General features: G+C 47.1%; 4 protein-coding genes across 6 annotated transcripts in view; 2 read left to right on the forward strand and 2 right to left on the reverse strand.

Moving 5' to 3' along the window:
- si:ch211-284k5.2 (uncharacterized protein CFAP97D2) overlaps positions 1–3322 on the forward strand; it is a 4399-nt gene extending 1077 nt beyond the window's left edge. Inside the window, exons 3-5 of the mRNA XM_062460755.1 lie at positions 1–41; positions 952–1135; positions 3248–3322. The exon at positions 1–41 is cut by the window's left edge and continues 78 nt beyond it. Of these exons, the coding sequence (XP_062316739.1) occupies positions 1–41; positions 952–1135; positions 3248–3322 (300 nt within the window). The remainder of the gene's footprint in view (positions 42–951; positions 1136–3247) is intronic.
- A 9679-nt stretch (positions 3323–13001) lies between these two features.
- On the reverse strand, positions 13002–42152 carry LOC134021740 (neuronal acetylcholine receptor subunit alpha-7). The gene is made up of 10 exons (XM_062462845.1): positions 41916–42152; positions 40356–40495; positions 38143–38187; positions 34225–34334; positions 31538–31617; positions 25595–25762; positions 21618–21812; positions 17647–17733; positions 14719–14828; positions 13002–13616 (listed from the first exon to the last, which is right to left on the reverse strand). The coding sequence occupies exons 1-10, from the start codon at positions 41968–41970 to the stop codon at positions 13050–13052; spliced, it is 1557 nt and encodes a 518-aa protein (XP_062318829.1). The 5' UTR covers positions 41971–42152; the 3' UTR covers positions 13002–13049.
- Positions 42153–43724: 1572 nt separating this feature from the next.
- Positions 43725–80649, reverse strand: spg11 (SPG11 vesicle trafficking associated, spatacsin). 2 transcript variants are annotated; one of them, XM_062460902.1, is made up of 40 exons: positions 80340–80649; positions 78990–79180; positions 78533–78763; positions 78002–78200; positions 77452–77589; positions 76828–77219; positions 76138–76283; positions 74386–74512; positions 73263–73418; positions 71935–72104; positions 71636–71812; positions 67915–67986; positions 67581–67708; positions 67093–67268; positions 66609–66819; positions 66152–66355; positions 65812–65918; positions 65357–65502; positions 63712–63867; positions 61921–61987; positions 61526–61694; positions 61138–61346; positions 60857–60965; positions 60235–60394; positions 59614–59883; positions 57683–57883; positions 56590–56697; positions 54795–54966; positions 50469–50683; positions 49452–50196; positions 49157–49302; positions 48837–49041; positions 47970–48107; positions 47406–47539; positions 47222–47329; positions 45809–45989; positions 44944–45020; positions 44597–44752; positions 44171–44322; positions 43725–44067 (listed from the first exon to the last, which is right to left on the reverse strand). In XM_062460902.1, exons 1-40 carry the CDS (start codon positions 80552–80554, stop codon positions 43887–43889), a joined length of 7245 nt encoding a protein of 2414 aa, XP_062316886.1. In that variant the 5' UTR covers positions 80555–80649; the 3' UTR covers positions 43725–43886. The 2 variants fall into 2 exon arrangements, with proteins under 2 accessions (XP_062316886.1, XP_062316885.1); XM_062460901.1 differs by having other exon boundaries at positions 45809–45992.
- Positions 80650–81392: 743 nt separating this feature from the next.
- On the forward strand, positions 81393–84326 carry ciao2a (cytosolic iron-sulfur assembly component 2A). 2 transcript variants are annotated; one of them, XM_062460903.1, is made up of 4 exons: positions 81393–81748; positions 81981–82145; positions 82666–82816; positions 83020–83094. In XM_062460903.1, the coding sequence occupies exons 1-4, from the start codon at positions 81637–81639 to the stop codon at positions 83042–83044; spliced, it is 453 nt and encodes a 150-aa protein (XP_062316887.1). In that variant the 5' UTR covers positions 81393–81636; the 3' UTR covers positions 83045–83094. The 2 variants fall into 2 exon arrangements, 1 of the variants encoding a protein (XP_062316887.1); XR_009930435.1 differs by lacking the exons at positions 81393–81748; positions 81981–82145; positions 83020–83094 and adding exons at positions 82160–82259; positions 83264–83309; positions 83506–84326 and having other exon boundaries at positions 82666–82715.
- The last annotated feature ends 59853 nt before the right edge of the window (positions 84327–144179 follow it).

The following is a 144179-nucleotide window of genomic DNA, read 5'->3' on the forward strand; positions in this document are numbered from 1 at the left end:
AGAGGTCTGGTCGACCACAGGAACCATTACGCTGAGCGGAGGTAGCTAGCTAACGGCTTCACGTTTCACCATTAAGTCAGATCCTCTCCAGCTCCCAGACACTGTCACTGTCATACCCAGCTGGTGAAACACTACACTCCTCCGGTTACAGACTGACACTATCTGGCCTTGAATCAATTATTTATGTGATCAATACTGTGTGCGTGCGGGCTGTTTGACTGTTCTAGCTGGACGGGTTTGAACCCCACAGGAGAGTAGATAGATGATCTTGATAAACATGAATCACCGTAACATCCTGACACAACAACTCTGTCTTAACCAGTAGCAGTACTTACTGCCTCCAGGCAATAAGATGGCTTCTACAATGCAGACTTTGTATTCCCTGAAACATTTTTGTTATCTCTGACTTAGCAGAACCCCTGTCTTTCATGCTGCAAAAATGCAGTAATAATGATCAGTTTTAACGGTATATTTGCTATTATTGTATACGGTTGTGGAAGAAGCTTTGCAGACTCTGCTCTACCTAGTCCTGATGTTACCGTGTGTGTTGGGGTTGGCATGGCGACCTGGGGAGTAGGGGTTGTTGACTTGTGTTGTTGCGACAACGGCGGCTCTCGTGTCATCAGCGCTGATATCATGTCTTCCAATCAGACAGCTGCTGGTGAAGACACCACGCTCTCCCGGCGACTCAGTAAAACATTCATGTCCCCAGTCATGACCTGTCAGAAAGCTGGACCAGGAAGATGTAGATGTGTGACAGGCTGACAGGAGCGGGAGTTAGCTTCAGTATTGTCTGCATGTTGGGGAAGTATTAATGGGCGTCCATGTGATTTTATGAATACAGAAGTAGTTGACTTTGTGGTGCATGTATGTGGGATCTTCAGGCCACAGCAAGGATGTGTCGTCCTCCAGGTGATGCACCTTCTGAATATTTCTCTCGCTGTCACGCAGTCTGAACGCTGAGAAGAGGAGGGATGAGCTGCTGCACGTGACCAATCAGAACCAGGCCATCTACCAGCGAATCACGGCCCGCCAGTCGGAGTACCGCCGGCAGCTGTGGTTGGACGACTGGAAGAGGGAGGAGCGTAGACGAGAAGACATCGCTCGGTACCCGAGAGGGGTCCAGCACCAGCAGGTGAGGAGACATGAGGAAACACAGAGAGACGAGGGCCTAGAGACACACCTCATGAACCCCCCTGAGCAGGACACAGTTCCTCATCTACCACCAGCATCTACCACCAGCATCTACCACCAGCATCTACCACCAGCATCTACCACCAGCATCTACCACCAGCATCTACCACCAGCATCTACCACCAGCATCTACCACCAGCATCTACCACTAGCATCTACCACCAGCATCTACCACTAGCATCTACCACCAGCATCTACCACTAGCATCTACCACCAGCATCTACCACCAGAATCTACCACCAGCATCTACCACTAGCATCTACCACTAGCATCTACCACCAGCATCTACCACTAGCATCTACCACTAGCATCTACCACCAGCATCTACCACCAGCATCTACCACCAGCTATACCACCAGCATCTACATCTACATTTACCAGCATCTACCACCAGCATCTACCACCAGCTATACCACCAGCATCTACATTTACCAGCATCTACCACCAGCAGTGTTGTGCATGAACGAGTTCAAAAGAACGCGTTCATTGAACACGTTCATTTTTATGAGAACTATGAACTGAACGCAACTTAATGACAAATAATGAATTTGAATGGTGAACACGTTCATATTATTTGCACCATGTCGTTGCTCAGGGCCTAACCTAAACCAACTAACTCGACTTCGCACTACGTTACCCATGATTCATCGCACACACGTAGACCAAACAAGCAACGTATTCCAAGACAACAGCTCTCCGTCTCATAAAAATGGCAAGTGAAAGCAGAAACGCAGACTCAGCGACTACATCTGATCTGATGCACCTTATTATTTTTTGCTGTGTTTTTTACACACAGTAAACACACACCTTAAAACTATGAAATGAACTGAACTATGAACTAGTTCAGAATTTAAATGGTGAACTATGAACGTGAACGATTCATATTTACTTGTATGAACTGAACTTTGAACTAGTTCATGAGAGGTATGAACGTGCACAACACTGACCACCAGCATCTACCACCAGCATCTACCACCAGCTATACCACCAGCTATACCACCAGCATCTACCACCAGCGTCTACCACCAGCGTCTACCACCAGCTATACCACCAGCATCTACCACCAGCATCTACCACCAGCATCTACCACCAGCATTTGGATGTTCTGTTCCTGTTGTGAATCCTGTCTGCAGTCACATCAGGGTGATGAAGCTAGCTGGAGAACCTTTATCATGAGTACAGCTACCTGACAGTGGCATGATTGAACCACCTGTCTCACCTCTCCTCCATCCACCTGTCTCACCTCTCCTCCATCCACCTGTCTCACCTCTCCTCCAGCCACCTGTCTCACCTCTCCTCCATCCACCTGTCTCACCTCTCCTCCATCTATATTACATCAACCAGAGCCGTGATTTGAAGTAGCACAACTTGACTGGCAGCTGGAGAACAATGTTGTATGTTTCAGGCAGCGGCTGTGTAATCTGCTACTAATCAGTCCCAGTGTGCCATCTGAGAGCATGAGAGCACACACACACACTTTCTTCCATCCATCAGAAGGTCCCTCACGACAGCACCGTGTGAGGAGAGACACACAGCCTCACTTCCATTTTCTGTCAAGATTTCTAACGGCTTTCACGATTCCAATTTAAAGCCACAAAAGGATGAGTGAAGTGTTTCCTCACGCTGATCTGGAGATAATTAAACATCAAAGTGTCATTTTAAGAACTCTGTTTTCCACCCTGGGATTGGCAAGAGGCAGGAGGAGACAAATTCAGACAGCTGCTTCAACCGCAATTAACCTCAAACACAGTTAATCTCAGTTCTTACCACTCTGGGGTGCTCTATGGTTATTCATGTGACCTACAGTATGTCTACCACTATTTATTTATATATATGTATATCTTTTTTTGTGTGTGTGTAATTCTTCATGCTTTCTTGGATTGTTTTGTGTGTGAAGGATGCATCTTGCTTTTTATGAATCTAAGTGACTTTCTATCTCAGATGCAGTTTTACTTTTAGGTTCCTCAGAGGGAACACCTGCTAGACTGCTTTACCCCTCATCACTGCTTGCAGATATAATAATAATAATAATTATGATCTTGACTGTTCGCAGAGATCCAGGAGGAGGGTGAAGTTCAGCAGCGTCGGGGACACGTCCGAGCCGAGTGAGGTGACCCCCCCCCAGTGACCCCCCTCCACTGACCCCCCCCAGTGACCCCACCCACTACTCCATTTACAGCATCAATAAAAAAAGTTGACACATTATTTGTTTATTTTGATCTTTATGTATATGAAGCTATAAATCTTAAAATAAAATAAATAAATCCTTGGTTTATAATTCATGAGATAAATGTAAGTAAATAACATACAGTGGTAGATGTATAGGTTTCTGTAAAGTTATAATCTTTACTGCAAAGGTTATTAAAAAAGGGAGGAGAGGGGTGAAGGGGTGAGAGGGTGAGAGGGGTGAGAGGGTGAAGGGGTGAGAGGGGTGAAGGGGTGAGAGGGTAAGGGGGTGAAGGGGTGATAGGGGTGAGAGGGTGTGTGGGGTGAAGGGGTGAGTGGGGTGAAGGGGTGTGTGGGGTGAAGGGGTGAGTGGGGTGAGAGGGGTGAGAGGGGTGAGAGGGTGTGTGGGGTGAAGGGGTGAGTGGGGTGAGAGGATGTTACCCCTGGAAAGTCCTCCTCCATACCAAGTTACACTTGAGCAATAACTTGTACTGCTAACCCTTAATGCAGTGTCACTACATAGCAGGTCCTGTGTCACTACATAGCAGGTCCTGTGTCACTACATACCAGGTTGTGTGTCACTACATAGCAGGTTGTGTGTCACTACATAGCAGGTCCTGTGTCACTACATAGCAGTTCCTGTGTCACTACAATGTTGTTTCTACAGGTATCACTATGTAGTGACATGGTATATTACCTTACTGTAAAGTATTAAATAAACCTGTCTGTATGTGTGAAGAGCTGGAGGAGAAGGACCTCTCCACTAGATGGCAGTCTGCTCACAAGGCTGAACGAGTCGACAGCTCCAGGCAGAATCATACCAGGCACACAGGGAGAGGACACACCTCAGCTCTGAGGACGGGTGAGGACAGGTGAGGACGGGTGAGGACGGGTGAGGACGGGTGAGGACGGGTGAGGACAGGTGAGGACGGGTGAGGAAAGGTGAGGACGGGTGAGGAAAGGTGAGGACGGAGGAGGACGGGTGAGGACAGATGAGGACGGGTGAGGACGGGTGAGGACAGATGAGGACGGAGGAGGACGGGTGAGGACGGGTGAGGACAGATGAGGACGGAGGAGGACGGGTGAGGACAGATGAGGACGGAGGAGGACGGGTGAGGACAGATGAGGACTCCAGGCAGAAGGTAAGAGAGTGTCTAGAGATCGCTGCACATCACCCTGTCTGACCTCTCCTTACTGATATTTTCTTAACAAGGCTCTCATAAAGGCTCTACATAATGTTCCAACTGCCTCAAGATATTGCCTAAAGATGAAAGTGATAGTTTTTCATGTCTGAGTAGCTTGTTGGGTGTTTGGCTTTTCCTTGACATGGTTTGCTTGAGCAGGCAGTACTTTCACATTCCTTACACAGTGTTTTGAGGAAAGGTATGAATAATTCCGTATCCCTTTGTGCTACAAAAGCGATACACTAGTTTGGGGGGAAATTCAGTTTTAAGTTTTCTTTTTATATTTCTTCATCGGTGTCTGACAGCTGGGCTGATGTCTTGAATATTTCACACACACACACACACACACGCACGCACACACACACACACACACACACTCAAACACACACAATAAAGCATTAATTGAAATTTGAAGACAGTTGCAACATTTTTAATTTATAGTTCTGTAATTATGTCATAATCATTACATTTAGCACCTGATTTGATTACAGTTGATTAGATGTCTTGACTATTTCAAACTACATAATACGGATGATTATGCTAGTGCTGTTTCTCAACTAATCTAATGGATAAGCTAATATTTATCTTCTTAATTTATCCTTCTTCTTTCCTTCATCATGTTGGTTTCTGTGACGTCAGTGATGACAGTGATGTCAGTGATGTCAGTGATGTCAGAGATGACAGTGAAGTCAGTGATGTCAGTGATGTCAGAGATAACAGTGAGAGCTGCCAGCAGGGACTCTCTGAGCTCACTTGTCTAGGAGGCATGAAGAACAGTAATGAAGAGGCAGTTATACATAGCTGCTGCTCCAGGTATTCATTACTGCACTAGCACAGCTTGTGATACTGATACACACACATGTGGACAACACACACACACACATGGACACCACACAAACACACACTCATGCACGTGGACAACACACACACACACACACACACACACATATGGACAACAAACACACACTTACAGTAAGAACACTCACATGAATCCTCACGCATGCACACAACATACACTTACAGTCATGTCTACCCTACAGTCATGAACAACATCCTCTTCCTTTATAACCTCAAACAAAATAACCTGTTTGAAAAGTTTCAGTCTGGTTTCCGCCCTGGCCATAGCACAGAAACAGCCTTGGTCAGGGTCACCAACGACCTCCTGATAGCAGCAGATACTGGTTCCTCATCTCTACTCATCCTCCTCGACCTAACAGCTGCTTTTGATACAGTAGATCACAACATCCTCCTCAACCGCCTGCAATACACCATTGGACTCTCAGAAAATGTTCACAAGTGGCTCAGGGCTCAGGACTCAGGGCTCTGTGCTGGGCCCCAGCCTCCTCAGGGCTCTGTGCTGGGCCCCAGCCTCCTCAGGGCTCTGTGCTGGGCCCCAGCCTCCTCAGTGCTCTGGGCTGGGCCCCAGCCTCCTCAGGTCTCTGTGCTGGGCCCCAGCCTCCTCAGGGCTCTGTGCTGGGCCCCAGCCTCCTCAGGGCTCTGTGCTGGGCCCCAGCCTCCTCAGGGCTCTGTGCTGGGCCCCAGCCTCCTCAGGGCTCTGTGCTGGGCCCCAGCCTCCTCAGGGCTCTGTGCTGGGCCCCAGCCTCCTCAGGGCTCTGTGCTGGGCCCCAGCCTCCTCAGGGCTCTGTGCTGGGCCCCAGCCTCCTCAGGGCTCTGTGCTGGGCCCCAGCCTCCTCAGGGCTCTGTGCTGGGCCCCAGCCTCCTCAGGTCTCTGTGCTGGGCCCCAGCCTCCTCAGGGCTCTGTGCTGGGCCCCAGCCTCCTCAGGGCTCTGTGCTGGGCCCCAGCCTCCTCAGGGCTCTGGGCTGGGCCCCAGCCTCCTCAGTGCTCTGTGCTGGGCCCCAGCCTCCTCAGGGCTCTGTGCTGGGCCCCAGCCTCCTCAGGGCTCTGTGCTGGGCCCCAGCCTCCTCAGGTCTCTGTGCTGGGCCCCAGCCTCCTCAGGGCTCTGTGCTGGGCCCCAGCCTCCTCAGGGCTCTGTGCTGGGCCCCAGCCTCCTCAGGGCTCTGGGCTGGGCCCCAGCCTCCTCAGGGCTCTGTGCTGGGCCCCAGCCTCCTCAGGGCTCTGTGCTGGGCCCCAGCCTCCTCAGGGCTCTGTGCTGGGCCCCAGCCTCCTCAGGGCTCTGTGCTGGGCCCCAGCCTCCTCAGGGCTCTGTGCTGGGCCCCAGCCTCCTCAGGGCTCTGTGCTGGGCCCCAGCCTCCTCAGTGCTCTGTGCTGGGCCCCAGCCTCCTCAGGGCTCTGTGCTGGGCCCCAGCCTCCTCAGGGCTCTGTGCTGGGCCCCAGCCTCCTCAGGGCTCTGGGCTGGGCCCCAGCCTCTTCTCCATCTACATGCTCCCCCTTGGCGAAGTCATTAGCAGACATGGTATATCGTTCCATTGTTATGCTGATGACACACAGCTTTACCTCAGGACAACCCCCACTTCTTCTGCTCCCCTGCCAACATCCACACTGGCCACCTGCCTGGAGGAGATAGAGGCGTGGATGAAGCTCAACTTCCTTCAGTTGAATAGTTCCAAAAGGGAAGCCATCTTAGTTGGCACACAACATCAGCTCCGCCTTTCCACCATCACCAGTATCACCTTCTCTGGCCAAAACATCCCCCTTTCTGCTTCTGTCACCACTCTGGGTGTTAAAATGGACCCTCAGCTCACCTTTAACACACACATCAAACACCTCTGTAAGACATCATTCTACCACCTCAAGAACATCCCCAAACTCCGTCCAACACTCACCCTGGCAGATGCAGAGAAGCTTGTCCACGCCTTTGTCTCCTCCAGGCTGGACTATTGTAATGCACTCCTCATCGGGATCTCTGGCAAGAGCATTCAGAGACTGCAATACATTCATAACAGCGCTGCCAGGATCCGGATGAGGGTGCGCAAATACCATCATATCACCCCCATCCTGATAACTCTTCACTGGCTCCCTGTCCCATTCAGAATCCAATACAAGGTCTCCCTCCTCACCCACCAGTGGATTCCTGGACATGCCCCCAGTTACCTACAGGAACTCCTCACCCACCAGTGCCTTCACGGACATGCCCCCAGTTACCTACAGGAACTCCTCACCCACCAGTGCCTTCACGGACATGCCCCCAGTTACCTACAGGAACTCCTCACCCACCAGTGCCTTCACGGACATGCCCCCAGTTACCTACAGGAACCCCTCACCCACCAGTGCCTTCACGGACATGCCCCCAGTTACCTACAGGAACTCCTCACCCACCAGTGCCTTCACGGACATGCCCCCAGTTACCTACAGGAACTCCTCACCCCCCAGACCTCCTCATGCACCCTCCTGTCTTCAACCATAATCAACTTTAAAGATCCTGTAAAGCAAATTCCATGATTTGCTTCTCAGTACATTACACATTACATTTGAAACTAGAGAGGGTACAATTTCTGGGGAAATTGTAGGGTGTGCTTGCATGCGTCGGTTGCAGGTGGGTCCGTCCTCTAAGTTTTTCCCTTCTAGTGATATTTTCAAGCATTTAGCCTACTCATATTGCATATTTCATTAAGAACACCCTTTGAAACAGCTGCGAACCCCCTTGAAACAAGCTACTGTAACAACGTTGTCACTGGCAGTGTGGAATCGCAATTCAAACAGTACCGTCTGTTAACTGAAAATATGCCCCCCAAAACGTAAATAAGTTTGACATTAATGTAGGGGGAAATGGCTAATTCAAAATAAGTTTGCTAGAGGCAAGCTAGCTGCTGTTGCTCCACATTTCACTGATTGTTTGAAAGCACCGGACATGAGAAAGTTTCTTTTGACATAAAGTTTAGCTGTGGCTTTGAAGACAGTACGACACACTGCCAGTGGGCGAGCAGAGTCTGACTGAGGCTAATGTCAAAACAAGCCGCGGTGTCACTCAAATTCCAAGTTTTACACAAATCACAAAAATATGCTGACCCGCTGGCTATCTTCACAATCGTGAGTCTAAATCTTTAAAACACTGCCCTCCTTCTGATTTTTGATGTAGAATTGACCCTGGTACGAAATTAAGAAAATACTCATCAGAGATCGACAACAGCTGACGCAATCGTCAACGGAGGCTGACGGGGCTCTCACGTAGCAAACCAAAGTTTTTACAGCAACCTACATTAAAATGTCACCAACTGGCTGTCTTCACAATAGTCATATCGTCATAACATTGCCCTCCTTCTGTTTTTTGGTGTAGAATTGACCAAACTATAAAATTACGAAAATACTAAACTACTATGACGCTTGCATGGCTGCCGCCTAGGCAGTCTCACGGGCGACGCGCACTCGCTCAAATTACAAAGACTTTCACGACCTAAATAAAAAATCCGAGATGGCAGTTCCACTCGAAATTGCTTTCTCAACAAAACCCAATGGTTGGTAATTTTGGTGGTTGGCATTTTTCACTCATAATCCAAGCTCCAATTTGCGTGCTAGAACGTCTCTATCACGTTGTATCCATGCGTTGTTGCTAACGTGTGCTGACGTAGTGACGTAGGCTAGCATTGGTACCCTTCGTTGACAGAAGACACTTTTTGCCACAAAACCGTTGTAACCTCCTAAACTGTGCAACAGAGTGTAAATAAAAATACAAGTAACTCAATCGCTACCAAGACGAAACTTTTGACACCTAGGTTGTCTATGTAGTCCAAATATTGACTGAGGCTTAGGGGGGCAAAAATAAATAATAATAAATATATATGTGAGAGAACAAAGGTTGTGCTCTCGCCGAAGGCTTGAGCACACCCAATGAGTTCCTGAAAGCATGTGCAAAGCACGAAAACTTTGTTGCGCTGAAATGTGGAGTTAGACCGTTGAACAGTTTCTCTTCCGTTTTCAGCTCAGGTTTTGTATAGGCGGAGCCAAAACCCGACCGATCTACATCACAGCGACCGATCTACGTCAGATCACAGACAGTTGCATTCTGTTACTCAGCTGGTACGATACAAAGACAAAGTAATTAACACATAAAACACTCAGACACTGCAGGTAGGTTTGTTCTGATATCTGCAATTGATTTAGCTAGTGTTGCTGTTGTCGCTAAATTCAATAAATTTGAGGGGGCGGAGCTTCAGCTCCTTCAGGCGACATGCCCCTCCCAGTGTCAAGCAGAGAAGACTGCTGACTTTCTCATGATTTCAAAGCCTAATTTTACTTGCCAGTGTTTTTTTTCCATTCGAATTTGGATGGGTAGTAAACAACACATTCTTCTGTGGTGATGAACTTAAAACAAATTTTCATTCCACTTTACAGGATCTTTCAAGCCCCCAGAACCAAGCTCTGCAGCATGGGTGATACGGCCTTTTCATCTGCTGCTCCTAGGCTGTGTAATGCCCCTTCCTGACCACCTTAGGGCCCCTCAGACAAAAGATGTTTTTTAATTAAACCTAAAAACATATATAAAAAAAAAAAAGCTATTGACTGATTGTGTTTTATAGGCTTTGCTTTTAACTATTTATTGACCTTGATCTTTTTATTTTAATTATGAACTTTTATTCTTTTTAATTTGCATTATTATATGCTCTGTAGCACTTTGTGATTGCTTAATATAAAGTGCAATACAAATAAAATGCCTTATTATTATTATTATCATCTTCACTCAAATAAATAGAGGGGTTCACGCATCACGTAACAATTAGAAAAATACATGTGTTAATTATATATATTGGAGATCACAAACCCTCTCAGCATGGAGAAACAAGTGCTCACCGGACAGGAAGAGGAGGGTCTCACCAGAAAGGAAGAGGAGGGGCTCACCAGAAAGGAAGAGGAGGGGCTCACCAGAAAGGAAGAGGAGGGGCTCACCAGAAAGGAAGAGGAAGGACTCACCAGAAAGGAAGAGGAGGGGCTCACCAGAAAGGAAGAGGAGGGGCTCACCAGAAAGGAAGAGGAAGGGCTCACCAGAAAGGAAGAGGGGGGGCTCACCAGAAAGGAAGAGGAGGGGCTCACCAGACAGGAAGAGGAGGGGCTCACCAGAAAGGAAGAGGAGGGGCTCACCAGAAAGGAAGAGGAGGGGCTCACCAGAAAGGAAGAGGAGGGGCTCACCAGAAAGGAAGAGGAGGGGCTCACCAGACAGGAAGGGGAGGAGTAAGGAGCTGCTGGCTCCTGTATGGCTTTAACACACAGTCTCTGGAGGGGGTGGGGGGATGGGGGGGTGCAAGGAAAGGATTGAAGAAGTTGACGAGTATGGAACGCCGAGTTAGTCAGAAGTAAATAAATAAATAGATAAGTAAATAAATATATAAATACATAAATAAATATAGCTATGAAATACATTCTGAAATTAAAAAAAGACGGCAATAAATATCTAAATATAGCATCATATGATTATATAGCTGAATACATTTACCTACATCAATAAATAAATACATTTACTTATTTCAAAATTACGTTTTTGTAAAGACAACATTTATTTATTTCATGGGACTTTTATTTCCTAATGCCACATTTATAATTTTTTTTAGACATTTATTTCTTAACGTCACATGTATTTCCGAACACCACATACATTTTTTAAATTTCCGAATTAATTTCATAGCCAATTTTTTTTATTTACTTATCTTATTTATTTATTTACCTATTTATTTATTTAATTCTGACTAACTCAGCGTTCCATAGACGAGGACCTTCTAATTCGACCAGACTATACACACTACTGCTCTTACACACTAGATGAAATCCTGGATAGATATTAATTGTTCATATCCATTTATGAAAATAGATATAAACAGTGATGATGTCAGTCAAGCAATCTTGTGGCAAATTGAGGTTCTGGGAATGTGAGCCTGTCTCTCCTGAGGTTCTGGGAATGTGAGCCTGTCTCTCCTGAGGTTCTGTGTTTCCTACTGACGCAGAACTGTGACAGGGCAGAAACAACGAAAATCTGAAAACACTTTTTGGTAACCTTTTAAAATTACATTTGTTGAATAAGCAGTTAGTTAACAGTCGTTAAACGATCAAGAAACAATTTGTGATCGTTTATTGTCTAGAGAAATAGGTCATTTGCTGAGGCTAGTTAATATAAAGTGTTACCAAAACTGTAGAGTACAGAGTAGTAAACAGCCTCTTTACAACGGTGAGCAGAAGGCAAACATATTGCTTGTTTTCTTTTTTACAATTCTAATGGCTGTTCTCCTAAGATTTACAAGAATAGGGTATAAAATGCAAAATGGCATTTCAACATTTCAAAATGTATAGCATTTATGTGAATCACCTTTCTCTGGGCGGCACAAACACAGACGTCAACTAAGGTACCACTTCAGACGACACGGTTTTAAAGAGTTAGATACTTTACATAACAAATAACCCTCACATCAACACCATTACTGGCACAAACATTTGACCTCTGTAGTCTCACAGTATCTCAATATATATATAATCTATATCATAATACGATCTAAAAGACATATCTGACTATTCCAAATGTTACATCCTTAACTGAAGATGAGGATCTCCAGGGAAACAGACTGAATCACATACATGTAGAATGACATACATGTGGAATGACATACATGTAGAATGATATACATGTAGAATCACATACATGTAGAATGACAACTTGTATTGCTGTAGATAGGAACCATTATACTGTTGCAACAATAATAACAGCAGAAGTGAAGATACAGTACAATGGAGTTTGTATTAATGTGTCATTTATCTGACATAAGTACGAGACCAGTATGGTGTGTTTGAAATATTATTGATTTGAATGTGTGTAGTAGTAAGTGAGTATGTAAAATGTGTGTATGTCTGTGTGTCTATGTGGACAGTATGTGTGCGTGTGTATGGATGTGTATGTGATTGTTTGTATGTGTGTGCATCTGTGTGTGCATGCTTACGTGCGTGTATGTCTGTGTGGGTACGTGTGTGTGTGGGGGTGTGTTTATGTGCTGTATGTGTGTGTGTGGGGGGGTGTGGGGGTGTGTTTATGTGCTGTATGTGTGTGTGTGGGGGTGTGTTTATGTGCTGTATGTGTGTGTGTGTGGGGGTGTGTTTATGTGCTGTATGTGTGTGTGTGGGGGGGTGTGGGGGTGTGTTTATGTGCTGTATGTGTGTGTGTGGGGGGGTGTGGGGGTGTGTTTATGTGCTGTATGTGTGTGTGTGGGGGGGTGTGGGGGTGTGTTTATGTGCTGTATGTGTGTGTGTGGGGGGGTGTGGGGGTGTGTTTATGTGCTGTATGTGTGTGTGGGGGGGTGTGGGGGGGTGTGTTTATGTGCTGTATGTGTGTGTGTGGGGGGGTGTGGGGGTGTGTTTATGTGCTGTATGTGTGTGTGTGGGGGGGTGTGGGGGTGTGTTTATGTGCTGTATGTGTGTGTGGGGGGGTGTGGGGGTGTGTTTATGTGCTGTATGTGTGTGGGGGGGGGTGTGGGGGTGTGTTCATGTGCTGTATGTGTGTGTGTGGGGGGGTGTGGGGGGGTGTGGGGGGGTGTTTATGTGCTGTATGTGTGTGTGTGGGGGGGTGTGGGGGTGTGTTTATGTGCTGTATGTGTGTGTGTGCTCCTCAGGTCTCAGGTGAAGAAGTCTTTGGAGATGGCCTCTACGAAGTTGGGAGCAGACATGAGGATGCCAATGGTGCACAGGATGGTGAACACCGAGAAGGCCATGAGACACAGCCGGTCGATCACCGCCGCCGCAAACTTCCACTCGCTGCACAGAGACTCGTCCTCATCCTGGCTCCGGAAGCGCTTGGCGATGTACCGCACCTCCTCCAGGATCTTGGTGAGGTCCGTCCCCCCGGAGCCTCCAGGGCACAGGCCCCCGCCGGGCCCGGCGCTGCCCAGGGAGGAGAGCCCCACCCTGGGCAACAGCACCTCCTCCTCCCCAGGTCCCACCAGACTGGAGCAGAGCACACCAGCGTCGGGGGAGGTGCTGTAGTGCATGCTGTCCATCCCCCGGAAGCCCAGGTAGAGCATGTTGCCGTTGGAGGGCGTGAGCGCCCCCTGGTGGAGGCTGGTCTCCACGCTGGCCAGGCTGCCACGGGGCTGCTTGTTGTGGCAGGCTGGACGCACGCGCTCCTCCCCCGGACGCTTCATACGCAGGAACCAGGCGCACCAGTTCAGCAGCACCACGCGTGTCTGGAGGCGCAGAGCTCACGTTAAGGCTGGTGCATGTTAGGGCTGGTGCACGTTAGGGCTGGTGCATGTTAGGGCTGGTGCACGTTAAGGCTGGTGCACGTTAAGGCTGGTGCACGTTAGGGCTGGTTCACGTTAGGGCTGGTGCACGTTAGGGCTGGTGCACGTTAGGGCTGGTGCACGTTAGGGCTGGTGCACGTTAAGGCTGGTGCACGTTAGGGCTGGTGCACGTTAGGGCTGGTGCACGTTAAGGCTGGTGCACGTTAGGGCTGGTTCACGTTAAGGCTGGTGCACGTTAGGGCTGGTGCACGTTAGGGCTGGTGCACGTTAGGGCTGGTGCACGTTAAGGCTGGTGCACGTTAGGGCTGGTTCACGTTAAGGCTGGTGCACGTTAGGGCTGGTGCACGTTAGGGCTGGTTCACGTTAGGGCTGGTGCACGTTAGGGCTGGTGCACGTTAAGGCTGGTGCACGTTAGGGCTGGTTCACGTTAAGGCTGGTGCACGTTAAGGCTGGTGCACGTTAGGGCTGGTGCACGTTAAGGCTGGTGCACGTTAAGGCTGGTGCACGTTAGGGCTGGTGCACGTTAGGGCTGGTGCACGTTAGGGCTGGTGCACGTTAGGGCTGGTGCATGTGGGCTGCGCGGGGGGGGTGTACACATGGGTGGGTAGGTCGGGTGAGTGTGTGGTTGGGTGTGTGTGTGAGTGAGTGTGTATCAAATAGTGCATAGTGTGAATGCATGAATAGATACAAGCAGTAAAGTGTGTGTACGTACAGTTTGTCTATTTGCAGTTAAAAAAATGAACACCACTTGTGTGGTAAACCAGGAAACTCTTAGTGGCACCAGACTGAACCACACCTGAAGCATCACAGCTTCAACCATTTTCCTTTTATAACTCAGCTCCTGACACAGTGTGCCCTTCAAGGTTGACCTGTGGCAGTCCCACTTTCTTATAAACACATTTCCATTCCCCTCACGGCTCGCGGCCGACAGCTTACACCCCCTAGCCCCCACGGGATCCTCTCATGTAGAAACGTTAACCTTCAGGGGAAGTCGCTCCATAATGGGATTCTGTGTGTTGGCCGTTCGGTGTTCCGACTGACTTACCCACTTTGGCATTTTGCCTCCGTCTGGGTCGTGATGGTGGTACTGCAACACCAGGACGGTAGCGATGACCGACAAGCCCACGATGACCATGGTGGTGGCAAAGTACTGGGCTGAAACACAGAGTACACAGGCTGCTTCACCTCCACCTCCGCAGGGAGGGAGAGCGGACCACTCTGGTTCTGAACCTCTTTCTAACCTGAAGATGTGAGCTAGTGACGCCAGCAGAGAGACAGCAGAGAGACGCAGCAGAGAGACAGCAAAGAGAGACAGCAGAGAGACAGCAGAGAGACGCAGCAGAGAGACAGCAGAGAGACAGCAGAGAGACGCAGCAGAGACAGCAGAGAGACAGCAGAGAGACAGCAGAGAGACGCAGCAGAGAGACAGCAAAGATAGACAGCAGAGAGACAGCAGAGAGACAGCAGAGAGAGACAGCAGAGAGACGCAGCAGAGAGACAGCAAAGAGAGACAGCAGAGAGACAGCAGAGAGACGCAGCAGAGAGACAGCAGAGAGACGGCAGAGAGACGCAGCAGAGAGACAGTAGAGAGACAGCAGAGAGACAGCAGAGAGACAGCAAAGATAGACAGCAGAGAGACAGCAGAGAGACGCAGCAGAGAGACAGCAGAGAAACAGCAGAGAGACAGCAGAGAGACAGCAGAGAGACGCAGCAGAGACAGCAGAGAGACAGCAGAGAGACAGCAGAGAGACGCAGCAGAGAGACAGCAAAGATAGACAGCAGAGAGACAGCAGAGAGACAGCAGAGAGAGACAGCAGAGAGACGCAGCAGAGAGACAGCAAAGAGAGACAGCAGAGAGACGCAGCAGAGAGACAGCAGAGAGACAGCAGAGAGACGCAGCAGAGAGACAGTAGAGAGACAGCAGAGAGACAGCAGAGAGACAGCAAAGATAGACAGCAGAGAGACAGCAGAGAGACGCAGCAGAGAGACAGCAGAGAGACAGCAGAGAGACAGCAGAGAGAGACAGCAGAGAGACGCAGTAGAGAGACAGCAGAGAGAGACAGCAGAGAGACAGCAGAGAGACGCAGTAGAGAGACAGCAGGGAGACAGCAGAGAGACAGCAGAGAGAGAGACAGCAGAGAGAGAGACAGCAGGGAGACAGCAGAGATAGACAGCAGAGAGACAGCAGAGAGACGCAGCAGAGAGACAGCAGAGAGAGCCAGCAGAGAGAGAAAGCAGAGAGACAGCAGAGACAGCAGAGAGAGAGACAGCAGGGAGACAGCAGAGAGAGACAGCAGAGAGACAGCAGAGAGAGACAGCAGAGAGACAGCAGAGAGAGACAGAAGAGAGACAGCAGAGAGACAGCAGAGAGAGCCAGCAGAGAGAGAAAGCAGAGAGACAGCAGAGACAGCAGAGAGAGAGACAGCAGGGAGACAGCAGAGAGAGACAGCAGAGAGACAGCAGAGAGAGACAGCAGAGAGACAGCAGAGAGAGACAGCAGAGAGACAGCAGAGAGACGCAGCAGAGAGAGACAGCAGAGAGAGACAGCAGAGAGAGACGCAGCAGAGAGAGACAGCAGAGAGAGACAGCAGAGAGACAGCAGAGAGAGACAGCAGAGAGACAGCAGAGAGAGACAGCAGAGAGAGACGCAGCAGAGAGACAGCAGAGAGAGACAGCAGAGAGAGACGCAGCAGAGAGAGACAGCAGAGAGAGACAGCAGAGAGAGGCAGCAGAGAGAGACGCAGCAGAGAGAGACAGCAGAGAGAGACAGCAGAGAGAGACAGCAGAGAAAGACAGCAGAGAGAGACAGCAGAGAGACGCAGCAGAGAGAGACGCAGCAGAGAGAGACAGCAGAGAGAGACAGCAGAGAGAGACAGCAGAGAGACACAGCAGAGAGAGACGCAGCAGAGAGAGACAGCAGAGAGAGAGAGCAGAGAGAGACAGCAGAGACGCAGCAGAGACACAGCTCGCAGCAATGCTGCCGAGAGCCTGGCCTCTAAGTGACTAATAGGTCCGTCAGTCAACTCTGTTTGACCCGTTTGCTTACTAGACTGCAGTTTAATCTTGTTAAGTATTTGCACCCCTCTCAGCAAAAAGCTGTACAGGAGACCTCCCTGAGCAAAATAAAAACTCTAAATTGTAAAAAAAAAATGCCATCTGGGTATGGGGAAGTCTTGTATCCAGGGGAAACGGTTTATATGACTATGGGTGAGGAATCACACTTAGTGTCGGTCCTAGTTTCTCAGGACTAACACTTCCATGTGACACCTTCCTCTCCAGATGCAGAGGGGTGGGAGCAGGAGTGAGGAGGAGAGGAGGAGTGAGGAGGAGGAGAGGAGGATAGGAGGAGTGAGGAGGAGAGGAGGGTAGGAGGAGGGAGGAGGAGAGGAGGAGTGAGGAGGAGAAGAGGAGTGAGGAGGAGAGGAGGAGTGAGGAGGAGAGGAGGAGGAGTGAGGAAGAGAGGAGGAGCAGGAGTGAGGAGGAGTGAGGAGGAGAGGAGTGAGGAGGAGGAGTGAGGAGGAGCAGGAGTGAGGAGGAGGAGTGAGGAGGAGAGGAGGAGCAGGAGTGAGGAGGAGAGGAGGAGTGAGGAGGAGAGGAGGAGGAGTGACGAGGAGGAGTGAGGGGGAGAGGAGGAGCAGGGGTGAGGAGGAGAGGAGGAGTGAGGAGGAGAGGAGGAGGAGTGAGGAGGAGCAGAAGTGAGGAGGAGAGAGGAGGAGAGGAGCAGGAGTGAGGAGGAGCAGGAGTGAGGAGGAGTGAGGAGGAGGAGTGAGGAGGAGCAGGAGTGAGGAGGAGAGGAGGAGTGAGGAGGAGAGGAGGAGTGAGGAGGAGGAGAGGAGGAGCAGGAGTAAGGAGGAGAGGAGGAGGAGGAGTGAGGAGGAGCAGGAGTGAGGAGGAGAGGAGGAGGAGTGAGGAGGAGCAGGAGAAGAGGAGATGAGCAGGAGTGAGGAGGAGAGGAGGAGAGGAGGGAACTCACCTATGAGGGGTACAGAGTCGGATGTGGCGGGCATGATTTCAGCGACCAACAGCATGAAGACCGTGAGAGAGAGCAGCACCGTGATCCCTGAGGGACACAAGCACAGCCCTTTATCCCTCACAGTCACCATCACAGTACAAGCACAGCCCTTTATCCCTCACAGTCACCATCACAGTATAAGGACTACGCAGTGAAATGCCCTTTGCTGACTCCGTAAATGTGCTGATAATAGTAAGTAAATAATAGTAAGTAAAATAAAATAGATATGTATGAATAATTCACCAATTATTCCCAAATGTTGTTCTATGTATTCATATTGTTGCTATAAATATTAACACGAGGAGACAGAAGCAGACAGAAGATGGTAGGAGTCCAGCTGTATTAGAAAGGATGCAGTCCAATTTTCCCCACTAAAGTCCATCCATCCATCCATCATCTTCCGCTTTTCCGGGGGTCGGCTCGCGGGGGCAGCAACCTAAGCAGGGAGGCCCAGACTTCCCTCTCCCCAGCCACTTCCACCAGCTCTTCCTGGGGACCCCGAGGCGTTCCCAGGCCAGCCGAGAGACATAGTCCCTCCAGCGTGTCCTGGGTCTTCCCCGGGGCCTCTTCCCAGTGGGACATGCCCAGAACACCTCACCAGGGAGGCGTCCAGGAGGCATCCTTATCAGATGCCCGAGCCACCTCAACTGGCCCCTCTCGACGCGGAGGAGCAGCGGTTCTACTCTGAGCCCCTCCCGGATGACCGAGCTTCTCACCCTAACTACTACCCCACTAAAGTGTTTTATTTTATAATCAGATGTGTAGAGGGGAACGAGTTTCTGAAGCATTTCAGAAGCAGCCAATCAGAGACATATAATCCAACATTTCTCCTCCTCTTTCTGTCTTCTAAACCCAGGATCAGATGGTTTTAAAGATAACACTGTTAAGTAACAGTCTGTAAGTAGGAAGTCCTTCACCCAGCAGTGAGTCTGTCTGCAGAGCTGCAGCCTCTAAAGTTTCCTAATGAACTCCTCCAATCAATAAAACAGGCCAATACAAGGAACAAGATGGATAGATCACATTATTCTCATTAACAGCTGTTTGCTTACACCTCTGAGTCAGTAGATATCACTGGAAGTCCCACTATGGTACTGGTGGAGCCTATGACACACACACACACACAATCACATACTCACACACAATCACACACACAATCACACACAGACAGACACACTCACACTATGCCACATACACATACAATCTCGCACATATTCACACACAATGCGACACACACATACAAGCACACACTCACACACACACACACAATGCCACACACACACTCACACACACACACTCACACACAATCCACCCTCGTGACATACCGGTTTGATCCAGAACATCAAAAGGTTGGAGAGTGTTCAGATGTATTCTGGGCCAGGTCCATGTGTAGCTCTCCTGTCATGAGCTAAGCCCTCCAGCCCTCCAGCCCTCTATCCCTCCAGCCTCCCAGCCCTCCCCTGCCTGCATCTGAATATTTCACCTGAGACAGGTATCGATTCCAGCTGACTGTTCTGCAGCCTGGGGTCCGGGACACACAGGGAGCAGATGTCTAAACCTCCTCATTAAACTAACCTCATATCGAGTGTTCTGAAATCCTGTTTATCAAAGTACCTCAATTATCAATAATTCCTAAACAAGTGGGTGAATTGTTATTGCTAACAAGATCTGCATGTAAATTAAATATTAATGAAACATCTAAATCCTTAGTGCTCTATTACTGGAGCATGAACCCAGGAAGCTAAATCTGCCTGTAGAGTTTAGATACACGCACACACGCACTCACACACACACACACATGGACTCACACACACACACGTGCACACGTCATACACCATCAGTCATTCAAAACCTTTTTTCCACAAACTATCCAGAATCTCAGGATCTCAGTCTGGGCAGCAAACAAAGTCTGAAAGTCTTATTACATCTGAGCGAAAGTCTGCAGTTGGCAGCAGGTCTGGACTGGGACTGAAAAACAGCCCAGGACTTTGAAACGCAGACTGGCCCACGACCGTGTATTATTATTATATGTATATATATTTTTTGCATTATCCCGCGGCCGTTTGACCGGCCGTTCGGGAAATCTCCCGACTCTCCCGACAGCCAGTCCGCCCCTGGTTGGCAGTCTACAGTGTCAGGGCCCAAAATGTACGTTTGCATCAACATTATGTGACCAACACCATCTGTCTGTAAGCTTTTCGTAATAATAATAAAAAACATTGCTTGTTTAGCTGTCCTTATTATCCTTATTGTGTTGTATTGGTGCATGTATCCCTAAAGCTCCAGGCTGTAGTGAAGGAGGTCTACCCCACAGGGTATCCCTAAAGCTCCAGGCTGTAGTGAAGGAGTTCTACCCCACAGGGTGTCCCTAAAGCTCCAGGCTGTAGTGAAGGAGGTCTACCCCACAGGGTGTCCCTAAAGCTCAGGGCTGTAGTGAAGGAGGTCTACCCCACAGGGTGTCCCTAAAGCTCAGGGCTGTAGTGAAGGAGGTCTACCCCACAGGGTGTCCCTAAAGCTCAGGGCTGTAGTGAAGGAGGTCTACCCCACAGGGTGTCCCTAAAGCTCAGGGCTGTAGTGAAGGAGGTCTACCCCACAGGGTGTCCCTAAAGCTCAGGGCTGTAGTGAAGGAGGTCTACCCCACAGGGTGTCCCTAAAGCTCAGGGCTGTAGTGAAGGAGGTCTACCCCACAGGGTATCCCTAAAGCTCAGGGCTGTAGTGAAGGAGGTCTACCCCACAGGGTATCCCTAAAGCTCAGGGCTGTAGTGAAGGAGGTCTACCCCACAGGGTGTCCCTAAAGCTCAGGGCTGTAGTGAAGGAGGTCTACCCCACAGGGTGTCCCTAAAGCTCAGGGCTGTAGTGAAGGAGGTCTACCCCACAGGGTATCCCTAAAGCTCCAGGCTGTAGTGAAGGAGGTCTACCCCACAGGGTGTCCAGTGGGCTGTGCTTGTGACCAGCGCCATGTACCTCAGAGGTTTCAAATAGTTATATTTACTGTGTGAGTGTGCGTTCACTCATGTAGTGTGTATATGAGTGACTATGTATATGTATATAGTATATATGTATATAGTGTATAGTATATATGACTTAATAATGTATTATTATCTACCCTGTACTTCGCTTTGAATACAAATCAGCTGCTAAATCAATACAGTCCTGTCATCTTTGGTCTGGGGTTCTGACATGCGGGGTGCATTCAGATCAAGCCTTGTGATGTCCTCCTCCTCTGTGATGAGATGAGATACGCCCTTTAACTGTGCAGGTGGACAGCGTTGTCATAGCTCTGTATGTGAATACTGTAGCCTCAGCCTCTACGGAGGCATCTGATTAAAGGGGAAGGTGGAATCTGATCAGATCCAGCTACGGTAACACAACTACCCAGCCTGAAACATTGGATTTAGCATACCGAACGTGAATTAATTAACAAATAAAAAATGTATCTGTGGTGGAATTCCTCACAAATTCAGACAGGACTACATCCATCTCCCCAGTCTTCAGCCACCTAGTGTTTCTGTCAGACTACATCCATCTCCCCAGTCTTCAGCCACCTAGTGTTTCTGTCAGACTACATCCATCTCCCCAGTCTTCAGCCACCTAGTGTTTCTGTCAGACTACATCCATCTCCCCAGTCTTCAGCCACCTAGTGTTTCTGTCAGACTACATCCATCTCCCCAGTCTTCAGCCACCTAGTGTTTCTGTCAGACTACATCCATCTCCCCAGTCTTCAGCCACCTAGTGTTTCTGTCAGACTACATCCATCTCCCCAGTCTTCAGCCACCTAGTGTTTCTGTCAGACTACATCCATCTCCCCAGTCTTCAGCCACCTAGTGTTTCTGAGTCTTCAGCCACCGTGTGTTTCTGTCAGGCTTGATATTCTATTCTCGTTCCTGTTTCCAGCTGGTGCTGGGAACAGGAGAGCAGAGCTGAGCGTGTCTCACCCAGAGAGATCTTCTCCCCGGAGTCAGCAGGCAGCAGGAAGACCAGCAGGGCCAGGGTGGAGATGAGCACGCAGGGGATGAGGAGGTTCAGGCCGTAGTACAGCGTCCGACGCCGCATCACCACGGTGAACGTCACGTCAGGGTACGGCTCCTTGCAGCAGTCGTAGAAACGCTCGCTCCTACGCCCCGGGACCTCTGGGGAACACACACACACGTATACAGTATGTATATACACACACACACACACACATGTATACAGTATGTATATATATATACACACACACACGTGTATACAGTATGTATATACACACACACACACACACATGTATACAGTATGTATATACACACACACACACACACATGTATACAGTATGTATATACACACACACACACACACATGTATACAGTATGTATATATATATACACACACACACGTGTATGCAGTATATATATATATATATACACACACACACAATCACACACATATATACAGTATAAATACACACAAACAAACAGAATATACATACAAATGTAAAGTACATAGCTATATACAAAAACAGACACACAAATACACACACACAAACATACACATTTATACATACACAGAGAAAGTGAAGACAACTGTTATTGCACCCTTCTAATCACCGAGACAACAGATTAAAACATTCCGTGTTGTTAACACAGTCTCCTGCTGCTGTGCTCTTTCTGCTTCTCTCAGAACATTGGCTTAGGTTTCACATAAGGCCATAGAAGGGTTAGAAGGGAATAATCGAGCATGTGGCTGGTGAAATGGCCAACATGCCTCCTGCTATTTTCAATTAAGTGGAGTCTTACGCCCCATTGGCTGAGCGTGTCTCCAGAGAGTGCCTTACATCCTCCTTCTCCTGGTTTCTGCTACAGCCCTCCTCCTCCTCCACCCCTTCTCTGCTACAGCCCTCCTCCTCCCCCTCCTCCACCCCTTCTCTGCTACAGCCCTCCTCCTCCCCCTCTCTGCTACAGCCCTCCTCCACCCCTTCTCTGCTACAGCCCTCCTCCTCCCCCTCTCTGCTACAGCCCTCCTCCTCCCCCTCCTCCTCCCCCTCTCTGCTACAGCCCTCCTCCTCCCCCTCTCTGCTACAGCCCTCCTCCTCCCCCTCCTCCACCCCTTCTCTGCTACAGCCCTCCTCCTCCCCCTCTCTGCTACAGCCCTCCTCCTCCCCCTCCTCCTCCCCCTCTCTGCTACAGCCCTCCTCCTCCCCCTCTCTGCTACAGCCCTCCTCCTCCCCCTCTCTGCTACAGCCCTCCTCCTCCCCCTCTCTGCTACAGCCCTCCTCCCTCCCTCTGTTTGTCCAGGCGTTCCTGATAACAAATCGGGGTCCCTCTCCATCCCCAGGGACCTGTAACCAGGGCTGCACCAATCATTAACCAGCAGCAGGCTTCCTCCTTCAGGCTGGAGTAGAGGAAGCCAGCCGAGGCATGCAGGACCGGGCCCTTTACCCTCCTTTAACCAGAGTGTGGATGCAGAACCGGGCCCTGCACTTCTTTAACGAGTGTGGATGCAGGGCTAACGAGACAGATCATAAACCAAGACAACCAGCCTCTCCGGTCTTCAAGAAGGGACACGTGTTTTAATGACATGCTGCGAGAGGCCAAGATCCAATATCAACTTGGGGGGGGGGGATTACATTGACATTTTCAGTTCCTGCAGGGGGACACACACCAATAGTTGTGCTGTAACACATTGACTATGTTAAACTTATAATAAGTGTTTTTGTGTCTACAATCAGCACCTTTACTGCATATTATTAATATTTAAATTACTTACTTATGTTTACAGAGAAATATTGTTGGGGGACAAATCTTATTTTCCTCAGGGTTGGGGGTGTGTGAGAGAAGGACGATCAGAGGACGTAGATGTAGCTGTAGCTGTTTAAAGCTACATGTCAGATTGTGATGTAACCCTGAAGGAGAGCTTCTCTGCTGACGGCTACCTCACGACATTCAGCTAACTGACATTCAGAGCTGAGGTGAACAGGGAAGGTTTCGGAAACCAAATATCACATTGCTCAGCAAGCTTGATTTCATAATCCAAATGCTTGACTGGGCAGAACGAGCCGGGAGATGAATATTCGAGCTCTCCTTCCCCCCTTCTGGGTTAACAAGCTCAGCACTGGCATCTGCAGACCTCTCCCCAGCAGGGCCAAACCTCTCCCCAGCAGGGCCAAACCTCTCCCCATCAGGGCCAAACCTCTCCCCATCAGGGCCAAACCTCTCCCCAGCAGGGCCAAACCTCTCCCCATCAGGGCCAAACCTCTCCCCATCAGGGCCAAACCTCTCCCCATCAGGGCCAAACCTCTCCCCAGCAGGGCCAAACCTCTCCCCAGCAGGGCCAAACCTCTCCCCATCAGGGCCAAACCTCTCCCCAGCAGGGCCAAACCTCTCCCCATCAGGGCCAAACCTCTCCCCATCAGGGCCAAACCTCTCCCCAGCAGGGCCAAACCTCTCCCCATCAGGGCCAAACCACTCCCCATCAGGGCCAAACCTCTCCCCAGCAGGGCCAAACCTCTCCCCATCAGGGCCAAACCTCTCCCCATCAGGGCCAAACCTCTCCCCAGCAGGGCCAAACCTCTCCCCATCAGGGCCAAACCTCTCCCCATCAGGGCCAAACCTCTCCCCAGCAGGGCCAAACCTCTCCCCATCAGGGCCAAACCTCTCCCCATCAGGGCCAAAGCTCTCCCCATCAGGGCCAAACCTCTCCCCATCAGGGCCAAACCTCTCCCCAGCAGGGCCAAAGCTCTCCCCAGCAGGGCCAAACCTCTCCCCATCAGGGCCAAACCTCTCCCCAGCAGGGCCAAACCTCTCCCCATCAGGGCCAAACCTCTCCCCAGCAGGGCCAAAGCTCTCCCCAGCAGGGCCAAACCTCTCCCCAGCAGGGCCAAACCTCTCCCCATCAGGGCCAAACCTCTCCCCATCAGGGCCAAACCTCTCCCCATCAGGGCCAAACCTCTCCCCAGCAGGGCCAAAGCTCTCCCCAGCAGGGCCAAACCTCTCCCCAGCAGGGCCAAAGCTCTCCCCATCAGGGCCAAACCTCTCCCCATCAGGGCCAAACCTCTCCCCAGCAGGGCCAAACCTCTCCCCATCAGGGCCAAAGCTCTCCCCAGCAGGGCCAAACCTCTCCCCAGCAGGGCCAAACCTCTCCCCAGCAGGGCCAAAGCTCTCCCCAGCAGGGCCAAACCTCTCCCCATCAGGGCCAAACCTCTCCCCAGCAGGGCCAAAGCTCTCCCCAGCAGGGCCAAACCTCTCCCCAGCAGGGCCAAACCTCTCCCCATCAGGGCCAAACCTCTCCCCATCAGGGCCAAACCTCTCCCCAGCAGGGCCAAACCTCTCCCCAGCAGGGCCAAACCTCTCCCCATCAGGGCCAAACCTCTCCCCAGCAGGGCCAAACCTCTCCCCAGCAGGGCCAAACCTCTCCCCATCAGGGCCAAACCTCTCCCCATCAGGGCCAAACCTCTCCCCATCAGGGCCAAACCTCTCCCCAGCAGGGCCAAACCTCTCCCCATCAGGGCCAAACCTCTCCCCAGCAGGGCCAAACCTCTCCACAGCAGGGCCAAACCTCTCCCCAGCAGGGCCAAACCTCTCCCTGTTGGATATGATGTTTGTTATGTAAATCGTGCTGTTTTCTCCTTCCACTCCCAAACAACCCGCCAAGTTAAGAGGCATCAAAACAAGCATCCTTCTGGAAATAGTTCAGCCATGGCTGTAAGCTGATCCTGCTGGCAGCCAGCTGACACAAGCTGAGCCAGAGATGAGACTGGGTGATGGCAGACCTTTCTTCAATGCAGACAAGTTGTTATGTAAGGTACTCACACACTAAAGCACTGATACTCCTGTACACTCGTACGTCTGAAAGCATCTTAAGAAAACCTTACAATTGAATGTTCTTGACTAGACCTGCTAGATGGAGCACATCCCTGCAGCTTCTCCTGGGAGGAACTCACCAACCAGGTCCCACTCTCCGTTAGCGATGTATCCGGTCACGTCCGCCTCCACCATCTGCAGGTCCAGGGACCAGCCGCCATACGTCCACGAGCCAAACTTGAGGTCACAGCGCTGGACATCGAAGGGAAACCAGCGAACGTCTATGTAGCATGTGCTCTTGAAGATGCCTGCGCAATGGATGTGGGATTGTAAGCAATTGCGTAAAAAAATGTCTTAAAATAATTCTGGTTATATAAACAGGTTGCCAAGCCACAGATTTATCTTAGGCAGGGTGAAAACTGTGAAATAGGAAAAATAATTTTACAAACAAATATACAAAGATTTCTCCTATGATTGTGTGGAATTATCAGAGGGCCAGGAGCACAGCTGTGGGGATGCCAGAGGGGATGATGTAGAGGAGGAGCACAGCTGTGGGGATGCCAGAGGAGGTGATGTAGAGGAGCACAGCTGTGGAGATGCCAGAGGGGATGATGTAGAGGAGGAGCACAGCTGTGGGGATGCCAGAGGAGGTGATGTACAGGAGGAGCACAGCTGTGGGGATGCCAGAGGAGGTGATGTAGAGGAGCACAGCTGTGGGGATGCCAGAGGAGGTGATGTAGAGGAGCACAGCTGTGGGGATGCCAGAGGGGATGATGTAGAGGAGGAGCACAGCTGTGGGGATGCCAGAGGAGGTGATGTACAGGAGGAGCACAGCTGTGGGGATGCCAGAGGAGGTGATGTAGAGGAGAAAGAATGGAGACAAGCCCCTTGATTTACATGCACTGGGTCCCTCCAGTAAGATAAATAGCAGAGAAATTCAATTTGTTCCCAATCACTAAGCGTCTGCAAAGCGCTTCCTCCTGTCTCCTCCTTCATAGCGGCACTTCCTTCTGTGTTGGATGTCTTTCCCCTGCAATAAGGTCTCCCTGGACCTTTGTGAATGGCCTGTTTGAATGAATGGCCCCTCACTGATAGCGGGTTGATCCCTCTGTTTAGCATACACCCTCCTCCCTTCCTCCTCGCAGAAACAGAGATATTCCACTGTCCACTGTCTGTCATCAGGCATGTGTTTGTGACTATTGCTTATTGTCTGATGTTTAACAGTCCAGTGTTTCTCCTTGAGTTCAGGCCTCATCAGCAAGAGGCCAGCAGCGATGGCCCAGGCGAGGGCTGTCCTGGGAGAACCCCTGCTCATGGCAGGTGCTGTAACTCTGGCAGGTACTGACCTTGTGAACCATGGAGGTGGGACAATACTGGGTCACCAAGACAGATTAGCAAACCGGCGAGGAGGAGGAGGGGTGGGAGGAGGAGGAAGGCTGGGGTAAGTAGGAGGTTGGGGAGGAGGAAGGCTGGGGTAAGTAGGAGGTTAAGGAGGAGGAAGGCTGGGGTAAGTAGGAGGTTATGGAGGAGGAAGGCTGGGGTAAGTAGGAGGTTAGGGAGGAGGAAGGCTGGGGTAAGTAGGAGGTTAAGGAGGAGGAAGGCTGGGGTAAGTAGGAGGTTAAGGAGGAGGAGGAGGAAGGCTGGGGTAAGTAGGAGGTTAGGGAGGAGGAAGGCTGGGGTAAGTAGCAGGTTAAGGAGGAGGAAGGCTGGGGTAAGTAGCAGGTTAAGGAGGAGGAAGGCTGGGGTAAGTAGCAGGTTAAGGAGGAGGAAGGCTGGGGTAAGTAGGAGGTTAAGGAGGAGGAAGGCTGGGGTAAGTAGGAGGTTAGGGAGGAGGAGGAGGAAGGCTGGGGTAAGTAGCAGGTTAAGGAGGAGGAAGGCTGGGGTAAGTAGGAGGTTAGGGAGGAGGAAGGCTGGGGTAAGTAGCAGGTTAAGGAGGAGGAAGGCTGGGGTAAGTAGGAGGTTAAGGAGGAGGAAGGCTGGGGTAAGTAGGAGGTTAAGGAGGAGGAGGAAGGCTGGGGTAAGTAGGAGGTTAGGGAGGAGGAAGGCTGGGGTAAGTAGCAGGTTAGGGAGGAGGAATGCTGGGGTAAGTAGGAAGTTAAGGAGGAGGAGGAGGAAGGCTGGGGTAAGTAGGAGGTTAGGGAGGAGGAAGGCTGGGGTAAGTAGCAGGTTAAGTAGGAGGAAGGCTGGGTTAAGTAGGAGGTTAAGGAGGAGGAAGGCTGGGGTAAGTAGCAGGTTAGGGAGGAGGAATGCTGGGGTAAGTAGGAGGTTAAGGAGGAGGAGGAGGAAGGCTGGGGTAAGTAGGAGGTTAGGGAGGAGGAAGGCTGGGGTAAGTAGCAGGTTAAGGAGGAGGAAGGCTGGGGTAAGTAGCAGGTTAAGGAGGAGGAAGGCTGGGATAAGTAGCAGGTTAAGGAGGAGGAAGGCTGGGGTAAGTAGGAGGTTAAGGAGGAGGAAGGCTGGGGTAAGTAGCAGGTTAAGGAGGAGGAAGGCTGGGGTAAGTAGGAGGTTATGGAGGAGGAGGAGGAAGGCTGGGGTAAGTAGAAGGTTAAGGAGGAGGAGGAGGAAGGCTGGGGTAAGTAGGAGGTTAAGGAGGAGGAAGGCTGGGGTAGGTAGGAGGTTAAGGAGGAGGAGGAGGAGGAAGGCTGGGGTAAGTAGGAGGTTAGGGAGGAGGAAGGCTGGGGTAAGTAGGAGGTTAAGGAGGAGGAGGAGGAAGGCTAGGGTAAGTAGGAGGTTAAGGAGGAGGAAGGCTGGGGTAAGTAGGAGGTTAAGGAGGAGGAGGAGGAAGGCTGGGGTAAGTAGGAGGTTAGGGAGGAGGAAGGCTGGGGTAAGTAGGAGGTTAAGGAGGAGGAAGGCTGGGGTAAGTAGGAAGTTAGGGAGGAGGAAGGCTGGGGTAAATAGGAGGTTAAGGAGGAGGAGGAAGGCTGGGGTAAGTAGGAGGTTAGGGAGGAGGAGGAGGAAGGCTGGGGTAAGTAGGAGGTTAGGGAGGAGGAAGGCTGGGGTAAGTAGCAGGTTAAGGAGGAGGAAGGCTGGGGTAAGTAGCAGGTTAAGGAGGAGGAAGGCTGGGGTAAGTAGCAGGTTAAGGAGGAGGAAGGCTGGGGTAAGTAGGAGGTTAAGGAGGAGGAAGGCTGGGGTAAGTAGGAGGTTAGGGAGGAGGAGGAGGAAGGCTGGGGTAAGTAGCAGGTTAAGGAGGAGGAAGGCTGGGGTAAGTAGGAGGTTAGGGAGGAGGAAGGCTGGGGTAAGTAGCAGGTTAGGGAGGAGGAATGCTGGGGTAAGTAGGAAGTTAAGGAGGAGGAGGAGGAAGGCTGGGGTAAGTAGGAGGTTAGGGAGGAGGAAGGCTGGGGTAAGTAGCAGGTTAAGTAGGAGGAAGGCTGGGTTAAGTAGGAGGTTAAGGAGGAGGAATGCTGGGGTAAGTAGGAGGTTAAGGAGGAGGAGGAGGAAGGCTGGGGTAAGTAGGAGGTTAGGGAGGAGGAAGGCTGGGGTAAGTAGCAGGTTAAGGAGGAGGAAGGCTGGGGTAAGTAGCAGGTTAAGGAGGAGGAAGGCTGGGATAAGTAGCAGGTTAAGGAGGAGGAAGGCTGGGGTAAGTAGGAGGTTAAGGAGGAGGAAGGCTGGGGTAAGTAGCAGGTTAAGGAGGAGGAAGGCTGGGGTAAGTAGGTTAAGGAGGAGGAAGGCTGGGGTAAGTAGGAGGTTATGGAGGAGGAGGAGGAGGAAGGCTGGGGTAAGTAGAAGGTTAAGGAGGAGGAGGAGGAAGGCTGGGGTAAGTAGGAGGTTAAGGAGGAGGAAGGCTGGGGTAGGTAGGAGGTTAAGGAGGAGGAGGAGGAAGGCTGGGGTAAGTAGGAGGTTAGGGAGGAGGAAGGCTGGGGTAAGTAGGAGGTTAAGGAGGAGGAGGAGGAAGGCTGGGGTAAGTAGGAGGTTAAGGAGGAGGAAGGCTGGGGTAAGTAGGAGGTTAAGGAGGAGGAGGAGGAAGGCTGGGGTAAGTAGGAGGTTAGGGAGGAGGAAGGCTGGGGTAAGTAGGAGGTTAAGGAGGAGGAAGGCTGGGGTAAGTAGGAGGTTAGGGAGGAGGAAGGCTGGGGTAAGTAGGAGGTTAAGGAGGAGGAAGGCTGGGGTAAGTAGGAGGTTAGGGAGGAAGGCTGGGGTAAGTAGCAGGTTAAGGAGGAGGAAGGCTGGGGTAAGTAGCAGGTTAAGGAGGAGGAAGGCTGTGGTAAATAGCAGGTTAAGGAGGAGAAAGGCTGGGGTAAGTAGGAGGTTAAGGAGGAGGAAGGCTGGGGTAAGTAGCAGGTTAAGGAGGAGGAAGGCTGGGGTAAGTAGGTTAAGGAGGAGGAAGGCTGGGGTAAGTAGGAGGTTATGGAGGAGGAGGAGGAGGAAGGCTGGGGTAAGTAGAAGGTTAAGGAGGAGGAGGAGGAAGGCTGGGGTAAGTAGGAGGTTAAGGAGGAGGAAGGCTGGGGTAGGTAGGAGGTTAAGGAGGAGGAGGAGGAAGGCTGGGGTAAGTAGGAGGTTAGGGAGGAGGAAGGCTGGGGTAAGTAGGAGGTTAAGGAGGAGGAGGAGGAAGGCTGGGGTAAGTAGGAGGTTAAGGAGGAGGAAGGCTGGGGTAAGTAGGAGGTTAAGGAGGAGGAGGAGGAAGGCTGGGGTAAGTAGGAGGTTAGGGAGGAGGAAGGCTGGGGTAAGTAGGAGGTTAAGGAGGAGGAAGGCTGGGGTAAGTAGGAGGTTAGGGAGGAGGAAGGCTGGGGTAAGTAGGAGGTTAAGGAGGAGGAAGGCTGGGGTAAGTAGGAGGTTAGGGAGGAAGGCTGGGGTAAGTAGCAGGTTAAGGAGGAGGAAGGCTGGGGTAAGTAGCAGGTTAAGGAGGAGGAAGGCTGTGGTAAATAGCAGGTTAAGGAGGAGAAAGGCTGGGGTAAGTAGGAGGGATGGGAGGAGGAGGAGGTAAGGAGGGATGGGAGGAGGAGGTAAGGAGGGATGGGAGGAGGATGTGAGGACACAGCTCCTTGAGATATTACCCCTCAGATCCAGTTTAGACGTCTCAGTCACCGCCTCGATCGAAATTCTGATATCAATCAATGCCCATCTTGACATTCTTAAAGGTCATAAAGCAGATTTACTGACCTGGCTATGACTCTACAGCTCATAAGGGACTCTGCTGTTCTCCATCCAAAATGGAGACGAGATAATTGTGTCAGCCTCACATAAAGCTAACTGTTTATGTGAGGTGTGTGCTTGTGTACTCTGGGCTGATGTACAGCATGCAGCTAATCTACACCAGCTCTGCATGACTTGATGCATTAGTTATGGTAGGCTCATCATCACAGGCACCGCCTCCTCTCTCTGGGCGTGCAGAGGGCGGGCGAACAGGGTGGAGGGAAACAGGGTCCTATCAGAGGCAGAGGACTTCACCTGTGGACTTCACCTGTGGACTTCAGCTCATCCATCAGCGCCATCACTTGTCATTAACTTTCAATGACCCTTTTGACTTTCTTGATTCTAATCTTGTCACAAACTCAAAACATACTGGACACCTATCTAGTACACTTTACAATATAGCTGAGTGATAAAACTATTTTGTGTAAAAGTGCAATTATGATGAGATTATTATACATTTACATTTTACATTTTTAGTCATTTAGCAGACGCTCTTATCCAGAGCGACTTACAGTAAGTACAGGGACATTCCCCCCGAGGCAAGTAGGGTGAAGTGCCTTGCCCAAGGACACAACGTCATTTGACACGGCCGGGAATCGAACTGGAAACCTTCAGATTACTAGCCCGACTCCCTCACCGCTCAGCCACCTGACTCCCTTACATACTCCCATACATAACAGTTATAAGAAAACAGCATCTTGGGTTCTGGAGTATCTAGGATCAGGTACTGGCAGTAACCCTTAAGTTCACGTAGGTGAACACCTGCCTAATATACTATACTATATTTACTCTACACTATATATTATACTGTATAGTGCTGGACTCTATATTCACTTTTACCCTCCACATGTTACAGTATGAGCAAACAAATATCAGCAGGTCAACTGTTAGGAGGTATTTAAAAGTCTGAAAATACGAGAGCAGCTTGGTTGTTACTGTATGGGGCTCCAGAGTCTCACCTGGGGGCAGGTACTGGCAGTAGCCCGTAGAGTTCACCAGCACGTTGGTGTGGAAGGTAGCATCAAACCGCTCATCAGCGCTGTGGAGGCAATGAGCAGTTAGCCTCCATCACAGCTTTATCTGCTCATAAAATCTAACCTTGTATCTTTAGTGAGAAAACAAGACCATTAAAGCCCTTTGGACGAGCTGGGTTAGTGTTGCCATGACAAGGGCTGTGTAAATCAGAGTTATACAGCACAGCTCAACACAGCACAATACACACATCTGCTGTACGCACAGAGGAAACATCAACACACAGCCACAGACATACTGTACAAACTTTGTTATGCAGCTCAGGGGCACAAACACACACACAGACTGACAGTCAGTGAAAAGGCTGTGTAAGTATCTGAATGAGCAGTGTTTTTGACTGTGAGATTTAGGCTCAGCCGCTTCAGAGTCTCAAACATAAACAAATGAAACCAGCAGACGCGACCACACACACACACCCACATACACACCCACATACACACACATCCACAGCCACACACGCATACTAATCCAATGCTGTGTGAGACTCAGATACTGGCTCCTCCTAACATAGGAAATCCTGAGGGATTCTTCCCATAGCAACACACAGTGAGCAAACAATGACAAGAACATTTTTCATGCAGCGTGATTTAAAACATAAACACAACAATGACTCTTCTTTTCTGCCCCTTGTTTCTCAAAAATTGCGTTTAGCAAAAACATGAAGCACACATTGTGAACAACCAAAGTAAGTGCCCAAAGGGAAGAACCATAAGAGCATGTAGTTAATTAATAAACTATCCTAAATAAACTGTAGTTTTCATGTACTATAAATGAACAACAGTTTTCATGTACTATTGTCACGGCCACAGCCGTGCCCCCCCCCAGTTTCAGTTTTTTGTCCTGCCCTAGTGTTTCCCTGTCATTGTCTTCACCTGTCTCGTTAGCGTCATTGTGTCCACCTGTGTGTCGTTTGGGTGTGTATTTAGGTTCCTGTTTTGTGTCCAGTCTTTGTCTTGTCCTTACAATACCTGTCTGTGTGAGTACCCGCTGTGTCTGTTCCCGTTTTTTTGAGAAATAAAACACTTGTTTCTGCCATGCCTGCTGACTCCCCTGCGTTTGGGTCCAACCCCACCTCACGTCGTGACAGAAGGACAAGACCACAAATGGACCCAGTAGAGAGTTCCCCGAACCCTTTCCTAGGGACCCGACTTGCTTTTGGTGGACCCCGAAGCCTGCAGCGGAGGGCCCACCCCAAGTCCTGGTTCCTACCCCGGCTCCAGCCCCAGCCTGAACCCCGACTCCAGCCTCGGTCCTGCCATGGGCCCCTGCCTCGATCCTGCCCTGTGCACCTGCCTCATCCTGAGGTTGTGCCGCCCAGCGCCCGGACGAACATGGTTGCGCCGCCCAGCACCCAGAGCACCGAGGCTGTTCCTGCCGGGGAGTCTCGGCCGCCTGCCGCCGGTACCCAGCCCCGTTCCTGCCCTGTACCCCAGCCCCGTTCCTGCCCTGTGCCCCAGCCTCGGTCCTGCCCTGTGCCCCAGCCTCGTTCCTGCCCTGTGCCCCTGCCTCGTTCTCGCCCTGTGCCCCTGCCTCGTTCTCGCCCTGTGCCCCTGCCTCGTTCTCGCCCTGTGCCCCAGCCTCGTTCTCGCCCTGTGCCCCAGCCTCGGTCCTGCCCTGTACCCCGGCCTCGTTCTCGCCCTGTGCCCCGGCCTCGGTCCTGCCCTGTGCCCCGGCCTCGGTCCTGCCCTGTGCCCCGGCCTCGGTCCTGCCCTGTGCCCCGGCCTCGGTCCTGCCCTGTGCCCCGGCCTCGGTCCTGCCCTGTGCCCCGGCCTCGGTCCTGCCCTGTGCCCCGGCCTCGGTCCTGCCCTGTGCCCCGGCCTCGGTCCTGCCCTGTGCCCCGGCCGCCTCCTCCGCCCGAGGACTCCTGGCCGCAGCCTGCCCGCGCCCCCTCGTCCGCGCTCCCAGGCGCCCCCTCGTCCGCGCTCCCAGACGCCCCCTCGTCCGCGCTCCCAGACGCCCCCTCGTCCGTGCCCCCTCGTCCGCGCTCCCAGGCGCCTGTGCCCGTCCTGCCCCCGGGTGGTTCCCTGGACCTGCTCCGGCCGCCGGCCTTCTGCCCCGCCTCCGGGTCAACCCCCGGACCTGCCCCAGCCCTCTGCCCTGCCTCCGGGCCGACCTCCGGACCTGCCCCGACCCTCTGCCCTGCCTCCGGGTCGACCCCCCGACCTGCCTCTGCCCTGCTCCGGCCTTGTGTGACGTCCCTTGAGAGGGGGGGGTACTGTCACGGCCACAGCCGTGCCCCCCCCCAGTTTCAGTTTTTTGTCCTGCCCTAGTGTTTCCCTGTCATTGTCTTCACCTGTCTCGTTAGCGTCATTGTGTCCACCTGTGTGTCGTTTGGGTGTGTATTTAGGTTCCTGTTTTGTGTCCAGTCTTTGTCTTGTCCTTACAATACCTGTCCGTGTGAGTACCCTATCTGTTCCCGTTCTTTTGAGAAATAAAACCCTTGTTTCTGCCATGCCTGCTGACTCCCCTGCGTTTGGGTCCAACCCCACCTCACGTCGTGACAACTGTAAATGAACAGCAGTTTTCCTGGACTGTAAATGAACAGCAGTTTTTCTGGACTGTAAATGAACAGCAGTTTTCCTGGACTGTAAGACGTAAGAGGACGTGTTGGTACCTGTTGTACAGCAGGATGTCGGGCCTCCAGATCTGGCTGTCGGGGAACCTGACGTTGGTGACTCCAGGGTAGTCTGTGGCGTTCCAGCGCAGGTAGTGGTCCGTCCAGTACTGGAGATCACACGCACACACACACACACACACAGCGGGTTAGCTTCAGGTTTACTCTAGAGACCACCGACCCATACTCTGATCAGCTGTCTCTGTATTAAAGCTCAGAAAAAAAAATATGAATACAAATATAAAGCTTCTACTACAAACTGAAAGGCTGTTGATTGGTATCAAATACCCAAGATGCTTCAAAGAGACACCTAAATAACCTCCTTGAACCCTTTTCCTGACATAAATAAAGGAACAATTTTAATTCTGAATAGACAAATGATTAGATGGAGTGTACAGAGACATACTGTAAAAGACAGAACCAGTCTGAATCAGACTCATCCAGGTCTGAATCAGACTCATCCAGGTCTGAATCAGACTCATCCAGGTCTGAATCAGACTCATCCAGGCTGGTACACGGTTCAGCTCACTAGAACGTGTGTTTAATGGTGTGAGTCACTGGCCAGGCAAACCCTCCCTGTCTGATTCATGTTCATAGTTTGTTATTCATCATAACAAACTCAAGATTTAAGATTTCCTGGATTCCTCCGACCTACTACCCTGAAAAAGACCATGAGATAAATGGCAGGAATAAAAATATATGACTGTAATTATAGATGACATTAATATAATCATGGGACTAAATGATCCTCTTGGTGATTAACCACAGGCTGTTGAGTGGATGGAGACAGCAGGACAAGGAGAACAGGATGAAACAGAGATAGTGTTACCTCTTTTCTCTGTGAACCTTCAGAGAGGTTAGCTATCAGCCATCCAACTCCACCCTCCTATTTTGACTGAATGACCTCACAGAAGACGAGGCCATCACATGACCTTCTTCCTGTCCAAATTGAGTTGATTTGTCAGAGCCCCAAAACCCTGTCTAGCATCTCTCAATGTGGCCCAATGACTCCTCATTCTTCCTCTGTCTCTATCTCTCTCTAATCAGTTTTCCTAATGACATCATTAGCTTTTGGAATCATCCGCAGGCTCATATCTGTCTTCTGACATTGGGCAGGTATGCTTAACTGACTGTCTATGAGAGGAGAGCGCTCTAAATGGGATTACACAGTGAAAGGGTCGTTAAATGATCTTATGCTCTGGCAGTGGACATTGTTATTCCTGTAGCTTTGGAACAGAAATAACATCAGGTGAATTCTGAAACCAGCAAATACCTTTAAGAGAAGAATCTTAAACCCCATTCACCTCCTCTGTACAAACAGATTTTTATGGTGTCAAAAATATGTTGTGCAGTGAATAATCACCATAAATTACACAGGAAGAGAAATCTGCAGTGGGTGTGTGGATGTGTATTTTGTTGTAGATAACTGTTTCCTCTTGTGGGCATTTTGTGCTTTCTTCATTACCCCAGCTATATCCTTACTGTTACTGTGAAACCTTTACAGAACTACAGTTACGCATGTTGACATTTGAAAAATACCCGTACCTCTGGGGCACAGAAACATCTCCCATCCAAACAGACTCCGACGGCTACCGAAACATCCCTGAAGATCGCTTCTCCAAACAGAGAGCGAGAGAGGTGATTTGCTGAGTGCTCCAAAACAAATTAAGCAAAAAGACTATTTCGCACTGGAAGCAATTTTGTGGACAATTTGTGGTAAGAAAAGGTATGGCAAAAGCCTGGAGCATAAAACAACCTTACTGACCAAAGGAAAGTGTTAGCAATGGATTACGACGGATTTATTAGCGGTTCTCGACTTTTTCAGTGGGGGAATTGGTGGGAGGTGGGGGGAGGGGTTCAGGCCAGTGATAAGAAACCTAATTAAATTCCAGTTGCTGTATGAAATGGCTTTAAGAAGCGCTATCCAAAAGAGGGACTCTTGGCACTGACGTTGGCTTCCAGAAATTGCCCCCTGCTTCCCCACAACATGCTGCCTCCCCACAACATGCTGCCTCCCCACAACATGCTGCCTCCCCACAACATGCTGCCTCCCCACAACATGCTGCCTCCCCACAACATGCTGCCTCCCCACAACATGCTGCTTCCCCACAACATGCTGCCTCCCCACAACATGCTGCCTCCCCACAACATGCTGCCTCCCCACAACATGCTGCCTCCCCACAACATGCTGCCTCCCCACAACATGCTGCCTCCCCACAACATGCTGCCTCCCCACAACATGCTGCCTCCCCACAACATGCTGCTTCCCCACAACATGCTGCCTCCCCACAACATGCTGCCTCCCCACAACATGCTGCCTCCCCACAACATGCTGCCTCCCCACAACATGCTGCCTCCCCACAACATGCTGCCTCCCCACAACATGCTGCTTCCCCACAACATGCTGCCTCCCCACAACATGCTGCCTCCCCACAACATGCTGCCTCCCCACAACATGCTGCTTCCCCACAACATGCTGCTTCCCCACAACATGCTGCCTCCCCACAACATGCTGCTTCCCCACAACATGCTGCCTCCCCACAACATGCTGCCTCCCCACAACATGCTGCCTCCCCACAACATGCTGCTTCCCCACAACATGCTGCCTCCCCACAACATGCTGCCTCCCCACAACATGCTGCTTCCCCACAACATGCTGCCTCCCCACAACATGCTGCCTCCCCACAACATGCTGCCTCCCCACAACATGCTGCTTCCCCACAACATGCTGCCTCCCCACAACATGCTGCCTCCCCACAACATGCTGCCTCCCCACAACATGCTGCCTCCCCACAACATGCTGCTTCCCCACAACATGCTGCCTCCCCACAACATGCTGCCTCCCCACAACATGCTGCTTCCCCACAACATGCTGCCTCCCCACAACATGCTGCTTCCCCACAACATGCTGCCTCCCCACAACATGCTGCCTCCCCACAACATGCTGCCTCCCCACAACATGCTGCTTCCCCACAACATGCTGCCTCCCCACAACATGCTGTTTCCCACAACATGCACCAGGAGCTGCTTACCATGCAGTACTGAGAGTGTCACACAGAATACTAAGGGGAGGTTATTTGAACACTTCAAAAGGCTGTGAGACCAGGTGTTAGCACCAGCGTGGCATATTGACAGAGACAAGCCTGACAGGGTCTTTTAACTGCAGATACAGTGACTAGAATGGGAGTATTTGTGGAAGCGGGGAAAAATCCTGCAGTCCCTATTCTCCGCCAGCTAGTTCGAGTTTCTCCTCCAACAGCAGTTATCTGGGTCAAATACACAGCATTAGGAAACCAATCCATTTAGGCACTATGGAAGCCAAACTGAAAGAAGGACAAGATTGTTTGGCTTCAGCTATACATTTATTATGGATGTTTAATTCCCCCTGTCTCTCCAGGTCCATATAAGCTGTCCCTTTGGCCACTCTGGGCCATTTGTACTGTTCCATACTTTCAGGGTTTAATTTCCTTAATGCTGGAGCCGGTCCCTGTCTCAGTTTCGGGCAGGAGCAGGAAGATGAAACAGGAAGCCTTCAGGCATGGAAGGTCGTGGAGGTGCGTCGCATTTGTGGAGCAAGGTCAGACCCATCGATCAGAAATGCAAAGCAGACCCTGAACATGCCAGACACCTTCTTCCAGTGGATAGTTGAGGATTGTTCCGGTACAGAGTATTTACAAAAACAGTTTCGATAAAGGAAGGAGTGAGCCTCACGAGAGAGACAGAGAGAGAGACAGAGAGAGAGAGAGAGAGAGAAAGAGAGAGAAAGAGAGAGATAGAGATAGAGATAGAGATAGAGATAGAGAGAGAGAGAGAGAGAGAGAGAGAGAGAGAGAGAGAGAGAGAGAGAGAGAGAGAGAGAGAGAGAGAGAGAGAGAGAGAGAGAGAGAGAGAGAGAGAGAGACTATTAGAAGGACTCACCAGCTGCAGCCAGATGTTGGTAGTCAGGACCTGGTTCTTTTCATCCTGTAAATATATCAGATACATATCACATAGGATATCAGTGTCTACTATCTATCATTACTACGTAACATGGGAAATTAATTATGACACAAAAGGTCTCTGGATGTCCAGTAGATGTATACTGTGTGTCCTGTTCATCACCTGTGAGGTTACATACAGGTACTGTACTGTACATAAGCAGTGACCAGACAATCAGGAGAAAGACTCAGTCATGTGTCTAACTCAATGTTCCAGCAGATGTGGAACAGCAGATCTACCTCATGCACAAAATCTTACCACAAGCCTCTGAGATCTCAACTTATTTTACATACTTTTAGACATTCAGCTTCCCTTTGCTGTATTTAACTTTGTAAAGCATGGAACATTTTTTAACTGCTTACATAATCGTGAATATGATCTACCTGTGCATGTTAAATTGTATAATCTAGAGTGATAATGTGCTCCATTTCCAAAATGAAGTCATCAGGGTGTAGATAAGTAGACAGTCTAAAGCTGCTCCCCACCTGGGCTCTGTCCGACACGCTATGACCTTCATCTGTACCTGAGAGCACACAGCTGAGGTCCCCTGAACTACAGGACCCACAATGCCTCAGCAGAGAGAGAGAGGCCTTGCAGACAGAGAGGAGATACTAAGTCCTGGATGAAGAGCCAGTTTGACTGGGTTGCCGTTTGTGAGCTGGCTTGTGCCACACACGCACTTAATAAAATACTTGGGTCAGAATGTATGTTTTGCAAGTCAACAGGGAACAGTGGAAATATGTGTTGAGATTCTATGTGAATTTGCTCCCTCAAAGCAGTGACGGCAGGGCCAGACAGTGACAGTTGAGGGTAACCAGCTCTGCTGACAGTGGAACAGAGTTTGAAGTGTGTGAAAATGTCTTCAAGTATGAGAGCACTTCTGGGAAGACAGAAACTAGTGTCTGAGGCAAATAAACATTTCAGGCTTTGTTTTCTGCATTCATTCTTCTCGTGAATGACAAAAACACCTCCCCACTCTGTTACGCCGGTTAAGGCACAATGCCATATGCTATGGGCATAATCAATACAGTCCCAGGGAGCAGTGTGTGTGTGTGTCTCAGGCTGTGAATGATGGGGAGATGAGAGCTGAGGGCCCCCCGCTGGAGGTGCCCTGGCAGGGGGTAGGGAATCTGACACGCATGGTAAACAGCCTCTCCTGGCAGCTCTGTGGGTACCAACGCAGAAACGCTGTCTCACAGGGTGTCTCACAGGGTGTCTCACAGGGTGTCTCAGAGGGTGTCTCACAGGGTGTCTCAGAGGGTGTCTCACAGGGTGTCTCACAGGGTGTCTCACAGGGTGTCTCACATGGTGTCTCAGAGGGTGTCTCACAGGTTGTCTCACAGGGTGTCTAACAGGCTGTCTCAGAGGGTGTCTCACAGGGTGTCTCACAGGGTGTCTCACAGGGTGTCTCACAGGCTGTCTCAGAGGGTGTCTCACAGGGTGTCTCACATGGTGTCTCACAGGGTGTCTCACAGGGTGTTTCACAGGGTGTCTCACAGGGTGTCTCACAGGGTGTCTCAGAGGGTGTCTCACAGGGTGTCTCACAGGGTGTCTCACAGGGTGTCTCACAGGGTGTCTCAGGGTGTCTCACAGGGTGTCTCAGGGTGTCTCACAGGGTGTCTCACAGGGTGTCTCACAGGGTGTCTCACAGGGTGTCTCAGGGTGTCTCAGAGGGTGTCTCACAGGGTGTCTCAGAGGGTGTCTCACAGGGTGTCTCACAGGGTGTCTCACAGGGTGTCTCACAGGGTGTCTCAGGGTGTCTCAGAGGGTGTCTCACAGGGTGTCTCACAGGGTGTCTCACAGGGTGTCTCACAGGGTGTTTCACAGGGTGGCCCTACTTGTTAATGACACTCCCAGGTGCTCCTCTTCAGGGAATGTGTCAGTGTGTGTCCTGATGCATCATCTCTAATGCTGGAGAGATGAATTCTCACCTGGTAGCTGTGATGTTAGGGAGGTCCTGAACGTGTGTCTGGGTTGTAACCCAGTGTTCTGGAAAGGAGACTCACTGTGATATGTACCTTGTCCGCTTTTTATGTGTGCACGTGTGGGACATCTTTTGATGAATGGGTATAGCTTGGGGGTTAGAGCATTTGACTGCAGATGAATATGATAATAATGTAATGATGAATGAGCAGGTGCGCGGCCGAACTCACCACGTCCATGATCTGCATGAGGCTGAAGCTGAAGTGCACGATGAGAGAGTGGGAGTCGTTGAACACCGGACGCTCCAGAGGGTTGTAGTTCCTCATCAGGTCCTTGTAGAGACGCCGCTGGTGCTGTCCCTGCTGGGTGACTGACACACACACACAGCCTGGTCACTACACACACACTGATGAAACACAAAAGACTTGCTGGCTCGTCAGGTTTCTACAGTTGAGGGTTTAGGTGCAGTTTCATGGGCGTATGTGAAGCCCTCTGTGACATTGCTTGTAAAAAGGGCTGGACAAATACAATTTGATTAAATTGGAGATAAAAGGCAAACAATGAGAGATAAACAGAAATCTACTTCAAAATAACTTAATGAATGAGTTCCCATTGATGATTCCTGAATAGGAATGCACTCCAATAAATAACTTTTATATCCTCAATTACCGTCCAGAATTAAATTGTGCAGCTCTCCAGAGACTACTACAGTGCATTACATATAGACACCATCCAGTCAATCACTGTAAAATAAATTAATAAATAGAAATAGGATCAAACTGGATCATTGTCTGCAATGTCATAAAGAGAACATATTTAGTGCTGAGAGCAGGGGCATAGGGTTCATCTCCCTCAGGCAGGGGTCTCCAACCCTGTTCCTGGAGTGATACCTTCCTTCCAGTTGTAGCTTACTCGATTTAACAGGTCAAAAACAGGTCAAAAACATGATTCTATGAATCAGGTGGGCTAGATAGGGGTTGGAGTGTAGTGAAGTCACTAAGTCACTCTCAGTTTCTCACATACAGATGTGATATAGAGACAGCCCCTTTATATGTCTTAAGGTCATCAACAATTGTTCCTCCATTCTCCTATTGATTGCTGGGCTATTAAGCCAGAAGTTATGAACAAGGTCACCATTTGACGCTAACTATGCTTTTCTCAACTTAGCTACTGTGTTTCAGTTTGGTGTAAAAAATAAATAAATACAATTAAAATAAATAAATAAACGGTCATAACTTCCACATAGTAATAGAGTTTGTGCGCATTACACCACTTACAGGAAACAGAGACAGCTCATAACAAATAAAATATATCTCTCTGAAATAAAATATGTATGACAATACGAGTCAAACGCAAACTATAGAAGTAGCACTGCTTCACAACAGTGTTGCAATTCATGTCACTGAAACACATTACGCACTTAATCCACATCACGCATCATTTATGTAATTGCCTATAAATACAGTCAAACTTTATTTGTCCATGAAGACATCATGTTAAGCATTGTAGAACCACCGCATAGGCTAGCCTAGTATCCTTGCCAAACTTTTCTCTCTAGTCCCAATTTAGTACAATTTAAATTTAAATTGACTTAAAATAACATTTGCTGCGCGCGGCCGTGGACCAAGTGGAGAAAACACTAGAATTAGAGCTAGACTATTATCCGTTGGCCAAAAACTGTGGGACTAAAAGTAGCTCAACATAGTAACGTAGCCTACTGTTAAGGTATGTTAATGCTGCACCTGCCCAAATAAACAGTGATTCTAGTTTAAGAACGGAAGCAAACGTACCCTGGAACAAGCAGAAGATGACAACTAGATTCAGGGTGAAAATCCGTCCCTCCATCGTCTAACAGGCAAGATGCCTTCGGAAGCAGGCTGTGACAGTTCCGAAACTACTTTGCCAAGCCTAACAGAGTTACCGGTAGTATAGCATAAGCAGTTAGTAACCGGGCATCCTAGACTAAGCTCGGCGCTCAGGATGAAATGCTAATCAAGCGTCCTGACATACGGGAATATTCTTCCTACTTCTATGATGCTGCACAAGGGTAATAGCATGCTCCTCCCCGAAGCCCTAAAAATGAAAATGAGATTCGCGGCACTAAACTCAAATGTCTGTGAAAGATGAAATGTGCTCATGGGCTACAGTATTTCATAAAGTCCTTTCCACCAGCAGAGTACAGGCATAACCTGATAGCTTACTGGCGGTGTAATTACATATTTAATATATTAGCTAACACGTTTTAATGAAACATTTGTAAATGGTAGCGTTTCAATTTAATTAATAAAGGATAATTATACACATGCTACCAATACGCTGCGGAGTGAAATCACTTTTTTGTTCAGAGGCAGTCTTGCCTTATACAAGATCACATAGGCTATCATCTGCTTTTTTGTTCACATCTCTTAGCTATGTTTGCATCCCCGTATAAAAAACCGTTGCTGAGTTGTCCTATTTTGAATCGCCCACTGCATGGCCAGAATTATGTCCAGTAATAAAACAAAGCGACGAAAATCCTATTTCTTCAGACTGAGTAGTTGGAGTTTCAGACAGACTGGCCTGATTGTGAGGCTGCACTGCTGCACAGCCAGGCTGGCGAAGATAGAGATGAAACAGAATATCATAACTTGTTGGGAGGTTTAAGATGTCTGAGAAGTGGCCTGTTCTAAAACTGCTACGCCAACGATGAGCGGCAGCCTCCAAATGTTGCCAGGACAACTGCTCATAGTTTAAAGGTCTTTGCAATATTATTGTTAGCGGTAAGCATCACGCATGCCTGTGAATAATTGTATGCTTAATGAATAATAGGATTATTTTCTTAATGACAAACTTCCATAATGGCCCACACTTCAAAATCAACTGTCCATAGAATTCCAGATTATGCTGCTCAAAATGACTCTGGTTTAATCTCAGTCTGGTTAAGAAGGCTTTTGATTCATGGCAGCCTCATGTCAAAATTATATAGACCAATTTATTGCTCAGATGCAGTGGACTGATTTACATAACCCCTAATGCAAGATTAATGAGCACAACTTTCCTCTGAAAGAAAAGTTTATAAAACCAATTGACTTTTGAGTGGCAGTCATTAATTATTAACCATGCTGCCTGTGTTATGTTTAAGTTCAGGAGGACTCATCTGAACGGTCTTGGCCACCTTGACACCAGAACCAGACATGGTTTGTCGTTTCCTGCCGTCACGACAAACTGACATCTAGTGTTTGCCAGCAGTACTGCAGCCTTCTCCTCTGGAACAAGTCATTATGAATCACACCAGACAAGGTCATTTATCCAGCCTTGCAGGATGGCGCTATCAGTGTATTGATTCCAGCAGTTCATCTAACTCACGCTGGAGTCGAGAGTGTCTGGAAAGACGCCATCTTTATTCATGAGGGTCTGGCCGCAAGGATGGACCCTACAGACACACCGGGGAGAAGAATGAAGGCTGTTACTGACGGACTACAGATCCCTGATGACTAACGTGACTACAGGCGCTTATCTTGTCTGAAGAAATGGTATACCATCTTATATCTGTGATCATGTCATCACTGTGGATCACAATAGTTCCAAGAATATAGCCTGTAGATGCTTTCCAGAGCAAAGTGGACACAAACTCAATTTTGATCATACAATATTTAATTTGTTAGTGATTTAGCATGGATAAAATAAACATTAATTCTGCAAAAGTTTCATCATAGAAGATGTTCCATGAACGGTACTTCTTTTAAATTACTCAAAAAATAAATCCAGAGGTGCATTTGTATTCAGCTCCCAAGTCTGTCGTTGAGATAACTGCTTGTTTTTGAGTCCTGCAGTAACATGTTGGCCACATCGAAGAACTTGTGTTCGTAGGCCAGTTTATAGTATGTGTACACATCATCACAGCGCTGCAGCAGTCTCTTCATGTTCTGCCCAGCACTGCTGGGCGGTTTGTTGTGGATCATTCTGAAAGAAGCATCAGAACTCATGTCAGTCTCGTTACTAAGAAACAGGACTAACAGACCGAACACAACAAGCTCTGTGACCCTCTGGCCGGTTGGAGACTCACTTCTTAGAGATGTCCTCAAACAGGCTGGGGGGCAGGGGGCGGAGCCTGCTGAACTCTTCCAGGTAGGAGAAGTCTCCGCTGACGACCACCTTCTGGTACAGCAGCTCAGCCATGTCTGGGCTGTAGTCATACGCCTCCGCCACCACGAAGCCCTGGAGCCGGGGACAACGCCGGGGCAGGGAACACCAGAGAGGGAAGCATGTCGGAGGTGAGGAGAGCGCGAGTTAGAATGAAGTTGAGTGGATAGTTCACTGTTTTTCGCAGATTTTCACTGTTACATGTTGGATTGGACTAGCTAAATAACACTGAAGCTCTGAGGTAGAGCATAATGACTGCAGATCAATACATCACAGGTTAAGATCCTCAGGTTAGAATTCATTGTTGTTATTACTGTTGTTTGCTTGTAGTTTGCTTCCTGCTCCATACCTGGTAGCAGCGCGGCAGGGCAATGATGGTCTTGAGGAGGTCTGAGGGCTGCAGGTTGATGACTCGCTGCTCCTGCCCCTGGTTCAGGAAGTGGAGCTGCAGCGCCAGCAGCTTGGCCATCCTCACACAGCGGGCTGCCTGGCGCACACACGAGTCCTGAGGCAACACAGGGGACAGCTCAGCCAGGGGGACAGGGACAGGGGACAGGTCACAGCTCAGCCAGGGGGACAGGGACAGGGGACAGGTCACAGCTCAGCCAGGGGGACAGGGACAGGGGACAGGTCACAGCTCAGCCAGGGGGACAGGGACATTCAGCTGAGCATCAGTGACACTGCGCTGGCTGGTACCTTTGAGTAGCTCTCTGCTGCGTCCTTTAGCAGGGTCAGAACCTTCAGCAGGCTGCTCTTCAGTTCTGGGGTCACCGCTGTGTGGGGGAGACAGGAGCTGAATACTAACTCTGGCCACATGAAGACAGATCGAAAAAAGCAGCACTCCTAAAACCCCTGTAGCTTCAGGTATTTCCTGACTCAAACAAGAGTCACCTTCAGCTGGTGAAGTCCTGCAAAAAATCTATTTTATGCAGTTAACGTTAAAAACAGCAGGTCTACTCAAATATTGATGAACCCTGCCACCTGTTCATAAAGCCCTGCTGTATTCCACCCTTTCATCTCCATCTCCCCTTCCCCCCAGGGCTGGGCCCCCTCCCCCCAGCTCCCCCCAGGGCTGGGCCCCCTCCCCCCAGCTCCCCACAGGGCTGGGCCCCCTCCCCCCAGCTCCCCCCAGGGCTGGGCCCCCTCCCCCCAGCTCCCCCCAGGGCTGGGCCCCCTCCCCCCAGCTCCCCACAGGGCTGGGCCCCCTCCCCCCAGCTCCCCCCAGGGCTGGGCCCCCTCCCCCCAGCTCACCCCAGGGCTGGGCCCCCTCCCCCCAGCTCACCCCAGGGCTGGGCCCCCTCCCCCCAGCTCCCCCCAGGGCAGGGCCCCCTCCCCCCAGCTCACCCCAGGGCTGGGCCCCCTCCCCCCAGCTCACCCCAGGGCTGGGCCCCCTCCCCCCAGCTCACCCCAGGGCTGGGCCCCCTCCCCCCAGCTCACCCCAGGGCTGGGCCCCCTCCCCCCAGCTCCCCCCAGGGCTGGGCCCCCTCCCTCCAGCTCACCCCAGGGCTGGGCCCCCTCCCCCCAGCTCACCCCAGGGCAGGGCCCCCTCCCCCCAGCTCACCCCAGGGCTGGGCCCCCTCCTGGGACTGGATGAGTTTGAGCTGCGTACGAGCGGCCCCCTCGTGGTTCTCCCCGATCTCCCTCCTCATGCTGAAGCACAGGGCCACCATGTTGTGCTTCTCACTGTCTCCTGGCAGGCAGCGCCTCAGGTAGTCCAGCAGGGCAGTCTTCAGACCCGCATTCTGCTACACACAGGACCCACCCAGAGGCATAACAACATCATCATCATCATCTAGTCAGAGATGGGAAGTAACACAGTACAAATACTTCATTACTGTACTTACTATAAGTAGATTTTTCTGGTATCAATACTTTACTTCATTATTTATTTTCTGAAAACTCTTTATTTTCAATTTTATTTTAATTCTTACATTTTCAAACCAGGCTCTTTACTTTAGTTTGAATCTGTATTCGGTGGCATGATCAGTATTATTTGTCATTGTGCGCCTTATTTCATTTCCTGGCAATCAGGCACAACAAACATCAGCTAGTTTTTAAAACCTTTTGAACCTTTTTTTCCCCAAACCCTTAAAAAAACAAACCTGTAGAAACTTCTCTTTGAAAATATTTTTTCAACCTTTAGAATATTTTTTTCACACACACAGTGAAAGGAGACGAGAGGAGAGATTAGAACAGGTGAGAGGAGAACAGAGAAGCCTAAAACAGAGCTTCTGTTATACCCTCTACCCTCTCCCCTCCAGTCCCCTCCCCTCCAGTCCCCTCCCCTCCAGTCCCCTCCCCTCCAGTCCCCTCCCCTCCAGTCCCCTCCCCCTCCAGTCCCCTCCCCTCCCCTTGGTGGGGTCTGGGTCCCCTCCCCTCCCCTTGGTGGGGTCTGGGTCCCCTCCCCTCCCCTTGGTGGGGTCTGGGTCTCCTCCCCTCCCCTTGGTGGGGTCTGGGTCTCCTCCCCTCCCCTTGGTGGGGTCTGGGTCCCCTCCCCTCCCCTTGGTGGGGTCTGGGTCCCCTCCCCTCCCCTTGGTGGGGTCTGGGTCCCCTCCCCTCCCCTTGGTGGGGTCTGGGTCCCCTCCCCTTGGTGGGGTCTGGGTCCCCTCCTCTCCCCTTGGTGGGGTCTGGGTCCCCTCCCCTCCCCTTGGTGGGGTCTGGGTCCCCTCCCCTCCCCTTGGTGGGGTCTGGGTCCCCTCCTCTCCCCTTGGTGGGGTCTGGGTCCCCTCCTCTCCCCTTGGTGGGGTCTGGGTCCCCTCCTCTCCCCTTGGTGGGGTCTGGGTCCCCTCCCCTTGGTGGGGTCTGGGTCCCCTCCCCTTGGTGGGGTCTGGGTCCCCTCCCCTTGGTGGGGTCTGGGTCGTCCCCTCCCCTTGGTGGGGTCTGGGTCCCCTCCCCTTGGTGGGGTCTGGGTCCCCTCCCCTTGGTGGGGTCTGGGTCCCCTCCCCTCCCCTTGGTGGGGTCTGGGTCGTCTTACAGACTCCACGTTCTTCCTGAGCAGCATCTCAAAGCGGTGGTTCTGGTTGAGCAGGTCGAAGATGTAGGTCATGTCATTGTACCTGCCGATGCCTGTAAGGAGACGCACCTGCAGGGACACACTGACACGTGAGAAGACACACACACACACCACACACACACACACACAGGTGACCCAGACTCACCAGCAGGCTGTAACTGTCGCTGTGCGCCAGGTGTGTGTGGCTCAGGTGGCGTGCGGCCTGCAGCACCCTGACGATGCCCTCCATGTTGCACGTCAGGCTGAAGCAGTCGTGGCTCAGAATCAGCAGCTCCACCACTGTGTACACACACACACACACATAGTTACTGCACACACTGACCATTATTATTGCACTGTGCCTGGTAAAACACACAGTTCCACTGACATTCTGTTAAAGCTACAAAATTCAGATCCTTGATCTTCTGTTGCACTTTCTCGCTTCTGCTAAATGACTGAAATGTAAATGTACTACAGCTACCGTACTAATCATAATAACAGAACTTTAAATAACTGCAAGTGTGGATCTTGGGGGAATAAACCCTTGCTAACAGATAGAATAAGGTGTCCTGGATGTGAGGGTGGGCAGGTGTCCTGGGTGTGAGGGTGGGCAGGTGTCCTGGGTGTGAGGGTGGGCAGGTGTCCTGGGTGTGAGGGTGGGCAGGTGTCCTGGGTGTGAGGGTGGGCAGGTGTCCTGGGTGTGAGGGTGGGCAGGGGGAGGGAGACTCACTGCAGGCCAGCTCTCTCAGGGGCACAGAGGGGATGAGCTCCAGTAGGCGGAGCCCCAGCAGGCTGGCGTCTCCACACAGCTTGGCCAGCTGCAGGAAGGCCTCCCTGCCCTCCGCTGGCCTGAACATCTGCTTCTCCGCTGTGGACCAACATCACAGCACGGTTCACAAGGTTCTGTCACACCAAGACTTTTACAGGTCCACCTCATAAGAGAGTGGACCTACACACGTATTAACACTCTACAGGTAAAATGAACTCTCTTGGTGTTAAAGGAACACTTTGAAATGTGCATTGACTACGTAAAACAAAGATCGTTAGGACATAATTCAAACAAACGCATCCTTACTTAATTACCCTTTCTATGTACTTACTGACTAGGCGTACAGAAAAACTGTTTCAGTCAATGAATAGGAACGCCCTACTGAAGCTTTAATGAATAGGAACGCCCTACTGAAGCTTTAATGAATAGGAACGCCCTACTGAAGCTTTAATGAATAGGAACGCCCTACTGAAGCTTTAATGAATAGGAACGCCCTACTGAAGCTTTAATGAATAGGAACGCCCTACTGAAGCTTTAATGAATAGGAACACCCTACTGAAGCTTTAATGAATAGGAACGCCCTACTGAAGCTTTAATGAATAGGAACACCCTACTGAAGCTTTAATGAATAGGAACGCCCTACTGAAGCTTTAATGAATAGGAACACCCTACTGAAGCTTTAATGAATAGGAACACCCTACTGAAGCTTTAATGAATAGGAACGCCCTACTGAAGCTTTAATGAATAGGAACGCCCTACTGAAGCTTTAATGGTTCTGACAACCCTCTCGATGACCAAGCAGATCAGTGAAGGAGCGTCTGGTCTCACCTGCGTCTCCGTCCTGCATGGAGGCCAGCAGGCCCTGCAGCACGGCGGAAGCCAGCATGACGGCCAGGGTGTCTGGCTGCAGGCCCTGCACGCTGATGAAGGCCTGAGCCTTCTGGTAGCGGTCAGGCTGCCGGGACAGCAGCACCTTCTGCAGCACGGCCAGGGGCTCTTCGTCTGAGATCTCACTGTACAAGCACCGCAGCTCCTGGAGAACAGGGAGACACAGAACCACGTAAAACTACACTGCAGCACTTATGCAGAGGTTTGCAGAAACGTCTACAGAGTAAAGCCTCTACAAACTGGAAGCTTTGGGGCCTTACCTTGGAGAGCTCGTACAGGCTGAGGACCTGCTTGCAGTAGTTCTTGCCGTGATGACACTGGTCCACCAGCCGCTGCAGCTGACTCAGCACCTGGTCCTCTGGGGAGGGAACCATCACGAAGGAGGACAAGCTGGTGAAGCTGGAGGCTGCAGTGTAGAGACAGACATCACAGAAGATCACAGACATCACAGGAGATCACAGTCATCGTAGGAGATCAGAGTCTATAGATCTTGTCACATGATGACACAACACTAAACCACTACAGATTTGTAACATCCTAGCCTTGTGTCCTCACCGCTGGGCAGCCTGTCGGCAGGCGAGCCCTCCTGGGGGAGCATGCCCGTCAGGCCGGCCTGCAGCTCTCCAGACGCCAGGCCGCGGCAGCGCAGCACCAGCCAAACATCCCGGGGACAGAAGGAGAAATAGCGACACACGCGTCCCGCCTCGTGGACGCAGCCCTCATCCAGCAGCTGCCCCACCAGCCAGGAGAGCGCGCTCCGCTCCCGCTCACCCCCCAGCGGCCCTGAAGCCTCCCTGCCGCCCGCCGGCCCCTCCAGACCCTCCAGCCCCTCCAGACCCAGGTACTGGGGCTGGTTCAGCACCGCCATCTTGGAGAAGGAGAACTCCTTCACCAGGGCCTCGTAGGAGTTCTCCTCCGGGGGAACGGCAGGAGCAGGAAAGGAGAACATGCTCTCTGTCTCCATGGCAGTCTGCAGAACCTGCTGCCGGACAAGGCTGGTCCAGAGCTGCTTCTCCAGGTCCTCCAGGCGCTCCAGGGGAGCTGGGCTGAGCAGGGACAGCCAGTGGCCAGCCAGGCCCAGGAGGAGGCACCTCTCCTGGACACAGACCAGCTCCACCTCCTCCACGGAGCCATGTCGGGGCTCTGGACCTCCAGCCTGGGACAGGAAGAACTCCGAGGCAGCCTCGGGACTGGTGCGGTTAGTCCTGAACTGATTGTTGCATTTCCTCCAGAAGGCCACCCGTGTTTCCCTCCTCTCCCACTGACGCTTGGCCTTCTGGGAGATGAGGTCGTGGACTAACTGTGTTTGAGGTGACAGAAAGGCAGGTACAATTAGATTACTTTTGTGTGTGCAATTTTTATGACAGTTTTCAAGTGAAGTGTGAAAGGAAAGGAAGGGACAGAGAGAGAGATGATGACATACAGGAAAGGGCCCTGGCCGGATTTGAACCCAGCTGTGGTGAGACCGGAGTTCAGCCTACATAGTACCCACACCTGTCCTCTGGGCTAGCAGGTAGGTCTGGTTAGAACGGACTCACGAGTTTGAGCCTGTGTGGCTCCTCGTTAGCTCACCTCGTTAATGACCAGGCTGTCAATGGGCAGGCCAGCCAGCTCTGCGACCTGGCGCGCCTGGCTGAACAGAGCACTGGCCTGCAGCTGCTCCAGCAAGCCCTTGCTCGCCTCCTGCAGGGCGGGAGTGGAGTAGCTCTCCAGCAGGGCGGGGGGAACACTCACACACGTGTCCTTCAGGACCTGAGACAGCAGACTGAGCTTCTTGAAGTCTGGACCTGCACACACACACACCACTATCTTAAGCCTACATAAACACATTATAGTTAACTAGCTACTAACTTTAACGGCAGGGTTTCATTTATGTGTTAAGTAGTAGTGTATGCTAGGTCATTTATGTGTTAATTAGTAGTGTATGCTAGGTCATTTATGTGTTAAGTAGTAGTGTATGCTAGGTCAGTAGTAGTGTATGCTAGCTTGTGTATGCTAGGTCGTAGTGGTATTAGTAGTAGTGTATGCTAGGTCAGTAGTAGTGTATGCTAGCTCGTGTATGCTAGGTCGTAGTAGTAGTAGTGTATGGTAGGTCAGTCGTAGTGTATGCTAGCTCGTGTATGCTAGGTCGTAGTAGTAGTGTATGCTAGGTCAGTAGTAGTGTATGCTATCTTGTGTATGCTTGGTTGTAACAGTAGTAGTGTATGCCAGGTCGTGTATGCTAGGTTGTAGTAGTAGTAGTGTATACTAGGTCAGTAGTAGTGTATGCTATCTTGTGTATGCTAGGTTGTAGTAGTAGTAGTGTATGCTAGGTCAGTAGTAGTGTATGCTAGCTTGTGTATGCTAGGTCGTAGTAGTAGTAGTAGTGTATGCTAGCTTGTGTATGCTAGGTCGTAGTAGTAGTAGTAGTGTATGCTAGGTCAGTAGTAGTGTATGCTAGCTTGTGTATGCTAGGTCGTAGTAGTAGTAGTAGTGTATGCTAGGTCAGTAGTAGTGTATGCTAGCTCGTGTATGCTAGGTCGTAGTAGTAGTAGTGTATGCTAGGTCAGTAGTAGTGTATGCTAGCTTGTGTATGCTAGGTTGTAGTAGTAGTAGTGTATGTCAGGTCGTGTATGCTAGGTCGTAGTAGTAGTAGTGTATACTAGGTCAGTAGTAGTGTATGCTAGCTCGTGTATGCTAGGTTGTAGTAGTAGTAGTGTATGCTAGGTCAGTAGTAGTGTATGCTAGCTTGTGTATGCTAGGTCGTAGTAGTAGTAGTGTATGCTAGGTCAGTAGTAGTGTATGCTAGCTCGTGTATGCTAGGTCGTAGTAGTAGTAGTAGTGTATGCTAGGTCAGTAGTAGTGTATGCTAGCTCGTGTATGCTAGGTCGTAGTAGTAGTGTATGCTAGGTCAGTAGTAGTGTATGCTAGCTCGTGTATGCTAGGTCATAGTAGTAGTAGTGTATGCCAGGGCCCCGTTCGTCGTAAGGGTTGAAGCTAAGTTAATCAATTGTCCCTTTAGCCCGTTAACATTAGCGAGATGAGTGAGAACAGCAAATATCGGTTCGTCAACGGCTGATCCGCATCCAAATCATGTGGTTAATTTCAATCAGGCTAAACTTATCAGGAAAATTGCACGTGCACGTCCTACTTCAAAAGGCAGGAAAGGTCGATCACCAAAACTGTGATTTTCTAACGGTATGATGGCGGAAAAGACGAAAGAGAGAGCGGTGATAGGCTATTCTCGCCATCCGAGCAAACTATTATAATGAGTCTAGACAATAAGCATATTATCATGGCTAAGTCAAACACCTCCACCGCTGCCAGAGCAAAACAAGCAGCTTGGGAAAAAATTGCCGATAAGCTAAATGCGAAAGTTTTGGGGAAATGTATAGGCTCATCTTAAGTGCCTCATTGCCCCAATCAATCAGATCACATTTCTTTAATTGTGCCTGCTGGTATAGGCTTAATGGAAATTAATAATCGAATGAGATCTTGCTAGCGAAAATAATGATCTCAACTCTTTCAGAATAAGTAGGCTAGATAAAAACAAGGCCAAAGAGTATCTAATTGATACGAATTCATAGACAATTATGAGGATATATGTAGGCTACTGCGCTTATATCATGTACTATATATGTGTAAATGCATGTAGGCATATGTGTAAATCCCTCTTTGATGTCATTGACTGGGACATGGCCAGGGAATATGATGAATTGATTCATCAGCTGGTTAAGCGCCAAGTACACTTTTCTTACAGCAACGCATGCTGCGGCTTTGCCAGTGTTTTCTGCATCGCCTATACTGTATAAAAATGTAGCCTATAGCCTACCTGACGCAAAAAACCTCAAGGCTATGCAGTCTGAAGCACAGTTAACCCTCGTGCTGCCTTCGGGTCACATGACCCAAAGGTTCATAACGAACCATCGTTGTGTTTACCCAATTTTACCCAATACAAAAACAAATACAAATAATTTTCTTTTAACCATTCCAATGTGGGGGGTCTGAGACAGCCCGACAGTTAAAAGAAAATGCTTCACTTTGTTTTTGTATGAGGTAAATTTGTCGCAATACGACGGTGGGTCACAATGACTGATGGGTCAGAATGACCCGAAGATAACACAAGGGTTAAAGTTTCAAGTAGCTTGTCAATTTCTTCACATGTCAAGACATAAAAAGGAATCGATATGACGTTTCCCACTCTCCCACAGTGAAACATAAAAAGCACAGGCACAACAGATAAGACAAGACATTTCGTAAAACATAGCGTTACATATTCACATACAGAAGCATAAGCTCATAATAAAGCATAAAGCTTGCTGCGGCGTGTGATATTTGCAATGTACGGCCCGAGAAGGTCTTGCAAATAAATGAGTCCATGTCGGCTGAATCGATATCGCTCAAACAAGAACGTCCGTGTGATCCGTGTGAAATAAAGGATCTTGGCAATCGCGAAGAACTCTATTGGTATGGAAAGCTAATCGAACTAAATTATAGCTCCTTGGTCAACTGGGTCTCTCAAAAAGGGAGCTGCCATGTTATTTTCCGGGGGTGTGGCAAGCTTATCCAGCTACACTTACGTTAGCCTGCTCTGGAGCAGGTTAGTGCTAATTGATATGTTACTATGGTGATTTATCGAAAGTTGCTTCCACGAACCAAAAAGAGGGGCGTTTTTTTTTATCTTAGCCTGAAAATTAGCTCGCTAAACCGCTTAGCGAGCTACGACGAATACCCCCCAGGTCGTGTATGCTAGGTCGTAGTAGTAGTAGTGTATACTTGGTGTTGTCTATGTCATGCTCCTGTTGTCTATGTCATGCTCTGTTGTCTATGTCATGCTCCTGTTGTCTATGTCATGCTCCTGTTGTCTATGTCATGCTCCTGTTGTCTATGTCATGCTCTGATGTCTATGTCATGCTCTGATGTCTATGTCATGCGCTACATTATGTTATGGCGCATATGACATTATGTTGTCTATGTCATGCTCTGTTGTCTATGTCATGCTCCTGTTGTCTATGTCATGCTCTGTTGTCTATGTCATGCTCCTGATGTAGCGCATGACAGACAACAGGAGCATGACATAGACAACACCTAGTATACACTACTACTACTGATGTTGTCTATGTCTATGTCATGCTCCTGATGTTGTCTATGTCATGCTCCTGATGTTGTCTATGTCATGCTCCTGTTGTGTATGTCATGCTCCTGATGTTGTCTATGTCATGCTCTGTTGTCTATGTCATGCTCTGTTGTCTATGTCATGCTCCTGTTGTCTATGTCATGCTCCTGTTGTCTATGTCATGCTCCTGTTGTCTATGTCATGCTCTGTTGTCTATGTCATGCTCTGTTGTCTATGTCATGCTCTGTTGTCTATGTCATGCTCTGTTGTCTATGTCATGCTCTGTTGTCTATGTCATGCTCCTGTTGTTGTCGATGTCATGCTCCTGATGTTGTCTATGTCATGCTCTGATGTCTATGTCATGCTCCTGATGTTGTCTATGTCATGCTCTGATGTCTATGTCATGCTCCTGATGTTGTCTATGTCATGCTCCTGATGTTGTCTATGTCATGCTCCTGATGTTGTCTATGTCATGCTCTGTTGTCTATGTCATGCTCTGTTGTCTATGTCATGCTCTGTTGTCTATGTCATGTTCCCGTTGTTGTCTATGTCCTGCTCCTGAGAATAGACTGGCTTAGGCCAGCAGCCAAGATGAGCATTGTGTTTCACAAGGTGTGATGGTCAGAAATCGAAGACTGCGTTTTTTAATTCAAATGTATTCTATTTTCATATTTTCTTTAGCCGTGGTTTTGCGCCACAACATAATGTAGCGCTTTGACCATGTGTTATGGTTGGACTGTATGTTCCCGTTACACCGTGTTGCCGTTACACCGTGTGTTGCCGTTAGACCGTGTTAGTGTTACCGTTAGACTTCAGCAGCCGGTCCATGTCCGCCAGCAGCCGCAGCAGTCTGCGCAGCTCGTACTGCGTGGAGCACTGCTGCATGAGGATGAGCAGGAGGGCCGAGGCCTGGCTCTCCTCCCACGCCAGGGGCAGCCCCGCCGCCCCGCCGCCCTCCGCCCCGCCGCCCCGCCGCTGGGAACGACAAGGAGAGGGACGCACAAGGACAAGCACAATGGACAGAAATTCAATTATTAATGATGATTACACAAGGGAAGCAAACCCATACAGCAACTATATGCATTCACCATCTCTTCCCTGGAGCAGGAGTACATCAATAATACACACTAGAGACTGTTAGAGAGGCTCTGAAAATCTCTTGAATTAAATTCCACATAATGAGATCATCCTTTTCAAATGAGACAGTGTACAATTTCTGGGAAAATTGTGAGGCGTGCTTGCGGAGTGCCATAAGAACAGGAGGCTGGACATATTGATGTTCCGTGGCTGAAAGGGAGCTCTGCTCTCTGGGAGCGAGGCCTGTGAAGGTCGAACTGTTCAGATGAGAAAGAGGAGTCTGTTCCCTGTATGTGAAGCCAACCAGAGGACTTCCACACAGTATAACAAAGGATGAGTGTTGGGCTCCACACAACAACACACTCGACACTGTCCTTGCCTGTCTGTGTGTGTGTTCATGACAACTCTCATCAGGAGCAGCAAGGTCACACACGCACCACCATAACTTCTCTCCCTCAGACAGCGTTGGGGCATTCGTTTTCTTCCAGGTAACAAACCTTTCAGATGTTGATGCTTTGACACGCCCTACATCTTTAATGGGAGACAGCCGTACAAACATAGGTCAAACGCCTTCCTCTTACCAACACGGACTACAACAGAGCACAGTGCACTGCCTTCTTCACAGAAGTCAGACCCCAGGAAGATTCATTTCTCCTAGCTTTGAATTCGACTTTCCATTTTTATATTGACATTTATTTTTTGTAGTTTTCAGGTTTCTTAAGACAGAGACAGTTAGAGGTATACAGGAAATGTCTGGGAGAGAGAGAAAGGAAGACAGGAACGGCCGGGGGCTACTGTGGTAGGAAGTACTGAGGGCAGGGTCAGGAGGTACTGAGGGCAGGAAGTACTGAGGGCAGGGTCAGGAAGTACTGAGGGCAGGGTCAGGAGGTACTGAGGGCAGGGTCAGGAGGTATTGAGGGCAGGAAGTACTGAGGGCAAGGTCAGGAGGTACTGAGGGCAGGGTGTACTGAGGGCAGGAAGTACTGAGGGCAGGAAGTACTGAGGGCAGGGTCAGGAGGTACTGAGGGCAGGGTGTATTGAGGGCAGGAAGTACTGAGGGCACGGTCAGGAGGTACTAAGGGCAGGGTCAGGATGTACTGAGGGCAGGAGGTACTGAGGGCAGGAGGTTCTAAGGGCAGGAGGTTCTGAGGGCAGGGTCAGGAGGTACTGAGGGCAGGAGGTACTGAGGGCAGGAGGTTCTAAGGGCAGGAGGTTCTGAAGGCATGAGGTACTGAGGGCAGGGTCAGGAGGTACTGAGGGCAGGAGGTACTGAGGGCAGGGCCAGGGGGTACTGAGGGCAGGAGGTACTGAGGTAGGAGGTACTGAGGGCAGGAGGTACTGAGGTAGGAGGTACTGAGGGCAGGAGGTACTGAGGGCAGGGTGTACTGAGGGCAGGAGGAACTGAAGGCAGGAGGTACTGAGGGCATTGTCAGGAGGTACTGAGGGTAGGAGGTACTGAGGGCAGGGTCAGGAGGTACTGAGGGCAGGAGGTACTGAGGGCAGGGTCAGGGGGCTACTTACATTGATCAAATACTTCTGGAACTCCAGGAGCTTCTTCTGGGCCTCTGGGTAGTTTTTGTAGTCGCAGCACAGCTCATACATCAGCAGCACGTGGATCAGGGGGGAGTCCTGGAGGGAAGGGTGGGGAGAGGGGGGAGGGAGGCATGGAGTACTCAGAACTCAGTTCAGAGCTGGGCATGTCAATCATAATACATAAGGCGGTCTCTCAGACAGCTGTGAAGCTAAATTGTTGATCTTGTGAAGATTATTCACGGCACCTTCTGTTCTACCAGCCTGTCATCTCACACCTGCTGTTCTACCAGCCTGTCTCCCTCACACACCTGCTGTTCTACCAGTCTGTCTCCCTCACACACCTGCTGTTCTACCAGCCTGTCATCACACACCTGCTGTTCTACCAGCCTGTCATCTCACACCTGCTGTTCTACCAGCCTGTCATCTCACACCTGCTGTTCTACCAGATTGTCTCCTCTCACACCTGCTGTTCTACCAGACTGTCTCCCTCTCACACCTGCTGTTCTACCAGTCTGTCTCCCTCACACACCTGCTGTTCTACCAGCCTGTCATCACACACCTGCTGTTCTACCAGCCTGTCATCACACACCTGCTGTTCTACCAGCCTGTCTCCCTCACACACCTGCTGTTCTACCAGCCTGTCATCACACACCTGCTGTTCTACCAGTCTGTCTCCCACACACACCTGCTGTTCTACCAGTCTGTCTCCCTCACACACCTGCTGTTCTACCAGCCTGTCTCCCTCACACACCTGCTGTTTTACCAGCCTGTCTCCCTCACACACCTGCTGTTCTACCAGCCTGTCATCTCACACCTGCTGTTCTACCAGCCTGTCATCTCACACCTGCTGTTCTACCAGCCTGTCATCTCACACCTGCTGTTCTACCAGCCTGTCTCCTCACAACGACCATGGGCTCACAGCAACGACGTTTCCGTTTTTGTCCGTTTAGCCGAGTGACTGACAGCAGACAGAGTCCACCACCGCCCCACTAGGTGGCAGTGTTGCCACAGGCCAGCAGCGGTCTTCACAGCACACATGAACACATGCAGTCTAAACGGACATGAGTATGAGGGGGCTGACCCGCTGGAAGAGCTGGAAGCCTCGTATCAGAGGGCTGACCAGGCGCTTCCTGAGCAGGGCCCTCCAGATGATGGACAGGTCATGGAGGTTCCACTCGTGGTGTCGGGGGCTCTCATGCAGGTGGGCGGTGGCCTCCTCGGAGACGACTTCATCCACAGAGGTCAGGACCCACACACACAGGCACTGGAGGAGGTCCGCATCCTGTCAGTCCAGACACACACACAGAAACACACGCACACACACACAGAAACACACACGCACACACACACAAACACACACGCACACACATAAACACACACACACACGCACACACACACAGAAACACACACACACAGAAACACACGCACACACACACAGAAACACACACGCATACACACACATAAACACACACAGAAACACACACGTACACACACACAGAAACACACACACAGAAACACACGCACACACACACGCACACACACACAGAAACACACGCACACACACACACAAACACACACGCACACACACACAGAAACACACACGCACACACACACAGAAACACACACGCATACACACACAGAAACACACAGAAACAGAGCCTGTCAAGAACAACATCTAAATAATCAGTGTGACTCACAGTGCGTGGGTACAACTTTTCATAACACTGACTCATACTGTGATTCATAGTAGGGGGCGTAGCCAGTATTGGGCCAGGGCGGCACTGGCCCGCCCACATTACTCACTGGCCCGCCCACATTACTCACTGGCCCGCCCAGGCAAGTTTGATCAAAATGCATTTTTAGTTTATTTTTATTATTCAAATGTATTTAAGAAAATATATTAATATAAAACTGATTTATAGAAAATGGAACTGTTGAAGCAAGTAGAACGATAAGAGCGTCTGCTAAATGACTAAATGTTATTGTTAGCTATGGTTGCTAGGGGTTCCGAAGACTCTGGGCGGCCTTTAGCCAGCTAACTTTGCTAGACTAGCTGCTTTTTAGCCTATGTACTAACGTCGCCACAATAATGGCTAAACAAATGACCTGCCCCGGACCGTTTTTGCCCTGGATTCCTCTACTAGCCTGTCGTCTGGTAGGCTACCTTTGCCCTGTCATCCTTCCTGCCTCAGTGTGTACCGAACTCTGCCTAGATTCATTGTTTGCCTTCTGCCTGCTCCGTTTTGTGCTTGTAATAAGTGTGCGCTCTGCGCTTGGATCATGTACCCCAGTCTCCACTGAGTAGCCTATTTGTTCCACTATGCTGGTTTGTCCAGCCTTTATTGAGCTCTGTTGGTTAAACATGATGTTTAGATAGTGTTTTGTTGTTGCCTTTGCTGAATATTGCAAAGTAAAGGTGTCACTGTTTTTGCAGTTGGTCTATTATTTTTTCTACTCTCTAACACCGTGTCGTAACTGGGTGCGAGCGTACGACTGTCGCGTAGCATCGGACGCTCTCTGTCCACACTGTATCCGTCAAATTCACTTCTTCGAGCGACCAAAAAATTAATAGAAACAGGGCGTCCAACAAAAATTTCTGCCAAAACGTCGCACTAATTATTATTTAAGTCTTTTTTTTTTTCTAGGAAAAATTATATGCCCACTCACTTTTGCACTGGCCCGCCCAAAATACAATTTCTGCCTACGCCCCTGATTCATACAGTCACAGAAGCAGGAAACACCAACCATGTAGTAAGCAACAAACTAACTATACTTATTGTATCCTAGCATTACATTTGACTTCTGTAAAAAGACATCACTTATATGATTTACTTATATAAATGACGAAATGTAAATGATGCTTTTATCCAAAGCGACCTACAGAAAGTGCATATAGAAAACAGCACATCAGGATCAGAAGAGCGTGGACCTGACAGTTCCTCAGCGGTCAGAGTGCAGCTTGGACCTGACAGTGACTTGTGTGTGTTCCCCAAACATAGCAGCTCTCCTCACCTGGTGGCAGGCAGCCAGCACGCCCAGCGTGGGGCAGCGCAGCCCCACAGCCTCCCCCAGCAGGTGCCTCCAGGGGCAGGGCTCCTCCTGGCTCCGCAGCAGCACCAGGAGCAGGTCCCTGGGGGCCTCCGGGGCCTCGTGGCTGGGCAGGCTCACCCCACCGCCCAGGCCCCCGGCCAGGGCCTGGTCTGCCCTCCACTGCAGGTCCTGGAGAGAGAGGGTCAGGTGGGCCTGCAGGGCGGGGCCAAACTGGCCAGCGAGTGACCTCACCTGTCAATAAGATAAGAGATAAGATAATCCTTTATTTGTCCCGCAGTGGGGTAATTGCAGTTTGCAACAGCAGCAGGGTACAGAACAGAACTCAGAGTACAATTAGATATAGGAAATACAAAATATACGAGATACAAGATACAGGGAGTTATATAAAATATGAAGATGAGGATATAAGTGTATAAAATAGTAAAATAATATAATAATATATAAAGTAAGTGAGACGAATAACAGTGAGATAAATAACAAAGATGGGAACCAATCAAAGACAGGAACCAATCACAGACAGTAATCAATCAACTGCAGATGTTGATGTCTGCCCACCTGAGTGTTATTACATTAGCACAGTACCTGTTGAGGTGGGTAGCTGTGTAGCTGGACAAAGAGCAGGAAATGAAGCCAGTGTCCGCTGGCGGCACAGTCCAGAGGGTAGACAGAGCTGAGAGGGAGGGTGTGCAGCTGGCAGAACTGCACCGGCAGAGCCCACTCCTTCCCCGCCTCGTGCGACCACCTAGGACCACAACCACACAGTGACCCTTCTGGCACGCACCAGGAATCACACACGCTGTCAGCTCCCAATACCGCACTTATGCGGTACTGTTCAGCTGTTACTGTTCTGTATGTTCTGTAAGGGGAGTCAGATGGCTGAGCGGTGAGGGAGTCGGGCTAGTAATCTGAAGGTTGCCAGTTCGATTCCCAGCCGTGCCAAATGACGTTGTGTCCTTGGGCAAGGCACTTCACCCTACTTGCTTCGGGGGGAATGTCCCTGTACTTACTGTAAGTCGCTCTGGATAAGAGTGTCTGCTAAATGACTAAATGTAAATGTATAATCTCCCACTGTACAATTGGATTTAAGGAAAAAGTACTTGAGAAGCAAAGGCAGTCAAACGGCCATTAGCTGGGACTGAAAGAGATATCAATGCATTTTCAGACCATGTTGTGTGTTTCTGGTTGGGTATTGTGTGAATCTAACCTGTTAATTCCCTTCCTTTCAATTATGTCCTTCACAGCAGCCTCCAACAGAGCAAGCAGCTCCTCTGCTGTCGCCCTCTCAGCCTCCACAAGCCTGCTGCCTTTAACAGCTGAAAGCAACACCCACACCATGAACACGGCATTCATGGAGAATAAAAGTATGTGTGTGTCTGTTTAACAGTTCAAGGAGCAGTACGTGTTTCTGGCTAACAGTAGTAGGGTTAGGGTTAGTATGAGGGTGTATGTCCTGTACTAAGTCCTTGAGAGAGTCTGTAGCTGTACCCAGAGAGTCTCTGTGAGAAGCTGTCGTTGTCTCGTCGCTGTTCTGGCTCCAGTGAGCGAGGACCAGACTAAGGGCCTTCCTGTCCACCCTCATCCTGAGGCTGCACACCCCCAGGAGCTCACAGAAACAAACACATGCTGCCACCACGGGCGCACTGCTGAACAGCTGCATGGCCAGGCAGTATGCCTGCTGAGCTGCACACTGCAGGCTGGGAGAACAGGAGGCAGGGAACTCAGTTAAACGTGACATTTCTATATCTGAAAAAAATGAAATTGCTTTTGCTCTCTTTTCTTTCATTTTTTTTGTCCAAGAACAAATGGAAAATGTCACAGACATAATCTTTCAAGAAGTTTCTTCTGAGAGTAAAGACCTGAGTTCAGAACTCACTGTGACTTCACGTCGGTGAAGGTGGTTAAATTCTGGACAAGAAACGTTCCGTAGGCGAACGAAGGTCGTCCATGACGGAGGTAATACAGGAAGTCCAGCTTCTCAATCATGGCAAACTGGCTAACAAGGTGTGGGCTGGAGAAATGTGGCAACTCTGATGAAGTTTCTCCTAAGCACACAAGCATCACACAATGCATCACGTAACAAGCAGGGCTGTTTCTTTCAGCATGTTGCTGCCCCATTCATGTTCCCTGGCTTGGTTGGCAGTGCAAGATGTCAAAGGGTCAGTTCTGGTGAACAGACATTGTACCTTGGGAAAATCAGTTGTCGGTTTCTTTCGAGCAGAACTCAATGTTCTGTTTGTGACTTTGGTGTGTTCTCTTGTGAGTACGTACCAGTAGAACTGAGCGTGTTGGCGGACTGCCAGGAAAACAATCTGGAAGGATCCAAAGGATGCAGCGACTGAAACAGAATCAAAAAAGAAAACAATCAGCAGAAGTATTGAGACGAGAAAAATACAGAATTTATATTCCATTGTAGCCCCGGCGCACATTCCAGAACAAGTGGTCTTCACAATATTGAGGCGAACAACATTTCCATTAAAAGGTGTCAAGCTCAGCACGTTTGGCAAGTTTGGGATCATTACTGGACTGCAACTGGGGGAGGGAGCCGAAACCAGCTTGACATTTGCTTCAGCTAAGGAGCTCTAATTGGGAGTCTGTTAACTTGACTAACTTTTCGTGATGCAAATTCCAAGAAAAGTAGGATGGTGGCTCTCTCTCTCAGACAGACGTGCGTACACCCAGACAGGTCTATTACTAATTAGAGAGATTGCTCCCTGCTATCAGTAGCCTGGGGGCAACTGTCTAAGTACTCGCTGTTTAGCCTCTAAGCGCCAGATGGCTAGCGCTTTTCTATGAATGCTAACAACCTGCTCAGGCTTTAGCATGCAGCTAGCGTCTGTAAATGCTTCTGTGGACCATCTGCAAATTTCTAACACATAGTTCAAGCTGATCACCCAAACCATGTGGGCTCTTCCAGGGGCTGTGCTGTGCATGCTAAGGGTACAATACACCAGGGGCTGTGCTGTGCATGCTAAGGGTACAATACACCAGGGGCTGTGCTGTGCATGCTAAGGGTACAATACACCAGGGGCGTTGTTAGACATAAAACTCTACGGGCAAAGGCCCCTATTCATATCCCTTTTTTCTTTCAAGCTTGCTGCGCACGATGCACTACTAGGATATAGAACCCTTGCTTAACCCACTATACACAGTTCAGGGACGCAAGTTTGATATCAGCTTTGGCAGGGACATCAATAGTTAATGCGAGCGCGCACTTTTTTTCGCATTAATTTGAGCGCAAATACTGTTTTTTTGAGCTTCATGTAATATTGTTTTTATGTTTTAGTCAAAATAAGATGATCGGTAGGCCTATCATTTAGAAACTTTCTTTAGTTTTGTAATGTTTTCTTAGCCTATCAATTATGACTTGTGTGCCGAGTCTGACACCTGGACTTCTGTGTGCGTGCTGCAGTGGCTATTTGGCAAGCTCAAAGAGCGCGCTGACATGGAATTCTGCGTGCATCGGTTTGTGTTTTCGGTTAAACTGCTTTGATTTTACAAGCGTTTATTGGGATACTGCGTTTATTTTTTCCGGGATAATCAATCTAAATGAATGCATTGACTAATAAAGTAAATTGTTACACTCAAACTTTAGATTTTACTGGGGCACAGCAGATTTATACTGGGGCACGTGCCCCAGTAAAAAGGGTCTAACAACGCCCCTGCAGTACACTGAGCTATGTGCTGTGAATGCTAACCTACAGTATAATCAGCTGTGTAATATACAGTATACTGAGCGATGCACCGTGAATGCTAATGCTAACCTAAAGTATACTGAGCGATGTATCATGAATGCTAATGCTAACCTACAGTATAATGAGCGATGTACCGTGAATGCTAATGCTAACCTACAGTATACTGTATGTATCAGTGCATGGTTACAGTAGGGGTGTAGGAGGCTAAACAATAATTATTTATGAATGACACAAAAAATACACTGGTCACAGACAACTGATGGCGTCTGTGAAACCATGCACTTCTGATCCTTGATTATCTGCAGACGCTTTGGAATACAAATCTAAAAGAAAAAACTAAAATGCAAAAGTCAGTATTTTTGAGTACCTGCATGAGGTGGTAGATGGAGGTGTCGGACGATAGGGTGGAGGGGCCACTGGGGGGGAAGAGAGCAGCTCTGAGTTTGGGGTAGAGGCTCAAGGCCATCTTCAGCAGCTGGGGGTCCACCCTCCACGTGGAGCCCCCTGATCCCAGACTCACCACCTGGAACACACTGCAGGTTTTAACACAACACACCTGGAACACACTGCAGGTTTTAACACAACACACCTGGAACACACTGCAGGTTTTAACACAACACACCTGGAACACACTGCAGGTTTTAACACAACACACCTGGAACACACTGCAGGTTTTAACACAACACACCTGGAACACACTGCAGGTTTTAACACAACACACCTGGAACACACTGCAGGTTTTAACACAACACACCTGGAACACACTGCAGGTTTTAACACAACACACCTGGAACACACTGCAGGTTTTAACACAACACACCTGGAACACACTGCAGGTTTTAGTACAACACACCTGGAACACACTGCAGGTTTTAGCACAACACACCTGGAACACACTGCAGGTTTTAGCACAACACACCTGGAACACACTGCAGGTTTTAGTACAACACACCTGGAACACACTGCAGGTTTTAACACAACACACTGCAGGTTTTAACACAACACACCTGGAACACACTGCAGGTTTTAACACAACACACCTGGAACACACTGCAGGTTTTAGTACAACACACCTGGAACACACTGCAGGTTTTAGCACAACACACTGCAGGTTTTAGTACAACACACCTGGAACACACTGCAGGTTTTAACACAACACACTTGGAACACACTGCAGGTTTTAACACAACACACCTGGAACACATTGCAGGTTTTAGTACAACACACCTGGAACACACTGCAGGTTTTAACACAACACACCTGGAACACACTGCAGGTTTTAGCACAACACACCTGGAACACACTGCAGGTTTTAACACAACACACCTGGAACACACTGCAGGTTTTAGTACAACACACCTGGAACACACTGCAGGTTTTAGTACAACACACCTGGAACACACTGCAGGTTTTAGCACGCACAACACAGGGGCAGCAGGGCAAGCTAGCAAGGGCCAAGAAGAGCATGTGCCCACCAGTTTGGTCAAGGGAATACATTTCTTTATTTGCCATTTTCTTATTGCTATTTACTAGGGATGCACGATATATCGGTGGCCATATCGGTATCGGCCATATTTTGAGTGTTATTGGTCCGATAAAAATATTTGGTCGATAAATTAAAGCCGATATATTATGGATTATTTCTGCCCGTTGAACCACTTATTTTTTTTGTCATATTTAAGAAATCTGATCATTTTGGGAAAAGAAAGATCTATATGTTTTATGCAGTTAAGGTTTTAATAAAAGCAGTTGTCCACTGTATTTGTTTGCCTTTTTGATTTTGTAACAAGCTTCAGGCTTTGTATTTATCGGCCTCTAAATATAAAGAGTTATCAGTTATCTGTATCCCTACTATTCACCATGAACAAATGGTATTATGTTAAACAAGAGCATGGAAAATAGGTTTCTCTAACTAGAAATATGCCAACCAACCAACATACAGAAACATCATGCATCTATCCAGGTCTAGTAAAGACAGAACCAGCCCAACAGGAGTGAGAAAAGAGCCAGACCTGGTCTATGCCCCCGGGGGCGAACATGATGGTGGCCAGGGCCAGCAGGCTGTGTCCCTCCAGGAGCATGCTGCTGACGGAGGCCTGGCTGCCTGGGAGCAGCACCTGGGCACTGGTCAGGCTGGCATGGAACACACGGCCCGGCTCTGGAGGAACCAGAGAACCATGTGGTTAATGTGTATTTAGAAGATGCAGGGGGCTGGCTGGGGGGGGGGGGTCAAATGCTATACCACTGAGCTATAACGGCTTTAATGACTATGTGTCGTAATGTTTGATGGTTGGTCTAATTTGATCCACGAAGCATATAAACATTTATTACTCTTTTTTCTATGTTTCATATTCTGAATGCTTCTTTGCTTTCATGTAATTAGATCAATCAAAGTGAACTTCATTCCAAAAGCCCAGAGGAGCTGATTTATATATTTATTGACAGTTTCATGGATCTGACAACTTACCCAAGAGGTCTCTTGTAATCTCCTGAATTTTCACCAACATTTCAAACCACGGGTGGCTTTCGTATAAACTCTTATCTGCCAGCACAGGGCAATTCCTCGGGGTTAGCCTGATAAGGGCAGAGAGATGTGGTTGGAATATGATTGCAACAGTAATTGTAATTTTGTAGATGTGTTTACTGAAGAATATTACATATTTTTACCACTTAAAACATACAGCCACGACAACGTGAGTGATCATCAACTCACAAACCCATCAAACATCAATCCTCTTTTGTTACAACAGTTGTGAAATATTCGTTTGCAAATCCCCCTTCTGGTTCTGTGTGTCCCTCTTCCCAACCTGTAGTGGTCCAGGTATGTGTAGAGCAGGCAGCGCAGGCAGCCGTCCAGGCAGAGGTGGATGAAACGTGTGTGGAAGTCGAGGCCCAGCGCTGAGCGGTAGTGGGGGAGGGGGTGGGCGGCCTGCATCACGCCCCCGGCCTGGCCCAGCCTCCACAGCAGCTGCTCAAAGTCAGCCATCTCAGCCTGGACAAACAGCCCTCTCCTGGGGAGGGGCCGTGGAGAGATGGGTGAGAGGTTTAACACCCACCTACAGTACCTAGCTAGCTAGCTTGCCCATTACTTTTTTTTAAATGGGGGGGGGGGGGGGGGGGAGGTAACCACTGTTAATAATTCTTCCCAGAAACGAAAGATCCTAGAACAGCAGACCCTAGAACCGCAGATCCTAGAACAGCAGATCCTAGAACAGCAGATCCTAGAACAGCAGATGAGGCCAGCGTGCCCCTGAGCCGCCTCACCTGGCCAGCATGTGGAGGATGTGGTCCCTCATGTGGGAGCTGCACAGGGTGTGGTCATTGACGACGTCTGGGGGCAGTGCCGGCCACTGGGGGGCGCTGGCGGGGTCCCCGTTCTGGGAGCCCAGGTTCTGGATCCAGCAGGTCACCCTGGCCTGGTCGTGATGGGATGTCAGGTACCGCCAAAGCACCACGGAGTCACAGGCACTCACTGCTGCTAACAAACACAGCTCATCAAATCCCTCTCTTCTCTGTATGACTGACGGAAACAGAAACACTTAAAATCAACAATGTCGATCATTTTAACATCCTTCCGAGAAACAAACAAGGGTGTTTTCCTCTGAGGTAGTTATACATACAAATATTTATGTGATGTCTAAACAAAACTAAACGTATTAGGGGGGGGGGGGGGGGCAAAGCCTCTCTAATGACCCCTACAGACACACACAACACAGTTGTGTGTGTCGCATGTGACAGCAAGCCGTACCTGAGTCCTGTAAGTGAGACAGAGAGATGGTCCTCTGAGTGTCTGGATCCCAGTGTGTCACCCAGTCCAGGCGGAGGGACATAAACAGCCTGGCGTCCGACTGGGAGCTGGCCTCTAGCACTCGCTGCTCTAGCAGCCTCTTAGAGGCCGGGTCTGTCTGGGCCATCTGGAGAACCCTGGGAGAATATGGGTGGTGTGATAAATAAACACTAAAAAAGCCAAATGTTCTTTGTATGAGAGATAGATGATATAAGAAGAAGATTGCTAATCTACATTGTTTACTGAAAACAGAGGTGGAATTCCAGAACATTAGTGTAGTCACTGTGTCCAGAACATTAGTGTAGTCACTGTGTCCCAGTTCCTAATTAAACCACCGTTAGCTTGCCATTATTCCTGCTGTGTGTGAAAAAAGAACTGAAAGAGGACATCGTGTCCTTCAAGATAAATGAGGAAAAGACAGGGAGACTTCTGTATCTGCAATCTATTACCTTTCTCTGTCCACAGGCTGGGAGGCTCGAGTAACAGGCACGCAAGCCAAATTCTCAATCTGTTTGATGAACGCAACTCTTTGAACCTCTTCCTCTGACAAGTACCTCTGCTTCGACAGCTCATCCACCTGGGCAAATGAGAAGTCCAAATCGTAATTAGATTTTGTAATTCCAAAGTGAACGCTGCAAGAACTTTCTAAAAAGTAATACGATCAGAAAAGACAAAGAAATGAAGTGAAAATTAGAGGTTTCTTATCACCAGACCCAGGTAGTCTCAGCAAATGGTACCTGGAACAGGACAAACTCCCTCCCAGACATCCAGTGTTAGTCTTACCACAAAGTCTCTCAGCTCCTGGTTGTCAGTGTAGAGACAGATGCTGTGGAGTTTCTTCTTCACGTTGAAACCCTGAAACAAACCCAGAAAACCTGCGTCAGTGCTGCACCACAGAGAGGATCTTAATCACCAGCCTGTTCACACGGCCAAACAGAACCAACAAGGGAACTCGTGTTGGTTCAGGGGTAAATAAAGAGAGCCTGTTAAGTTGGGAGCGAACGGCAGCATTCCTCTTTAGTCATGGGGCGAGAGATACCAACATCCTCACTCTCTCCCTTTAAATTAGTTTGATGATTTGAGTTCCTGTTTGAGTTTGAAGTTGAGCAGCTGTATTTTCTCATCACGGTATTTAACTGTTAGTTTACTTATATAGGTTACCCACTTTAGAATGAAGGGGGGGGGGGGGGTATTTCAGTGGAAACCAACAGCAATATCAAAAATGGGAAAATATAAGATATGGATTTCTTTCGATGTTGAACAATGTACATAGTGTCTAATGGTTTCCAGACAGCATGTCTTGTCTACTAAAAAAGCTTAAAGTATTTTTATTTTTATGTTCTCGGTGGCTGTCTGACCAGATGAGGCCGCTGGCTAGCTGCTGGTCTCACCATGTTCCTGAGCAGGGTGCTGGCTAGCTGCTGGTCTCACCATGTTCCTGAGCAGGGTGCTGGCTAGCTGCTGGTCTCACCGTGTTCCTGAGCAGTGGGCTGGCTAGCTGCTGGTCTCACCATGTTCCTGAGCACAGGGCTGGCTAGCTGCTGATCTCACCATGTTCCTGAGCAGGGGGCTGGCTAGCTGCTGATCTCACCATGTTCCTGAGCAGGGGGCTGGCTAGCTGCTGGTCTCACCATGTTCCTGAGCAGGGTGCTGGCTAGCTGCTGATCTCACCATGTTCCTGAGCAGGGTGCTAGCTAGCTGCTGATCTCACCATGTTCCTGAGCAGGGTGCTGGCTAGCTGCTGGTCTCACCATGTTCCTGAGCAGGGGGCTGGCTAGCTGCTGGTCTCACCATGTTCCTGAGCAGGGTGCTGGCTAGCTGCTGATCTCACCATGTTCCTGAGCAGGGTGCTGGCTAGCTGCTGATCTCACCATGTTCCTGAGCAGGGTGCTAGCTAGCTGCTGGTCTCACCATGTTCCTGAGCAGGGTGCTGGCTAGCTGCTGATCTCACCATGTTCCTGAGCAGGTGCTGGCTAGCTGCTGGTCTCACCATGTTCCTGAGCAGGGTGCTGGCTAGCTGCTGGTCTCACCATGTTCCTGAGCAGGGTGCTGGCTAGCTGCTGGTCTCACCATGTTCCTGAGCAGGGGGCTGGCTAGCTGCTGGTCTCACCATGTTCCTGAGCACAGGGCTGGCTAGCTGCTGATCTCACCATGTTCCTGAGCAGGGGGCTGGCTAGCTGCTGATCTCACCATGTTCCTGAGCAGGGTGCTAGCTAGCTGCTGATCTCACCATGTTCCTGAGCAGGGTGCTGGCTAGCTGCTGGTCTCACCATGTTCCTGAGCAGGGGGCTGGCTAGCTGCTGGTCTCACCATGTTCCTGAGCAGGATGCTGGCTAGCTGCTGATCTCACCATGTTCCTGAGCAGGGGGCTGGCTAGCTGCTGATCTCACCATGTTCCTGAGCAGGGGGCTGGCTAGCTGCTGATCTCACCATGTTCCTGAGCAGGTGCTGGCTAGCTGCTGATCTCACCATGTTCCTGAGCAGGGTGCTGGCTAGCTGCTGGTCTCACCATGTTCCTGAGCACAGGGCTGGCTAGCTGCTGATCTCACCATGTTCCTGAGCAGGTGCTGGCTAGCTGCTGGTCTCACCATGTTCCTGAGCAGGGTGCTGGCTAGCTGCTGGTCTCACCATGTTCCTGAGCAGGGTGCTGGCTAGCTGCTGGTCTCACCATGTTCCTGAGCAGGGGGCTGGCTAGCTGCTGGTCTCACCATGTTCCTGAGCACAGGGCTGGCTAGCTGCTGATCTCACCATGTTCCTGAGCAGGGGGCTGGCTAGCTGCTGATCTCACCATGTTCCTGAGCAGGGTGCTAGCTAGCTGCTGATCTCACCATGTTCCTGAGCAGGGTGCTGGCTAGCTGCTGGTCTCACCATGTTCCTGAGCAGGGGGCTGGCTAGCTGCTGGTCTCACCATGTTCCTGAGCAGGATGCTGGCTAGCTGCTGATCTCACCATGTTCCTGAGCAGGGGGCTGGCTAGCTGCTGATCTCACCATGTTCCTGAGCAGGGGGCTGGCTAGCTGCTGATCTCACCATGTTCCTGAGCAGGTGCTGGCTAGCTGCTGATCTCACCATGTTCCTGAGCAGGGTGCTGGCTAGCTGCTGGTCTCACCATGTTCCTGAGCACAGGGCTGGCTAGCTGCTGGTCTCACCATGTTCCTGAGCAGGGTGCTGGCTAGCTGCTGATCTCACCATGTTCCTGAGCAGGTGCTGGCTAGCTGCTGATCTCACCATGTTCCTGAGCAGGGTGCTGGCTAGCTGCTGGTCTCACCATGTTCCTGAGCAGGGTGCTGGCTAGCTGCTGGTCTCACCATGTTCCTGAGCAGGGTGCTGGCTAGCTGCTGATCTCACCATGTTCCTGAGCAGGGTGCTAGCTAGCTGCTGATCTCACCATGTTCCTGAGCAGGGTGCTGGCTAGCTGCTGGTCTCACCATGTTCCTGAGCAGGGTGCTGGCTAGCTGCTGATCTCACCATGTTCCTGAGCAGGGTGCTGGCTAGCTGCTGGTCTCACCATGTTCCTGAGCAGGGTGCTGGCTAGCTGCTGATCTCACCATGTTCCTGAGCAGGGTGCTGGCTAGCTGCTGATCTCACCATGTTCCTGAGCAGGGTGCTGGCTAGCTGCTGATCTCACCATGTTCCTAAGCAGGGTGCTAGCTAGCTGCTGGTCTCACCATGTTCCTGAGCAGGGTGCTGGCTAGCTGCTGATCTCACCATGTTCCTGAGCAGGGTGCTGGCTAGCTGCTGATCTCACCATGTTCCTGAGCAGGGGGCTGGCTAGCTGCTGGTCTCACCATGTTCCTGAGCAGGGTGCTGGCTAGCTGCTGATCTCACCATGTTCCTGAGCAGGGTGCTAGCTAGCTGCTGATCTCACCATGTTCCTGAGCAGGGTGCTGGCTAGCTGCTGGTCTCACCATGTTCCTGAGCAGGGTGCTGGCTAGCTGCTGATCTCACCATGTTCCTGAGCAGGGTGCTGGCTAGCTGCTGGTCTCACCATGTTCCTGAGCAGGGTGCTGGCTAGCTGCTGATCTCACCATGTTCCTGAGCAGGGTGCTGGCTAGCTGCTGATCTCACCATGTTCCTGAGCAGGGTGCTGGCTAGCTGCTGATCTCACCATGTTCCTGAGCAGGGTGCTGGCTAGCTGCTGATCTCACCATGTTCCTGAGCAGGGTGCTAGCTAGCTGCTGGTCTCACCATGTTCCTGAGCAGGGTGCTGGCTAGCTGCTGATCTCACCATGTTCCTGAGCAGGTGCTGGCTAGCTGCTGGTCTCACCATGTTCCTGAGCAGGGTGCTGGCTAGCTGCTGGTCTCACCATGTTCCTGAGCAGGGTGCTGGCTAGCTGCTGGTCTCACCATGTTCCTGAGCAGGGTGCTGGCTAGCTGCTGGTCTCACCATGTTCCTGAGCACAGGGCTGGCTAGCTGCTGATCTCACCATGTTCCTGAGCAGGTGCTGGCTAGCTGCTGATCTCACCATGTTCCTGAGCAGGGTGCTGGCTAGCTGCTGGTCTCACCATGTTCCTGAGCAGGGTGCTGGCTAGCTGCAGGTCTCGGTCAGCCAGGCAGCTGAAGGCCTGCTGCAGACCCATCATCCTTAGCTCGTCTATCCGCTGCTCTGGTTTGCTGTGGCTCCGCAGGTAGGCCTGGGCCCGAGGGATCTGGTTGGTCAGCACCGCGTGCTGGACCACCTCCTGAGACACAGGCAGACATGGGATTGGTTGATCTCTTTCTAAAGATGTATTGTTATGATGTGTGTGCGTGTGGGTGTGCCTGTGCATGTGTCTCAGTCTGTGTGTGTGTGTGCCAGACACACCCCTGTGGACAGGGAGCTCCAGTCTTCCTCCTCAGGGTCAGGTGAGGGTGATGTGACAGGAGAGCAGGTGTCTCCCCCTGCTGGCCAGGGGAGTGTCTTCATGTAGCTCCGCAGGGTGCTGATGTAACCATCCAAGATCTCCACACACTTCTGCAGGCCCTCGTCTGGCTCTGACAACAAAACCAGAAACTAAAAACCTGGAATCTAAAACTCAACAAGCCAGTACATTTCGCTCAGTTTTTCTATGCCTCATTAGGCAAAACATATACATGAGGCTTAAAAACTCTTCAAGATAGCATATTCACAATCCTGATACGTCAACTTGATCATTCATCATTGGGGCAATATCCTTGTAGATTCCCTAATGCATCACCAACATTACCCTGGGTGCTGGAGAGTCTTACCCTGGGTGCTGGAGAGTCTTACCCTGGGTGCTGGAGAGTCTTACCCTGGGTGCTGGAGAGTCTTACCCTGGGTGGTGGAGAGTCTTACCCTGGGTGGTGGAGAGTCTTACCCTGGGTGCTGGAGGGTCTTACCCTGGGTGCTGGAGAGTCTTACCCTGGGTGGTGGAGAGTCTTACCCTGGGTGGTGGAGAGTCTTACCCTGGGTGGTGGAGAGTCTTACCCTGGGTGGTGGAGAGTCTTACCCTGGGTGGTGGAGAGTCTTACCCTGGGTGCTGGAGAGTCTTACCCTGGGTGCTGGAGAGTCTTACCCTGGGTGGTGGAGGGTCTTACCCTGGGTGGTGGAGGGTCTTACCCTGGGTGGTGGAGAGTCTTACCCTGGGTGCTGGAGAGTCTTACCCTGGGTGCTGGAGAGTCTTACCCTGGGTGGTGGAGAGTCTTACCCTGGGTGGTGGAGAGTCTTACCCTGGGTGGTGGAGAGTCTTACCCTGGGTGGTGGAGAGTCTTACCCTGGGTGCTGGAGAGTCTTACCCTGGGTGGTGGAGAGTCTTACCCTGGGTGGTGGAGAGTCTTACCCTGGGTGGTGGAGAGTCTTACCCTGGGTGGTGGAGAGTCTTACCCTGGGTGCTGGAGAGTCTTACCCTGGGTGGTGGAGGGTCTTACCCTGGGTGGTGGAGGGTCTTACCCTGGGTGGTGGAGGGTCTTACCCTGGGTGGCGGAGGGTCTTACCCTGGGTGCTGGAGAGTCTTACCCTGGGTGGTGGAGAGTCTTACCCTGGGTGGTGGAGGGTCTTACCCTGGGTGGTGGAGGGTCTTACCCTGGGTGGTGGAGAGTCTTACCCTGGGTGGCGGAGGGTCTTACCCTGGGTGGTGGAGAGTCTTACCCTGGGTGGCGGAGGGTCTTACCCTGGGTGCTGGAGGGTCTTACCCTGGGTTCTGGAGAGGATGCTCCTGACTTGAGTGTTGAGGAAGGCCAAGGTGATGCTGAGCAGCTGCTCTGAGAACTGCCGGCTCTGGCTCTCAGTGTGGGTATCCCTGATGGAGCCCAGCAGCAGCTCCAGAGCTGGGAGCAGGTCCTGAACATCTGGAGAGACACACACTCTTACTGCTGGGGGAGACACACTCTTACTGCTGGGGGAGACACACTCTTACTGCTGGGGGAGACACACTCTTACTGCTGGGGGAGACACACTCTTACTGCTGGTGTGGGAGGGAGGGTGAGGAAGCTCTCTAGAGACACACACTACAACATAGCCTGTAGCACAACTGAACAGCACAATACGCTGATGAGATTTAATATCATCCAGTGCCCTTTCCCAGACTGGCACCCACACACACACCGCACACAGATACCTCCTCATCACCCCCACAGCCCCCCCCCCCACACACACACACCATTCCCTTCCTGCCTGCCAGCCTTTCCCTGTGAGCTAGATTAATGACAATGAGTGGATCTATCTAATTCCACAAGACATGCCCCAATGCTGCAGCCATAATCCTGGCTATCCAATCAGGAAGCCTGGATGGAGGCTTCAGGGCTACCCGCCCCCTCCCTGCCCCCCCAGACCCTGGCTGAGGCATTACATCCAGGACGCCCATCTGTTTAAGATGCCAAGCATGTTCTGACTGCCAGATTACATAGACTTGCTAATGAACCCTGAATGCACACATGCAATGTTCATCATTAGCCTGTAATATGGTGTACCAGGCAACAACACAGCATGTTACCACCCTCAGCCGGATCATAATATCAGGGTTAGTCACATAAACGATCCGTTAAACAAAACAAGAAGACAATCCATGGCGATCAGAGGAACAGCACAGAAGGTCAGACTCTATCTTAATGAGGGACCTAACTCAGTCTAATGAGCTGGGATGCTAGCCATGTAGACGTGTGTGCCTGTGTGTTTATGTGTGTGTGTGAGTACGTGTGTGTGCATGCATGTACACGTGTGTGTGTCTGTGGTGTGTGTGTGTGTGTGTGTGTGTGTGTGTGTGTGTGTGAGTGAGTGTGTGTGTGTGTTTGCGCGTCAGTGAGTGTGTGTTCTCACTCTTCAGCTGGCTCTGGGAGGAAACAGGAGAGGGCTGATCAGGAGCGAGGCCAGTGGGACAGAGAAGGTTCTCTTTGCTTTTCAGGAAGAACTCCACCGTGTCCAGCTGGTGATTCTTCAGCCCAGCCTGGAACACAAGACACAGAAGAAGAAGAAATGCACCTGCAGGTGCAGGGGTGTAGGGGAGGTGTACCTGCAGGGGTGTAGGGGGAGGTGTACCTGCAGGGGTGCAGGGGAGGTGTACCTGCAGGGGTGCAGGGGAGGTGTACCTGCAGGGGTGTAGGGGAGGTGTACCTGCAGGGGTGTAGGGGAGGTGTACCTGCAGGGGTGTAGGGGAGGTGTACCTGCAGGGGTGTAGGGGGAGGTGTACCTGCAGGGGTGTAGGGGGAGGTGTACCTGCAGGGGTGTAGGGGAGGTGTACCTGCAGGGGTGTAGGGGAGGTGTACCTGCAGGGGTGTAGGGGAGGTGTACCTGCAGGGGTGTAGAGGAGGTGTACCTGCAGGGGTGTAGGGGAGGTGTACCTGCAGGGGTGTAGGGGAGGTGTACCTGCAGGGGTGTAGGGGAGGTGTACCTGCAGGGGTGTAGGGGAGGTGTACCTGCAGGGGTGTAGGGGAGGTGTACCTGCAGGGGTGTAGGGGAGGTGTACCTGCAGGGGTGTAGGGGAGGTGTACCTGCAGGGGTGTAGGGGAGGTGTACCTGCAGGGGTGTAGGGGAGGTGTACCTGCAGGAGTGTAGGGGAAGTGTACCTGCAGGGGTGCAGGGGAGGTGTACCTGCAGGGGTGCAGGGGAGGTGTACCTGCAGGGGTGCAGGGGAGGTGTACCTGCAGGGGTGTAGGGGAGGTGTACCTGCAGGGGTGTAGGGGAGGTGTACCTGCAGGGGTGTAGGGGAGGTGTACCTGCAGGGGTGCAGGGGAGGTGTACCTGCAGGGGTGTAGGGGAGGTGTACCTGCAGGGGTGCAGGGGAGGTGTACCTGCAGGGGTGTAGGGGGAGGTGTACCTGCAGGGGTGTAGGGGAGGTGTACCTGCAGGAGTGTAGGGGAAGTGTACCTGCAGGGGTGTAGGGGGGGTGTACCTGCAGGGGTGTAGGGGAGGTGTACCTGCAGGGGTGTAGGGGAGGTGTACCTGCAGGGGTGCAGGGGAGGTGTACCTGCAGGAGTGTAGGGGAGGTGTACCTGCAGGGGTGTAGGGGAGGTGTACCTGCAGGGGTGCAGGGGAGGTGTACCTGCAGGGCGTGAAGGTGGAGGTGTACCTGCAGGGGTGCAGGGGAGGTGTACCTGCAGGGGTGTAGGGGAGGTGTACCTGCAGGGGTGTAGGGGAGGTGTACCTGCAGGGGTGTAGGGGAGGTGTACCTGCAGGGGTGTAGGGGAGGTGTACCTGCAGGGGTGTAGGGGGAGGTGTACCTGCAGGGGTGTAGGGGAGGTGTACCTGCAGGGGTGTAGGGAAGGTGTACCTGCAGGGGTGTAGGGGAGGTGTACCTGCAGGGGTGTAGGGGAGGTGTACCTGCAGGGGTGTAGGGGAGGTGTACCTGCAGGGCGTGAAGGGGAGGTGTACCTGCAGGGGTGTAGGGGAGGTGTACCTGCAGGGGTGTAGGGGAGGTGTACCTGCAGGGGTGCAGGGGAGGTGTACCTGCAGGGGTGCAGGGGAGGTGTACCTGCAGGGGTGTAGGGGGAGGTGTACCTGCAGGGGTGTAGGGGAGGTGTACCTGCAGGGGTGTAGGGGAGGTGTACCTGCAGGGGTGTAGGGGAGGTGTACCTGCAGGGCGTGGAGGGGGATAGGACAGCGCTCCCAGGTGTTCAGGTGACACAGGGAGTCCACAGTGCTTGCGCTGCCAAACACCATCAGTCTGTTTAACAGCTCCTCCTGAGACACACAGAATAGCACCAGGGACAGGCCCGACGCTGAAACACACACACGTAAACACACACACACACGTAAACACACACACACGTAAACACACACACACGTAAACACACACACACACGTAAACACACACACACAAACATTATACACATCCAGGTAACCCCCCCACACAACACACAAACATTCTACACATCCAGGTAAACCCCCACACACACACAGATTAAAGACACATACATGTATCAGCTACACAGATATGACTGGGGGACATACTGAGTGCACATTTCTTGGAAAATCTCTTGCAAATCTCACACTGAATTACAAGCCTCAACATGATCAATACTATGTTGATTTTAGGTTCTTGATAATCCAGGTTTAGATTTTCTTGATAATCCCAGGTTAGGTGCAGGGAATCCAGTCAACTTCATTTTAAGGAGTGTGGCTTTAGCTCACGAGAAACACTTCTATGAATCAGCCTAAACTGACTTTGAAAACTTTCGGACTGATTTTGAATCTCAGAATATGATCAGTTGTGCTGAATAATACATGATGGATTGGTGATGTCTGGTGTTCAGTGTGACTCACCCTTCAGCATCAGACAGAGCTGCTCCCCTCCACAGCACAGCACAGGAGCGGCGGGCAGGGACGGCCTGTGGTACGTCACCATCTGGGACTGCAAATCCCAGAAGGCCACTGTCGTCTGACTGTTGCCCGGGGAAACGAGCGTCAGCACAGCAGAGAAGTCTGAGACGGAGAGCAGAGCTGGGACAGAGCCGTCAGGGACACACAGCTGGACCCCCGCCCCCTCTGAGGGGACCCTGCTCTGGGAGAGCCTGGAGGAGGGAGCGGTCTGGGGGCCCCCTGTGAGGGGCAGCGCTCTGAACCAGGAGCTCCTGGCTGGCTGGGGAGGGGAGGGGGAGGGGGAGGAGGAGGCCTTGGCCCGGCTGTACAGGGCTGTCAAACGAGCCTCCCAGGACCTGGAGCAGAGGAGAAGAGACATTATGGTTACGAGACGTTATGGTTAGATTACGCGACATGTAGCAGAAAACGTAAACAACAGTTACACTTGTTAAGACGCTTACAGCTCAGTGGTTAGAGCATTTGACTGCAGATTGAGAGGCCGCAAGTGCAAATGAGTTGCTTTGGATTAAAGCGCCTGCTAAATCTATATGTTGTTATGATAAAGTGTGTTATTGTGTGTGCTCCCACCGGTCTGTGTGGAAGCTGGCTCCCAGAGCAGAACGGCTGTAGGCGGAACTGGAGAGGCTGTCCTCGTCGCTGGACTCCCCAGGGCGGAGAGGGGAGCAGGGCTGGGGCAGGCAGCCCAGCAGGTGGTCTGGGTGCTTCCTGACGATGGATGGACAGGTGGGGGGTGGGGGGGTTAGGTGGGATAGACCAAATACAAAAGATCATCAAAACTAACACAGACCGGTCAACATCTATTGACGACACCTAGATACTGTTAGAACTATGTACTTGTATAATCCTTGATCTTCTGCTGTACTTAATTAAATAATTAAGCAGCTTAATTAAAGCATCTGCTAACTGAATCAAATGTAAATCCACCACAGCTGGTATTGTTAATTGTCTACACACTGGCTACTTCTCTAAGGAAGTCAAAAACAATACAAGGATGCCTTCTACAGCAGCGGGTTGACATGGTGATATGGCGTTACAGTTATTGTTGTCTAAATACCACCAAACCCCCAGACGCACAATGACAACACGTCCACAGGTTCCTCAGCGTGTCCATGGTTACCTGAAGTAGTCGTTGAGGTCGATGGCGACGGCGGCGTTGGAGCGGGTGACCGCCACGGCCGTAGTGAGGTCAGGAGAGACCTGCAGCAGGGAGAAGGCTGAGAGGCAGGGGGGCGTGTCACCCTCACACAGCCAGGCAGGGACACACCACGCCAGGTCAACGCTGGCCAGCTGACTACCTTCTACACTGCTGAACACATCTGGAGCAGGAAGTTAAAGATCACCCTGAATCACCATCTAGAGATAATGGGACACAGTCACAACCTAATAATAGACACAACTTGTGTTTTTGTTCTTATTTGAAATGGAGTCTAAATGATCATTTGTAGTCTGAACTGAGTGTGTTAAAACATCTGGTACAGCCACTAGCTCACTTACCATCTTGACATAATGAAACACAGTGTCGGTATTAAGCCTGAAATTAAAGTTTGCTCACTCAATCTGTCTAAAACAACACAGAGTCAATAGAAGTAGGCCAAGGAAACTGCTTAGATACCACAGCAAATGATCTACCAGTCTGCTGTGAGGATACATATGACTCCACTGCAGGTTAGCATGAAGAGAGTGTCTCTGCAGAGCCGGGAGTCCGTCCAGGTGCAGGGGGCTCCAGGGGGGAGGCGGAGGGGACAGCAGGACAGGGCCTGAGGATCTCCAGCGCCCCGCCACTTCCACAGCAGCTGCACCAGCGTGCTGGAGTTCAGCAGGAGGCAGCACCTGGCGTCCACGAAAGACAGCACCTTCACAGACAGCACCTCAGGCAAACCTGCAAGCAGTGCCGTGTTAGAGTACGGGGCGGTCTGGGAGGGTCGTGAAATGTGGAACTCGGGATGGATGTCGTGACTCTCCGTGGCATCAAAAAGGAAAGAGAAACTAAAACTTTAATTACTGAATTATCCATCAGATGTGGCCTGATGGGCAATATTTCCCCACTTGAGATGAGGTGGATGAGAAATGGATATGGGACTTTCTGAAGAAGTAGAGTTACTCACTAAGATCCTTCTCCTGGACCAGCTGCACAATCTGTTCTGCTGTGCATTTAGAGGTACATGTTAGCGGCTGGTTAGAAGCTGCACACTCCGCTTTGACCTCATACAGCTTCAGGTCACCCTCTGACCCAACGGCGAGGAGTCTGTGGACGCTACCTGACCCACCGTGAGCCGTCACCTCCTCCCAGGCCACACTGGGGGACAGGAAAGGAACATGAGGAATATATTGTTTAGAGACACAATTTAGGGATACATGTTTGCAAGAGAACTTTGTGCTTAAATATTGCGAAGATGGCTGAGATGGACAGACAGGATCTTTCTTTTCTAGTGCCAAATTTATGTCACATGATTTTAAGCCCGATTTTCGCTCGCCGACAATTTTGTAGGGGTTGCCGGCATCATAGATTCATCAGAGCTCTCTCCCGTGAGCAACGATTGCTGTATGAACTATCAAAGACGCGATCGCTGACGCCTCATCGATGACGGCTAGTTACCTGGAACTCTAGATATCTGATATACTTTCACCCAGTCTCTGATTTGTCGTTAAAGTTGAAACCCCTACCACTTCCATGACATACAGTTACATTCTCAGATGTTGTATGTTAAATTAGGCTTTGAAATCGTGATAAAATCAGCAGTCTTCTCTGCTTGATACTGGGGGGGCGTGTCGTCTGAAAGAGCTGAAGCTCCGCCCCCTTGAATTGATTGAGTTTAGCAACAACAGCAACAACTAGCTAAATCAATTGCAGATATCAGAACAGACCTACCTGCAGTGTCTGAGTGTTTTATGTGTTAATTAATTTGTCTTTGCATCATACCAGCTGAGTAACAGAATGCAGGTTATATAAGCCGTCTGTGATCTGACGTAGATAAGTGGCTGTGACGTAGATAGGTTGGGTTTTGCCCCGCCTAAACAAAACCTGAGCTAATAATAATACATGTCATTTCAAACGCACCTGAAAACGGGTGAGAAATTGTTCAACGGTCTAACTCCACAATTCAGTGCCACATAGTTCTAGAGCTTTGCACATGCTTTCAGCAACTCATTTCACACGTATGAAGAAGCAAATCATGGAATTTGCTTTACAGCACCTTTAAACCTTATCCGACATTACTACTAAACAGTTAACATAACATTAATAAATCACAATCAAAACATTGGAATTGGATACACCCACAATCCCTTGGGCCTACAGGACAAGCGACCGCTTCCTTGCGCCTACAGGACAAGCGACCGCTTCCTCGGGTCGCTACAATATGGATGCACCACTCCTGGGCGTGAAAAGAGGATCATTCATGGAGAAGTGAAAGAACAAATATCGTCCAACACAGCACGATGTTAGCTTTACTCACTCTGAGTATGTTCCATCAAGAGTTTTTCCTGACGACTCAGAGACAGAGATATCGCCGATGGTTAGCCCGCCGGATCGGTTTAGGAAACACAGCAGAGAGCTGCCCTGGGCCATTTTGGCTTTCCCCAAATCCTCAACATTTCTGCAGAGGTTACTTTCAGGGATGAGAGCAACCTCCAATGTGCCATTATCCATAGGTTCAGACCTGTTCAACATGTTTTATGTTAACTAACGCGACTTTAAACAGACATGTTGTTCCTCTTCCATGTAAACACCGACATCCTGACAGCCATGTCACATGTCACGTTGGAATCAGCTGGTTCATATTGTCCAATAGAACATCGGCTACTGAGATATGCGGAAGACTAAGATAATCGAACACTAGGTGCGTTCGACATGGACTGACTTCATGCAGCGCTGCAGCCGGCTGCAGGCGGCTGACTTGAAACAGTGAATTCTGGTTAGACTTTTTGTCCGACTTAAGACAGCGCCGAGGCTAGGTCACTGTGACGTAGCCATCAAAGTACCGTGAGATCGATTCGAGAACTGCCGGCTGTGTAGCCGAGCGCATTTTCTCAAGAGTTCTAATGACGACACAGCTATTTCATGATTGGCCAGACTCACACGCCACAACTTTGACGCGTGTTTTGTAATTATCCGGACCAAACAGTTTAATTGAATTAAAAATGTGTTGAAGCAAGGGTTTTAGTACGCCTCTTCACTAACGGAAAGACTAATTTAAATATAAAGTAAAGTAAGCAAACAGCGCTTGATCGGCCATGACTGACGTCAACGCAGCAAACCACGAGAGGCTGGAATGTCCGACTTTACAGAGTGCAAGCGGCTACTCTCGCCGGTCGTTTCATGCAGCCGCAGTCCATGTCGAACGTCCATGTCGAACGCACCTAATCATTCATTTACAAAACGCCAACATGTTTAGTTAATATATTAATGTACATCGCCACAAACACAGGACAATAAAATCCTGACCACCCATTAATCGATACGCCGGAATTAAATGTATGTGTCTTCAAAAGACTAAACTGTACATCGCAACGGAATCGTACGCCAACCAATTTTGTCAGAAGGCGGAAGTGTTCAACTCAGCCAGTCCTTATGTTTATTAAGTCGTTTTTACAGAGCTGCAATGTTTGAATGTCAAGTTAGTTTGGTGAAAACAGGACTTTTTGGTCAGCTTGCATGACCTTCAGTTGGGTTGTTCTGACGGTTAACCACCGTCTACATTAATTATTGCTGTCAAAGTCATTCCAGGTTCAAACAATGGCGTTATTTGAGAGATGGATAGTTTCCAGTCTTCTATCGCTCACTGTCACGAAGGCTTTGTAGTTCTCGGGGCAAATCGGGGAAGAATGCACAGCAACATGGAAGAAAAAGTATTAGAAGTATACGGTAAGTTTGCTGATTATCTTAATTAGCTCTTTAGCCAACAAGATAGCATGTTTAGCTACATAGAGTAGATATTTTCACCGGATCGCCTACCTACGTCGGGGAAATTGTTGCGGCTAGCAGTGGAGTGCTACACCGCTGATCAAGACTCTTAACTCTTCTGTTCTCTGTATTAAGATGAAGCGTCATTACCTAAATGATTACTCAAATGTAATTGCATTCTTATTCTCCGCAGATGTCATTCGCTGTATACGAGACCCTGAGAAACCAAACACGTTAGAAGAGCTTGATGTTGTCAATGAGAAATGTGTTGAAGTTAAAGAGCTTGGAGAGGACGAGTACCTCATCATCATCAAGTTCTCTCCGACGGTCCCTCATTGCTCCCTTGCCACATTAATCGGTGCGTGGATAAACTCATAAGACAACAGTAACTAACGGAATAGGCCTACAGTATATTTCACATTTCTACTGTGTCCATGACATGGTAATATCATGGTGTCCCCCCTACGAAAAGGTGATAGCTTTTTCAGAGAGTGTGATTGACGCAAATTACAAGGTAGCCTAATATCGAAATTTTAAAAGGCCTGTTTTAATGGCGTGAAACAGCCCTAATAATCGTTTGGCACTGAATTTGAACATGCTGTGCATTTGAGTTCAGTAGTAGTAGTTGTAGAAGGTACTTTAATGATCCCCAAGGGGAAAGTGTGGAGGAAAGGAGAGGAAATATGAGTAGGAAATTTAAAAAAATGGTTACCAATTCTAACAACACTACATACAAATATGAGAGTACAGAAATATACAAAATACATAGGACTGTGCTTGGGTTAGAACACAGGGTTACAGATTATGTCTACTTGTATTATAAGGTCTATGTGATAGATAGGCTACAGTTGGATTAATGATACATGTCTTTTTTTCAGGCCTCTGTTTACAAGTTAAACTGCAACGATGCTTGCCCTTTAAACACAAGGTAAACCACCCCTCTGCAATCCACCCACATGTATCTGTAGGCTGTAGCAACTCTTGTTATCAAACCTGCTCTTCTCAGACAGACAGGAAGATGGGCGTCAGGTGGCTGAGCGGTGAGGGAAGCGGGCTAGTAATCTGAAGGTTGCCAGTTCGATTCCTGGCCGTGCAAAATGACGTTGTGTCCTTGGGCAAGGCACTTCACCCTACTTGCTTCGGGGAGAATGTCCCTGTACTTACTGTAAGTCGCTCTGGATAAGAGCGTCTGCTAAATGAATAAATGTAAATGTAAGATGAAGCATACAGAGCTGCCTGAGGATAGTTGGATCATGAATCAGCATGTGGACACATCTGTGTTTAGCAGCATTGTTATCCTTAATTCACCATCTGAAACTCCATCCTTCTCCACGTTAATTCAGAAACCAGATCTCACTATCCTGCTTCTCTTACCGTCGGGCAACCACCACACACACACACAGACACACTCTCTCACTCACACACACAGACAGACAATAAGCGAAGTTATTCTACTGTTTGTTCCTTCTTTCACAGTTGGAAATCTACATAACTGAAGGAACCCACTCCACCGAGGAAGACAGTAAGTAGTTTAACCAAAACTGCCTTTTTAGAATGTCCTCGGAGAAATTACTTTTCAAGTGGAATTTTGAGAATTAAAGTGGAAATGTAATTTTGATGTAGAAGGGAACAGCACCACCATAATTAATTTATTATCAAAGACAGTTTGACAATGGGGAATAACTTATTCAAAGTTGTTTTTGTTCTTATCTCCTAAGTTAACAAGCAAATCAATGACAAGGAGAGAGTGGCAGCTGCCATGGAAAACCCCAACCTCAGAGAGATAGTGGAGCAGTGTGTCACAGAGCCTGATGACTGACCCTCAGGGAACAGCTCTGTCTGGAGCTCTGCCTCACACCAGCCTCCCAGAGGAAACCACAGCCATGTTGGAGGGTTTTACAATCAGTCTGTGTTCCTGAGGAGATGTCTGTGGTTGATCACTGACCTGCTCATGTGACATGTGCATCCAGGGAGGTTCTGCTTCTGTCTCCTGACGGAGGTGGGATGAGTTTTGTGGTAGACGGTTTACCACCAAACGGCACATACAAGTAAACTCTCCTGGTTCTTTGAGGTCATTTAGTCTCTTTTTCATGTTTCTAACTCTCATAATGGGTATGGAAGTGCAGTTTGCCAGCGAGGAACAGACTGTTCAGGAGCCTAAGGAAACAGGTAAAATTTACTATCACAGTTTAGTTAGTAGAGATAATGGAATAAAACGTTGCAGCACCAGCCATAATGAAACCATGTAGCTCGTTATCTTGCTGCCTTCAGCTAAAATAAAACATTGTAATTCCTAACTACACGTCCCTTTAGAGGCAAACTCATGGTTTAAGGGTGGGTCTGCTGTTGTTGCTAAAAAAGAATGTCTTATATTTGTATTTACCTAGGGATCGATTCAGGGCTTTAATCTACTCACAAATAATGACTATTTTAGAAATGTGATTTTGTATAAAAATGCTGAAAGCACACTACTTCAAAGATTGCACTGTAAGGCGTTTGTTGAACTGAAACAGACAGATAATAAACCTGCTTCAAGACAGTTGTGGTGTGTTTGTGTGTGTGTGTTTCCTTAATGAATACTCAATGGAATGGTAAAGCAATGAGGTCTTGTCTATAACAGTGTTTTCCAATTATGTTAATAATTTAGCACTTCAAATTAAAGTTTCTAGCTTGGGAATTAAAGTTGAACAGACTGTTGACAAATTATTATATGTGGATGACATAGTTTTACTTGCTTGCTTTTTGGTGCTGGAAATGGAGACTTGTGGCAAATCAGGAACAAACATGTGGTACATTTTAGACTATTTGGAGAGAAGTGGAGTTGTACGTGCTGCTTCAATAGCACTGTCGTATTCTGATCAGGGTAGATATCTTGGCTTGATGCTGGATGAGCATGTGACAGCTAAATGAGCTGTCAGTGTTGCATTCAGTGAGGGGATCTGGACTGGACAAAGTTAAACTGTTAATCTGGGACTCCAGACTCACAACTCACTTGTTTCTGACCTGTGTCTGGCCTGGGTCTGACCTGGGTCTGCCCTGGGTCTGGCCTGGGTCTGCCCTGGGTCTGGGTGTGTGGATGGTGTTTGGGGTTTCTGTGAACATACTAGTTGTAACACTGCGCATCATACAGCTATCAATCATGTTTGCGAGTCCATACGTTTATGGCAGTTTGTTGAGATATGGGATACAAACATCAGAATCAGAATGGGATTTATTCGCCATGAAAGTTTGCACAGACAAGGAATTTGCTTTGGCAGGAAGGTGCATACAATAAACATATAGGGACCTAACATTTAAATATGTGGACTATCTATACTAAGGGTACATAAACTAGCAGTACTAAGTGGGATTAGAATAGAATTAAATATACAATAAAATATAAGTTGCCGTAAATTACAATATAAAAATACAAATATTACAAAAAATACAAATGTACAAGATACAATTTTGTAATGCAGTGCAAAAAGCAGTGTGTTTTAAGCAGGAAGTCATTAGTGTCAGTGTGGTCCCTTGGCCTTGTTGAAAAGGCCAACAGTGGAAGGGAAGAAACTGTTTTTGTGGCGTGAGGTATTGGTCCTGATGGACCGCAGCCTTCTGCCGGAGGGGAGTGACTGAAACAGGGAGTGTCCAGGGTGGGAGGAGTCGGCCACAATCTTCCTCACTCGCCTCAGGGTCCTCGAGGTGTGCAGGTCCTCGGGGGTAGGCAGATTGCAGCCAATCACCTTCTCAGCAGTGCGGATCATACGGAGGAGGTGAGGATGGACTCAATGATGGCTGAGTAGAAGTGCACCATCATTGTCTTTGGCAGGTTGAACTTCTTCAGCTGCCGAAGGAAGTACATCCTCTGTTGTGCTTAGTACATCCTCTGTTGTGCTTAGTACATCCTCTGTTGTGCTTAGTACATCCTCTGTTGTGCTTAGTACATCCTCTGTTGTGCTTGATGGACATCAGACATTAATGTGAAATTCTTTGGCATTGGAATAGACTACTGAACATGTCTGTTCAGAGACTCATTAAAAACATATTGAGTTGGGACATTTCTCATAGTCATCATCACTGGGCTAATGAGTCCTTATAAAATCCTTATTTTATCTAGCTGAACAGGTTACTTGATGATAGGTGATATTCAGGAGATTAGGAGGAAAAGGTTTCTTGTGGACAAAGAAAAAAGGTTTGTTGACATATGGTATAAACCAAAATGATACACAGACTTATGGTCTCATAAAGGATAGCTACAGTGTAGAACCCTTTGTGAAGTTTAATTGACACAAGATTAAGATCCTTGTGTGCACAGCATGGCAGCTGTGAGGCTTACTCAGGGACATGCCGGGTTGTGAGAGCAAGGTGACATTGAGAAGGAAGTTTAGTTTCACTGTCCTGTCTGAGGATGTAAGTGATGTACTGTTCAGTCAAATGTCCTCCATTTATGGCTAAATGATGATGAAATAATGCAGTTATGCTTCAGGATGGGAAAAAAAAATTGCGTAGCAGATTTTATTTGCCAATTTTGGGAAAGATGGCAGACTATTTTGTTTAAGACAAGTAAAATGACTTATTTTAATATTTTAATAATAAAATATTTATACAATTAAAATGTAATTTTATAATAGTAATACAAATAAATATAGCTGCAAGCAGCTATATTCCTCCTGCCAGAGGAATCCTAAAAAGTAAGACCAGTAAAAATACTTTTTGGATAAATGAAATCACATTTGACCAGCAGTCCCTTTCTGTCTCAAGCACCGTTGTGCATGCCATGAACATAAAAGAATCAATAAATCATTCTGCCATTTGCTGAACCCATCTTACTGCAGAATGTTTAATGGCTGCACACTATCAGGCTTCCCCATCTAAGACTCACAGATGTTTTATGTCATTTTGTGTCACTAGTTTGACCAATGCCAATTACTATTGATTAACTATGTATATTATGGGTTTTCCAACAGAGCTGTCCTCTCAAATTCTGAAAAACATCAAAGAACGTGTTTTTTTTAACCAGCCCTGGCTGCAGTAACCATGGCAACTCTTAAGGGGGCACTGTTGAATAACTTTGGCCCCAAGGCACTTGCATGCTCTGTTATTTGGGAAACCAGACCCCATTTTAACTCAACACATGCAGCTAAACAAGTGAAAGATGAATGTGGTTGGTAGCTTTCCTTTACTTGTTTTACAGTGTGTTCATCCCCTGTGTTCATCTTCTGCCAAACTGGATATTTATAGATTTTCCACATTAAAACATGCTCAAACAATGAATTTAACTTGAAGTACTCTCAGATGTGGATAAAGACATATTGATTGCATATCTTACTAAGACTACATCTCTTACTAAGTAATCATCACAATTACAGCCAGGAGGAAGCTGTAATCACAGCGCCTACACAGGATGTGTCTGGGACTGAACATAAGCTTTCAAACCAAGCATGCTCAGCTGAACCACTGGATGTCCAGCACACATCTACCTGGGCATATCAAACAGTGACACCTCCTCTTGAGCATTGGGTATGTTGTGTTTAAATGTCACAGGTGTTGGAACAGATCGAATCAGAAATGTCATTTCTTCTCACTGTGTAGTGGTGATATCCTACCTTGAGCAGTTCAGAGATCCAATGCTCCTTCATACAAAAGCGATTAGAGATCTGAAGAAGTCAGTTGCTCAGTGAATATTAACACATTGTTGGGTGTGCTCAAGCCTTCGGCGAGAGCACAACCTTTGTTCTCTCACATATATATTTTATTATTGTGAGAATGCTGTTAAGCATTCTCACTATTGTTTTCCTGTTTCTCTTTATTGTGAGAATGCTGTTAAGCATTCTCACTGTTGTTTTCCTGTTTCTCTTTATTATTATTATTATTGTGAGAATGCTGTTAAGCATTCTCACTATTGTTTTCCTGTTTCTCTTTATTATTGTGAGAATGCTGTTAAGCATTCTCACTATTGCTTTTCAACTTCTCAGTTCTTCCGCCGTTTTTTGGCCTTTAACTCGTTCTGCATACTTTAACCGATTCCTACAACTTTTGTATCAAAACGTTCAGCTCCTTCAGGAGATGTTGGCTATGACTTCTGGTATTTCTCACTTTTATACTTTTTAAGAAATTAAGGTTTTTGTGCAAATTATTCTCCCATTAAAAGTAATGGTAAATCCTTTCAAATCATTAAAAAGCTTCCTCCTCTTTCAAACGTAACTACTTCAGCATACTTTCAGCTAGAGACACCATTCAACCTTTAAAATGTTCACAAGACATTCAGCTATTCCCAAATGATTCAGCTTTTTCAAATATTCAGCCAATTTTGAATTATGACAGTTTGAAATACATTAAAATGTTTGCTCCTTCTTGATTTTTATGAATGAGCAGCCAGCAGAGTGGCACACTGCTGGCTGCTCTTTTTCTGATATTCAACTAAATTGTCAAACAAATTCCTCTAACGTTCATATAGTTTAACTTACATAAACAAGTTATACATTAAAATGTAGGAAAAATTGTCCTCTTTCAGCCAATATTTCTACTAAAGAGCTCACATTTACAGATTTTCAGCTATGAGCCTTGAAGCGAGAGCAGCCTTTCAAATTCTCTCACTAACTTCAATGGAGAGGTGGGTAAAATTCGTCAGAGAAAGCGAAAGAAACAAGATTTTGAAACTGCCGGTAGAGTCGTATTTCTGACCGCACAGACATATAAAGGACATCTCTGGGTCTTGGGTCTCGGAAAATATCCTTATATTTTGGATTGGACGTATAGTTTTGCGTCTAGGTTAACTTGTTTGAGGTGTGGATTCTAGCTACATTAGTTATTCTCTATGCCCAGCTCGTTAGCGATCACAGCTGCTCCATCGCCGTGGCAACCAAACAAACACGCACCAGGAAAGCAGAAGGAACACGTTTTTGAAACTGCAGGTAGAGTCGTATTTCTGACTGCACAGACATATAAAGAATATCTCTGGTTTCGGCAGAGTCTTGGGTCTCGGAAAATATCCTTATATTTTGGATTGGACGTACAGTTTTGCGTCTAGGTTATCTTGTTTGAGGTGTGGATTCTAGCTACATTTCTCTTATTCTCTGCCCTCAGCGCGTTAGCAATCATAGCTGCACCATCACCGTAAAGACAGACACGCACCACTCAGTCTCTCACACAGGTGATTGGTACGTTTACTTGACCATGAGAAACCCGATTACTAGCAATTGTCGGTTTATGCCAATAATACGATTACTCCGTTTACATGTGTAATTAGTTATGCGATTACTCAATAAACGCGTCTACATGATTCTTTTTTATTAATCGTTGTATGCTCCACGGCCAAAACTTGCACCATCATCCTTCTGCAACAAAGTGTCGTCGTGTCTTCCTGTATCGGCTCTACTGCTGTATGTTTCATTCCATCAACACATTGAATCCTACTAAGAAAGCCGAGTAAACGCATAGGCTACATCTGCTACTGCTAATACTATCCCAACTATAATTTCATCTGTTAAAACGATAATATTCTTGTTACGACTAGCTAGCCTACTTCTTCTGTTTAACAGTTCAGCTTTCAGCTTCTCCCGCATTGTAGGCTATTTTAGCTCTTAGCTTTGTTAAGATGATGCAGTTCAGCTTCCACACTGCCTCTTTTGTGTGACTCACACATTTTTGAAATTCATTTCAGCTTGCGGGTATTTTCTCATTTCTCACTTTTATACTTTTTAAAATATTAAGGTTTTTGTGCAAATTATTCTCCCTTTAAAAGTAATGGTAAATCCTTTCAAATCATTGTTGGAATGCTGCTCCAGCCCCTTTCAAAAATACCTTTCGGTTGCTTTGAAGCTTCAGCTTATAACTTTCTACAAAATGTTCACTATTTTCAGCTTTTTTAGCATGGTCAGCTATCCCCATTCAGGTTTTCAGCATTCTCACTGCTGTTTCGCAGGAACAGCCGTTTCTAGTTATTATTTATTTTTGCCCCCCTAAATCTTCGTCAATATTTGGCCTACATAGACAACCTAGGTGTCAAAAGTTTCGTCTTGGTAGCGATTGAGTTGCTTCTATTGGGATTTACGTTCCGTTGCATGGTTTAGGCTCAAGTTATGTTTTTGTGGCGAAAAGTGAAGCTAACGGTGGCTAATTTGCTAGCCACAGTCACTGACGCTACTTACGTCACTAACGTCACGAAAACTCGCGTGACTACCTCTAGCAGAACATTAGTTTAGCGGCTCGTTAACTTCTGGGAGATAGCTAAGCTAACTGCTTTACTGCAAGGCAGCTGCAGAAACGCCACAAGCAAAGAGGCCAGGGTGATAACTATGTACTAATTTTACTTTGTGATATGACACACAATTGTGACGTGTAATGTACAATATAAGCTGATTTTATTAAGGAAGTACATCTACTTTCGGAAACAGTAGTCTACGATTTCACTGAAGTATTAGCATCATGACATTAGCCTCTGTTGCCCGGGCAACACATACTACAGTGGTCTATGATGCATCTGTTTTCAATCGTTAAAATAAACATTCCTCACAAATACATTTTCGTTGTAGGATTTATTATGACATTACATTACAAGTAAACGATTTGTGGGTGAAATTATCATTACCTGTGGTTTCAAACCAGTGTAGCTCACTGCAACGCTGTAGCCTACGCGAGACTCAGCTGTTTAGTAAGTCAAACGGCGACAGAACATGTTCGGCACTCTCCTTACTTAAATCAAAAATCTATCTAACTACTAACCTTAACTTCATTGCCACAGCCTAAACTTTGTCAATCTGTTCATGAAAATAATTAATTTCAGCCTAAACCGTACAACGGAACGTTAAATCCAATTCAACCAACGCAATCGCTACCAAGACGAACACAGCAGTAGTCTAGTACTGTACCGTAGTACAATTTACCGGGGCAGCTTCTCCACACAGGGCTATATCGCATTTTGCGTTGTTACTGACTGATCGCTACCAGTGAGCTTTTTATGAATGAGCGATTTTCCACTAAATAAATGTCAAGCTTATTTACTTTTTTGGGGGCATATTTTCAGTTAGCAGATGGTACTGTTTGAATCACGATTCCATCTTCTACTGCCGGGTAACGTCGTAGAATAATCTTCAAAGGGGGTTCTAATGAATGAATGCAATATGAGTAGGCTAAATGCCTGAAAATATCACGAGAAGGGAAAACTTAAAAGGACGTTTAAGTCATAGAGATTAGGTCCATTTTTACACCGGTCTTCCAAATGTATTCGTTTTGATTCAGCTATGAGGCTGCCTCTTGCAGGGGAAATGAGAAGACATCATATTTAATTCTACACTTCACTCGTATTTTCAGTTGTAAACGAGCAGCACAAAAAAATGTTTTTAAATCTATGTAATCTTTATAAATAATAAGTATGCATTTTTATATAAAATATACATAAATATCAGTTGTAAAAATGTCATTCAAAAACGGACCCCTGTGCAACCGACGCAAGCAAGCACACCCTACAATTTCCCCAGAAATTGTACCCTCTCTAGTTTTAATTAATGTTCTGGATGTGGAACAGTGGATCTTATTTTGTCTACATGGCATAAATCATTATGTATCGATGCACAATCAAATTGAGGGTAAAACTGTTGTTGTGATAAATATTGTACAAGGGCTTTAAAATGTGTCTAGAGGAATGAAAGTGTCTGAACTAGTTCTGTCGCACACAGACAGACCCACTCTTTATCACACACAACCAAGAAAGTGGCTTTTAGAGTCTATTTTGTCCCATTATTTTGTAAAGGCCTGGAGGAGAGTAGGTCATCCATGTTGTTATGTGAACCTTAGCGCTCTTGTTTTTGCAATTCAACTTGACAGGTACACATCACGTTATTATGGATGGAATACGTGTCACACAGATGACTGGACATGGATGTTCTTGCATGGGCAGGCCAGCAGGACTTGTTACAACTATCCCATGGTGTAGAAGAAAATTTTGATTTCTTTGTGTGATGCACAAGAACATAGCCTGAGATTGACAACATACAACAGATAAACGGGTACAGTACATGTTCAGAGGCTCCTTGGGGTGGACTGGGGTGGAATAACCAATGAAATGGTTAGTCATGCAAATATCAATAAGTGGCAAATGACAAGTAACTGTTGGGAACATAATCAGAATATATATACGTAAACGTCATTAACTCACCTTGTGTAGTTGGGTGTGTTTGAGGCTGTTTACCAAAACAATGTTGTCAAAAAGGTGTTTGTTATTAAAATTTATAGTAAATTATTAGCTAAACATAATATAATTCCTACCATTTGCCTCCCAAAATGAGTTGTCTTTTTTCCATAAGCACACTAATGGGTTAACCCTTTAAAAGTACTACACATGGTTTAATAAGAGACTCCAGTGGTTAAATATAAATGTTAAAATGTTATTCATCAAGGTTACTAAGGGTGTCGTATTGACTGAAAACAAACAAATTCATTCAAATTTGCATAGCCGTGTCTGAGAACAAGCAGGTGGTATTGGACCCTGGTGAAGCGCTCAGCTGCATCAAATTATCAGGCTGGCAAACAGCTGTGGCGCTCCGCAGAAAGTTCAACACCCAAATTTGGCAACTTTTCAAGCACAACCTTAAATTGCTCAGGAATTTCTAAATTCACAGACTGAAATAAGTGGCGGAAATTCAAAATACTCATTCATTTTAACCAGAAGTCTTTAAGACGTCATTATTTTCTCTCATGTTTGTATCGACCATTCAAATAGGGCTCTGCTCAGTCCTGAAGCAGCCATGCCTCTCCACAGAGCACAGGACCTTCTCATGCTTTCATGTTGTTTTGCTTTCTTGATGTCTGTTTAGAGGTGAGACATGACAGGCAGGCAGTCAGGAACAATCCATGTTCCAATCCAATGTTCCAGAAAAAAGTTAATCATTCACGTTTTCTGGTCATGAGTAGGTCTGCTTAGGTAATGGAAATTTACTGTCTGGTTTCCTTCGCTGTCATGACTGATTTGAAGAGCATTTAAGGAGTGGTCTTTAGACAGAACAGTCTCTTCACAACAGACCCCCATCCCTATTATAACATTTATTTACATTTACATTTATTCATTTAGCAGACGCTTTTATCCAAAGCGACTTTCAAGAGAGAGCTTTACAAAAGTGCATAGGTCACTGATCATAACAACGAGATAGCCCCAAACATTGCGAGCAGCCAAAACATGAAGCATACATGGTGGAAAAACAAATAAGTGCCAAAAGCAATAACCATAAGAGCATGTAGCTAAACAAGTTACAATTAAACAACTAAACAACATGAACTTCAAAAGTGCAAGAGTGTACCTGTAGAAAGCAAGCAACAATAATATATTTCACAGCGAGTACAAGAATTTTACAATTATAATTAACCAACAAGAGCAACAAGTCACTCAATAAGAGTCATTGTGATCCTGGAGGAAACTAACATCAGGTCCAGCCAAGCATTCCTAAGTAGCGTTGTACTCCCGGAACAAGTGTGTCTGAGCCTTTTCTTGTAACACTCTTCTTATTCTTGTAATTCTTGTAATTTATTGTAACACTTTTCTTATAACACTATAACATTAAAACACTTTTTCCATCTCAAGCCAGGCAAAAAGATGGTTTCAATTAAGGTTTAACACTTTTAACACGAGCATGAATCAAGGGAGAGAAACACGGGGAGACAGAACAAGAGTTCCAGGAGCCCTTTGAATTCTAGGATGGATATTTATCCTTTTAAACCAATGCACCAAATCAATAGTTACATTTTGTCATTTAGCAGACACTCTTATCCAGAGCGACTTACAGTAAGTTCAGGGACATTTTCCCCGAGGCAAGTAGGATGAAGTGCCTTGGCCAAAGACACAACGTCATTTTGCACCGCTGGGAATCGAACAGGCAACCTTTTGATTAATAGCCCGACTCCCTAACCGCTCAGCCACCTGACACCCTAATAGTTCCACTCAGTAATTACAAGTGCATTCGGAGATATAGATGTTGTGGCAATTGTGAGGAAGCATGAGGGAGAACTCGCAAGCGGTCAGCTGTGTTTCTGGATGTTTTGGTTAATGACAAAATCCACTCAATCATGAAAAGTTCATTCGTCAATAGACGGATGGAGGTCAAAATTCCATTCTCATCAATTCACTGTGGCACACCGAGTAGTGATAGAGTACGTTCACTGAGAAGGGAGAGAGGAGAGAGGCAGCGCTCTGTGGTGCCTGTGAGTGCTTTCAGGATCAGGACATCACTGAAGGAGCCCAGGCGTCTCCAGGGCCTGAAGAGAGATGAAGGCTTTGGACTGGACTGGGACTGGGAATACACACCCAGCCTCTTCAGACCGGCCTCTTCACTTCTATTAATAACTAATACATATTTCCTATTGGCTATTTGAAAGGATAAAAGGAGGCAACTGAGGGAACTGTAAATCATAGTCATTAACAGTTAAAAGCCAGAGGGAGAACTGCAAAGCGAAGTTCACACTATCACGTGAAACTCTGTTCTGTATAGGAACTCACAAGAAGGATTGTTGGTGTGATGCTGTGTGACTGAGGGAATGTTCTAGAGCACTAGAAGAACCATGCTGCCGGGGTTGGTTTAGGTGCAGTTCTGCTGGCGTATGCGAAACCCCCTGTGATATTGCTTGTAAAAAGGGATGTACAAATACAATTTAACTGATAAAAGTATCAATCACTAAAGTTACATAAACCTACGATTGTTGGTGTTGCCCAATGTTCAAGTTCAAGTCTTTTATTGTCAGATGCCCAGAACAACACAAGGTGTAACCTAATCTAGCAAGGAGATGACTAAGGAGATGTGTAATTGAATAATCTGACTGAACTTTACTCATTGAGCGGAGCACATTCTATACATCCTTTGGTGGAAGTATACACAGTATAATATAGTATACCTCTGATATCTATGATCAATCAAGCCTTCTTTAGTACTTTTCTACGTGATTTTATTTTTAGTTTAAGTCATCAGCAAGTCTAGAAATCCCTGTCAGTCGTGTAAATCTCACAGAGCACTGGATGTGTTTGAGAACCAGTTCCCACCCCGGGACATTCCAAGGGGTTTTCCCCCGGAGAGTCAGACTATCAGCCGAACTCCCAATTATTATGAAGGTGTCTGTGTCTCCCTCCGGCTCTGAGCTGCAGCTGCCCCTCACCCCTCCCTCTGCCCAGGAGACTGAATCCCCACCCACACCCATGCACCCTTCTCTTTTATATCTGTATTTTATTCATTTAAGTATATTTTCCTTCCCCTTTGCACAATATTGTAACATTGGAATGCTTCAAAAATCACCTGAAAGTGATGGAGTACTCAAACAGCAGTCCCCCAAATAGCACCCCTGTCTGATTCCATGTGTGTTTTTCAACTTCTTCAATTCAACAACTGGAACTCAACAACTTCATTGGGAAACCTTTCTGCATTTCTATGGATCAATCAATGGATGTTTTAACCCTTGTGTTATCTTCGGGTCATTCTGACCCATCAGTCATTGTGACCCACCGTCGTATTGCAACAACTTTACCGCATACAAAAACAAAGTAAAGCATTTTCTTTTAACCGTCGGGCTGTCTCAGACCCCCCACATTGCGAAGGTTAAAAGAAAATGCTATTTATTTGTTTTTGTATTGGGTAAAATTGGGTAAACACAACGATGGTTCGTTGTGAACCTTTTGGTCATGTGACCCGAAGGCAGCACAAGGGATAAAAATAAAATTTGAGAACATGGATGGTTTTGAGTCCACTTCCTGTCAGACAGAGCAGCGCCTAAAGTGGTGAAACATGTTACTCATCATATCTTAGCATGATGGATCAAAACACTGCATCAGAAGGCCCCCTCCAGCAAGGCTCTGTCACACTACGATCAAAGCTCATCTCTCAGAAGGTTTCCAAAAGCAGTTTCAACTACAGCTGCATCTCTATTGGAACATGTCTTGCCAGGATACAGAAGGCCTTTGCAAGCACCCCTTGGCGTCCCTGACTCTGTCTGGCAGAAGAAAGGCGTAAGAAACCTTACAAAGCATATGCTTATATAACTGGGTGGTTCAGCTGGAGTGATTGAAACTCTACTTTTGATGCCTGGTAGTGAGGGGAGAGGGCTGCAGTGAGAGGAGAGGGCTGCAGTGAGAGGAGAGGGCTGCAGTGTGAGGAGAGGGCTGCAGTGAGAGGAAAGGGCTGCAGTGAGAGGAGAGGGCTGCAGTGAGAGGAGAGGGCTGCAGTGAGAGGAGAGGGCTGCAGTGTGAGGAGAGGGCTGCAGTGAGAGGAGAGGGCTGCAGTGAGAGGAAAGGGCTGCAGTGAGAGGAGAGGGCTGCAGTGAGAGGAAAGGGCTGCAGTGAGAGGAAAGGGCTGCAGTGAGAGGAGAGGGCTGCAGTGAGAGGAGAGGGCTGCAGTGTGAGGAGAGGGCTGCAGTGAGAGGAGAGGGCTGCAGTGAGAGGAGAGGGCTGCAGTGAGAGGAGAGGGCTGCAGTGAGAGGAGAGGGCTGCAGTGTGAGGAGAGGGCTGCAGTGAGAGGAGGGCACACTCATGCACACTCTTACCCCCACGCATACACATGCACACATGCCTTTCAGCCATACCTCGCACAGTCTCTCTATTTCTCACTCTGTCTCTCTCTGTCTCTCTCTCTTTCTCTCTCTGACACGCAACCTGTTTTTGCTCCGCCAGTTCAGAAAACAGGTTTCAAGCCATTAATGTCAGTTGTTTTCTCCCTCTTTCCTGCAGTTGCATCAGTTAACATTTGGTCTCAAAACGGTTTTAAAAACCTCTTATTATCTCCCCCCTCTGCTTTCTTCCTTTGTCATCACCATCTCTGCTATATGGTGTAAACATTTAGTTTTTATCGTTGACACAATTAAAGTATGAAAGAGAACATCCTCCTCTTTAACTGTTAACAAGTCAAATCAAATCAAATCAAATTTATTTGTATAGCCCTTTTTGCACGCAAGCATGTCACAGAGGGCTTCACATACGCCCATAGAACTGCCCCTCAACCAACCTAAACCCTCAAGGAAGACAAGGAAAAACTCCCAAAAAACTCTCAACAGGAGAAAAAAATGGAAGAAACCTTGGGAGGAGCAATTCAGAGAGGGATCCCCTCCTCCAGAGACGGTTGGTGAGAGAGAGGAGCAGAACACAGGCTAAACATAGTCATACAGTGTCGATGGGTTTTGAAACACCAAAATCCATTGTTCAACTTTATAGATGTAGGACAGGACCGGGAGACTCGCGACCAGGTCCAGCGTTGGCTGACCGTCGACCAGGCAGGTGCTGACAACTCAAACCCCCCACACCACAAGGGATGTGTGTGGGGGGGGACAGAGAGAGGAGAGCAGAGATTAGAGAATTCCAGGAGCAGCTAACAGTTACAGTCATAATAGAATGAGATCCCCACCGGTCAAGTGTGGACTGGTGCAGCAATTTAACAGAGCAAAAAAGGGGAATTTGATGCAACCCCACACACCAAGACAGCGACAGCCCCCCTCGTTTGGAACATGAAATCTGTTCCAGGGGAAGAGAACTCTAAAATAAGTTATACTTATAGAATAAGGATGGAAACAACCCGTCCCCCGTTGCCTCCAACTAGTAACATACTTACCTTTAACAGTCGTAGAATTGACTAAACAATAACGTTTTTACCTAATTTTAAATGTCGAAACAGTATCAGACTCCTTAATTGAGACGGGTAATTTGTTCCAGAGAAGAGGTGCTCTATATGAGAACGCCCTACCTCCAGCTGTTTTTTTCTTAATTTTGGGAACCACCAGATAGCCGGCATCTTGAGATCTAAGTGTCCTTGCGGGGCAATAGGGTGCAAGGAGACCGGAGAGGTACAGTGGTGCCAATCCATGCAGAGATTTGTAGGTTAGTAGTAGAACTTTGAAGTCAGCTCTGGCTTGGATAGGGAGCCAGTTTAGAGAGACAAGAGTAGATGTTATGTGATCAAACTTTCTTGTTCTGGTCAATAGTCTAGCAGCAGCATTTTGCACCCGCTGTAAATTTTTTAGGTGGGTAATTGGGAGGCCAGAGAACAACACATTGCAATAGTCCAATCGGGACGTAACAAATGCATGTATTAGTTTTTCGGCATCATCCTTTGAGAGAAATTTTCGTATTTTGGCAATATTACGTAGATGGAAAAATGCAGTTCTGGTAATTTGCTTAATATGGTACTCAAACGAAAGGTCTGGGTCCATTGTGACTCCTAAATGTTTTACTAGCTGGCTTTGAGAGACTTTGACGCCGTCTAGGTCTAAGGTCAGATTGGAAAAATTATTTCTATATTTTTTAGGACCGAAAATTTGAACCTCGGTTTTATCCGAATTTAGAAGAAGGAAATTTGCAGTCATCCAAGCTCTCAACCTAGAAACACATTTTTCCATAGCATGTGGAAATTCTCCAGACTTTATAGACATATATATCTGAGTATCATCTGCATAACAGTGAAAATTTACCCCAGAGCTTCTAATTATGTTTCCTAAAGGCAGCATATAGAGTGAAAATAACAGAGGGCCTAGAACTGAACCCTGTGGTACTCCGTATTTTACAGTGGAGCTCCTGGATGAGCAGCCATCATAGTGGACATATTGTGATCTATCAGATAGATACGATCTAAACCACTGAAGTGACGTACCAGAAATCCCAACATAGTTCTCCATACGTTCCAAGAGAATCTCATGATCCACCATGTCAAAAGCTGCACTTAGGTCTAGAAGAACCAGGACAGAGATAGAACCCGCGTCAGAGGCTAACAGTAGATCATTGACTACCTTGGCTAATGCAGCTTCAGTGCTGTGGTGGAGACGAAATCCAGACTGGAGAGGTTCATAAAGCTGATTTGAGGAGAGGTGCTCAGTGAGCTGTTGTGCCACAGCCTTCTCTAAAATTTTGGAGAGAAATGGCAAATTTGAAATTGGCCTGTAGTTGCTAAGACAACCTGGATCCAGGTTTGTTTTTTTAAGAAGGGGCTTAATAATAGCTTGTTTGAAATCGTTGGGGACTTGGCCAATTACAATAGATTCATAAATAATACTAAGCATGGGTGGTCCAATAATAGGGAGAAGTTCCCTACAGAGTTTGGCAGGGAGGGGATCGAGAAGGCAGCTAGTGGGTTTCGAGGAGTCTATCAGCTCGATGAAGGTTTCCATAGAAATAGGGTTAAAGTGAGTGAGAGCCTCAACATGCAGCATGCTTGGTATAGGGGAAAGTTCAGTGTTGATGGCCACTCCTCCAGGACTAGTCTGTAGTTTGTCCTTTATTGCATAGATTTTTTGGTCAAAGAAATCTAAGAAATCATTGGGAGAGAAATCTGAACTAACACAGTGTACTTTTCTTAGTGAGATTTGCAACAGTATCAAATAGGAACTTAGTGTTGTGTTTGTTCTTACTAATCAACCTAGATAAATATTCTGATCTGGACCTGATAAGGACTTGCTTGTACTCCATTAGGCTGTCCTTCCAGGCCAGGCGGAAAACCTCCAATTTAGTGGTACGCCACTTATGTTCTAGTTTTCTAGTGAACCTCTTAAGAGTGCGGGTTTCCTCTGAATACCATGGAGCCAGTTTCTTGTCCTTTCTTTTCCTTGGTTTGAGAGGGGCAACAGAGTCTAGGGATAGCTGAAGAACCAAATTCAGATCCCTCGTTTTCGTATTTAATGATTTATTTGGGACGTCAAGGACTTCTAGTGCAGCGGGTAGAATATTAGCCAGTTCCAGAGCTGTGTTTGGGGTTATGCAGCGGCTAGTAGAAATATTCTTAGTGCCTCCAAGGCTCTGGCAGAGGTCCATTTTGAAGGTGACCAGGCAATGGTCTGATAATATAGGATTGTGGGGGTGGACAATGACGTCACTAATCTTGATTCCCCGCGTGAGAACTAAATCCAATGTATGCAAGTGAAGATGGGTAGGTTTGGAAACCACCTGAGTGAGACCTGTGGAATACATTAGAGCAGTAAAGGCCTTACTTAAAGGATCTTTTGGGTCATCCACATGAATGTTAAATCACCCATAATCAAGACGTTATCAGTATATGTCACAAGATCAGCACTAAAATCAGCAAATTCCTCCAGGAAGAGAGAATACGGGCCGGGGGGCCGGTATAGAGTAACTATACAAAACTAGAGAGGGTACAATTTCTGGGGAAATTGTAGGGTGTGCTTGCTTGCGTCGGTTGCACAGGGGTCCGTTTTTTAATTACATTTTTACAACTGATATTTCTGTATATTTTATCTAAAAATGCATAGGGCCTACTTATTATTTATAAAGATTACATAGATTTAAAAGCATCTTTTTTTTGCTGCTCATTTACAACTCAAAATACGAGTTAAGTGTAGAATGAAATATGATGTCTTCTCATTTCCCCTGCAAGAGGCAGCCTCATAGCTGAATCAACAAATACATTTGGCAGACCGGTGTAAAAATTGACCTAATCTCTATGACTTAAACGTCCTTTTAAGTTTTCCCTTCTCATGATATTTTCAGGCATTTAGCCTACTCATATTGCATTCATTCATGAATAAAGAACCCCCTTTGAAGATTATTCTACGACGTTACCGGCAGTAGAAGATGGAATCGCGATTCAAACAGTACCATCTGCTAACTGAAAATATGCCCCCAAAAACGTAAATAAGCTTGACATTTATTTAGTGGAAAATCGCTTTCATAAAAAGCTCAGTGGTAGCGATCATTGTCAGTAACAACGCCAAGTGCGATATAGCCCTGTGTGGAGAAGCTGCCCCGGTACTACGGTACAGTACTAGACTACTCCTGTGTTCGTTCGTCTTGGTAGCGATTGCGTTGGTTGAATTCGATTTAACGTTCCGTTGTAAGGTTTAGGTTGAAATTAATTATTTTCATGAACAGATTGACAAAGTTTAGGCTGTGGCAATGAAGTTCAGGTTAGTGGTCAGAGACTTTTGATTTAAGTAAGGGGAGTGCCGAACATGTTCTGTCGCCGTTTGACTTCCTACAGCTGTGTACTGTAGATGTTTTTGTAGTGTGTCTCGCGTAGGCTACAGCGTTGCAGTGAGCAACACTGGTTTGAAACCACAGGTAATGGTAATTTCACCAACAAATCGTTTACTAATGTCAGAATAAATCCTACAACGAAAATATATATGTGAGGAATGTTTATTTTAACGATTGAAAACAGATAACGCTACATCATAGACTACTGTAGTATGTGTTGCCCGGGCAACACAGGCTAATGTCATGATGCTAATACGTCAGTGAAATAGTAGACTACTGTTTCCGAAAGTAGATGTACTTCCTTAATAATATCAGTTTATACTGTACATTACACATGACAATTGTGTGTCATATCACAAAGTAAAATGAGTAAATAGTTATCACCCTGGCCTCTGTGCTTGTGGCGTTTCTGCAGCTGCCTTGCAGTAAAGCTATAGTTATCCTAGCTATCCCCCAAGTTAACAGATGCGAAACGAATGTTCTGCCAAAGGTAGTCACGCGTGTTTTCGTGACGTTAGTGACGTTAGTAACGTCAGTGACTGTGGCTAGCAAATTAGCCACCGTTAGCTTCACTTTTCGCCACAAAAACGCAATTTCTACTTAAACCATGCAACGGAACGTAAATAAAAATACAACCAACGCAATCGCTAACAAGACAAACCTTTTGACACCGCCGTTGTGTATGCAGTCCAAATATTGACTGATCCTTAGGGGGGCGAAAATAAACAATAATAAATAATAATAAATATATATGTGAGATAACAAAGGTTGTGCCCTTGCCGAAGGCAAAGCACACCCAATGAGGGAGGGGGGCCAGGAGTAGTAGCATTATTCCTTTTTAAAATAGTTGGTGGTTTCATGCAAATTATTTCAAATGATTTAAAGGTATTTACAGATTTTAGGCTGAGGTTGAAGCTAGCTTTATATATCATAGCAACACCACCACCTTTCTTTGATACACGAGGGATGTGTGAGTACGCAAACTCTTCCCTGATGGTTCATTGTGATTATAGCAAGGCCACACTGTAGAGATCAATGTTATGCAAATATGGTGAATATAATATATAATAACATATGTTTACACAATGTCAAACGTACCACAGACTTAGAACACACAAGGGCAACATTCAAATTGTGTTTGAGCATCACTGGAGTTCCGAGATCCAGTTTGGCTCCCCTTCCCCTGATGGCAAATCCTCGGGCTTGTCAGAGAAACATGTCAAAGATTGCAAATGGTCTAAATCCTCTCCTAAAGCTATTTATTGTTATTTCTGTGGGTGTGTGATTATGGCGTGGAATCAAGGATTAATATGAGCGGATGTATGTCTTTCTATATTTCCCAAGCTTCTCTATTTGGAACCTTGTTCTGAAATAATAAAACAGGATTCCCCATAGGAGCTTGTCTTTCTCACTCGTTTTATTCAAACTATCTACGATAATTTGCTGGTGAGTGGTTCTGAGTGGTTCCTATAGACTTTGGTACAGACAGACATCTGTTGATTCTATTTAGGAACTGTGGGTTCTCTTATATTATAGTCTATTTCCCTTTTCTGAAATAGAGCAAAAAAATGGTTTGGAATGTGTTTCTGTGAGATGAGGGATGTTTTACAAAGGTGGGCTTCTGTGTCGGTTGCCATGGCCACCTGGATTAGCTGGTCGTCATGGCACCAGAATCTCCTCGACGACCAAGGTGTCATTCTGGCCATGCCCAGGACACTGAAACAAACACACCTTGGAAGATAGATAGGGTGCATACATGTGTTTCTGTTGGTGGAGTGCCTCTGATCAGTCATGAGAAAAGCTGACAGGATGACACAGAAGACCTATGTTTAGGGTCTGGTAAAGACCGGTGTTTAGGGTCTGGTGAAGACTTCTGTTTAGGGTCTGTTGACCGTGAGGTTTGGAGCGCTGGTAATGTCACTTCTTAATTTAAGCTCTTATTAAGAGCTTCCTTTTGTAATTAAATGACTACAGTCATACCTGGTGTGCAGATCTTAATTTGAACACGAGCAATATTTTATTATTAACAAAAGATGCATGCTCAGGATGTCTGTTCTCTTGTCTTATGTTCATGTCCTATACACTCACTATACTGCATGTCCTATACACTCACTATCCTGCATGTCCTATACACTCACTATACTGCATGTCCTATACACTCACTATACTGCATGTCCTATACACTCACTATACTGCATGTCCTATACACTCACTATACTGCATGTCCTATACACTCACTATACTGCATGTCCTATACACTCACTATACTGCATGTCCTATACACACACTATACTGCATGTCCTATACACTCACTATACTGCATGTCCTATACACTCACTATACTGCATGTCCTATACACTCACTATACTGCATGTCCTATGCACACACTATACTGCATGTCCTATACACTCACTATACTGCATGTCCTATACACTCACTATACTGCATGTCCTATACACTCAATATACTGCATGTCAAATTTTTTACATAGCCTTGGATAAAAAAGTCTACTAAATTAATTATTTTCTATGTAATGTAAGTACTGTGACACTTAAGAAACATTCGAATGAGAGCATTTTGCTTTTGACACACTTCTATCACACCAACACAGAAAAGTATGAAGATGTAAAATATAATTTCTATGCGCAAGAATAATTTTTATATGCAGTCATTGCATGTCTTTTACTGTCCCTTCGTTCTGTGTTCCTGAAGCAGAGCTGTGAACACAGTCTAGTCGAGCATAGGTGAGTCTCAAAATACAGTCAAGAGGAAACCAAGTTCTAGTTCAAGTCTTTTATTTTCAGATGCACAGACCAACACAGAGTCTGACTGGGCACTGAAATTCTTAGGACAAGACAACGCAAAGCAACCTGGCATAACATGACATATAAGTACTCAGAACATAGGTTACACCTATGACAAGTTAAAATATATAATATAAGCGTGAAGGAAAAACTTCTAAAGCGATCAAGACGATAATAAATCTGATAGCAAATCGTGAAAGAGAGAACCTGCCAGTTGAATGAAGCCACTGGCCCATGAAAGCGGCATCAAAGAGGTACTCTTAATACAGACAACCTGACATCTGCATTGATGAAAAGTTCTTTCCAGAAAAAAGACATTTTGATCTCAACTCCAAGCTCCCTCTCTCTCTGTTGTTCAAAGACAGTCTTGAGAACATGCAGGTGAGAGGCGTGTGATCTGTGAGGAGGAGAAGAGAAGCAGGCCTCTCATTACTCCTGGAACATGCAGAATGAAGGTCTTACAGTGTGCTCACAACTCACTGAGCATCTTACACCATGATCCCTCCACGACCTCTCACAAAACAGGGTTTCCATGAACAGTTAACAACAAATCCATGTGTTTTGTACAACTTCACATTTCATCATTTCACCGGTTTCCAACTGTGCAGCTGAAGGACTGACAGGATTCCTGTGGTGATCTGATCTGCTCCACCTCCTCACCTTCTGAAGGCAGGAAGGGAACAGCTGCAACTATACAGGCTATTCCGACTCAAGTGTTGAAGGAGCTGGGCTTTCCAAATGTACCTTCCTATTGACCACAAAAGAGCAAGCATTGAAAACAACCCTGCTTTCTCTGGTGAGACAGGGTCACATGCACATCCATGAGGGCCAGAGAGACAGGGTCACATGCACATCCATGAGGGCCAGAGAGACAGGGTCACATGCACATCCATGAGGGCCAGAGAGACAGGGTCACATGCACATCCATGAGGGCCTGTGAGACAGGGTCACATGCACATCCATGAGGGCCAGAGAGACAGGGTCACATGCACATCCATGAGGGCCTGTGAGACAGGGTCACATGCACATCCATGAGGGCCAGAGAGACATGGTCACATGCACATCCATGAGGGCCTGTCAGGGCTCTACACTAACCTTTTCCACTGGTGGCACTTGCGCTACTAACTTTTTCAGTTACTGGCGCAAAACATGATTTGGTCGCACAAATTATTTATAGTATGCCGCTCTGGATAATAATGAAGAATAATAAACCTGTATTGCAAACAGATGTGCACTTTAAAGGTCCCATGGCATGAAAATGTCACTTTATTGGGTGTGCTCAAGCCTTCGGCGAGAGCACAACCTTTGTTCTCTCACATATATATTATTATTATTCTTTTTGCCCCCCTAAAACTCAGTCAATATTTGGCCTACATAGACAACCTAGGTGTCAAAAGTTTCGTCTTGGTAGCGATTGAGTTGCTTCTATTGGGATTTACGTTCCGTTGCATGGTTTAGGCTCAAGTTACGTTTTTGTGGCGAAAAGTGAAGCTAACGGTGGCTAATTTGCTAGCCACAGTCACTGACGTTACTAACGTCACTACGTCACTAACGTCACGAAAACGCGTGACTACCTTTGGCAGAACATTCGTTTCGCATCTGTTCAGGGATAGCTAGGCTAACTATAGCTTTACTGCAAGGCAGCTGCAGAAACGCCACAAGCAAAGAGGCCAGGGTGATAACTATTTACTCATTTTACTTTGTGTTATGACACACAATTGTGATGTGTAATGTAACTACAATATAAGCTGATATTATTAAGGAAGTACATCTACTTTCGGAAACAGTAGTCTACTATTTCACTGAAGTATTAGCATCATGACATTATAGCCTGTGTTGCCCGGGCAACACATACTACAGTGGTCTATAATGTATCTGTTTTCAATCGTTAAAGTACACATTCCTCACATATACATTTTCGTTGTAGGATTTATTCTGACATTAGTAAACGATTTGTTGGTAAAATTACCATTACCTGTGGTTTTAAACCAGTGTACTGTAGCTCACTGCAACGCTGTAGCCTACGCGAGACACTACAAAAACATCTACACAGCTGTTTAGGAAGTCAAACGGCGACAGAACATGTTTGGCACTCCCCTTACTTAAATCAAAAGTCTATCTAACTACTAACCTGAACTTCATTGCCACAGCCTAAACGTTGTCAATCTGTTCATGAAAATAATTAATTTCAGCCTAAACCGTACAACGGAACGTTAAATCCAATTCAAACAACGCAATCGCTACCAAGACGAACACAGCAGTAGTCTAGTACTGTACCGTAGTAGTACAATTTAACGGGGGCAGCTTTTCCACACAGTTACTGACAATGATCGCTACCAGTGAGCTTTTTATGAATGAGCGATTTTCCACTAAATAAATGTCAAGCTTATTTACGTTTTGGGGGGCATATTTTCAGTTAGCAGATGGTACTGTTTGAATCGCGATTCCATCTTCTACTGCCGGGTAACGTCGTAGAATAATCTTCAAAGGGGGTTCTTTATTAATGAATGAATGCAATGAGTAGGCTAAATGCCTGAAAATATCACGAGAAGGGAAAACTTAAAATGACGTTTAAGTCATAGAGATTAGGTCAATTTTTACACCGGTCTGCCAAATTTATTCGTTTTGATTCAACGATGAGGCAGCCTCTTGCAGGGGAAATGAGAAGACATCTATTTCATTCTACACTTCACTCGTATTTTCAGTTGTAAATGAGCAGCAAAAAAAATATGCTTTTAAATCTATGTAATCTTTATAAATAAGTATGCATTTTTATATAAAATATACAGAAATATCAGTTGTAAAAATGTCATTCAAAAACGGACCCCTGTGCAACCGACGCAAGCAAGCACACCCTACAATTTCCCCAGAAATTGTACCCTCTCTAGTTAGGTTATATAACATTAATATGAGTTCCCCTAGCCTGCCTTTGGTCCCCCCGTGGCTAGAAATTTCGATAGGTGTAAACCAAGCCCTGGGTATTCTTCGCCTTTGAGAAAATTAAAGCTCAAATGCTCCGATCTGAAAATCTTCCCCTTATGTCGTCATAAGGGGAAAGGTTACCTCCCCTTTCTCAGCTTTGAGAATTTCACAGACTGTGAGATCGAGGTTTTAACAACAGAGGTGGAGGCGAGAAAATGTGTCCTGTTTGGCGGCCTGTCATCAGGTATTAGCAACAAAAAAGTCGGCTGAGTGGAAAACTGTCACTATTTGCGCCCTTTCTTGTTTTTAACCTGTAGCACTTTCAGATTTAGCTAAATGTAAAGTGAATTATAAATACAATTATTATTAGGTTCCTCCGGTAGGAGGGAACCTATTGTTATTGTTGGTATTCTTATTATTAGGTTCCTCCGGTAGGAGGGAACCTATTGTTATTGTTGGTATTCTTATTATTAGGTTCCTCCGGTAGGAGGGAACCTATTGTTATTGTTGGTATTCTTATTCTTATTATTATTTTTCTTCTCCTTGCGCCCCAATATCTCAAAAAGTCCCTAGTCATAAATTTTCTAATTTGGCACATTGATACTACATCCAAGTGGGTACCCCCACACCAAATATGGGCCACATCAGACCATAGGGGGCGCCACAGGCCACGCCCAAAAGTCCGATTTTCAAAGTGATGGCATTTCCACCCCATTGCTCCAATTCTTCTGAAACTTGGTGTGCATGCCTCATTTTTCATGAGGAACAAAAAAGCCTCAAGGACCCATAAGGTCCGCCATGATGGATTTTCCTGTACTGTGATAATTTGGGAAAACCTTCAAAATTCCTCTTCTCTTGAACCAAAGGTGAAATTTACTTGAAATTTGGTACAGATATGTATCATTGACGTATTTAAAAACGTTACTTAAGGCAATTGAATCAAGTACAAAATGGCTGAAATGGGTGTATTTATGTAAATGTACACATTGCCTCAATATGTTTGTGTCACTAAATCAAATGTATTTTTGAAGGATGGTTCAAACTTAATAGGCTTTAAGGTGAGATGCCCCTGAAGTACCATGCAAAGTTTCACTTTGATATGTCGAAATATTACTGAATTACAGATGTTTGAACTTCGACCAAATCTGACAATGCTCGCCATAGGAGAAACAGCTTTTTTTATTATCCAGTTTTGTGTAATCCATGTCTGGGAATGGCTCAATTGGCTGGTAAGCAAATGGTTGTAGGTTCAAAACCAGTCAGAAGCATAGTTTTTAATTTTTTTTTTCTGGCAAAACGGTTTCTAGTCTTCCGATCAATCCTCCGGTTGTAAAAACATAGCAATGCGTGTTTATTTGAGCCCATCACAACACTCTGATCATCTGTTTAGCGAGACTGTGTAAACCACTGCAAAACAAGCCAGGTTCACCACAGTAGCTAGCTACTTGTAGTCTACGCATGGTAGAGATGACTCTAATGGTTATCTCTAATGAAGTCAATTGATTGTTCAGGTGGATCCCTTGCCTGTTGCACAAATTCATTTCAGTAACCTAAGCCAGGACACATTCCCACTGATGCTAGGCATGATTTAAAATTCCCTTCCATGACATGTTATGGCACTCCAAACAACCTGTTAAAAAAAACGATGAGAAAGTTATTCTTTACAGCAGCAACCCAGTCATCCCGTTTTTATAGGAAATGTACAAGCAGTTTCAACTTAGGCTGAATCTAACAACACTTACCACAGGAGAAACAGCTTACTTTTTTATACAGTAACTGAACATGACAATATTCAACACTGATAATAGGGCTGGGATGGTGACCTGTAAAGTATAAGGTTGTAGGTTGGAATCCAGCCATAGTCTTTTGGCCTGTCATAATTTTGATTATCTGTTTAGTTAAACAGGATGACATCATTCTGAAATACGATGCACAATTTCATGCAATTTCACCTTGAAATTCTACCGTTTCTTAACCTTTGTCCAAAAGCTGACCAAAGCTAATACTCTGCCCTTTCTATTCATACAATCTCAACAGTTGGTGTGTAGCAGAGAGGATAGAGAGACTGACTTGTAACCTTATGCTCATGAGTTCAAATCCCCATTCAGCCTGTTGTTGGCCAAACATGAAGTAGTTTTGCTCCCTTGTTGTCCAACTCTCGATCTTCTGCAGTGTACATGTTTATAATATTTTGCCATTTTGCGGAGGAACCCGCATCGCTGCTTGCAGCTATATTTATTATTATTATTATAGGTCCGTAAATGGCGATAGCATTTCCTGTTTTGGGTTTTGGCATTTTGATGTTATCATCCACATTAATGATCAAACTTTTATTTTTATGTTTTTTGAATAGTCAACGTCATAGACGTATGACAGTAACTGTAGTGGAAACTTTATTTTGTAATGTTTGGTGAGTTTCTGCACTTTTCGGTTAGAATTCGCCATGTTACAGAGCCAGACAAGACCTGCTCAAAAGTTTCCGTGACGGCCCGCACATTTTCATGTCAAGTACATTCTTATACATCACACCGTGTGCGTGAAAACCAGCGTACGCAACGTTTATACATGAGGCCCTTGAACTCCTACGGAAAAATACAGTCGGGAGTGCTGCTGCGTCACGGGATATGTGGGCCCTACCTGTCTCTACACTTGACGTGCTTCATACTGTCATTGTGAAGCTTCAATGTTTCGTTTTTGAATTGTTTTGACGCTGTTACAAATTTGGACAGTCCTGCAATTGAAGGCCCACAGAATTTACACTACACACAGTGCATTGCTCCGTCTTGGTACCTTAACCATTGCCGCCAACGTCAGTATTGCCAGTATTGCCATGGCAATACTAGGCTACTTTTGAAACAAGTTGTAAGTGGCACTCTGTCTTAGTTCCATATGCTACTAATGGAGCAGGCTTCTAGCAACCAGTGTGAACGCGACAAAAAATACAAACTTCCAAAAATCTTCCTTTTAAACTTTTACTGACAAAAACGTAACGTACAAACAAAACATGAATTCTTTGGGTCTTAATAACAGTAAATCGGTGCATTGGTATTGTCGGTCAGAAAAACTGTGTTTCTCCTTAACCTGACCATCTCAAAACTAAACAAGCACAAGTTGGTCACATGACCACCGTTCTCTCCTGATTCTAAACATTCCACTCATTTAACCAATCAAGTTACTTTACAGCTATGACTTAACTAATATTTCTCCATACATGAAATAATGGATTTCGAGATTTAAATAAACAATATTCTAAATAATAATATTTTTATACAATAAAAACTCTTCTTCAAATTGGCTCTTACACAAGTATTGCCTCATTTGCCTGGCAATACTACTTTTTCGCAGACCTTACGAGGTTTATTTAATTTAGAAGACTTAGGCTACGTAAACTGTAATGACAACCACATTTTATGTAGTGAGGAATCTGAAGCGATACGAAAACATTAGGCTACACGTTGCGCCTTACGCTGCCGAAAAGTTTGACAATAGGCTAGCCTACTACTTATATGCTGGTTATGGCACCTACTATGACCACTGGTATTCTTCGAGCCACTGGTGTCAAAATTCATGTCCGTATGTATCATTCTCACTCACACGCTCCGTTTGACATGGCGAATTGTCCGCTTCATTTAAACACGTCAGATTTGAGCAGTCTATATATGCGATTTCAGCGTGCGTCTTTACGAGAGGTCGTTTTTTTTTAAATCAACGTTACACTGTTAAAAAAAAAGCATTGGAAACAAAAACAGGAACAATCTGGCAGCTGGGATGCCAGATTAAACCCATTAAATTACAGTAAAACATTTTTTTTTCAGTAACATTAATTAACCGTAAAATAATTGTAATTTTCCTGTACCAATTTTACAAGATATATATGTAATATTACATTACAGGCTGTTCTTTGCCGGTAAATATGACTGTTATTAATTGAACTTGTAAAAAAAAAAGGTATTTCAATAAGTAGCCTACAATTATTAAATACAGCCAAAACAAAATTAACGATTTAACATTATCATTCAAAACAAGTCGTGTGCACAACATACAGCATCCAGATGCTACAGATATTACCGCTGCTTCAGATTACAATTGTTGCGCCGGCTAGCTGTGCGAATTGGAGAGGAATATTGCTTGCCGCACGTAATTCTTTTTTAATAGGTTAGATCGCAATCTAACTGGAGTCAGGTGGCTGAGCGGTGAGGGAATCGGGCTAGTAATCAGAAGGTTGCCAGTTCGATTCCCGGTCATGATAACTGACGTTGTGTCCTTGGGTAAGGCACTTCACCCAACTTGCCTCGGGGGAATGTCCCTGTACTTACCGTAAGTCTGCTAAATGACTAAATGTAAATGTAACTGGACAACATTCACATTCAGGGTAAACACTTAATGTATCCAAACTACAGACCATCACATTACACATATCAAAACAGAACGAACAAAACTCCAAACAATGCTTATCTAACTAAGCTTAAACCTTTAACTCTGTAGCTTTTCAGCTTGCCGCGGGGCATTGTAGGTAACAGGTGCAATGCCGCTACACAACTATATAACCAACTTCCCTTCGTCCTACTCTGGAGTCTTTACATTTATTCATTTATCAGCCGCTTTTATCCAAAGCAACTTCCAAGAGAGAGCTTTACTAAAAGTGCATTGGTCAATGATCATAAACAACGAGATAGCCTCAAAAAGGCTTTTGCAGGCTTTTGTAGTCTTTGATATTGACTGGTGCATGCTGGGTGGTTGTCGTCATGACGACAACCACCTGAGCTCAGTTCACAATTCAAGGTTCCTATGTCTAAACCCAAAATTATGTTGTCAGTGGGATGAAAGTAAATATCTGCAAAATAACTGTTAAATTAGCTAGTTTTGATCAAATGAAATCAAGTGTTTAAACAGAACATTTTGGTGAACATTTTATTAATATTTGTAAAAAACAGACATTTTAGTGTGTTTTTAAGTAACAACATTTGGCTGTAATGTTTATGTAAAATTATAAATTTACAGTTTGCCATTGTCTTTCTATCTGTATTTCCTGTCATTAAGAAATACAGAAAAAACACGTATAATTTACAGAATCTTTCTTTTTCTTTTTTACAGTGTAGGCTATTCCATTCCGGGAGGGGGCGGGGGGGGGGGGGGGGGCGGGTAAGCACAAAAATAATCAGTGATACATTTGCGACCCATTAAAAATTACGGTAGCAATAGCATTTTGGTCGCAGTGTAGTGCTGTGAGACAGGGTCACATGCACTTCCATGAGGGCCTGTGAGAGAGGCGCTGAAGGTCGTTCCGACGATGTCGTGTTCATCCATGCGTTTCAATGAGGAGGAGATGGGACCACATTATGTCTTTCTGTTCCTGAATGCTGTGGAGAATTCAAGCATTTCATGACATCTCTTAGGATTTGAGTGTGGAGAAAGTACCTGATGGCTCACTGCACTTGAATATTTCAACTTTTCAATTTAAAAAATGCCATATAATAAACAACTTACTAACTTCGACCGTTAATATTCATAAACTGGTTTCCACAAAGAACCCATTTGAGGCACAAGCTTCTGAAATGTTATGACCATGTTAAGTGTAATAAAAAAAAAAGTTAACTTTTTATACATTTTACTTTTGTGATTAGTAATTAATTGGTTATTCTTTCTTAATTGGTCATAGTTCACAAGTAGTTCTCAATGAGCATATATTTATTTAATAATAATCAAATACCTACTAAGGAACTACCTTTGTACTAAATTAGCTATTACTTACTGATTAGTTAATCTTGGTTCCATATTAGTTAATAGTATTAAGTTTGGTGTTAATGTAATACTACCTATTACTTCCTGCATAGCTACTCGTTAACAACGGACCATTATTCTAAAGTGTTACCGAAACTAGTAAATAATTTTTGAAACAAGATAATAAATATTATATTGCCAGAACTAAGATTTTAAATCTTGGCAAGCAGAACAATTTGCAGTGCGATGCCCCGCAGACCGGTGCCCCGCTGACCCCGCAGACCGGTGCCCTGCTGACCGGTGCCCCGCAGACCGGTGCCACGCTGACCTGTGCCACGCTGACCGGTGCCAGACCAACACTGACACATCACAGGGGAGGGGGTAATTGGCTTCCCTGATCTACACTGCAGGTCAGTGCCCAACAGACATGATCTAATAATAGATCATAGCAAACCAACCTCTAACTTAACACATATGAGGAGTTATGAAAGATGTATGAGTTTCTAAAACACAAGTCAACCAGGGATGACATGTCAAAGGGGACAATTTACTGTAAAAATTGCATGACAATGTCACAGCAAATCATTTTGTCATTAAATAATTTATGCAAAGCCTTTGCCGACTGTTATGACTGCCTGTTGCTGGGAGACATCGGCCGACTGTTGTAACTGCCTGTTGCTGGGAGACGTCTCACTCAACCAGCACCATGAGCCTGAGCTGGTGTAACTGCAATGTTGATTCTGTTGCATGTCAATAGATGAATATCATCGAGCGTCCCTAACTGAGCTCTCTCAAGGTTTCTTCCATTTACATTTCTTCTCACTGATAGTTTTTCCTGGTCTTTGAGGGTTTAGGTGGATTTTAGGTGCTGATATGTTGGCGTGTGTGAAGCCTTCTATGGCATTGCGAGTGTATATATGGATATAAAAATTGTCATTTAAGTTGATTTATTGAGACTGATGAAGGAAGAGGTTGATAAGGGATAACTTCCTGTTGCATCATTCAGCTGCTGTGAGCTTTTCCTGGACACAGAGGGCTGGGACATGTGACCAAGCCACTCAAGATGATTGATGATAGGACACAAGAATCATGTCCCAGAACTGGGACATTTAAAAAAAAAATTTTTTATTACAAACTGCATTTCAAAACTAAACATTTAAGCTCAATGTTTAATTCCATCACTAACTGCATGCCTCACCAACATGAAGAACAGACTGACAGATCCTACTTGATGGGTCTTTCATTTAATGCTGTTCCATGGATAGGCCTCTTTAAAGGTGTTTATAATATCATGTTATATATCCCCTTAGTGTTTTCATCCACCTCAATCTATGACAATGTATTGTGTGGTACCTCTGTGGTCGGCCTATTGAAGACAGATTTGATCTCTGCTATTTTTCAGTAACACCATTGTTTGGAGGAAATTCCATGTATCTCAGATTCCTTTCTCTTTATTATGTGACCAAACGATTATGTAAATGTTAGAGCACTCTCAGGGCTGGCTTTGAGACCTGGTGGAATGGAATGTTGTTAAAAAATGCACTTTGTCAGTTTCTTTTCTAAAGGGCTGTTGTTTTTCAGTAGTTATTTTGCCAAAAGCATCCAGGGACAAAACGAAGTCAAATATGTATTGGAGATTGTTTCCATAGAGACACACAGCAGCCACGTTGTATAATTGCATCTATTTGTCTTCTACTGTCATACTTGAAGAGATATTAAATTGCAGCAAAACCAAATTCCATGGAACCTCCTTGAGTTGTGTACACACAGCTGTGAACTGAATGACAGCTGATTGCCGTTGGATACTATCTCCAAAAAACAATGCATTTTTGCACCTGCGCTTCAATGACAAAGCACATTCCTACCGCACTAAGTCAAGAGATTGTCAGAAAGAGTCTATAATTGTTACCTTTGAGGCATCCATTCTTTTTGTGTGAAGGAAGTTCAAATGAGGAGCATACTAATTTATTGTTTGACAAAAATATCATTTTCTGTTGGTCAGAAGCTACTGATTAGCCAGGTCATCTAGGAGAGCCTGTGTAAGAAGTTGCTGTTCCTCTGGCTTCAGGATTCCTCATGTTCCCGGTGTGTGACACGTTCGGTCCATCTCCACTCAAGTGGTGTGACTATCGGTTTAGGATCCGAGTTTATAAGTATTAAAAACCAGCCAATTGAAAACAGAGTTGACAAACACCTCGACAAGATGTGTGCTGCTGTGTCCTAATCAAGTCTCTCTGAGGCATGACATCAGAGGATGGTGTTTCTATTTTGACACAGTGGCAGTAGCTGAGGATGGTGTTTCTAGTTTGATACAGTGGCAGTAGATGAGGATGGTGTTTCTATTTTGACACAATGGCAGTAGCTTAGGATGGTGTTTCTATTTTGACACAATGGCAGTAGCTGAGGATGGTGTTTCTATTTTGACACAATGGCAGTAGCTGAGGATGGTGTTTCTATTTTGACACAATGGCAGTAGCTGAGGATGGTGTTTCTAGTTTAACACAATGGCAGTAGCTGAGGATGGTGTTTCTAGTTTGACACAGTGGCAGTAGCTGAGGATGGTGTTTCTAGTTTAACACAATGGCAGTAGCTGAGGATGGTGTTTCTAGTTTGACACAATGGCAGTAGCTGAGGATGGTGTTTCTAGTTTGGCACAGTGGCAGTAGCTGAGGATGGTGTTTCTAGTTTGGCACAGTGGCAGTAGCTGAGGATGGTGTTTCTAGTTTGGCACAGTGGCAGTAGCTGAGGATGGTGTTTCTAGAAAATAAAGATAACAGGCCGGCAGCCAACAGATGTTAGTTCTGCACTCTAGTGGACACCACTTCCTCTGGTGGACACCACTTCCTCTGGTGGACACCACTTCCTCTGGTGGACACCACTTCCTCTGGTGGACACCACTTCCTCTAGTGGACACCACTTCCTCTGGGGGACACCACTTCCTCTGGTGGACACCACTTCCTCTGGTGGACACCACTTCCTCTGGTGGACACCACTTCCTCTGGTGGACTCCACTTCCTCTGGTGGACACCACTTCCTCTGGTGGACACCACTTCCTCTGGTGGACACCACTTCCTCTGGTGGACTCCACTTCCTCTGGTGGACTCCACTTCCTCTGGTGGACACCACTTCCTCTGGTGGACACCACTTCCTCTGGTGGACTCCACTTCCTCTGGTGGACTCCACTTCCTCTGGTGGACACCACTTCCTCTGGTGGACACCACTTCCTCTGGTGGACACCACTTCCTCTGGTGGACACCACTTCCTCTGGTGGACTCCACTTCCTCTGGTGGACTCCACTTCCTCTGGTGGACACCACTTCCTCTGGTGGACACCACTTCCTCTGGTGGACACCACTTCCTCTGGTGGACACCACTTCCTCTGGTGGACTCCACTTCCTCTGGTGGACTCCACTTCCTCTGGTGGACACCACTTCCTCTGGTGGACACCACTTCCTCTGGTGGACACCACTTCCTCTGGTGGACACCACTTCCTCTGGTGGACACCACTTCCTCTGGTGGACTCCACTTCCTCTGGTGGACTCCACTTCCTCTGGTGGACACCACTTCCTCTGGTGGACACCACTTCCTCTGGTGGACACCACTTCCTCTGGTGGACTCCACTTCCTCTGGTGGACTCCACTTCCTCTGGTGGACACCACTTCCTCTGGTGGACACCACTTCCTCTGGTGGACACCACTTCCTCTGGTGGACACCACTTCCTCTGGTGGACACCACTTCCTCTGGTGGACACCACTTCCTCTGGTGGACTCCACTTCCTCTGGTGGACACCACTTCCTCTGGTGGACACCACTTCCTCTGGTGGACACCACTTCCTCTGGTGGACACCACTTCCTCTGGTGGACACCACTTCCTCTGGTGGACTCCACTTCCTCTGGTGGACACCACTTCCTCTGGTGGACACCACTTCCTCTGGTGGACTCCACTTCCTCTGGTGGACACCACTTCCTCTGGTGGACACCACTTCCTCTGGTGGACACCACTTCCTCTGGTGGACACCACTTCCTCTGGTGGACTCCACTTCCTCTGGTGGACTCCACTTCCTCTGGTGGACTCCACTTCATAGGCCCATGACTGTCATCACAACACAACATAGGTTACAGTAGGAACACATATAAATGTATATGAATTCATATTCAAGGACTGAATACCTTGCCAGATAATAAGGCAATAGCTGATCTACTGATTGTGATGAAAAAATGTACCCTATAAATTCTTGATTTCTCAAATGAGATACACGTCATTTTTCTTTTAATCAAATAAACAAATTAAAGGGGTACATGGATCCACAGCATATCTCACTGTGAAACTTGATGCATCATGTTTCATTCTTTGTTTACTGAATCATCTTGATGGGTTTGCCTGCATTTGAGACTGTCAAGATGTGTCATTTCTGGAGAGGTTGTATCAATGTTTGTCCACAAAATGGACAGATTCATGAAGATACCAGGCACCCTAAATTCGTCAAAAAATGCAATTAAACGGTAGAACAAGATAATACCATACATTTCCCCATCTCAAGATGCTGGCCCGGCCCTCCTTCTGGGAGGGGTGGAGGTTGTGACGGCAGCAGGATTGGTTGAATTCTAATAACAGAGACATTTACTGTACTGTGTTTGACAAGAAAACAGAGAAAACCAGGTTAAAACATCTATCTGAATCAGAATCAGAATGGGATTTATTCGCCATGAAAGTTTGCACAGACAAGGAATTTGCTTTGGCAGGAAGGTGCATACAATAAACATATACCTAAAATTTAAATATGTGGACTATCTATACTAAGGGTACATAAACTAGCAGTACTAAGTGGGATTAGAATATAATTAAATATACAATAAAATAAAATATAAGTTGCCGTAAATTACAATATAAAAATACATAAATACAAATATTACAAAAAATACAAATGTACAAGATACCATTTTGTAATGCAGTGCAAAAAGCAGTGTGTTTTAAGCAAGAAGTCATTAGAGTCAGTGTGGTCCCTTGGCCTTGTTGAAGAGGCCAACAGCGGAAGGGAAGAAAGTGCAGTCTGCTGCAGTCTGCTCTTGTCCTTGGCAGTGGCAGCAGCGTACCAGACGGTGATGGAGGAGGTGAGGATGGACTCAATGATGGCTGAGTAGAAGTGCACCATCATTGTCTTTGGCAGGTTGAACTTCTTCAGCTGCTGAAGGAAGTACATCCTCTGTTGTGCTTTCTTGATGAGGGAGCTGATGTTCAGTTCCCACTTGAGGTCCTGGGAGAGGATAGTGCCCAGGAAGCGGAAGGACTCCACAGTGTTGACTGGAGAGTCACACAGGGTGATGGGGGTGAGTGGGGCTGTGTTCCTCCTGAAGTCCACAACCATCTCCACTGTCTTAAGAGCATTGAGCTCTAAGTTGTTCTGGCTGCACCAGGTCACCAGGTTGGCCGCTTCCCACCTATAATCAGACTCGTCTCCACCAGAGATGAGCCCAATAAGGGTGGTGTCGTCCGCAAACTTCAGGAGTTTGACGGACGGATGACTGGAGGTGCAACTGTTGGTGTACAGGGAGAAGAGCAGAGGAGAAAGGACGCAGCCCTGAGGTGATCCGGTGCTGATGGACCGGGAGTCAGAGACTTGTGTTCCCAGCTTAACGCACTGCTTCCTGTCAGACAGGAAGTCTGTGATCCACCTGCAGGTGGAATCAGGCACGTTCAGCTGGGAGAGCTTGTCCTGAAGCAGGGCGGGGATGATGGTATTGAAGGCAGAGCTGAAGTCCACAAACAGGATCCTGGCATAGGATGCTGGGGAGTCCAGGTGCTGTAGGGTGAAGTGGAGGGCCATGTTAACTGCATCGTCCACAGACCTGTTGGCTCTGTAGGCAAACTGCAGGGGGTCCAGTAGAGGGTCAGTGATGGATTTAAGGTGTGCCAGCACCAGGCGCTCGAAAGACTTCATTACCACAGAGGTCAGGGCAACGGGTCTGTAGTCATTATGTCCTGTTGGCCTTGGCTTTTTGGGCACAGGGATGATGGTGGAGGACTTGAGACAGGCTGGCACATGGCATGTCTCAAGGGAGGTGTTAAAGATGTAGGTAAACACCGGAGACAGCTGGTCAGCGCAGTGCTTGAGGGTGGCTGGAGAGACAGAGTCCGGCCCAGCTGCTTTGCGGGGATTCTGCCTCTTGAAAAGTCTGTTAACTTCACCCTCCTGAATGGAGAGAGTCGTCACTGTAGAGGGGGGGAGGTGGGAGGCCTCCTGGGTGGGAAGGGGTAGTTCAGGACTGTCCAATTGCCTTTCAAATCTGCAGTAGAACTCATTCAGGTCGTTGGCCAGGCGGGAGTCGTTAGTGGAGTGGGGGGCTCTGGGCTTGTAGTTGGTAATCTGCCTGAGCCCTCTCCAGACAGAAGCAGAGTCGTTTGCAGAGAATTGGTGTTTTTGTCTCTCTGAGTACAGTCGTTTAGCCTCCCTCACCGCCTTGCTAAACCTGTTCTTCGACTCCTTGAAACTGTCTTTGTCCCCACTCCTAAACGCGGCCTCTTTCTCTGACCTCAACCTTCTGAGTTTAGCTGTAAACCAGGGTTTGTCGTTGTTGTAGCTTACCATGGTGCGTGTTGGTATACAGCAGTCCTCACAGAAGCTGATGTATGATGTCACAGCCTCTGTGAGCTCATCCAGACTATTGGTAGCAGTCGTGAACATGTCCCAGTCAGTGCAGTCCAAGCACGCCCGCAGATCCTCCATAGCTTCACTGGTCCACTGTTTTGATGTCCTCACAGCAGGCTTACAGCGCTTTAGCTTCTGCCTGTATGCAGGAATCAGGTGGACCATGGCGTGGTCAGAGTGACCCAGTGCTGCTCGGGGGACCGCATGGTATGCTTTGCTGATTGTAGAGTAGCAGTGATCCAAGGTGTTTCCTTCTCTGGTAGGGCATTTGATGAATTGTCTATATTTTGGGAGTTCTTGAGTGAGATTGCCTTTGTTAAAGTCGCCTAGCACAATAACCAAGGAATCCGGATTTTCATGCTGTACACTCAGTATCTGGCTGGCAAGCACACGTTGAGCCTCGTTGACGCTAGCCTGCGGAGGCATGTAGACGCCAACCAGAATGAATGATGCAAACTCTCGTGGCGAGTAAAAAGATCTACAGTTAATAAAAAATGATTCCAGATCAGGAGAACAGTGCTGCAGAATCACTGTCACATCTTCACACCAGCCACTGTTAATGTAAAAACGATCCGCTCTCAGCAGTTTGAAACCTGCTAGCTGTGCGTGCCCCACGCCGACGGAGTCGCACCAGAGCACCGGCTCGTTTGCCTCTCCTACGGCGCTTCGCTGCTAGGACAAAGCCGAGGGTGGCTTTGACTATAATTCCCACTAATTCTGCCGCTGGAAGCAGAAAAGTGGGAAATAAATCCACAGGAGTTGTAGTCCTGATGTTTAGAAGTACTTCTCTAGTTAGAGAACCCCGGAAATCTTGGCAGAACACTGAATTAACAGACAAAACAAGACAAAAAAGAGCGCACCTAACGACCGAGGCAGCCATCATCGACGCCATCTTGGATCTAAAGACATCAAAACCTTACCTGTCTCCCTCTGCGTCCTGTGCTGCCCACTTCCTGTCCCTCTCCCCTGGATGGTGTCGTCTTGACATCGTAACGTTTGACCCAGGTCTGTCGGCAACGGGAGACATTTTCCTGCAGGTCCTGTCACAATGATAATCTTGTGCTATTTAAATCAGACTTGCGGGGTGAAAGGTCAGCAAGGAGGGTGAAGCCCCGTCACAGTAATCCACTGTGGGTGTCAGTGTCCTGGGTGCCAAGAGGGAAAAGATTGTTGGTGCCTAGCTCCAGTTAAGGATCTCTCCTCTCTCCAGAAGATGGCAAATGGTGGACAATCCTCACAAGCGTCCTTCACAGCCAGGCTGTTGACTCATCATGGTTCAGCCTGTAATCTGCGGAGACAGCTGAGTGCACAAACAGCAAACACACGGTCCTCTGTCACTAGAGGAGGGAAACCTCATCAGGAAGACTGCAGCCATCCGTCTCACACACAGTGAACACACAAACACTGTGAACACACACACACTGTGAACACACACACACTGTAAGTTGCAGAACACACACATGCCAGGGTGTCCACTGGGGAAATTAGTTTCTGCTTTTATCCCATCCTGCTACCCCTCCTCCCAGGGCAGTCAGTAGCATTCATCAGCCACATCAGCAGTGCCTGGGGGTCGAGTCCAAGTGCTCCTGGCCAGGGACATGGGCAGGGACATGGGCAGGGACATGGGCAGGGGAGGGTAACCCATGTGAGCTGGGAGAGAACATGCAACTTCACACAGAAGGGTCCAGGAAACCGTGACAGGCCTCAAGTAGGAATCAAACCCAAAACCTTCTACCCTAAATGAATAAATGTACCCTGCGAGACGGCAAAGTAGCACCGTGCCACAGGGATGTTGGAGCCAAAGTTATCGTCAAAAACCCAGAATCTTGATTACATCTATTTGAATGTGCGGTTTCTTCCACTTTTATGTAGAATGAGATGTATACAGTACATCGGAGCACTAAAAAATTAAGTTGTTGCACAGTCATACATCTAGAATCTAGATGTGCTTTTTAAAGATGATGAATTGAAAGATTGGGTCAGGGTTAGGAGTAAGGAGATGAAATCAGCTATTCCAAGGTATGCTATTGTGGTAGCAGTCTTTAGAGAGAAGCAATGCTAAATGTAGTCCACACAGAGAGGCCGAATTACTGAATCTATGACACTGACTAAAATAGACATGATGGGCTGTTTATTACAGGCCCAGTCCACAGCCATCACAAAAACAAAGCTCAAAAACTATATAATATAGTTATATCAAGCATATTTCCAAGAACTAACAATGGAGGAAATGATTTTCAAATGTATGGAACATGGATGGAAGTATCATGCAGAGTTCTGCATGAGAACAGTCCTATGCAGCTGCTGTAGCATAGGCCAGATCTTCTCTGCAATAAGGCTCCTGTTTAGTCTGACCTTCTAATCAGCAGTTCCATGCTGTAGCTGAAAAGAATGAGTTCAGAGTGGAGGAGCTGCGATGTATGGAGATAGAAAGTACACACCTGGAGACTGTACACACCCTGAGACTGTACAAAGTACAAACCCTGAGACTGTAAACACCCTGAGACTGTACAAAGTCTCACCCTGAGACTGAACACACTCTGAGACTGTACACACTCTTGGACTGTACAAAGTCACACCCTGAGACTGTACACACCCTGAGACTGTGTCGGAGAAATTTAGAATGTAAGGTTATATTCTGAAAATACTGGTGCTAGCATTCCTTTGTCAGTAGAGAGCCCTCTCCCCACATGACCTATAGATGACACTAGGCTTACGTAAACAAACTAACCTAGGTTGACCATTATCATACTAGAGGTGCAATAAACCTTATCTGTGTTGAGTGAATCATATGGTCAAGCCTAGGGTCGGAGAACTCTGTAAGTTTCCACGTGCACGCGCACTCTGTCTCTGGGATCGATCATATTGACAGCTGATATGCAGGGGAGGAGACTTCTCACCAATAAATGGTCTTACCTGAAGACTTGTGAACCAGACAAACTTTGTAGCACAATGGCGTGTGATGTTTTTGTCTCCTTGTGGGCCGGCCGCAAGCAATAAAGCTTTCTTAAACTTGTTCACCGACTGACTGTGCAATGCTTGATAGATTAATATTCTTGACAGACTGTACAAAGTACACACCCTGAGACTGTACAAAGTCGAACCCTGAGACTGTACACACCCTGAGACTGTACAAACTACACACCCTGAGACTGTACAAAGTCACACCCTGAGACTGTACACACCCTGAGACTGTACAAAGTCACACCCTGAGACTGTACACACCCTGAGACTGCACAAAGTACACACCCTGAGACTGTACAAAGTACACATCCTGAGACTGTACACACCCTGAGACTGTACAAAGTCACACCCTGAGACTGTACAAAGTACACAACCTGAGACTGTACAAAGTACACACCCTGAGACTGTACAAAGTACACACCCTGAGACTGTACAAACTACACACCCTGAGACTGTACAAAGTACACACCCTGAGACTGTACAAAGTACACATCCTGAGACTGTACACACCCTGAGACTGTACAAACTACACACCCTGAGACTGTACAAAGTACACATCCCGAGACTGTACACACCCTGAGACTGTACAAAGTACACACCCTGAGACTGTAAACACCCTGAGACTGTACAAAGTCTCACCCTGAGACTGAACACACTCTGAGACTGTACACACTCTTGGACTGTACAAAGTCACACCCTGAGACTGTACACACCCTGAGACTGTGTCGGAGAAATTTAGAATGTAAGGTTATATTCTGAAAATACTGGTGCTAGCATTCCTTTGTCAGTAGAGAGCCCTCTCCCCACATGACCTATAGATGACACTAGGCTTACGTAAACAAACTGACCTAGGTTGACCATTATCATACTAGAGGTGCAATAAACCTTATCTGTGTTGAGTGAATCATATGGTCAAGCCTAGGGTCGGAGAACTCTGTAAGTTTCCACGTGCACGCGCACTCTGTCTCTGGGATCGATCATATTGACAGCTGATATGCAGGGGAGGAGACTTCTCACCAATAAATGGTCTTACCTGAAGACTTGTGAACCAGACAAACTTTGTAGCACAATGGCGTGTGATGTTTTTGTCTCCTTGTGGGCCGGCCGCAAGCAATAAAGCTTTCTTAAACTTGTTCACCGACTGACTGTGCAATGCTTGATAGATTAATATTCTTGACAGACTGTACAAAGTACACACCCTGAGACTGTACAAAGTCGAACCCTGAGACTGTACACACCCTGAGACTGTACAAACTACACACCCTGAGACTGTACAAAGTCACACCCTGAGACTGTACACACCCTGAGACTGTACAAAGTCACACCCTGAGACTGTACACACCCTGAGACTGCACAAAGTACACACCCTGAGACTGTACAAAGTACACATCCTGAGACTGTACACACCCTGAGACTGTACAAAGTCACACCCTGAGACTGTACAAAGTACACAACCTGAGACTGTACAAAGTACACACCCTGAGACTGTACAAAGTACACACCCTGAGACTGTACAAACTACACACCCTGAGACTGTACAAAGTACACACCCTGAGACTGTACAAAGTACACATCCTGAGACTGTACACACCCTGAGACTGTACAAACTACACACCCTGAGACTGTACAAAGTACACATCCCGAGACTGTACACACCCTGAGACTGTACAAAGTACACACCCTGAGACTGTACAAAGTCACACCCTGAGACTGTACAAAGTACACACCCTGAGACTGTACAAACTACACACCCTGAGACTGTACAAAGTCACACCCTGAGACTGTGCACACCCTGAGACTGTACACACCCTGAGACTGTACAAAGTACACACCCTGAGACTGTACAAATTACACACCCTGAGACTGTACAAAGTACACACCCTGAGACTGTACAAACCCTGAGACTGTACACACCCTGAGACTGTACAAAGTACACACCCTGAGACTGTACAAATTCTGAGATCCAGTTTGAGTACTGAGGAGCAGCACCTAGCGTCCCCCATGATCTGTGATGGAGCCTCGTGCGGTATCTAACACTCTAACACTACTGTATTTTCACTTACAAAAAGAATCATGAATTTGTCTACGATTGTAGAGGTTTTTGTTCTGGACAGATACAGGTTACTTGCACACAATCACAAAAAACAAAATTAATAAAGGCTTTAAATTTGGGAATGTGCTTGTTTGTATTAAATATCCATTGGGTCCAACCCCTGGTACATTAAGGCTTTTCAGTGTTGAATAATACAGAAGCTTACTGTCTGAACTGCACTCAAGATGTCTAGCAAGGTCATGAGCAAGTTTTCTAAGATTAAAACTCTTAGTGGAATTGGATGAAGAAAATAAAAATCTCCAATGTTTCTGCAAAAAAGTTGAATTAGTCGAAGCATAACACGTAATTTAGTGGGCACCATACTTCACTCAATTCAAAACACAGACAGTTAAGTAATTAAAAAAACTAATTACAAAACTAATGACGGCACATTTACATTTAGTCATTTAGCAGATGCTCTTATCCAGAGCGACTTATAGTAAGTACAGGGACATTCCCCCGAGGCAAGTAGGGTGACGTGCCTTGCACAAGGACACAACGTCATCGACAACGAGGCTAGGTCACTGTGGCCCCGTTTACACGGAGGAAAAACGCATATATTTTCATGCGGTTTGGCCTTTCATTTACACGAAAACTGAGATTTTATCACGGAAAACGATCATTTCTAAAAAGTCCGGCCAAAGTGGAGATTTCTGAAAACTCAGTTTTTGTGTTGGCGTGTGCACTAGGTTATACTGAGTTTTAGGTTCTCAAACGTCACAGTATGCGACTAAAAATGGATCACGTCGTGAGCGTCTTATGTTTGTAGTAATGTAATGGGGTCATTTATTTGTGAATCGCGTCACTGTTGTGAATCACGAAATACATTTGTGCAAAGCGTTACATTTATTTGTGAATCATCCAAACAAATGAACCTCGCGCCATATTTACTATTGAAAGGAAAAGGAAGTTGATCGGGTTATTCGTAGTTGTTGCTGATTTTGAGAATTCTGATTGGTTTGCATGGCTTTATCCTTACACTTTACACTGCCGCCTACAGGTTTGGCATAGTTATGATAGCGCTCGGGGGCGTATTTATGCGGGTAAACAGATTATTATTTATTTTTTACGATCTTGTGTGTACGACTTTATTTTTTGAAAACGGAGGGGCAGAAATATTCGTTTCTGTAAATACCCGGCTATGTGTAAACGTGGCCTATGACTGTCATAGACATGGCGCGCGTGTGCGTGTTTACGACATCAACCCTGATGGGAAGTTCAGATCATTTTACTGATTCGGTTCTTTGAATCTCGTTCAGTAAAATGAACTAATGTTTTTTCGAGTCATTCGTTCATTTCAACGGGGGTGGGGGGGTGCTATCCGTCCACTGCAAACACGTATCATATTCTCATGTAGGTTAGTGCATGACATGTGCACCAGCAGATACTATTTTAAAAGAAATTCCTGCATTAAAATAATGTATCATGACAGTTTGTATGATTTGGTCATTTATTATCACACTAGCATTTAATTATCACGGCAAACAATTACACTGCACTAAACTGTAAGTGTAAATGTAAAGTGAAAATAACAAAACCAGTCAGTATGATGACTTGAGCGAATATCATTCACGTCTTACTAAAACAGCGGCCACGCAAAAGGGAATGAGGAAACTTATTTCCTCTACTAAAAAATACAATGCGGGTCACGTGAAAAATGATCCAAAGACTCGTAGAAAGACCGAGTCGGGAAATGAACGAATCGTTCGTTTCCTCTAGCTACCACTACAGAGCCTATGCAAGTCACGTGAAAAATGATCCAAAGACTCGTAGAAAGACTGAGTCGCGAAATGAACGAATCGTTCCCTCTAGTGTTTCCTCTAGCTACCACGTGAAAAATGATCCAAAGACTCGTACCCGAAGACCGAGTCGGGAAATGAACGAATCATTTTTGTTTACTTGGACGAGCCTATGCAACAGTCCCGATGCACGGCCACGACAAAATGAACGAATCACTCTTTGAGAGGACTCGTTACTCCCGAGTCCTTGTAAGGATTCATTCAAAATGAACGAATCGTTCACGAACGACACATCACTACTCCTGATGTCGTAAAAGCTCCTTCACATAGGTGTCAAACAAATGTTCTCCAGACCTTGCGTCTCCACCTATAGTCCCTGTCACACAGTATTTCCTTAAAACAACCAAAACCCCCCTTATTCCTAGTCCTCAGCCCCAAGATAAGGGTCTTGTATGTTTACCCAGAGTTCAGATTTGGGGGTAGGCCTCTTTGCACCCAAGGAATACTGAACACAGAATCATTCTTATACAGGATAACGGTTATATCTTCAATTTTCCAATTTTCCTAACGGCCATCAAAGTACCGTGAGATCGATTCGAGAACTTCTGGCTGTGTAGCCGAGCACATTTTCTCAAGAGCAACCTCACGGGTTCTAATGACGACACAGCTATTTCATGATTGGCCAGATTCACACACAACAACTTTGACGCGTGTTTTGTAATTATTCTGAGACCTTCAGTTTCGCCAGTGCTCAAATCCGGACCAAACAGTTTAATTGAATGTAAAAAAAAATTAAGAAAGGGTTTTAGTCCGCCTCTTCACTAATGGAAAGACTAAGTTTAATGATAAATAAAGTAAAGCAAGCAAACAGCGCTTGATCTGCCATGACTGACGTCAACGCAGCAAACCACGAGAAGCTGGAATGTCCGACTCCACAGAGCCGTTTTCAACTCCTCCCCGACTGCAAGCGGCTACTCTCGCCAGTCGTTTCATGCAGCCGCAGTCCATGTTGAACGCACCTATTAATTCACAGCTCAGACCACCCTGGCGTTGTTTATCATTCACTTCCTGGGAGAGCAGCAGATGGAGACGTGGCGGGCCCGGTCCCAGAAGCTTTCAGGGTAGCGTTAGTGGGGCTAACGCTAACTAGTGTGTGTTAAAGCCACTCCTCAGGTATATCAGGGTTAGCGTTAGTGTGGCCACTTAAAGCCATTCCTCAGGTATATCAGGGTTAGCGTTAGTGTGGCCGCTTAAAGCCATTCCTCAGGTATATCAGGGTTAGTGTGGCCGGTTAAAGCCATTCCTCAGGTATATCAGAGTTAGTGTGGCCGCTTAAAGCCATTCCTCAGGTATATCAGGGTTAGTGTGGCCGGTTAAAGCCATTCCTCAGGTATATCAGGGTTAGTGTGGCCGGTTAAAGCCATTCCTCAGGTATATCAGGGTTAGTGTGGCCGCTTAAAGCCATTCCTCAGGTATATCAGGGTTAGTGTGGCCGGTTAAAGCCATTCCTCAGGTATATCAGGGTTAGTGTGGCCGGTTAAAGCCATTCCTCAGGTATATCAGGGTTAGTGTGGCCGCTTAAAGCCATTCCTCAGGTATATCAGGGTTAGTGTGGCCGCTTAAAGCCATTCCTCAGGTATATCAGGGTTAGTGTGGCCGGTTAAAGCCATTCCTCAGGTATATCAGGGTTAGGGTTAGTGTGGCCGCTTAAAGCCATTCCTCAGGTATATCAGGGTTAGCATTAGTGTGGCCGCTTAAAGCCATTCCTCAGGTATATCAGGGTTAGGGTTAGTGTGGCCGCTTAAAGCCATTCCTCAGGTATATCAGGGTTAGTGTGGCCGGTTAAAGCCATTCCTCAGGTATATCAGGGTTAGCATTAGTGTGGCCGGTTAAAGCCATTCCTCAAGTCTCACATTCGCCGTGTTGACTCCCAACATCTTTATACCAGTGTTTTCTTTTTGTTTTGCTACTATATAACCTCACATTAAGCCTGGGATCACCAACCCTGTTCCTGGAAGGCTACCTTCAGGAGGGTTTATCTAACCCCAGTTATAACTAAGCTGATTCAACATGTCAACCAGCTCATTATTAGAAGCAGGTGTGGTAGATTAGTGTTAGCGCAAAACCCTCCTGGAAGATGGCCCTCCAGGAACAGGGCTGGAGGCCCCTGGATTAAGCAATGATTGTACCCCAGTGAGTTTGTGTATTGACTGATGAACCGATGAACCTAATTGTTTTTTGAAAAATTGCAAAACCTTTTATAAGACTTGAGACCCGTTGATGAACTAATGAGCAGTGAGTTCACCACCGACCACAATGTCTAGAAAAGACATCCAGGTAGCTTTCACAGGAACCAGAATCCAGCCGCCACCTGACGCCAGGAAACACGTCGTCATGAAGCTTATTCAACTCCCATCCACGTCAGGACCGTGTCTGAGATAAAACCAGGGTTTCCAAGGAATAGAAATGGATCAAAGCTGTTTCAAGGACGCTCAACCTGCTCTGCCCACCGCTCCTTCTGATCCAGCCAGTCTGTCATGTCCCAGTTGTGATGTTGTCAACCCTTGCTGACCTCTGTTGGATGAGTCTGCTTTGTTTACATGTGTCTCCCAGCCCGCCCTGCCTTTCCTCCCAGCCATGCCCTGCCTCTTACTCTCCTCCCAGCCCTCCCTCCCCACCCTGCCTCTACTCTCCTCCCAGCCCTGCCTCTACTCTCCTCCCAGCTCTGCCTCTACTCTCCTCCCAGCTCTGCCTCTACTCTCCTCCCAGCCCTGCCTCTACTCTCCTCCCAGCCCTGCCTCTACTCTCCTCCCAGCCCTGTCTCTACTCTCCTCCCAGCCCTGTCTCTACTCTCCTCCCAGCCCTGTCTCTACTCTCCTCCCAGCTCTGCCTCCCCACCCTGCCTCCACTCTCCTCCACACCTTGCCTCTACTCTCATCCCAGCCCTATCTCTACTCTCCTCTCAGCCCTGCCTCTGCTCTCCTCCCAGCCCTGCCTCTACTCTCCTCTCAACCCTGCCTCTACTCTCTTCCCAGCCCTGCCTCTACTCTCCTCCCAGCCCTGCCTCTACTCTCCTCCCAGCCCTGCCTCTACTCTCCTCCCAGCCCTGCCTCTACTCTACTCTCCTCCCAGCCCTGCCTCTACTCTACTCTCCTCCCAGCCCTGCCTCTACTCTCCTCTCAGCCCTGCCTCTACTCTCCTCTCAGCCCTGCCTCTACTCTCCTCTCAACCCTGCCTCTACTCTCTTCCCAGCCCTGCCTCTACTCTCCTCCCAGCCCTGCCTCTACTCTCCTCCCAGCCCTGCCTCTACTCTCCTCCCAGCCCTGCCTCTACTCTCCTCTCCTCCCAGCCCTGCCTCTACTCTCCTCTCAGCCCTGCCTCTACTCTCCTCTCAGCCCTGCCTCTACTCTCCTCCCAGCCCTGCCTCTACTCTCCTCCCAGCCCTGCCTCTACTCTCCTCCCAGCCCTGCCTCTACTCTCCTCCCAGCCCTGCCTCTACTCTCCTCCCCACCATGTCTCCTCTCCACCCAGCTTGTCAGCATGACCTGCCCCCCATGAATTCCTGTGCTGTTCTCTCTCTCTCTCTCTCTCTCTCTCTCTCTCTCTCTCTCTCTCTCTCTCTCTCTCTCTGCAGAACACCCTGCAGCTGCAAAAAATGATCCTTTTTCTGGGATAAAAGGTGTATCAGACTATATTACGGGTTACATCACTTGTGGAGATTTATTGGAAGAGTACATGCAGAGATGTACAGTGCGCACTCCTACACACACACTTATTTACACACACACATACATGTATGTGTGTGTATATACACACTGTCATTTTCACACACACACACACACACTCTCTCTTAATCCTGATTAATTTGTAGAGTTTAGTCATCCAAAATTGCTCCTGTGATGATGTTCATATTATTGTACAATGAAGCTGTCTGTTACTGATGAGCTGCTAATTAAACATCTTGTTTGCAATCACAGCGGCATCAGCCAATCAGAACACTCCCATTCATGACATCAGAATTGCTTCTAATTACTCTCTTGAAACATCTCTCCTGATGGAGGGCACAGTTAGAATGCTATTCTTGACATGATGACTCACTATCTATTGTAGAAATCCACTATAAAATCCTAAACCACCAGATCAGAACATCTGAGATAGGGGGGGGGGGGGGGGGGGGGTTCTGACCCATTACAGAAAATAAGATGTTCATTACTATTTTCCTTTTTAACTATTTAGCAGAAGCTTTTATCCAAAGTGATGTTACAAATATCATAAATGGCTCATATAGAAAGTACTGTACAGTAGATCTGCATTGTCCGACAGTATTCTGGTGGTGGAACATTCTGTACTAGAGTCTACACAAACAGCCCTCACTGTGCCCAACCTCTCCTGAGTTTAGGATGAGCGTTGTCCCCAAACCAGTCATGCTCCAAAAGGATGATGATGGTCACACAGCAGACAGAAGGAGGCCAGGCTACATAACAAAACATGTTGTGTTAACACATGGTCAATGTTGTGTTAACACATGGTGAATGTTGTGTAAGCACATGGTGAATGTTGTGTAAACACATGGTCAATGTTGTGTTAGCACATGGTGAATGTTGTGTTAACACACGGTGAATGTTGTGTTAACACACGGTGAATGTTGTGTTAACACACGGTGAATGTTGTGTTAACACACGGTGAATGTTGTGTAAACACACGGTGAATGTTGTGTTAACACATGGTGAATGTTGTGTAAACACCCGGTGAATGTTGTGTTAACACACGGTGAATGTTGTGTAAACACACGGTGAATGTTGTGTTAACACACGGTGAATGTTGTGTAAACACACGGTGAATGTTGTGTTAACACACGGTGAATGTTGTGTAAACACACGGTGAATGTTGTGTAAACACACGGTGAATGTTGTGTTAACACACGGTGAATGTTGTGTAAACACACGGTGAATGTTGTGTAAACACACGGTGAATGTTGTGTAAACACACGGTGAATGTTGTGTTAACACATGGTGAATGTTGTGTAAACACACGGTGAATGTTGTGTTAACACACGGTGAATGTTGTGTAAACACACGGTGAATGTTGTGTTAACACACGGTGAATGTTGTATAGTTTAGTATATAATGTGTAGACTTTAATTAGTGCAAACACATGTTTACTGTTTTTAAATATGATAACAATGTTCACTTCTTGAACACAACGTTCAGGGGGGTATTCCAGGTAGCAGGTTTAGTGAAAACTTTGAGTTGTTTAACCCTGAAAAGAGGCTTACTCCGAGGTTTCCGTTCCAGAAAGAGAGGTAACGAAACCTTTTGGTAAGTTTCCATGGTAACTTACTCCGTGAAACTAACCTGCTCGCTAGAAGGTTTTCCATGCCAAACTCTGCGTTTTTATCTATCCCCTCCCTCTTTCTGAGCCTGATAGCGTTGGCAGACTAGGGATGTCCTTTCCTGGTTCAGCCAACCGATCTCGAACAAAATTTAATTCGCTTAGTTATACGCCGGGAGAGGATTTTAAGACTGCGATTCGATGTGCTTTAATTCCCTGATGAATACCTAGGTTAACGTTACCGTTTCCCGTCACAATCTGTAATGTATTTTAGCAACATTGTCAGCCCTTAGGCCAACATCGCTAATGTTACTCGCCGTGGACGTGCACTCAGAACTGACCAAATGCTTTTTGGCACTGAAATAAAGACAAATAATTGAAATTGTATTTGGTCTTCTTCATTGCCTACAAATAGAAATCTAACAATGAGTATGTTTATTGGCTATTGTTCCTATAATTTACATGATTCACCTGTGACCATGTACCATCCTGTAACTGGTGTTTCAGCAAATCTATTTCAACATTGTAGGGGGTCAATATTGGCCAAACAACTGAAACTAATTGGAAAGGAAGATGGGAAACTGAACAGTGTATTAACATTAACCAAATAATGCCAATACCAATGGAATTACAGTTATTCGACTCTATGGGTTAAATCAGAGCAAGAATGGTCAAAGTAAGGTTAAATAATATAATAATTTAATCATATTGCAAATGAATGAAATCAATGAAGGTTAACTCTTACCTACTCTACCATGATTATTGTAAACTAGAGATAGAAAGCAAGAGGTGAGGAAGAAGGAGTAGGACAAGCCAGAGCTGAGGAGAAGGTCTCAGGAGATTAAGAATCCACAGATGCTTCACAATTCCTTTTATACCCAAAACAACTAATAACACCACAATCTTGACCCTTACTTATCAACATGACTAGCAATGCCACAGTAAGTTACAGAATGATGTGTGAGAGCCATCAAGTTGAGACTCCATCCAGTAACTCCAGATTTTACCATATGAGAGGTGGGGGCAGGTTGATAGCCTTACAAGATCAGCCTTTATTCTTCTGCCCTAAGTACACCATCTCTTGGTCAAAATAGAAATTCAGCAAATTCAACAATTAATATTGATATAGATTATTGTTTCTACAATTAACATCACCTGTTACATGCATCCTCCTGTAACTGGTGTTCCAGTAAATCTTTTTCAAGATTATCCTTTATTCTTCTACCCTAAGTAGGCCTACACCATCTCTTGGTCAGTTTTTGGCAATTCTTCATGAGGTGCAATTTGTACAACTCATTTACTTGTAACTGGGAATACATGGGATTGCATTACATTTCACAGTTCCACATGCAGAATTCACCTGCCATTAAATGAACATATCACTGTATACTGCATCCATGCTCTGTTCAACAGGATCAGAATGTGCAAATCGTTTTTTATATTCATTATTCTCATAATGTCAGTGTAACTGACAATTCCACACAAGCCTGTAAATAAAAGTACATGGGGAGAGAACTACCAGTAGCTACCATACATAATTCTCTGCATCCATTTTCTGCGGCAGCAGTCAATGTCTCTTCGTCATCTAAATCATCATCGTCATCATCCTTTGATGAAAATATTAAGCAAATTACCAGAACTGCATTTTTCCATCTACGTAATATAGTCAATATAGCCAAAATACAAAAATGCCTGTATTTTGTAGCAATTCAATGAGGGGATCCCTCATTGAATTGCTCCTCCCAAGGTTTCTTCAATTTTTTCTCCTGCAGTTGGTTTTTCTGGGAGTTTTTCCTTGTCTTCCTTGAGGGTTTAGGTTGGTTGAGGGGCAGTTCTATGGGCGTATGTGAACCCCTCGACATGCTTGCGTGTAAAAAGGGCTATACAAATACATTTTGATTTGATTTGAAAAGCATTCTGTTGGGGGAAACTGCTATTACAAGTTGAAATAGGCACCAATTGATATTTACTTTGTATCATGTCGATATATGATTAAAACCAAGGTGACTTCGAGGCTACAATCACAAGCGTATAGCTTAAGCAAAATATGTCTTACCTGTTTGTAGTATGTTTTTATATTTAATATAACATTGAACATGCTATTTTTTTAAGTCTCCCACTTTTTCTTCTGTAATATTAACGGTATGGACTGGCTATTACATCAAATGTATGCATTGACTAGGCAGTTTGTCTCCCACGCCAATTGTATACGCTGCTACAGCCGTGTTGCTTTTTTCCCGTAATATGTGCTCAGATTGAACACGAAATAAAACTTATATCTGAAGTGTGGTGAAGTAGAGCAAGGTTTTTTGTTGCTGGGTGCCATATGGTTGATCCCAGTATCGGAGCTCCATTGATGTTGGCTTTTAATAGTTCTCATGCGCGCGCTTAACTCAGAGTTGACGTACTCCGAGTTGAGTTAACAAATTTAAATCAGCTTTTCTGGAACCGAGTTTTCCGAGTTTCCAATTTTAAAGTAACTCAACTCAGAGTTCAGGGTTAGGCTCAGAGTTTGTTAAACCCGCTAGCTGGAATACCCCCCAGGTGAAATTGTCAGAGAGAATGAAGAGCAGGAAGATAAGGTGTTGAAAGAGCTGGGCCCCGTTCGTTGTAAGGGTTGAAGCTAAGTTAATCAATTGTCCCTTTAGCCCGTTAACATTAGCGAGATGAGTGAGAACAGCAAATATCGGTTTGTCAACGGCTGATCCGCATCCAAATCATGTGGTTTCAATCAGGCTAAACTTATCAGAAATTGCACGTGCACGTCCTACTTCAAAAGGCAGCAAAGGTCGATCACCAAAACCGTGATTTTCTAACGGTATGATGGCGGAAAAGACGAAAGAGAGAGCGGTGATAGGCTATTCTCGCCATCCGAGCAAACTATTATAATGAGTCTAGACAATAAGCATATTATCATGGCTAAGTCAAACACCTCCACCGCTGCCAGAGCAAAACAAGCAGCTTGGGAAAAAATTAAGCTAAATGCGAAAGTTTTGGGGAAATGTATAGGCTCATCTTAAGTGCCTCATTACCCCAATCAATCAGATCACATTTCTTTAATTGTGCCTGCTGGTATAGGCTTAATGGAAATTAATAATAGAATGAGATCTTGCTAGTGAAAATAATGATCTCAACTCTTTCAGAATAAGTAGGCTAAATAAAAACAAGGCCAAAGAGTATCTAATTGATACGATTCATAGACAATTATGAGGATATATGTAGGCTACTGCGCTTATATCATGTACTATATACAGTTAGGTCCATAAATATTTGGACATTGACACAATTTTCATCATTTTGGCTCTGTATACCACCACAATGGATTTGAAATGAAACAATCAAGATGTGCTTTAAGTGCAGACTTTCAGCTTTAATTTCAGGGTATTTACATCCAAATCAGGTGAACGGTGTAGGAATTACAACACATTTTATATGTGCCCCCCCCCTTTTTAAGGGACCAAAAATAATTGGACAAACTAACATAATCATAAATCTAATTGTCACTTTTAATACTTGGTTGCAAATCCTTTGCAGTCAATGACAGCCTGAAGTCTGGAACCCATAGACATCACCAGACGCTGGGTTTCGTCCCTGGTGATGCTCTGCCAGGCCTCTACTGCAACTGTCTTCAGTTCCTGCTTGTTCTTGGGGCATTTTCCCTTCAGTTTTGTCTTTAGCAAGTGAAATGCATGCTCAATTGGATTTAGGTCAGGTGATTGACTTGGCCATTGCAGAACATTCCACTTCTTTGCCTTAAACTCTTTGGTTGCTTTCGCAGTATGCTTCGGGTCATTGTCCAACTGCACTGTGAAGCGCCGTCCTATGAGTTCTGAAGCATTTGGCTGAATCTGAGCAGATAATATTGCCAGAAACACTTCAGAATTCATCCTACTGCTTTTGTCAGCAGTCACATCATCGATAAATACAAGGGAACCAGTTCCATTGGCAGCCATACATGCCCACGCCATAACACTACCTCCACCATGCTTCACTGATGAGGTGGTATGCTTTGGATCATGAGCAGTTCCTTCCCTTCTCCATACTCTTCTCTTCCCATCGTTCTGGTACAAGTTGATCTTGGTCTCATCTGTCCATAGGATGTTGTTCCAGAACTGTACAGGGTCTTTTAGATGTTTTTTGGCAAACTCTAATCTGGTCTTCCTGTTTTTGAGACTCACCAATGGTTTACATATTGTGGTGAACCCTCTGTATTTACTCTGGTGAAGTCTTCTCTTCATTTTTGACTTTGACACAGATACGCCTACCTCCTGGAGAGTGTTCTTGGCCAACTGTTGTGAAGGGGTTTTTCTTAACCAGGGAAAGAATTCTTCTGTCATCCACCACAGTTGTTTTCCGTGGTCTTCCGGGTCTTTTGGTGTTGCTGAGCTCACCAGTGCGTTCTTTCTTTTTAAGAATGTACCAAACAGTTGATTTGGCCACACCTAATGTTTTTGCTATCTCTCTGATAGGTTTGTTTTGATTTTTCAGCCTAACGATGGCTTGCTTCACTGATGGTGACAGCTCTTTGGACTTCATATTGAGAGTTGACAGCAACAGATTCCAAACACAAATACTATACTTGAAATGAACTCTAGACCTTTTATCTGCTCCTTGTCAATGAAATAACGAACTCCCATGAGGGAATAACATACACCTGGCCATGGAACAGCTGAGCAGCCAATTGTCCAATTACTTTTGGTCCCTTAAAAAGGGGGGGGGGGGCACATATAAAATGTATTGTAATTCCTACACCGTTCACCTGATTTGGATGTAAATACCCTGAAATTAAAGCTGAAAGTCTGCACTTAAAGCACATCTTGATTGTTTCATTTCAAATCCATTGTGGTGGTATACAGAGCCAAAATGATGAAAATTGTGTCAATGTCCAAATATTTATGGACCTAACTGTATGTGTATATGCATGTAGGAATATGTGTAAATCCCTCTTTGATGTCATTGACTGGGACATGGGCAGGGAATATGATGAATTGATTCATCAGCTGGTTAAGCGCCAAGTACACTTTTCTTACAGCAACGCATGCTGCGGCTTTGCCAATGTTTTCTGCATCGCCTATACTGTATAAAAATGTAGCCTATAGCCTACCTGACGCAAAAAACCTCAAGGCTATGCAGTCTGAAGCACAGTTAAAGTTTCAAGTAGCTTTATTGTCAATTTCTTCACATGTCAAGACATAAAAAGGAATCGATAGGACGTTTCCCACTCTCCCACAGTGAAACATATAAAAAGCACAGGCACAACAGGACAAGACATTTCGTAAAACATAGCGTTACATATTCACATACAGCAGCATAAGCTCATAATAAAGCATAAAGCTTGCTGCGGCGTGTGATATTTGCAATGTGCGGCCCGAGAAGGTCTTGCAAATAAATGAGTCCATGTCGGCTGAATCGATATCGCTCAAACAAGAACTCATCCGTGTGAAATAAAGGATCTTGGCAATCGCGAAGAACTCTATTGGTATGGAAAGCTAATCGAACTAAATTATAGCTCCTTGGTCAACTGGGTCTCTCAAAAAGAGAGCTGCCATGTTATTTTCTGGGGGTGTGGCAAGCTTATCCAGCTACACTTACGTTAGCCTGCTCTGGAGCAGGTTAGTGCTAATTGATATGTTACTATGGTGATATATCGAAAGTTGCTTCCACGAACCAAAAAGAGGGGCGTTTTTTATCTTAGCCTGAAAATTAGCTCGCTAAACCGCTTAGCGAGCTACGACAAATACCCCCCTGGAGAGTTCCTGGGAATACGAAGGAAGATCTGTTTGTCCCGACTTCCTCTAGAAGCGAGACTGCAGGTATTACACATCGACTTTGATGTGCAGGTTCCTGATCTCTCTCTGCATTCTGTTCCTTTATGGAGTGGAGCTGTTCTGTACTGTGCAACAGCAAAACCTGTCCACAGATCTCAGCCGCTGACAGGACCAATTGGACAATTAATAACTGTGCTTTTCTGAACCACAGTAGCTGTGTCTGTCCTAACAACATGGGTTAGGGTTAGAACACCATGACACGCTAGTAGCTCTTTAATCTTTCATTGTTGAAGAACAGCAGTGCACATCTTAGACAAGCTGTCCCCCCCCCTCTCAGCTGCACCCGGGTTCATATTGTGTAATGAAACCAGGTCTGACAGGCCTGAACTGCAGGCTCAGAGCTTCTCAAGACAAGGTGACTCGGTTGATCTATTCAGGGACTCATTCGGTTGAAATGCAATGCCAATGGCCGGGTTTCCCAGATTCGTTAAGAAGCTCTTAACGCTAAGAGCTTCTTAGGAACGTTCTGAGAGCGCTCTAGAACGCTCCTAAGAAGCTCTTAGCGTTAAGAGCTTCTTAACGAATCTGGGAAACCCGGCCATTGATGGTGTGAGAAGTATCACAGTTTACCATAATATTATTTCTATTTCCTGATCTTGTTTTTCACTAGTCGGGGAAGGGTGTCCTGTTTACTGGGTCATCCTGTTGTCACCAACACAAATGGTGACAGGAAGTAGTTAGACGGTTGTGTTTAGTTCTGTTGTGATGTGCTGAACAGGATGTTGTTCTTATTGCCTTTTAATGTGTATTTTTCTCTGATAAATGGTGGGGTTGTGTATGTGTATGGGTTGTATGTTCCACAAGGCAGAGTGTTCTGGCCAGGACACTTCTGAACTCAAATCAATCGCACACATTTTGTTTTCACATACTGACAGGCAAAAATCCTATTCTATCTGTCCTTGGGTGACTGCTGAATACTCTCTTCCAACTATCTTACACACCTATGTTTTTGAAGGGTCTCTCTTTTACAGCTTTAGAGTGTGATTGTTCAAATCAATATTGCAGAAACTTCTGAGGTGTGGCAACTGTTGTCTGGGATTTTTAGATTGCAGATTGGGTACAAAGTAGACAAGATATGTCCTGCAATACCAGTCAAATCATTGTATGTGTTAAATGACTGCACTGTTGTAATCAAGTTGCTGAGGAGGATGTTAATGACAAACTCCTCATCTTTATCAGTGCAGTCATCACGTCAGCATCAACAACATCATCCATCTTGTCACCCGGTCTTGAATACAAACCTCCAAACAGCCCCAGCCTCACAGTCATCTCACTGCTGAACTCATCCCATGATTATGTGTAGGCAGAAGCTACTGCATCCACAGATGGATGATGAATGTCTACCATTCTGCCTCATAAATCAGAGCTGTTTGAATTTGTCAACATGCAGCTTCTCAATCATATCTCCCACTTACAGGATTTTCATAGGATCCTTGTGAACCCGTGAATGGTCAAAGCATTGCTCTACAGAAGTTGCTTTAAGTTGGGGCACATCTTTCTCGTCTGTCCTCGATGCTGGTCGAGAGAGACATTATGGGGTTCCCCCAAAGAACTGAAAACTTCCGAAAGTTTAGAGTTTAAGAATCCTCAAGAAATGTACTGCTGTTACTCATCTCTGGACTGCATGTTTACGCCTGCAGACTAATTGAAAGCAGTACATGCAGTACAGGATTCTGAAACTCTAAACTTTCTGAAGTCTTGTATTAATGCTAAACTAAATTCTTAGCAACAGTGTGCCACACTTCTTGGGAAGTAACAAAGTACAAATACTTCATTACTGTACTTACGTAGATTTTTCTAGTATCAGTACTTTACTTCAGTATTTATTTTTCTGACAACTTTTTACTTTCACTCCTTAAATTTTGTACACAAATATCTGTACTTTATACTTCTTACATTTTCAAGCCAGTCTCGTTACTTTAGTTTTCTGTATTTGGTGGCATGATCTCTCTCTATGAACAGTCCTATTGATTTTTCATTCCAAGGGCTTTTCCCAGCACTGAACATCAACATGTAGACAGGTACTGTACTGGAGTAGGGTTTAGTCCCTGAATGACGTAATCGTGGAGGTAATGTCACTTCAGATTACCTACGTTAGGTGTCTCTGAACAGGGGTAATTGCTGCTATCTGATTGCCCTTTTACAGTCCAGACAATATATTAGTCCTAACTTCTTGGGGGGATTAGATGTATAGATTTTAGAGTGAAGAGAGGAGTTTACTCAGATTACATTTAGATTTCCTCCTAAGAGCTCCTTGATGCAAACGTCTGTCCTGGGTGTGTTTGATGAGCATCATCCGTATTCCGTCTGGGCCCCTGTGAATTAATAAATAAATACAATTATATAAGATTTTCTTATTTCTGCTTTCAATGAAGTGCCTGTCATGGCCTCTGATATTTCCTCTAAGTGGAGCAGCTCAGGGCTGTAGGGCTTCTAAGTAGAGGTCCAATTTTCTGGTTTGATATGTGACTGTGTATAAAGGTATTGTGGTTGTAGTTCTAAAACACCATTTGCCAATACATTACAAAATAAAACGCAACACCATTACAGTTGTTTTTGACGTATGAGCAGTACTGTAGTATGACTAAATTGTAATGAAGTGCAACTATGAAACTATGTTTCTATTTAACTGCTGTTACTATAGGTAGCCTATTGCCTGTTACATGGTAGTTGAAGTCATCTTTATGTAAACGGTTGCCAATTCCACCATAACTGTGATTCCACTGCAGGCCTACACTGAGAATATGTCTAGGATGTTTGAAATGAGTCGACATTGTGTAACTGACAAGTTACCTATTCATTCAGAGAGATGTCTCAATTAACTCCTCTGGCAGTCCAATTCAACATTTTATCAACTCTGTATAGCGACCATAAGCCATTCTAAAACATAATTTGTTCACGTTGGGATTCTAATATGCAGAGCATATATGATGAGCACGGTGCTTTGTGTGTAGTTAGTTAGCATGTCAAAGATCTCTTCGGCTCCACCCCTCATCTCCAGGGGCCAAATGTACAAAGGCGCGTACGCATGAAAATGGGCATAGAAACGTGTGTACCCTAACCCTAACTGTGTAGAAACGTGCACGGGTGTTTCTACACAGTTTAAGATTGATGAAAAAACATGTGGCCTGATAATCTGCATACTCAAAATCTACAGCATCAGTTCTAGTTTAAATGTAGCCTGTCTGCAAATGAAACAGTGCATGAACCCGTGTTGGACACGAAGCCCCTCACAGCAGAGGAGAATCCTGATCTGTCTGGTGCACCTGTCTGCATCTCAACATGGAGATTGAGAGAGTGAGAGAGAGAGTGAGAGAGAGAGGGAGAGAGAGAGAGAGCGAGCTCCTCAGGTGGATAATCCACGTCACTTTGCCTGTTTGGCCCTTTTGATTATTAAAACGTCAATCAGCAACTCAATTAAAAATATCATTGTACTGTCAGGGCACACACATACACACACACATAGATGATGTGGTAGTTAATTGACACAGTGGCAGAAAGGAATATAAAAGAGGAACATTGAATAGGGAAGGAGGAAGGGTGTGACACTGTGCCCTGCGGTGTGGAGCTTTATAACAACGGGTGGTCAGACATACAAAATGAACAGACCCTACAGACCGCATGTGTCAACAGACCTCCATAAGCAAAGCAGTTCCGGATCTTCCCAGTCATTTGTTTGAAGTTTACATGCAGAACTTGCGTTTGTGTCCAGTATTTGAAACTCTGCTGTGCTCTTCCTTAACCCACCCCTCCCTTTTTATCTCCCTGACTACATACAACCAGCACTCGCTGCGTTTATTAACAAACACAGATAAGCAAATGCCAGACAAGTTGACACCTGCTGTCGGAAAATGGTGCTATCAGCTGTGCGTTTGCGTCCCTGGAGTTTGAGATAGCCTCCGTGGTCGTGTTCAAGAGATAAGAAGAGCAACCCTATCCATCTTCAACGGGAAACCAAGCCTGCAACCAAGAACAAATTAGCCCTCCCTAACCTAACAGTAGTAAAGAGTGGTAAAGATGCAAAGTTGTCTCATGAAGGTGGGCGGCTCTGTGTCTCTGCCAGCATGGGAACTGATCCCAAAGACCCAACTGATCCCAAAGACCCACTTGATTTTGATCCTACTTTCCTATATTCTGATCCTACTTTCTTATATTCTGATCCTACTTTCTTATATTCTGATCACATTTCTCCAAGATCCAGGGGTGACATAAACACAGCTGATCTTGAGCCAGGGTGAGCTACACCATGACGAATGTTGTTGCATCATTAGGAGACATCAAACTGAACAATTGTAATTTAAATAGTATTTTGCCACACATGGTTGGTCCTCAGATATGCAGTTCTGAACCAAACCAGTCTTTGTGTTTGCTTACTATTCATTTGACCAAATCAAATAGCCCACTTCTGTGGTCCACCAGCTCTAGAGACTTGGAAATGCACAAGTTCCCCTGGAGATACACACACACAGACATACTGACTGGATTAGCGCTGTGTGCAGAATCCATCTGGATTTCCACTATCTCCCCTAGGAAGTAAGAAATGAATCAAATGCCCCCATGCAGGCATGGAACCGGGAAAGAGGATGTTTAATATTGAACTGCAGATCACTGGAGCAGTTACAAACTCAGTACCTTTACAAATCAACTTTGATGCATTAGCCAATCCTTTACATGATCTGATGCTGTTGACAAGACTGCTCTTTGTCAATAAGTGAATTAGGTACCTAAGGGAAGTTTATTAGCTGTGGCAGTATTCCTGCAGTTAGTATTCCTGCCACTACCAGTTATCTGTTCCTAAATGACTGCACTTGCACAACTAGTCTGACTAGGGAGTCAGATGGCTGAGCGGTTAGGGAACCGGGCTATTAATCAGAAGGTTGCCGGTTCGATTCCTGGCCATGTCAAATGACGTTGTGTCCTTGGGCAAGGCACTTCACCCTACTTGCCTCTGGGAATTGTCCTTGTACTTACTGTAAGTTGCTCTGGATAAGAGTGTCTGCTAAATGACTACGGTAAATGTAACTAGCCTCTGCATTATAAACTTATAAACAGTGTTCAAGTTACTGGACTTGAGCTGGGGCGTAGTCTATAGGAGCAGCAGCTGGGGCGTGGTCTATAAGAACAGCAGCTGGGGCGTGGTCTATAAGAACAGCAGCTGGGGCGTGGTCTATAAGAACAGCAGCTGGGGCTTGGTCTACAGGCTGCTGTTCCTGTAGACCACAGACTTGGGTTCTGAGTTTGGTTCTGTATACAAAAACCATAACTGTTTTTCGATAATTGTTAATCTTTTTAAAATGAACCATAACGACGACCAAAAAAACGTCTTGAGAAAAAAATACACTTAAAGCCTCTGCAGCACCACTACAAAATACTGAAAAGATGTAGTTCCTCTCTTTTCTCACAGCCTATACTTTCTCTGCAGAAGCAATCCCCCCAAACACACTCCTCCACATCACTCTGCAGAAGCAGTCCCCCCAAACACACTCCTCCACATCACTCTGCAGAAGCAACCCCCCCAAACACACTCCTCCACATCACTCTGCAGAAGCAGTCCCCCCAAACACACTCCTCCACATCACTCTGCAGAAGCAGTCCCCCCAAACACACTCCTCCACATCACTCTGCAGAAGCAACCCCCCCAAACACACTCCTCCACATCACTCTGCAGTCCCCCCTAACCCTAACCCTCCACATCACTCTGCAGTCCCCCCTAACCCTAACCCTCCGCATCACTCTGCAGTCCCCCCTAACCCTCCACATCACTCTGCAGTCCCCCCTAACCCTCCACATCACTCTGCAGTCCCCCCTAACCCTAACCCTCCACATCACTCTGCAGTCCCCCCTAACCCTAACCCTCCACATCACTCTGCAGTCCCCCCTAACCCTCCACATCACTCTGCAGTCCCCCCTAACCCTAACCCTCCACATCACTCTGCAGTCCCCCCTAACCCTCCACATCACTCTGCAGTCCCCCCTAACCCTCCACATCACTCTGCAGTCCCCCCTAACCCTAACCCTCCACATCACTCTGCAGTCCCCCCTAACCCTAACCCTCCACATCACTCTGCAGTCCCCCCTAACCCTCCACATCACTCTGCAGTCCCCCCTAACCCTCCACATCACTCTGCAGTCCCCCCTAACCCTCCACATCACTCTGCAGTCCCCCCTAACCCTCCACATCACTCTGCAGTCCCCCCTAACCCTCCACATCACTCTGCAGTCCCCCCTAACCCTCCACATCACTCTGCAGTCCCCCCTAACCCTCCACATCACTCTGCAGTCCCCCCTAACCCTCCGCATCACTCTGCAGTCCCCCCTAACCCTCCGCATCACTCTGCAGTCCCCCCTAACCCTCCACATCACTCTGCAGTCCCCCCTAACCCTAACCCTCCACATCACTCTCCAGTCCCCCCTAACCCTCCACATCACTCTGCAGTCCCCCCTAACCCTCCACATCACTCTGCAGTCCCCCCTAACCCTAACCCTCCACATCACTCTGCAGTCCCCCCTAACCCTCCGCATCACTCTGCAGTCCCCCCTAACCCTCCGCATCACTCTGCAGTCCCCCCTAACCCTCCGCATCACTCTGCAGTCCCCCCTAACCCTCCGCATCACTCTGCAGTCCCCCCTAACCCTCCGCATCACTCTGCAGTCCCCCCTAACCCTCCGCATCACTCTGCAGTCCCCCCTAACCCTCCGCATCACTCTGCAGTCCCCCCTAACCCTCCGCATCACTCTGCAGTCCCCCCTAACCCTCCGCATCACTCTGCAGTCCCCCCTAACCCTCCGCATCACTCTGCAGTCCCCCCTAACCCTCCGCATCACTCTGCAGTCCCCCCTAACCCTCCGCATCACTCTGCAGTCCCCCCTAACCCTCCACATCACTCTGCAGTCCCCCCTAACCCTCCACATCACTCTGCAGTCCCCCCTAACCCTCCACATCACTCTGCAGTCCCCCCTAACCCTAACCCTCCACATCACTCTCCAGTCCCCCCTAACCCTAACCCTCCACATCACTCTGCAGTCCCCCCTAACCCTCCACATCACTCTGCAGTCCCCCCTAACCCTCCACATCACTCTGCAGTCCCCCCTAACCCTCTGCATCACTCTGCAGTCCCCCCTAACCCTCCACATCACTCTGCAGTCCCCCCTAACCCTCCACATCACTCTGCAGTCCCCCCTAACCCTCCACATCACTCTGCAGTCCCCCCTAACCCTCCGCATCACTCTGCAGTCCCCCCTAACCCTCCGCATCACTCTGCAGTCCCCCCTAACCCTAACCCTCCACATCACTCTGCAGTCCCCCCTAACCCTCCACATCACTCTGCAGTCCCCCCTAACCCTCCACATCACTCTGCAGTCCCCCCTAACCCTAACCCTCCACATCACTCTGCAGTCCCCCCTAACCCTCCACATCACTCTGCAGT

Source organism: Osmerus eperlanus, chromosome 5 (assembly GCF_963692335.1).
Source record: "Osmerus eperlanus chromosome 5, fOsmEpe2.1, whole genome shotgun sequence".
NCBI classification, from domain to species: domain Eukaryota; kingdom Metazoa; phylum Chordata; class Actinopteri; order Osmeriformes; family Osmeridae; genus Osmerus; species Osmerus eperlanus.

Excerpts from the sequence above, each read along its gene's own strand:
- LOC134021740 (XM_062462845.1), bottom strand. The coding sequence starts at position 41,970 with ATGGAGGGACGGATTTTCACCCTGAATCTAGTTGTCATCTTCTGCTTG. Across the intron at positions 38,188-40,355 it reads TCATGCAGATCATGGACGTG|GATGAAAAGAACCAGGTCCT; the intron begins GTGAGTTCGGCC and ends ATATATTTACAG. Across the intron at positions 21,813-25,594 it reads CGGAGAGTGGGACCTGGTTG|AGGTCCCGGGGCGTAGGAGC; the intron begins GTGAGTTCCTCC and ends TGTGTTCCCCAG.
- spg11 (XM_062460901.1), bottom strand. The coding sequence starts at position 80,554 with ATGTTGAACAGGTCTGAACCTATGGATAATGGCACATTGGAGGTTGCT. Across the intron at positions 77,590-78,001 it reads GACCTCAACGACTACTTCAG|GAAGCACCCAGACCACCTGC; the intron begins GTAACCATGGAC and ends ATCCATCGTCAG. Across the intron at positions 67,269-67,580 it reads CAGCCTGTGGACAGAGAAAG|GGTTCTCCAGATGGCCCAGA; the intron begins GTAATAGATTGC and ends ATATTCTCCCAG.
- ciao2a (XM_062460903.1), top strand. The coding sequence starts at position 81,637 with ATGGATAGTTTCCAGTCTTCTATCGCTCACTGTCACGAAGGCTTTGTA. Across the intron at positions 82,146-82,665 it reads CTCCCTTGCCACATTAATCG|GCCTCTGTTTACAAGTTAAA; the intron begins GTGCGTGGATAA and ends TCTTTTTTTCAG. Across the intron at positions 82,817-83,019 it reads GACAGGAAGATGGGCGTCAG|CTGCCTGAGGATAGTTGGAT; the intron begins GTGGCTGAGCGG and ends AAGCATACAGAG.